The sequence below is a fragment of the Emys orbicularis genome, chromosome 13, assembly GCF_028017835.1.
Source record: "Emys orbicularis isolate rEmyOrb1 chromosome 13, rEmyOrb1.hap1, whole genome shotgun sequence".
NCBI lineage: Eukaryota > Metazoa > Chordata > Testudines > Emydidae > Emys > Emys orbicularis.
Genome location: NC_088695.1, coordinates 24,474,301 through 24,596,196, shown reverse-complemented (window position 1 = coordinate 24,596,196; position 121,896 = coordinate 24,474,301). Strand labels below are relative to the sequence as shown.

The window sequence follows — 121,896 nt, the reverse complement described above, 5'->3', positions numbered from 1 at the left end:
CTTCCCATTCTGTATGTGTGAAACTGATTTTTTCTTCCTAAGTGGAGCACTTTGCATTTGTCTTTGTTAAACTTCATCCTGTTTAACTCAGACCATTTCTCCAATTTGTCCAGATCATTTTGAATTATGACCCTGTCCTCCAAAGCAGTTGCAATCCCTCCCAGTTTGGTATCATCCGCAAACTTAATAAGCATACTTTCTATGCCAATATCTAAGTTGTTAATGAAGATATTGAACAGAGCCGGTCCCAGAACAGACCCCTGCGGAACCCCACTCGTTATGCCTTTCCAGCAGGATTGGGAACCATTAATAACAACTCTCTGAGTACGATTATCCAGCCAGTTATGCAGCCACCTTATAGTAGCCCCATCTAAATTGTATTTGCCTAGTTTATCGATAAGAATATCATGCGAGACCGTATCAAATGCCTTACTTTTGCAATTGATTCATAGTCAATATTCCTAACCTCAGATACAGAAATGATACAAGCATACAAATAGGATAATCACATTCAGTAAATCATAACCTTTCCAATAATATCTTACATGACCCATCTTGCATAAAACAAATCTTATGCCATATTCATATCATAATATCTTTATGAAGGATATGTGGCATAGTATCACTCATGGTTCTGACCCTGTGGAACTGTGTGGGCCCTTGGGGCTGGCACACTAAAGGGGTCACTCCCAGGAGACTGGTTGCAGGCTGGGGCATAGATCGGATCCTGTGACTGTGACAGCCAGACAGAGGATGGTTCCTGAATACACCAGGAATATTTTGCTAGGTTGCCTGAATACACCAGGAATATTATGTGACTTGCAGCAGCAAAAACAAGGTAAATGCAAGGAACCAGCTAAGAGAAATGGTGTACGATCACTTCTTTAAGGAGCAGCTCATGGAGCTGTGCAGAGTGAAGGTTAAATATTGGAAAGTTGGCTAAGATGCAGCTGGTGGAACTGCATGAAAAAGACAAACAGGACAAGAACCAGAGTCCAGTCCCTGATGGGGTTCCAGGCATGTGGCCCAGCTCACCTGCATCAGCCGGGTAGATGCAGAACCATCTGAAGAAGGGGGAGAGTCTGAAGGTGCCAGGGGAAGCACCCCCATCCCCCTGATAGCAGCCCCAGCAGCAACAGGGCAGACCCTTGACCAGGGCTGTCCTTAGCGTTTATGGGGCCCTATGCGGTATTATTAAACTGGTGCCCCTATGCCCGATGGCAGCCCGGGCTCGCATGCATATTTTAGATAAGGGTGGGCTTTTGAAGGATTTATTTAAAAAACTATATGTCTGAAGATCGAAGCATTTAAGGCTAAAAATGAATACTCAGATTGTGCATCTATGCAAGGATTTTTTAGAGATGTGATTTTATAATCTTCAGCAACATACTAATGAAATATTTGTAAAGCAAACTTTAAATTAAGGTTCTGTTCTGAGTAAATATTACAGTAATGCACAACTGTTTTTGTCAGTAAATTCAGAAACTGACAGTATATACCCAGGGGTTGGCAAATGCCTGTTAAATGGCTTCATTACCCCTTGAATTGCTCTTTAACTGTTTCAGTGTTGTGCTAATAGGGCTGGCAGGCTGGAGGCTTTTTCACTTTTAAGTAGAAGACTCGCCAGGCTGCAGCAGCCAGCTGTGGTGGGAGCCTGCAGGAAGAGTCAGAATAGGGATAGGAAGAGGCGGGAGGGTGGACACTAAGATCCTGGGGTGCCCCAAATTTTCGGGTATCATACGCAGCCGCTTATGCTGCGTATGCTTAAGGACGGCCCTGCCCTTGACCCATCTTGAGAGTTGGAGAGGCAGAGGCTAGAGATGGAGGCAAGAAGCCTCGGTTTGCAGAAGCAGGGGACTGAGACACAGGAGGGAACAGTCAGCAGAGAAAGACCACAGGGTGCCCACTCTGCAGGGGGCATAGATGATAAATTGTTGGCCCCATTCCAGGAGTGTGAGAGGGCTTTCCCTTCACCTCCTCCCCTGGTTCTTGTCACACAGACAGAACGCAGAAGACCAGAAGTCCGAAGTGCAGGCAATGCGATGTTTATTGGGGTTAGTTCCAAGCAAGCATATTCATAGCTCTACACGCCGGCAGAGCCTTGTTTCCCAGTGTTCCGTTCCCTGACACTGCAGAGCGTTTACCTCATGTCCCCCTTCCCAGCTCTGACACTGCAGAGCCTTGCCTGTGTCCCCATTCCCACCCGCTCCTTCTTAGCAGGCCCGAATATACCTACAATGCACACCCTCAGTCCTGCCCCTTACAACTTATGGTCATGTTCCGTTTTGGAGGGTCGTGAGTCTAGGGTCTTCGTCCCACCTCTTTTGTATCCCATGGGAGGGGTAAGGAGTGAGGTTGTGTTCTGGCCAAGGCCAGTTTTTTTCTTTGGCTTTTAGTGTTTCTTATGCCTGCCCCCCCTCCCTTCCCCTCCCGACTGGTTGCTTGACCTTGCCTTGAGATAGGAGTTGAGGCAGTCAAAGTGTGCGCCCGTATATTATACTCCCACCATGCCCAGTTACACTTTAACTGTTCTTATCTGTAACAAACCCATCTGGCTAGGCAGAAGCAACATACACAGTGTCTTTGTCTACACATATTAGTAAGGATCCCTTTGTTCACATATATTAGTATAAGATATAAGAGTATCAAAAAGTCAAACCCAAAATTCTATCTCAGGCTGACAAACAAGCCTATATATTAATAGGGAGATACAGATGCCTGCCTCGCCACCTTGGAAAAGGCTTGTGAGCTGAACCAAATTCCCCCTGCAGACTGGCCGTGTAGTCTCACTCCCTTGTTGAGTTCCAGAACCATTGAGGTGTATAACCAACCGGATGGGACTGAGGCTGGGACCTATGAACAGTTCAAAGGAGCCTTTTTGTGTAAATTTTGGTTAACACCTGAGACTTATAAGAAAAGTTTTCAGGGTGTGCAAAAGAACAAGGGGCAACATATATGGAGGTTGGCAGCAGGATAGATGAGTACCCCCACAAGTGGGGTAAAGAGGCTGGTGTCACTACCCTGGAATCATTGTATGATCTGATAAGGTTAGGGAAGGTCTATATCCCCTTGAGCTTAAAATGTGGCTACTGGAATAAGCACCTAAGGACTCACGTAGCACGGGCTGATTGGTGGGTCAGTGTGTGGACAGTAGGTCTGGCCACTAAAAGAGACCCAAAGGAGAGTGACCTCAGTTGGGGCCGCAACAAGGGGGCACTATGAAGCAGACCCAAATGGGGGTTTAGGTAAAATGAACCTGGGGGGATGGCCAATGTGGCTAGACCATCCCCAAGGGATTGCAAGGACCGGAGGTGCAACATTTGTAGGAAAACCAGGCATAAGTGGGCAGGATGCCAAAGCTTGATGAAATAAGGTTTGCCCAGGACAGAGCAGCTAACTCTTCCTCTGTCCAGCCTAGAAGAAGGCAGCCAGTATCTCAGGTGCAGAGAACAAACTATGTGACTGAACATTTGGAGGAAATCAGTTACACAGCCAGGGGGGTAGAGGGGTGGTGACAGATGTGCTCCCACTCCAGGCACTGGTATACATGTCCTGATACACTCTCCTGGGCTCAGATCTGTCTGATCCCCAGTGAGAGTGAAAGGTGGTAGCTAATGGGAAAATATTCATGGGGTGGAAAGATTCTGGGGCAGAGAGAACCCTTGTCAAATCATGTGTGGTATAGCCCCATCGAATGCTGAAGGGCTGTGTAACCTGGGATAAGGTTACAAATGTAAAGCCATTTGCCTTACCCATGGCTCAGATCTCTGTGCAAACCCAGGAAGGATCAGATTGGCTAGTAGTTGGGGTTCTCCGGGATATCAGCTTTGACATCCTTTTGGGGAATGTCATCCCAGCAGGACTCTGTTGAGGGGAGGGAGGACAACGGGTTAATCCCAACAGGGGAGACGGGCTCCTTCCATACACACAGCCCTGAGGCTGAGACACAGCTCCAGAGGGGCCTGCCAGGATGGGGGAGCACCTGGAATTGCTGCCTCACCAGACCCTGGGACACCAGAGTCTTGGAGACAGGGCTGGGCATCTCCTGCATTATTCACTGAGAGCCCTGCGCTCTGAAGGGAGCAGTACAAGCCTCCTGCAGGAGTCTGGTGCTGCAGGGAGCCACAGAGACAGGGAACACTAATGCTGAAGGCTCAGTCTTGGAGTCCAGGGGCCTGCCTCTGTGGAACTCTGGGGTTCCTTGGGGCCTGGCCCTCTAAAGGGTTCACTCCCAGGAGACTGGTTACAGTCTGGGGCATACACCAGACCCCATGACACAATGCAGACTGGCATATTACCCTCCTTTAATTCTTTATTAATTGAGTCCTCTATCGGCCATTCCATTATCTTGCCTTGATCTGTGTCAGACTGACAGGCCTACAATTAGCTGGGTCATCCCATTTACTCTTTTTAAATATTGTCAATTAACTTTCTTCCAGTCTTCAGGGACTTCCCCAGTGTTCCAAGACTTATTGAAAATCAACATTAATGGTTCAGCAAGTTCCTCAGCCTACACTTTGAACCGTGTATCCAACTGGCTAGTCATAAAAGTCATTTTGTTTTCCTAGCATAGCTTAAGCATCATCAGTAGAGCCCTGCAAATCTGCAGATATTCACTTTATATCTGTGGACCATGTTTGCGGATCACAGAGCAGAGGCGGATATGCATTTTGTATCTGCGCAGGGCTCTAATCATCAGTGTAAGTGTCAATGCAGTTATGCCAATCTACCACAGCTTCAAAACTGATTGTTGGAAAGCTTCAAAGATTTTTTCCCCTCTGTACAATGTCCTATCCATGGGCAGCAAAACAGGAAGTCCTTGAGGATGGATCAATCTTTTCTGCTCATACTGGACAAATATTACAAGTTGAGCTGAAGACAGCTCAGTACAGCTGGATGAAACTGCAGAAGTAATAGTTATACTGAACTCTTCTAAACAGATGTTTATGAACACCTGCAGACAACTCAGGAATTTGTCAGCTGACTTTGTCATTGGAAAGGGGAATTACTCTCACTTGACTGGCAGCTACACATCCCAACATCTGAGACAGGATGGAGTCAGTTTCCCCAGTTATAAAGAGGCTTTCTATTTGCAGTGACACCAAGTCTGATGCTTCATGTTTACAGCATTTCCACTGAAGGCCAAAAGGCAACATCTAGTCTGACCTGTATAACACAGGCTGTAGAATTTCACCCAGTTACTCTGTAAGGATCCCAATAACTTGTTTAGCTAAGGCATATCTTCCAGAAATGCATCCGCTCTTGATCTGAAGACTTCAAGGGATGGAGCATACACAACTTCCTGTGGTGGTTTTCTCCAATGGTTAATCATGCTCAGTGTTAGAAATGTGTACCTTATTTCTAATTTGAATTTGTCTGGCTTTAACTTTCAACCACTGGCTCTTGTTATGCCTTTCCCGGCTATGTTAAAAAGTCCTTTAGTACATGCTGTTTTCTTCTTTTGTTTGCACCCTGTCACACACACCATTGTCACAATTCACATCTTAAGAACCTACACGCCTAAATTTGACTATATTACTGTGAAAGTACAATAATTGCATCTACATTAAGGACTAGTCTTTCTGTGATTTGCTAAACAAAACAAGCCACTATACTTTGCCCTTGTATTGTGTATAGCATCTTGCATGCAAAGATATCAGTCTATGTTATTGAACATTTAATACATTATGCCTCTCAATATCCCTGAAAGGTAAATGTCAGAGGATAACAGGGAAGGGGAGGCATTTGATGTTCAGGTACTGCTCCCTCTACTTTCCTTTCCCAGGGTGGAGGGAAGCCTTGCTCTTCCTGATAACGTGGGCTGTGCTGGGTGGTTGCTGTGTCCCACTGGAGGGTCACTTTGTATTGCATGAGAGCTACTGCTGCTGCTCTAAGGCTGTGCCTGACAGGACTGCACAACATTGCCATCCAGTGTTCTCCGGTGCACAGTGCAGACCCACAGCAGTTCTGAGCTTGCGCATTTTACACCCCGCCCCCACCCTAGGAGAGAGCCCTGTAGTTCAGCAAAGAAGCTGTAGGATAGTGGTTCTCAAACTTTTGTACTGGTGACCCCTTTAACATAGCAAGCCTCTGAGTGTGACCCCCCCTTATAAATTAAAAACACGTTTGGGGGTATATTTAACACCATTATAAATGCTGGAGGTAAAGCAGAGTTTAGGGTGGAGGCTGACAGCTCGTGACCCCCCATGTAATAACCTCGCAACCCCCAGAGGGGTCCCAACCTCCAGTTTGAGAACCCCTACTGTAGGAGAAAGACAGAGCCAGCACAGAGCTGATCGTCCGCTTCCTCTGTGAGGGGTGTGTGAAAGGCTTCAGCTGGCCAGAAGCTCACATCCAGTCCCATCACACTCGGCTCTCTCCACAGTGATCCATTCTTCTGTAATGTCTGTACTCAGCTACTGTAGTTCTCTGTATTTCAGAATGAAGCCCCATGCACTGAGAAAGCTCCAGCTGGTTTGGAAAGCAGCAGCAGGGGTCACTGGGAACGTGCCAGCCACCTGATATACTGCTCTCTGCACTGGCTCTTCTTCCCAAAGCAGAATCCAGCTCCATCCCCCCTTCTTCTTTTCACTTTTAAACTCAGACACAGTTTGCAACCAACGCCTGGATTTCTCTCCTCCAGCTCCATCCTGGATCCCTCCACTCCCGTGAAACTGACCTGGCCAAACTTTCGAATGGCTTTTTTCCTGGCGGTATCACAGGGGCTCTGGTCTGCCCCGACCTCTCTGCTGCTTTCGATGCGGCTGATCACAGGCTCCTTGGAACCTGGTCCTTGGCTTTTGCGACTCCGCCCTCAGCTTGCTACATCCTGTGTCGCGGGGGGGAATCCCCTACCCACTACATGCCCTCAGAGGACCGCAGACGCCCCGTTACCCCCACCCGGGGACCGAGCCCCGCCCCCTTTATACTCTCCCTGACCAGGAGCAGGCCCGAGCCCCGCCCCGTTATACTCCCCCTGACCAGGAGCAGGAGCCGGACGAGCTCCGTCCCGTCCCGTTAGCCCCGGTTCCGAGCCGGGCCCGCCCAGGCGAGGCGGAGCTCGGCGTGGCCTGCACCATGGCGGGGAGCTGTTCCGGGCCGGGCCGTCTATGGAGACTCTGCAACCTGCTCATGGCCGCCTTCTTCGGGCTGGCGGCCGCCGTGCAGGTGAGGCCGGGCCGAGGGCGAATGGAGGGAGGAGGGTGTATGGGGACGGGGTCTGTCAGTCTGGGGAGTGAATGGGGAAAGGGGCTGGGGGAGGAGGGTGAATGGGGATGGGGTCTTTCAGGCTGGGGGTGAATGGGGAAAGGGGCTGGGGGGGAGGAGGACGGTGAATGGGGATGGGGTCAGTCAGGCTGGGGGGTGAATGGGGAAAGGGGCTGGGGGGAGGAGGGTGAATGGGGACAGGGTCTGTCAGGCTGGGGGTGAATGGGGAAAGGGGCTGGGGGAGGAGGGTGAATGGGGATGGGGTCTGTCAGGCTGGGGGTGAATGGGGAAAGGGGTTGGGGGGGAGGAGGACGGTGAATGGGGATGGGGTCAGTCAGGCTGGGGGTGAATGGGGAAAGGGGTTTGGGGGAGGGGGTTGAATACACAAAAATAAAATAATAATTCTACATTTGTAAGTTGCACTTTCACAATAAAAAGAACAGGAGTACTTGTGGCACCTTAGAGACTCTCTAAGGTGCCACAAGTACTCCTGTTCTTTTTGCGGATACACACTAACACGGCTGCTACTCTGAAACCTTTCACAATAAAGAGATCACACTACAGTACTTGCATGAAGGGAATTGAAATATACTATTTCTTTTGTTTATCTTTTTACAGTGCAAATATTTGTAATCTGATATAATATAAAGTGAGCACTGTACACTTTGTATTCTGTGTTGTAATTAAAATCAATATATATTTGAAAATGTAGAAAACATCCAAAATATTTAAATAAATGTTATTCTGTTATCGTTTAACAGTGTGATTAAAAACTGATTTTCTTTTAGTCTCATGAATAATTGCTAATTGCAATTAATTTTTGTAATTGTTTGACATCCCTAATGATAATCTGGTCCCCGTGCCAGCTCACAAGACTGGTGTTTTCATTTGCAGGTTATTGTTCATGGACTTTGGTGTGGAAATGGCTCATAGAGACGCTTGCTCCTGTGCTTGTGTAACAGGCCAGTGTGTAAACTTCCCTGTGATGTTCTGTGGAATACTGCATGTACTCAGAGGTCCTGTGGTTTTGGCTATGTAGTTAGTTGCTGCAGCCCATTGTGGCCAGATGTTGTGAGGAATGTCATCAAGAAGTGATGTAGCTTTCATCTGTCATAAGAGAGAACCTTTGTCATGGCTTAACCCTGCCATCATACACTGCCAGTGTGGGGCTGTTCATGGTGGAGTGGGGCTTCCTGGGCCCCTCAAGGGGTTTAGTGGAAGTGTAGTTTTATCGGGGAGCAGTTCTCTTTGGGATTGTCATTCCCTTTAATTAGGTGGAGCAATTCATACGAGGAAAGTCAGATGAGAGGAAATTTATGTATATTCCAGTGATAAAATCAGAAGGAAAGAGGACAGTATTTTATCAAACCTGGCTATATGCAGGACTGAAGAGGGAACATAGGAAAATTGGTAATTAATAAATATTACATACAGAAAAATAATTTAATGCTGGAGAAACCTACTGTTATTACAGCATAAAATGGGACTTGAAATAGACAAGGAAATTGAAAAGGAGGAAATACAGTTCTTCAGTGACTGGAATCCACCACCATAGCCTGTGTGTACATAATTCAGGTTAAATCTAGACGGACATTAGATTGCCCAGGGTGGACAAAATAGATAAGTTACTTCGCTATACCTCAGCCAAGCCATAAGCAAGGCTCCATGGACTCTATGGCAAACTGGACCTACATTTTGCATCAGATTGTGTATTAAAGCTGAGGAGCTGGGCTAGGTAACAGGGCTATGCACAACCACAGAGTCAGCCTGCTGCCCTATCTCCACCCATCCTACTCAACCTCCAGCTGATGTGAGACGTGGAGAAGCATGCTGGAGAGGAGCTGTGTTTGCTGGATACCATAGGTGGTTTGTCAAAACCCGGCTCTTCTCCATCCCACTTCTCCCAGTACAACAGAAATGGTTTAACCCATCCTCATGACTGCCATGTACAGCTCCCCTGTGACATCGAGTTGGCTTTCCCAGTTCACCAGGCAGTAGAACCGTGGAGCGCCCTTAATGTGCCAATGACTCCACGTATGGAGGGTGGAGATACGTGGCAGGATTTACTCCTGGAGGGATTCTGCACCAAAAAATTAAAAATTTTGCACCAAAAAATTAAAAATTCTGCAGAATTCTGCACATTTTGTCAAAACAATGCAATATAATTACACTACTTTCAATTGTTTTGGTAATTTATTTAAACTACAATACAGAAAAAAGTCACAATAACTATTCAGAGTAGCAGCCGTGTTAGTCTGTATCCGCAAAAAGAACAGGAGTACTTGTGGCACCTTAGAGACTAATAAATTTGTTAGTCTCTAAGGTGCCACAAGTACTCCTGTTCTTTTTGCTAATAACTATTCAGCAGTTCCTAAACACATGAAAGTTAAGTTACAAACACTTGGTAACTAATACCCTGCATTCAGGTTATAATCCTGGATTTTCATTTAAATTACATTACAGAACACCAAACAGCCCCCCCTACCCCCCAAAAAGTAAAATGTCATTTTAAATTGCTCAGACTTTCACACATGAAAATCATACAGTTTTGCTAATCATTGTCCTAGACCTGGTTGGGTACTTTGGAAAGTGCTTGCTCCTGATTGTACTGACATTTTATTGACTGTTTGGTAAATGTTTTATTTGCTATCAAAGTCTTTTTTTTTTAAATGGGTAAGTAAAATAAATCCTGAGCTGTAATTGAACCCCATTGTGCCACTTTGGCACAAGAAAAATGTGTGTGCACACTGTGGCATTTGTGATGACTGGGCCTCCAAGCCAGAGGGACCTGAGAAAGTATGACTCTCAGGGGAGAGTTTCCTTAGGCAAATCTAGAAAATCTTTGACCAAAATATAATACTATGGAAAATTAAAAGTCCTCTGAAGAGGTGATGTGTTTTACAGATGGAGCAATTGAGGCACAGAGAGGGGAAGTGACTTGCTCAAGGGCACCGTCACCCACCAAGTACAGTTGGGAACAGAGCCCAGGTCTCTTTATTTGCAAGATAGTACTGAATCCAAAGTACAATCTTCCTTGACTGAGTCCAAACTCCAGCTGGCTCAGATTGGCAGTTTTGCCCTAGTGTTAGCATTGAAAGCTGCCCCCTGCTCTTATTCTTAGGTGTTATCAAGAAGAAACTGTCACCCATAATTCTGTTTAAATTGGTGACAGTTGGCATAGTTGGGGAAAATGTGCTTCCCCTGCACAACAAAATTTTGATCTTTGGATTCTCTATTACGTGCATCCAGATGATGATAACAGCAGTGCAGGGTGCCTATGCACACATGCTGGCTCTAACTAACTCTCCTCTCCAAAATAAGAGAAATCTGAACCAGGAGGATCCTTTTAATAAAGTACTTTTTATTCTTGATCGAACCGGGAGGACAAATACAGGTTTGAGAATCCTGACACTAGGTGAAAGCCTGTAAGATCTTGTCTGAGTGCTCATTCTGACCCCTTTGTTATTCCAGATAAATGACCCTGATGCAGGACTGTGGATAGTGAGTATGACTACAGACTTTCCTAGCTGCTGAAGAATCTGGAGCATTTTATAGGAGAGAATCCTAAATTCGCTCCTTTGTTGAACTTCTGCCCTCTTTTCTGTTACAACCCCCTTCTGAAAGGTTTACAATGGCTCTTCTAGCTTTGGCCTGACCTGTGGCGCACAAGTTCACAACATGTGGGTGACTTCAAACCATCTGACTGGGTTCTGTAATTCTGCCTGGAGCAGGTAAATCTGAAGCCTGCTTTGGATGAGCTTTAAATCCTCATCCTTGATAAAATAAGCAGATTTTTAAAATGACACCTTTTGGGAACATCATCTTCCTTCTGAATAGTGCCCTGGGTGTGGGGAGGCGGTGGACAGGTTACTCAAGTTTCATTAACTGCACGGCATTTCCAGGGTTTTTTATTCCACTTTGCTTGCCCCCACCCCTGGCCATCTTTGTCTAGGGCAGGCACCAACTATCTCTTCTCCTACTTCCCTGGGGCTCATACCTCCTGACTTGAGTACCTCTGGGCTCCACATCACCTCTCTGTATTGTAATCGCTCCAGATCACCTGCTCTGCTGCATTGTGTAAATTATTTGGTTGGGATGTGGCTGCTTCTCTGTGCTCTGCCTTCTCATGCTACAGAGTGGACTTGCAATATCTCACTAACAGGTGGTCTACGTTGTACCTGCTGTCCTTACACTGCTTGTTGGCCTTAATCCGTCAATTACAGGTATGATATTGGCATTCTAAATGGACTCGCTGGTCAGATCTTCACCCCAAAGAGATTGGTTTTAATTTTTTGTCATGGTAGGATGCAAACCCAGGGCTGCATGGAAGTGTGCTCAGCTGTCCACGACTGCAGGTAGTGAGGTGCCCATTCGCAGGAGTGATGGTGACTGCTTTCCTGTTTGCAGGTGGACGTCCTGGAAATGTATTTAGTCTATTGTCTCTGCATAAATTCCTCGCTCCGACACATCCTTATTACTGCACCCATGCTGCAACAGTCTGGTTCTAGTACAGAATGGTGATCTATTGGGCTGAGCATGAGATTGCGAGCCAGAAACTTCCATGTTTTAGTCTTTGGCTCTGCCACTCCCATTGGCAAGTCACTGAACTTCTCTCTGTTTCCCCATCTGTAAAATTGGCATCATTCTTACCTGTCTCCTAGGAGGGCTGAGGGTTAATGTCTGTACAGTGTTCTGAAGAGATAAAAGCATAATTACCAAATACTGTGATTACCACACAAGGTGCACATACAGCAGTGTAGTATTCTTAGTGGTTATAATATGGCATGGTAGCAGGGCCGTAGCAACAAAGAACGTGGCCCCCTCCGAACATATGTCTGGGCGGGGCCCCTTACAATGCAGAAACTGGAATGCGGTATTTATTTTGCCACTTTTAGGGGCCCCCTTCCTTGCGGGGCCCCTTCCAGTTGGAGGGTACGGAGGGCGCTTGCTATGCCTCTGCATGGTAGGAGTTCTAAGATTGTATAGTCACTGGGGAATGTTACCTGCTGGCTGAGACTGGTGTGGCTGTATTTACAGGGACCCTGTAAGGCCAAATTTGGCCCAGAGAATAAAAGTAAGATTTATACAATCTAAGATCACTAGCAGTGTTTCCTTGATTTTTTTTCTCTCATTGGAAAGAATTTTGAAAAATTGTTTTCTGTATGCTAAATGACAACCATATACGCTGAATGAGTATTATTTTGAATTAAGGAAAATCCCGACAAAAACAAAGTAAAGTCTCCATGAGAGGGCACAGTGTCTCTTCTGTAACATGCTGCATCAACTCTGCTTCCTAAAATCCTGGCTTTGTTAAATAAAAGTGTAACAGTCACTGCTCATAAATAAACCTTGCTCTGCAGCATTTGCAACCTCAACATTGCAGCATTTTGCTAGTGCGTGAAAGCCTGAAAATGAAATTGAAAGTCTATTTTCAGTGCCCAAATTGAGATAAATGCCAAATGTAAACAAACAGGAGTGTTGGAAAGGGAAATAATTTTTCCAGATTCTTTGGGTTTAGGTAGCCTAAAGTTTCTTTTCAGCATACTTGTATATTTTAAGGACATTTGTTTTTCCTAATTATTTTTATCTTGATATTGCCAAATCAGTAAGAAGCATTTCACATCAGGGCTGTGAAAGGCCCTGAGCTGCAGCCAGTTCAACAGAACCATCAGCCTTCTATGTAGACCTAGTGCAAAGTAAAAAAATCATACACAGAACTCTTCTATACTGGGAGCCTGTAATGAGGGTTCAGCCCTGAAGAGATTTTGTTTGTTAAGCCTTCTGGTTTTCCATTTGTTGACTTGTTATTATGGAGGTCAGCCAGAGAACCATTTGTTATTCACCTACCTCTGCCTCCCATAGCCTTCCGGTATGGACCTGTAAGCCACAAGAGCCTGTGTCCGGGCCCCTTCTAATCTTTCCTGGAATATTTTGCCTTGCTTGAGACAGGGACAGCTCATGCCCTAGAATTTTGGGGAGCACCCTGAAGTCACTGCCAAGAGCCTGATAGTGGGCATAGGGTGTCAGGAAGTCATGCTCCTTGCTATGTGGAGGCTTCAGTTTGTAATTCTCCATGGCCTTTTCTGAAGCCATTGAACAGTGGAGCATGTTTCTGTTTCCTAGGGAGGATCTGTGATGGTCTTCATAGCTGTGGAGCTGCCAAGGAGATGTTTCCCAGGAACTCAGAATCTGAAATCCACCCAGAGCTTGCATTTGTCAACAGTATTTCTAGACCAGAATTCCTTCACCATTCCAAACACCTGGATACATAAAAGAGCAAGTCCTGCCTAGTATTGCAGCAGATGCTCCTGCATCCCTCCTTCCTAGTGCTTGTGGAAGGGTCCATTTTCACACAGCTTCTTTACAGTCTGGAAGACTTGGGATGTACTTCATGTAGTATGTTCAAACACATTTAGTAGCTCCAGTCTGTTCTTCCCCAGATAATGTTGTCTGGAGGAGCCTGTCGGATCTGCATTCTGCTGCTTGTTTAGTTGGGACCATTGCCTTGGGGTGCTCTTTGTTCGCTTATGCAAAAAGTAACATCTTGCATGAAGAGGAAGGAAGGTGAGTAATGCATCTGTTCTGTCCTAATCCATACAGCCCATGCATGAAGCAGATTGTCCTTCTGGCAGCTCACTCCCAGGCAGACCAAGCTTCAGTTTTTGGTTGCTGTAGTGAGTGAGTTGGCTCTAAAAAGAAGGGAGTCAGGCTAGTAAGGAACTCAGCCTGGGCGTTGCTAGTCCAGCAGTATGTTGGACAAACCGTTGACGAAGGGGCCAGTGAGCACAGGTTGCAGCTTGGCTGAATCCCCTGTTCTCTTTGCTTTGGTCAGTCACAGATGGGGATGGGGTAGGGGTCGGTTCTGGCTTTCAAAACTCGCAAGACTGGCACTGTGCACCTTGGAAGCCCCCTGTGTTCTGACTCCAGAGCTTTAGAGGCAGGAATTGGGTAAGTTTTCAGTATTGTGTTCAGGGTGGATTGATGTAAATAAAGTGATTTAAATCATCAGTTTTGATAAACTTTTCCATTTGCACTTCAGTTATTTTCTGAAGAAAGGTGCACTTTCATTGGTTGATATAACCATTACAATGTGTTGATTTACAACTAAACAGAGCCTTTACACTAGATTTGGTACATCTCTTTGCTACCTGAGAGGGTGCACTATAACTATATACATTTATGTAAACAATTATATAGCTTAATATTTTCAAATTCTTATTAACCATACATTTTAGTATGTCAGAAAAGGGCAAATGATATATTGCTTATTTACTAGATAGTTAAACAAATCATGAGCAAAAAGTTAACTTCATTAGGATGGTAACAGGAATTTAATTAAACACACACAACAGCATATAAAATGTATTTTTTATTAAAACAAACCTAAATGTTTTGGATAAATAAACTTCCCATATCAAAACATGTTTCACATTCACAACTAAATGATTTATTAAACAAAGGGATTAACTGTGATCCGTGAATTAAATGGATTATTTCAGGTCAGCCTGGGAAAGTTTTACACAAGCATATTTGAAAAGTGACTGGAGCTTAAATTCCTCCTCTCACCTAAGTCTCTTGAAAGTGAGAGAGTCTCCTAAATCACTTAGGCTGAACTATTGTGCCATATTTATAAAGCTTGACCTCAAAAGTTAGACTCAGGGGCAAAACATCTTTCTCTATATAGAAAAGAAGCCTTTAATTCATAGAGGCTCATGGATTCAGTATATTTATTGTTTATTTAAATGTTCAAAGATATAAGTAGTTTAGGCCTTAGCATATTTTGTATTAAATTCAGATTTCATTTTAAACTGGTTTATTTTTAATAAGAAAAAATTATAATTTAAATAACAAAATAGAAAACGTTAAAAAAAATCGGGAAAAAAATCAATTTTTATCCCCTGAATTTTGTTTGGATGGTACCATGTACTTGCTTGTCTGGGCTGGAATACTGTCAAGCTGTTGGAGACTTGATGGCACAACCCCCACTGCTGTCAAGCCTGGGGGAAAGGGGGTTGAAAGTGAAGGAGGCAAACTCCCACTAGGCAGAGACTCAGATATTCCTTTGTGTGTTTGAGTAAGCAAGGTGCTTGCTTGTGTACAAGTTAAAAGTGATGGTGTTTTATGTTGCTGTTTAAATGGACACCCTGAGGTGTAGTTTACAGGTTTATCTGTATTTCTGTAAAAATGTTGGTTCAACGGCCGTGGTGTGAGTTTGTACATATTCAGCTATCATATCATTCTATTTAGTATTAAAAGGAGTCTAATAGAAAACAGAAGCAGAAATCTCTGCAGATTCTGTAAACTGGTTGTGTGCATGTGTAGTGAGGGGTAGGAATTTCATTCAGATTTCTGTTAGCTCAGATCCTGCTTTAATAGTAAATCTACTTCCTCTTAGGGGAAGCTTGCATGCCTACCCTTCTCTGCAGAGAATTTGTCCTTTGTGTAAGCAAATACTTGTGCACATTGTATTCTGATTTTTTTTAATTTTTCATTTATTTATTTATTTTGTATAGGGAGTTGTTTGGTCTGGTGATTATTACAATATGGATGAATCTTTGCCGCAATTCAGCAAAGTAAGTCTTTAATCTATTTGTATATTCATGGTTAGTGATAGTAAAAGGGTATATACTACAGGGCTGGCAGCAGCTAGCCATTTCCTATCCATAGGTGATTTTGGCTGTGTGCTGCCTTGCTGCATATTATTGTCTAAATCCTGCTCAGACTTTGGCACAGCACCATGTTCATTTGGGTTTCTGGAAGGACAAGGTCTGCTGGTCATAAGCAGCGTAAAGCAAAAGGGAAGAAGGGTGAGGCAAGCCTTGTCCTTAGGACAACTTGAAGGAAACCTTGTGCTCCTCTTGCAGAATCTGAAGGTGGGGATGTTTCTTCATAAAAAGAGACTGTATGTCTTGTATACAGGTAGCATAGTGTTATAGTGGGTGCAGGCAGTAACTGCAAAAACCAAGGTGGCAAAAGTGTTTCCATTAGACCATTGTTTACATGATCTCAGAACTTTTTGATAAGTGAACTTAAGCCAAAATGGTCTGAGGTTTTTTTTAATTCCCAAGTTGATTTTTTTTGTTTTGTTTTGAAAATGAGCAAATGTTGTTCAGCTGTTGTTATATGAAGATCAATTCCTGCCCCCCCCATTCTGACCACCAGTTTTTCCAAATAGGCAATTCAAAAATAGGTGAATAATAATAATTCTATAAGTCTTAGGTGACCATGTGACTGCTTCTGAGTAGAGAGGACTCATGTGAGCAAGACCCTTCAGTACTGGGCTCTTGAAATGTCAAATACCTTGTCGAGGAGCGTGTGCCCCTGATAGGTTGGAAAAATACTGTTTTGATTATTTGTACAGCATTTTGACAGTTTAATTATATAAATACTTCTTATTAGCACATGAAAATGCTGCTCTCCAGGTACATACTTAAAATGCGTCTTGGACCACAACTGTAGCCATGCACAGCTTTGCCCAGCAGCTACAGGGCACTTGTCAGCCTATGGCTTATTGGTTCCTGCTCCCTATATAAGTGTGCAGTTTGGGAAAGATTTTGATAGGTATTAGAGCAGGGGTGGGCAATACGTTACGTAAGGGGGCCATTCCACGAATTTTGGTAAGTCGTCCCGGGCCGCACATTTCTACTATATTAACGGAGGAGGTGCAGGGTCTGAGTGCAGGAGAGAGCTCCCGGCTGGTGCAGAGAGTTGGGGTGCAGGAGAGGGTGAGAGGTGTGGGCTCTGGGAGGGAGTTTGGTGCAGGAGGGGGCTCCGAGGTGGGGCAGGGGATTGGGGTGCAGGAGGGGCAGCAGGGTCTGCGCGGGAGTTTGGGTGCAGGAGGGGGTTCTGACCTGGGGTTGGGGTGGTGGTGGTGGGGAGGGTGAGAGTGCGAGGTGAAGATTCTGGCTGGGAGGCGCTTACCACAGGCGGCGCAGCAGGGCTCAGGCAGGCTGCCTGCCTGCTGTGGCTGGCTGCTGCTGGCACGTCTCTGCGCACCCCTTGGAGGGAAGGGGGCAGCGGGTCTCCATGTGCTGCCTGCACCTGCAAGCACTGCCCCCACAGCTCCTGGGAGTTGTGAGGACGGGGCGGGGGCAGCGCGCAGAGCCGCCTCCTCCTCCCCCCCCACCCTCTCCGCCAGGGGCACGCAGATACTTGCCAGCAGCAGCTGGCCATTTCTGGCAGCAGCATGGAGTTACGGCAGGCAGGCAGCCTGGCTGAGCGCCCCGCTGTGCCGTGGGACTTTTAGCGGCCCGGACTTAGAGATTGCGAGGGGGCAGAGGAGGCCAGACAGAAATGTTAGACGGGCCGGATCCGGCCCACAGGTCGTATTTTGCCCACCCCTGTACTAGAGATAGTAACTGAGAAATGTCCATTTGTTGTTTTCTGTTTAAAAAACAAATGAACAAACCAAAAACAAGTGTAGGGAATTAACTGCAAAAGACCATGTAAATACATTTTTTGACTTTAAATTGTAAACCCTTTGCAAAAGTTGCTGTAGAAACCTGTAGTAACTTGGTTGGAGTGCACGTGCCATATTGTCTGTCCCCCTCTCACTCAATGTGTTTTCTTGTTTAATATGTTTTGTGTTAAACGTTTCTAATAAAATGCAGTAGGGCTGAGTTGGTGGCTAGATAGCACAGTGATTAGTGCTTTATGCTGAGGTCAGTGTCATTGCTATGAAAATCTTCACTTTTGCATCTCCTGACTTTATTTCAATTGTGTTACCTTACTGTTGTATTAATGTTTTTTCCTTTTAATGTGACTATAATTTGATCTGCCTATACCATTGCGCAGAGCCTCTTTGCTGGACCTCAGCATGTGCTTCAGCACCTCCACACAGTGGCAATTGCTGTTTGGCAGCCTTCACTGGGAATTAGGGTGACCAGATGTCCCGATTTTATAGGGGCAGGCCCGACATTTGGGGCTTTGTCTTATACAGGTGCCTATTACCCTCCACCCTCGTCCTGATTTTTCACACTTGCTATCTGTCACCCTACTGGGAATATCCTTTGTTGTTTAGGTTGCCAGCCCACATCCTTGGAATGGAGTGCTGTCTGATTGTTTCCTTGAGGTGGGATGCACATAGCAGCCAGATGCAGGCAGCAATTCCTGTGTTACCCACTCTGAGTCCCTGCTGAGTGAGAGAGTTCCTGGTGGAGCAAGGAGAGTGCTTGGTAGCTGGCCCAGTGCAGCCAGCCTCCCACTCCGCACACTAGTAATGGGGCATAACATATGTAAGAAAGGACCCTAATGAGTAGTGGGCCGACTCCGCTGCCATCAGCATAAGCAGATTCTCTGCAGCCTGCAGTCGTCTTAGGAGGAGAGGAAGACAGAGCCTGAGAGGGAGATGACAAAATTGTGCTGGGCATTAACCCAGCATCAAAGCAAAGATCTCAGTGTTTGGAAAAACTGTACCAGCTCTGACTTTTAAGATGGGGTTGAAAAATGAACAGCTACTCAATGAGCATTGCTAGTATCCAGAGCAGTCTGCAACATGCTGCAGTTCCTGCTCCTTCTCTGAGCACCTCAAGGGCAGTATTTGTACCCTAGAGCAGTGACTCTCAACCTTTCCAGACTACTGCACCCCTTTCAGGAGCCTGATTTGTCTTGTGTACCCCAAGTTTCACCTCACTTAAAAACTGCTTGTTTACAAAATCAGACATAAAAGTACAGAAGTGTCACAGCACACTAGTACTGAAAAATTGATTACTTTCTCCTTTTTATCATATAATTATAAAATAAATAAATTGAAATATATATATTGTACTTACATTTCAGTGTATAGTATATAGAGCAGTATAAACAAGTCATTGTATGAAATTTTAGTTTGTACTGACTTTGCTAGTGCTTTTTATGTAGCCTGTGGTAAAATTAGGCAAATATCTAGATGAGTTGATGTCCCCCCTGGCAGACCTGTGTGTACCCCCAGGTGTACATGTATCCCTGGTTGAGAACCACTGCTCTAAAAAGAGTGGTGTGTGATGCCCAGTAGGGGCTCTGTCTTGTGCTCTGTCCCACTAATACTGCTCTCATCCATCAGAAAGCCTTAAGAGCTACGGGCTGTTCCATTAGAACTAAAGAGAAAAGATCCAGGAACCCTACAGGGATGTTATCTCTAGAGAGCAGAACCTGTGTGCCATGCACTGCAAGGAAATAGTTTCTGTAATAGGCCAGGAGCCAGTGTTTAAAGGAAAGTAGCAATAGAGACTATCCATCTGCTTCGTTATTTGTCTAGAGAAGAGTTAAATGGCACAGTGTGTTACTACATAAGCTTTTCTGGTGAGCTAAAATCAAATCAAATCCAGACTCAGCACAAGTGTGGTGATCTCTATCCACACCACAAAATCTCAGTGCAGTTCCTCAAATCAAGGAAGGCCTAGACCTAGCATAGTAAAGGGTGCAAAGAGTATGCCTGCCGTTAGGGCGTGCCATTAGACCTCACTTTAAGGACTAAAATATACCCTTATTTCAAAAAGAAACAAACACAAAAATACTCTTAACTCAGTCTTTGTTCCTTGTGGTAGTCACTTCCCCCATTAGTAAAGATGCAGCAGTGGAGGTGCAGCATGTATGTTTGCCTCATTTACAACAGGTCACTAAGAATTATACTTTGGTATATGCCCAGTGAAAATATAATCTGGGGAATCTGCATGTGTAAGCTGAAAAAAAGTAGTACTCCCAAACTATCAGTCTAGGAAAATCTGGCTGCTTTCTGCCTCTGGGTTGAAATCCCTGCCTTTCTTCCTTCCATTGCTCTGACACTGCCTGGATTCTTACTTGCTGAACAGAGGTCTAGTTCTGTGCTGCTGCTGCAGGAAGGGAGTCTTTGATGTCCATCCCTAAAAGTTGAGGGGGATGTAGCCACATGAACTTGGGACAGCTGAGCAGCTCTTCAGTGCAGGTTGGGAAGGAGCAGAGAAGGGGAACAAGTGGTCAGGCTCCTGGATAGGTGCTGCTGCCTGCTCCGTTCTCCTGTCACAGTAAAGGCAGGGTTTGGGAGCAGGCACAAAAGCTTCAGAGAAGCCACCTATAGCAGCAGTGGCCAGGGAGATTTTGTGGCACGCTGACTGCAGCTCATCAGCACTGCTTTTCTCCAGGCTCCTCAGTGTGATGAGGAATCTCACCCCAAGCCCAGGCACTTCTGTTGCTAGCTGGGTTTGATCTGAAATAACACCATTGTCTTTTGTTCTTTCTAGAAATCCTCTGGGTGGAATTCGTCTGATGGTTGCAATTTCTCTCTCTCTCTTCCCCTTTGTAACATGGCTTTACATTTACATGAACTCAGAGATGCGATCATCCTGGCCAACTCACTGCAAAACTGTGATTTAACCAGAAAGGAACAAACACACACAATAAATATTCTAACAGCTATTTGCCTTCAGCTTTCGGTTCTCAGTTGAAAACTGGTATCGGACCAACAGGAACGGCAGCTATGGACCAAGAGCACTTTGCTGCCTCAAACAGCGCAGTTTGAGATTTGTTATCATTATTATTCAGCCATCTCCTCTTTCCATGGACCAACCTGTGGATTTCAAACTGTGGCCTTCATGTAGTGATGACACCACCGCTCCTATATCACTGTCTCCTCCAGTACTACAATGAACAGGGGCAGACTAGATCCCGGTAAATATGTTCCCTTAGGGTATGTCTACACTACAGGATTAATTCGAATTTATATAATTCGAATTTAGGAAACCGATTTTGTAAATTCGAATGTATTCGGCCACACTAGGCACCATTAATTCGGTGGTTTGCGTCCAAGCTACCATAGTAGCATCGATTTCCAGAGCGTTGCATTGTGGGTAGCTTTTACATAGCTATCCCATAGTTCCCGCAGTCTCCACCCCCCTTGGAATTCTGGGTTGAGACCCCAGTGCATGATGGGGCAAAAAACATTGTCGCAGGTAGTTCTGGGTACAGCCTCCCCCTCCCTCCCTGAAAGCAACGGCAGACAACCATTTCGCGCCTTTTTTCCTGAGTGAACTCTGCAGACTCCATTCTGCATCAAGCATGGATCCCGTTGTGCTCCAGAACGCAGTCTTGAACATTATAAACACCTCGCGCTTTCTCGTGGAGTTTATGCTTACACAGGACCAGAAACAAGAGGCGAGGAGGAGGAGGAGGCGGCGATTGCAGCGCAGCGACCAGCGTGATGAGGACATGGACACGGACACAGAATTCTCTGAGACCGCGGGCCCCGGTGCTTTGGAGATTATGATGTTAATGGGCCAGGTTATAGGCTTTGAACGCCGATTCTGGGCCCGGGAAACAAGCACAGACTGGTGGGACCGCATAGTGTTGCAGGTGTGGGACGATTCCCAGTGGCTGAGAAACTTTCGCATGCGTAAGGGCACTTTCATGGAACTTTGTGACTTGCTTTCCCCTGCCCTGAAGCGCCAGAATACCAAGATGAGAGCAGCCCTCACAGTTGAGAAGCGAGTGGCGATAGCCCTGTGGAAGCTTGCAACGCCAGACAGCTACCGGTCAGTCGGGAATCAATTTGGAGTGGGCAAATCTACTGTGGGGGCTGCTGTGATGCAAGTAGCCAAAGCAATCACGGAGGTGCTGCTACGAAAGGTAGTGACTCTGGGAAATGTGCAGGTCATAGTGGATGGCTTTGCTGCAATGGGATTCCCTAACTGTGGTGGGGCAATAGATGGAACCCATATTCCTATCTTGGCACCGGAGCACCAGGGTACCCAGTACATAAACCGCAAGGGGTACTTCTCAATGGTGCTGCAAGCACTTGTGGATCACAAGGGACGTTTCACCAACATCCATGTGGGCTGGCCGGGAAGGGTTCATGACGCTCGCGTCTTCAGGAACACCAATCTGTTTAAACGGCTGCAGCAAGGGACTTACTTTCCGGACCAGAAAATAACCGTGGGGGATGTTGAAATGCCAATTGTTATTCTTGGGGACCCAGCCTACCCCTTAATGCCATGGCTCATGAAGCCATACACAGGCAGCCTGGACAGGAGTCAGGAGTTGTTCAACTACAGGCTGAGCAAGTGCAGAATGGTGGTAGAATGTGCATTTGGCCGTTTAAAAGGTCGCTGGCGATCCTTATTGACTCGCTCAGACCTCAGCCAAACCAATATCCCCATTGTTATTACTGCTTGCTGTGTGCTTCACAATCTCTGTGAGAGCAAGGGGGAGACCTTTATGGCAGGGTGGGAGGCTGAGGCAAATCGCCTGGCTGCTGATTACTCGCAGCCAGACACCAGGGCGATTAGAAGAGCACACGATGAAGCGCTGCGCATTAGGGAAGCTTTGAAAACCAGTTTCATGACTGGCCAGGCTACAGTGTGAAATTTATGTTTGTTTATCCTTCCTGAAAACCCGCCCCCTTTATTGACTCATTCTCTGTAAGGAACCCACCCTCCCCCTTCCCCCAGCTTGCTTTCAAAGGAAATAAAGTCACCATTGTTTAAAAATCATTTATTCTTTATGAATTGATTATAAAAAGAGGGAGAGAACCTGAGTGGGGTTTGGGAGGAGGATCAGCGGGAAGGAAAAGCCCAGTAAAAAAAGGTTAAGAAAATGGCAGCCTTTTGCTTGGGCTGTCCACTGGGGTGGAATGGGAGGGTGTACGGAGCCTCCCCCCCCCCGTGTTCTTACACATCTGGGTGTGGAGGCTATGGAAAATGGTGAGGAGGTAGGGGGGTTATACAGGGGCTGTAGCGGCACAGAACCTGAGTGGGGTTTGGGAGGAGGATCTGCGGGAAGGAAAAGCCCAGTAAAAAAAGGTTAAAAAAATGGCAGCCTTTTGCTTGGGCTGTCCACTGGGGTGGAATGGGAGGGTGTACGGAGCCTCCCCCCCCGTGTTCTTACACGTCTGGGTGTGGAGGCTATGGAACATGGTGAGGAGGTAGGGGGGTTATACAGGGGCTGTAGCGGCACTCGGTTCTCCAGCAGCCGTTCCTGAAGCTCCACCAGACGCCGGAGCATGTCTGTTTGCTCACGCAGCAGCCCCAGCGTTGCTTCCCGACTCCTCTGATCTTCCTGCCGCCACCTCTCATCTCGAGCGTCTCTCCTGTCCTCACGTTGGTCCCTCCTGTCCTCACGTTGGTCCCTCATGTCCTCACGTTGGTCCCTCCTGTCCTCACGGTCACTGGCTTCTTTCCTATACTTGCAAACCGTCTCCTTCCACTCATTCAGATGAGCTCTTTCATTCCTGGTGGATTGCATGATTTCGGAAAACATCTCTTCTCTCGTTTTTTTTTTTACGACGCCTTATCTGGGATAGCCTTCGGGAAGGAGGAGGGAGGCTTGAAACATTTGCACCTGCTGGAGGGAGTGAAAAAAGGAGAGAATTTTTTTAAAAGATACATTTTTCAGAACAATGCTTATACTCTTTCACGGTGTATACTATTCACATTACATAGCACATGTGATTTCTGTGCAAGGTCGCATTTTGCCTCTTAATATTGAGTGCCTGTGGCTTTGCTGCTAGAGATCACAGACGCAGGTCGGGGAAACAGAATTCACCTTGCATGCTGCCATGGTAAGCCACTGTCTTTAGGCTTCTGCGCCCTGCTTTCCCACATACCAAGCAAAGCCCGTTGTGCTGCAGTTTTCCTGTTAGCTTGTTTTCTGCTGCTGAAGGTTAACACCCCCCCCCCATCCAATTCTCTGGGATGAGTGCTTTATCCCTCCCCCCACCGCCTGGCTGGTATCAGGGAAGATCCCTGCAGGAACCAAACTAACACCCCCCCCCCCACCCGCCATGAATTCTCTGGGATGAGTGCTTTATCCCTCCCCCCACCGCGTGGCTGGTATCAGGGAAGATCCCTGCAGGAACCAAACTAACACCCCCCCCCCACCCGCCATGAATTCTCTGGGATGAGTGCTTTATCCCTCCCCCCACCGCGTGGCTGGTATCAGGGAAGATCCCTGCAGGAACCAAACTAACACCCCCCCCCCCACCCGCCATGAATTCTCTGGGATGAGTGCTTTATCCCTCCCCCCACCGCGTGGCTGGTATCAGGGAAGATCCCTGCAGGAACCAAACTAACACCCCCCCCCCCCACCCGCCATGAATTCTCTGGGATGAGTGCTTTATCCCTCCCCCCACCGCCTGGCTGGTATCAGGGAAGATCCCTGCTAGCAAAACGCGAAAAGCTCTGGGCCAATCCTCCCCCCCCCCTTGCACTTGGCTAAATGCAGGGAAGGATTTCTTTTCAGCCACAGGCAAACAGCCCAGTAGGAACGGCCACCTCAGTCCCCTTAATTAAATTCCCTTATTTCAACCAGGTTACCCTAAGCGATATCACTCTCCTGAGGATTACACAGCAAGATAAAGAACGGATGTTGCTTGAATGCCAGCAAACACCGGGACCATACGCTGCCAGGCTCTGTCAGGCAATGATACCAGATTACTTGCTACTAGCATGGCGTGGTCAAGTGTCCTACCATGGAGGACGGAATAAGGCTGCACTGCCCAGAAACCTTGTAGCAAGGCTTTTGGAGTACCTCCAGGAGAGCTTCATGGAGATGTCCCTGGAGGATTTCCGCTCCATCCCCAGACATGTTAACAGACTTTTCCAGTAGCTGTACTGGCTGCGAATGCATCCCAAGTGCTCAGGGCAAATTAATCATTAAAAATGCTTGCTTTTAAACCATGTTTTATATTTTAAAAGGTAAACTCACCTGAGGTCCCTTCCATGGGGTCATGGTCTTGGGTGCTGGCTTGGGAGGCTTGGGAGGGTACTTCAGTCAGGGTGAGAAACAGTTCCTGGCTGTTGGGGAGAACGGAGAGCTGGGTGCTCTCTGCCAGCTCGTCCTCCTCCTCCTCCTCCTCTTCCCCTTCCGCGGAATCATCAGGTGTCCCTGATGAGATTATCCCCAGCTCGGAATCCACAGTCAGAGGTGGGGTAGTGGTGGCGGCCCCCCCTAGAAATGCATTTAGCTCAGCGTAGAAGCGGCATGTCCGCGGCTCTGACCCGGAGCGACCGTTTGCCTCCTTTGCTTTTTGATAGGCTTGTCTGAGCTCCTTGACTTTCACGCGGCACTGATCTGTGTCCCTATTGTGGCCTCTCTCCATCATGCCCTTGGAAATTTTTTCATAAGTTTTGGCATTTCGTCTTTTCGAACGCAGTTCAGCTAGCACTGAATCCTCTCCCCATATAGAGATCAAATCCAGTACCTCCTGTACGGTCCATGCTGGTGCTCTTTTTCGATTATCAGCCTGCATGGTTACCTGTGCTGATGAGCTCTCTGTGGTCACCTGTGCTCTCCACGCTGTGCAAACAGGAAATGAAATTCAAATGTTCCCGGGGCTTTTCCTGTCCACCTGGCCAGTGCATGCGAGTTCAGATTGCTGGCCAGAGCGGTCACAATGGTGCACTGTGGGATAGCTCCTGGAGGCCAATAACATCGAATTGCGGCCACACTAACGCTAATTCGAATTGACAAATTCGATTTTGGCGCTACTCCGCTCGTCGGGGTGGAGTACAGAAATCGAATTAAAGGGCCCTTTAATTCGAATTAAATGGCTTCGTTGTGTGGACGGTTCCAGAGTTAATTCGAATTAAAGCCACTAAATCCGAATTAAAGGTGTAGTGTAGACCAGGCCCTAGTGTGGATGAGCAATTGTACAGCAGCATCTGCTAGGAACTCCTAGAAAGGACAGAAGCATTCAAATGAGATCCTCTCCTCCTCCCTCAGGGCCTTAAGGTGAGCAGCCATATTCTTATGGGCAGTGATATCAATGGCTGCTGGGAGATCTGAAACAACTAGCAGGGATAGCTGTTCTGTCTGTTTAGTCAATGAGAAGAGCTCAGTCTCCGTCATGCCTAGGCTGAAAGTGGACACGGAATTCAGAAGGTTTTTGGATAACTGCAGAGTTGCTTCTCAGCTGAATCAGAAATTTAGAAATCTTCTCCACAAAGTATTAAAGGTGTCAAGTGTGGCTGTTGTGGTCTTTATTACTGACTCGTGGGCCAGCTAAGACGTGGGACTATGGGAAGGATTGACAGGTACTATGGTCCAGTGGCGAGGACACCAGCCTAGGAGTCAGAGGCCTGCATTCTATTCCCAACTCCACCACTGACCTCCTGTGTGACCTTAACCAAGTCATTACACCAAGCTGTTCTTTGATTTCCCTTCCTACCCTTTGTCTGCTTTGTCTATTACGGAGGCACCAATTGCAGTTTCATAGTTAAGGTTAAGTTTGGCTTTGTTCTAAAAGCAGGGATTACCCTCAGTATGACAAATACAGTATGTCCTCTCCAAGCTTAATCATTTGCCATTTGAATATAGAATGAATTTTCTAAGCATTTACAAGTAATTATGTTAGAGTTAAAATTAAATGGGTATTTTTAGAAATTTAGCATCTTATGTCAAGACTTCCCCCCCCCCCCATTGATGTTATTAATGGAATAACACAGACTCCTTGTGCATGAGATTTTAGGGAGGCTGACTACATTTGGAGAAATATTTTAAGGGTATTGGTCACTTTTGCTGTTCTTCATAATTAAAAGTTCAGCAGCACTGATAAATGTTCTACAGCAAATTCCATGAAGTCCTAATGTCTTTTAAAATGGTTGCATTCTCACATTGTTTTCAATGGGACTGAGGCCAGAAGCTGCCCTCAGGAAATATGGCACTGCCACTGCTCCTCACAGCCTCCCAAAAGGCTGCATACCATCTTCCCTGAGCTCTGTTTTGATTCATTCTCACTGGGAACAAGGGGAGGCAGTTGTCATTTTGAAAGAGGGCATCCTAACTGAGGGCAATGTTTGCCCTTCGTCCTACTGAGAATAACAGGAGATGATGGCTATTTTGAAAAAAGGGCAACTTTGTGAGTTTCTCTGAAGGAGAAGACTTCAAGTCTCACTCTCTACTGACAAACTTTCAGCCGTGAAAAATAATGGCAAACAGTGATCATTAATCTAAAATATTTTGTTTGAGGGGCAGTCTCTTCTCTTCCCTGCAACTCACTTTGCTGTTTGCTGTGCATCTGCGCCCCTCCTTTAATTTTGGAGTTGTCTGCAAATTTGAGCATAGCTTAATTTTCAGTAAATAGGCACTCAGCAAAGGAGGAAACAAGTCAGTTGTGCAGACGTTGGGGGGGGGTTAAAATAAAAATATATATATAAATATATAATAATATAGATACTTTTTAGTTGGTCATGAAGCCCTAAGAGGGTCCTGGTTTTGGCTACACTTAGCATGAAGAGTCACTGGCTGAAGACTGACATTTTGTCCCAGCTCTGGTACAGCTCCCCCTGCTGGATGCTCACTAGGCTGCTGTTTTGGTCCTAATAGGGAACCATGTGCTCTTAAGATTCCCTTAGTCTGGGAAGGATCCAGCAAGGTTTGTCTCTGAGTCTTTGGCCCCTTTAGATAAGTGGACCTGGTGGTCTAGCTGACCCAGCCCCACATCCTGGCTGGTTCTGACCCCACAAGACACACTGATAACCTCAGCAAACCTTTTCCCAGTGCTCCAACCTTGTGGGCAGTCTGGTTTACTGTGTCTCTTTCCAGGGCTATGTGATAATTGATGTGCATAACACACAGGCTTTGCAAAGGTTTAACACAATTACTCTTTAGATACCCCAAGAAATGTACAGATTTAGACAAAAACAATAAAACACTTCTATGCCCTTGTCATCATGGAGTCACAGGGTCTGGTCTGTGTCCCAGCCTGTAACAGGTCTCCTGGGAGTGACTCCTTCAGTGGGCTGGGCCCTAAGGGTGCATGCGGTCCACAGGCTTTGTGGGTTTCAAGACTGGGCTGTTGGCACCAGCAATCCCTGTCTCTCCATGGCTCTCTGCAGCAAATCCAGCCCAGTCAGACTGTCATAACTATAAAGGGAAGGGTAACAGCTCTCCTGTGTACAGTACTATAAAATCCCTCCTGGCCAGAGACTCCAAAATCCTTTTACCTGTAAAGGGTTAAGAAGCTCGGGTAACCTGGCTGACACCTGACCCAAAGGACCAATAAGGGGACAAGATACTTTCAAATCTTGGGGGGGGGAAAGGCTTTTGTTTGTGCTCTTTGTTTAAGGGGTTGTTCGCTCTTGGGACTGAGAGGGACCAGACATCAATCCAGGTTCTCCCCATCTTTCTAAACAAGTCTCTCATATTTCAAACTTGTAAGTAAAAAGCCAGGCAAGGCGTCTTAGTTTTACTTTGTTTTCTTAACTTGTAAATGTACCTTTTACTAGAGTGTTTATCTTTGTTTGCTATACTTTGAACCTGGGCTAGAGGGGGGTCCTCTGAGCTCTTTAAGTTTAATTACCCTGTAAAGTTATTTTCCATACTGATTTTACAGAGATGATTTTTACCTTTTTCTTTAATTAAAAGCCTTCTTTTTAAGAACCTGATTGATTTTTCCTTGTTTTTAGATCCAAGGGAGTTGGATCTGTATTCACCAGGAGTTGGTGAAAGGAAGGAGGGGGGAAGGGTCAATTTCTCCTTGTTTTTAGATCCAAGGGGTTTGGATCTGTATTCACCAGGGAATTGGTGAAAGGTTTCTCAAAGCTTCCCAGGGAAGGGAATGGTGGCAGCGGACCAGAACTAAGCTGGTAGTTAAGCTTAGAAGTCCTCATGCAGGCCCCCACACTTGTACCCTAAAGTTCAAAGTGGGGATACAGCCTTGACACAGACTCATGTGGGAGACTTGTACTGTCCCTTTCATGGTGCAGGGCTCTCAGTGAGTATTACAGCAACACAGGCAGCCTTTGCAAAACAAGGTACTATTTATTAGTCACCTGGCAACAGAATCTGAAAATCCTTAAGTCAGCACAGAGAAATGCAGGTTAAAGCATAGTCCATGCTAATTACCCCAGAGCTCAGCCAAGCTGTTGTGAACTCATGTTCAAGCTCTCATGCACTTTCTCTCACCTTCATAGTTCCCAGGTGTCTATCCCTTCCTCCAGAAACCAATGCTTTATCCCCCCACCTTCCAGTCCTTTGATCTCAAGCTGGGATCTTTGCTCAGTTCCCCTGCTGAGAGGCAGGGAAATCCATCTCCCTCTGGGGTGTTGGTTGCTAGGTGTCAATGTGCTGGGGATTGGGTTTGGCCTGGGCTTCTCAGATTTTCCACTGCCATGGAGTTGGTCTTGGCCAGTCCTTTTTAGTGATCCATTCAGGCTCAGACAACTGTGATATCCCTCTAATGGTGCTTCCATGTGCATAGAGAATTGTCAAGGTTTAACGACCCTCCATTGTTAGTCTGCGTCACTCCTCCTTGGAATTTCAGTCCAAGGTGGAGGTAAAAGGTCAGCAGAGAAGGCAGAGGAGCCTCACAATCAAAATGGCATTTATTGATTGATAATCTATATGGAGAGTTTATAATATCAAATGGGAATTCATAAATTGTACAAAGACAGAATCCACTAATTGCCACATCTTCATTGAAAAAGGAGCTCTGCATAGCTCAGTGGGTATATCTGTGCTGCAGTTAGATACCTGCAGCTGGCCTATGTCAGCTGACTTGAGCTCTGGCTGTTTAATTGCAGTGTAGACGGTTGGGTGTGGGCTGAAGCCTGGGCTCCAGGACCCTGGGAGGGGGAGGGTTCTAGGCAGGGCCAGCTCCAGGCACCAGCTAAAGAAGCAGGTGCTTGGGGTGGCCAATACCAAGGGGCGGCAATCCAGCCGCTATTGGGGCGGCACGTCTGCGTTTTTGGCGGCAATTCGGCAGCGGGTCCCTCGGTCCCTTTCCGAGCGAAGGACCTGCTGCCAAATTGCCGCCAAAGAGTGGAGCGGCGCAATCGCGCTGCCGTGGCTTTTTTTTTTTTTTGCCACTTGGGGCGGCAGAAAACCTGGAGCCGGCCTTGGTTCTAGGGATCAGGTTCCAGCCCAAGCCTGAACTTCTACACCACAATTAAACAGCCCATAAGCCCACAGGGGTCAGCCGTGGGTTTTTAAGTGCAGTATAGACATACCCAGTGTAAGAACCACTGGCTTAGCTCAGAATTTTGTTAAGGCTTGTAAACGTGCTTATTGACCAACTTCTGATCTTGCATACGCCAGTGTAAATCTGGAATAAATGCAGCAAGAGCCAGATTTATTTCAGTTTTACACCAAGATAAGAATCGGATGAGAATCTGACCCATTTTCCTCTTCCCCAGTAGTATTGAGGAAACTCTAATGGGACTCTGACATGTGCAGTAACATGCATCCTGCACCAAGGGGGATGGGTTTGTAGTCTCTCCACTTTCTCTGGCACCTGCCAAGATTTCCATTATCTCACAGTGGCACAAGTATAGCAGGCTCCCTTACAGAGTCAGAGATCTTTCCGTGCAGGAGCAGTGGAAGCTCCCTAAAAGTGGGGAGGGCACACTGGTGCCCGAACTGTGGCCCTGCCCCGCCCCTTCCCCTCTGAGGACTTGCCCCTGCTTGCTCCTCTCCCTCCCCACATTGCTTGCCCTTACAGCCAGTAAAGAGGGAGAGTGTAGCCCTCCCACTTTTAAAAGTGATGGGGCCATGGCCCTCTAGCCCCCTCTGTTCTGGCATGCCTGTTTCAGTGCCCATGTCCACAAAGACAAAAATGTTCAAAACAAGGTGCCTAACATTAACTACTTAAATCCATAAGAATGGCCATGCTGGGTCAGAGCAGGGGTCCATCTAACCCAGTATCTTGTCTTCTGACAGTGGCTAGTGCCAGATGCTTCAGAGGGAATGAACAGAACAGGATCCACCCCGTTTCCAATCCCAGCTTCTGGCAGGTAGAGTTTTAGGGACACCCAGAGCATGGGGTTGTATACCTGACCATCTTGTCTAATAGTCATTGATGGACCTGTCCTCCAGGAACGTATCTAATTCTTTTTTAATCCAGTTATACTTTTGGCCTTCACAACTTCCCCTGGCAACAAGTTCCACAGTTTGACTGTGCATTATGTGAAGATGTACTTAGGTTTGTTTTAAACCTGCTGCCTAACAATTTCATTGGGTGACCCTTAGTTCTTGTATTATCTCTATTCACTTTCTCCACACCATTCATGATTTTATAGATCTCTAGCATATTCTCCCTTAGTTGTTTCTTTCCTAAACTGAACAGTCCCAGTCTTTTAATCTCTCCTTGTATGGAAAATGTTCCATACTCCCGATCATTTTTGTTGCCCTTCTCTGTACCTTTTCTAATTCTATATATATATATATATATATATATATATATATATATATATATATATATATATATATATATATATATATATATAAAATAATTTTTTTTTTTTTTGAGATAGAGCGACCAGAACTGCATGCGGTATTCAAGGTGTGGGCATACCATGAATTTAGACTGGCATTATGATATTTTGTCTTATTACACTGCTCTACAGCCAAAATGCTTCTGAAATAAATGTAGTCAAACTTTACTAATTCTGGGTCACTGAGAACGAAAATGATGCTTAAAATTGTTGATTGGCTCTAGTTTTCAAGATATGCTATTGGGTCAGTATATACGACCCTTGACTTGGGAATGGCGGAGGATAAGTGAGTTATAAAGGGAAGGGATCTCAATTTAAACCAGAAATGACTAAAATACATCTTTGACTGGATCTATGAATAAATCTATGACTGGGTTTGGACAGTACTTGCTTTTTAGGCAAAACAATGAATGATGCAATCTGAAGCTGGTATTGCGTCATCCATGATATGGATTGCATCATGTTATTCCTAGAAGTCATGGATGATGCAATCATAACGAAGCTTACATCACTCTGCTGAACAAATTGCCCTATATCAGCTCTAGAAATCATACAGTGTCGTGCTCTCTTATTTGTCAGTGTTTGATTTTGCAAAGGGACACATTTCTGTTTAGCCAAAGTGAGCAGAGATGCCTCGTACTTGTGTGAACAGTGCAGATAACTTCTGCTATGTTTGTGGTGAAGTGACTTTTGCATCACAAAAGCGCAGTATAACCACTATGGTTAAGAAAGCCTATCACCTTTATTTTGGCTGCAAAATTGGAGATCAGGACAAGAGGTGGGCCCCAAACATATGCTGCAACACTTGTGCAACAAATCTTCGCCAGTGGTTGAACAGGAAAAGGAAATCTATGCCTTTTGCAGTGCCAATGATTTGGAGAGAGCCAACAGATCATACCAGCAATTGTTACTTCTGCATGGTGCCTCCAGTTGGGAAAGGTGTGTCAAAGAAGAAAAAGTGGACTGTGCATTATCCAAACATTCCATCAGCTATACGCCCAGTACCCCAGGGAGAAGGACTGCTGGTTCCTGATGCACCAGAATCATTCTCACTTGAGTCAGAAGAGGAAGAGGATGAAACTTCTGGTCCTGAACCATCAATGTCACAGGACCCACATTTTCTCCCATCCTCCTCCTCTGAACCACACCTCATAACACAAGGTGAACTGAATGACCTTGTCAGGGATTTGGAACTACCCAAGAGTAAGGCAGAGCTGTTGGGCTCCAGACTACAGCAGTGGAATCTCCTGGCAGGTGATGTTAGAGTTTCCATGTTCCGTGACCGTCAAAAGGATCTTGTCCCATTCTTCTTCATGGAAGGTGATCTTGTAGCCTGCAACAACATCGATGGTGTGATGGCAGCCCTCAACATCGTTCACCATCCAGATGAGTGGAGACTGTTCATTGATTCATCGAAGACGAGTCTTAAAGCTGTTTTACTGCATAATGGCAATGTTTTGCCATCAATTCCAGTTGGTCATGCAGTCCATATGAAGGAAACCTATGACAACATGAAACAACTTTTGAGGTGCATAAACTATGACCAACATCAGTGGCAGCTTTGTGGCGATTTGAAGGTTGTTGCTCTCTTGCTTGGTCTGCAGACTGGATACACAAAGTACTGCTGTTTTCTCTGCGAATGGGATAGTCGTGCAAGAGATTCCCACTACATCAAGAAAGATTGGCCACTCCAACAGTCATTGGAGCCTGGGAGGAAAAGTGTTCAGCATCCACCACTTGTAAGATTTTGTTACCACCCTTACACATCAAGCTGGGTCTGATGAAGAACTTTGTCAAGGCCATTGACAAAACACAAGCAGCTTTCAAGTACCTCCGTGGAAAATTTCCAAGGTTAAGTGAAGCTAAGATAAAGGAAGGTGTCTTTGTTGGTCCTCAGATTCGTGAACTTCTTCGAGATGATGCATTTGACCATGCACTGCGTGGCAAGGAAAAGACGGCATGGAAAGCCTTCCAGTTAGTGGCAATACATTTTCTCGGAAACAACAAGGCAGACAACTACAGGTTGTTGGTGGAAAACCTCCTCAAGGCATACAAAAGCCTTGGTTGCAACATGTCACTAAAGATACATTTTTTGCACTCTCATCTAGATTTTTTTCCACTGAACTGCGGAGCAGTGAGTGACGAGCACGGCGAGCGATTTCACCAGGACATTGCAACAATGGAGAAACGCTATCAGGGCAAATGGAGCCCATCAATGCTTGCAGACTATTGCTGGACAGTGACAAGAGATGCTCCATTTAATGAATACAAGAGACAAGCCAAGAAGCGCCGAGTAGACACTGAATAGGACTAAACTATGTACATAAGTTTTTTGCCTTTTGTTTCATAATAAATTTTATTTATATAACCCTTTTGCTGATTTTTAAAGTGTTACATAAACAGGACAGGTGAAATATTATCATGTAAAGCAACCATAAACACATGAAAAGACCTAGGTTTACAATTTATGATTAAAACTCTACTATCTACACAATATACATAGACATAAAATGTAAAAACTTAAATATCTTAGAAACAGTAGCCAATCAGTTGTTTTAATTGTCATATTTGAATTCAGCACATCAAAATATATAATAAATAGCACATTTTATCTCTGAAGCAGACGACTTCTCAAAAATTGTAGACCAGTGTTATCTCTCTCTTTCCTAATGGTTCCTAACATTGTTAGCTTTCTGGACTGCCACTGCAAATTGAGCAGATGTGCTCAGAGAACAGTCCACGATGAATGCAAAATCTTTTTTAAGTGGTAACAGCTAATTTAGACCCCAACATTTTGTATGTATAGTTGGGATTATGTTTTCCAATGTGCACTACTTTGCATTTATCAACATTGAATTTCATCTGCCATTTTGTTGCCCAGTAACCAGGTTCTGAGATCCCCTTTTAACTCTTTGCAGTCTGCTGTGGATTTAACTGTTTTGAGTAATTTAGTATTATCTGCAAACTTTTCCACCTCACTGTTTACTCCCTTTTCCAGATCATTGATGAATATATTGAACAGAACAGGTCCCAAAAGAGCAGGGGACCCCACTATTTACCTCCCTCCATTGTGAAAACTGACCATTTATTCCTACCTGTTGATTCCTATCTTTTAAACCAGTTACTGATCCATGAGAGGACCTTCCCTCTTATCCCATAACTGCTTACTTTGCTTAAAAGCCTTTGGTGTGGGACCTTGTAAGCTTTCTGTTAGGGCACCCCCTGTGGCAGCATTGGGGGATCGGTACACCTGCCAGTTGAAGTGGTGGGCAGCCTGGCTTGCAGTCACACAATTGACAGTTCAACCTGCTGGGTGCAGGTTCAGCATGTTAACAGGTAGTCTATATCTCAGGCCTGCTAAGGTGAGGGCTGAGTAAACAAACAGGCAGCATTTTCGGCCTTCCGGCCAAAAGGTTAGCATGCACCCAGCCCCACATGCAGGGCCAGGGTAGGGGGACCCAGGCCCATCCTGCTCCACTGAGTCCCTGCCCAGGGTCCTAGAAGTGATGGGTAATCCTACACGGAGTCAGTGGGGAAACATGCTGTAGTAGGAACAGGGCCTGAAACATGAGCCCATGTATCAGAGGCCTGGTATGAGGCCTGCGCTAAAGTAGTCAAAACCTTGCTGATATAAAGGAAAGTTAAGTTGTGAGCAAGAGGAAGGCCCTGCTCAGAGAATTTAGCCAGCATACGGCTGATATTGCAAAAACATATTCTTAAGAGGTGCTAGGCACAAAACACTCACACAAGCACATTCCAGAAGGGTGGTACCAGAACACCCTGATAAACATTCCCCAAAGATAACAGGAACGTGCTGACCCATCTTAAGGATAAGGTCAGGATGACAGCATGAAGAATAGAGCTGTTTTGATCAAACCTACAGGTCCAAAGCAATGGGTGGCACCCTAATACAACAGATACGTCAAGGGTGATACGTAACTTGTTTGTATCAGTATATAAAGATGTATCTCAGAGGGAGCGTCTTTGTCCAGCTGAGGGGGCAGTGGAAAGTCCCGCCACTGACAGCTGCATCATTGTCATGGGCATACGTGTTAGTGTACCTGTAACCACTGAGCAGGGGCATTAGCACTGTGCTTTGTCGGTAATAAAACTGGCCAGGCGCCTTCGCTATTAAACCAAGTCTGGTGGTCTTATTGGGTAGTTTGATCGGAGCCTGCTGCATGGGCTATCTAGCCAGAGTCAGTGCAGCATGCAGAGAGAGCACACGCACGCAGCCGAACATCTGACGAGACATGCGACTGTTGCCTCACGTCTCAGCAGTACAACCAGACCAACTTCTTGTTTCCTTGGGCTATTTCCTGCTGGCGCTGCTCCATCACCACTTTGACTTGGCTCTCAGACTTGTGGTCAGGTAGCCCTTCCTCCTCTCTCCTGGGGCAGTGGTTTGTCTTTTCTCTCTGCTACCGGTCACAGGCTCAACTGAGGGCTCAACTCCCTGGGAGGGACGTCTGCCTCCTTCTCTGGTCCAGCCCCAACTGAGCTACAGGACCCTGCTCCTATACTTCCAGCCGTGCCCCTGCATTTCCTGTGAACGAGGTGGGGTTAGCTGTACCCACCGGGGGAATTAACCCCCTCTGTACTGGAGGGAGGCCACTCTGCCTCACTATAGACCTTGTCAAAGGCTTTCTGAAAGTACAAGTACGCTACATGAATGGGATCACCCTTTCCTCATGCTCTTTATATACTCAAATAATGCTAATAGATTGGTGAGGCACAATTTCCCTTTACAAAAACCCATATTGACTCTTCTCTAATATAGTTTGTTCATTTATGTGTCTGATAATTCTGTTCTTTACTATAATTTCAACAAATTTGCCTGGCATTGAAGTTAGGTTTACCAGCCTGTAATTGCCAGGATCACCTCTGAAGCATTTCTTAAAAATTGACATTACATTAACTTTCCTCCAGTTATCTGGTAGAGAGGCTAATTTAAGCGATAGGTTATATTACCACACTTATAGAATTTTAGAAATGTAGGGCTTGACGGGACATTGAGAGATCTAGTCCAACCCCCTGCACTGAGGCAGGACCAAGTCTACCTAGACCATTTTTGACAGATGTTTATCTAACCTGTTCTTAAAAGCCTCTAATGAGGAGGATTTCACAACCTCCCTTGGAAATCTATTCCACTGCTTAACTATCCTTATAGTTAGAAAGTTTCCCCCCAAATATCTTACCTAGATCAATCAGATTCAGGAGAACAATTTATAACATCACCTTTATAAGAGCCCTTAACGTATGCCAACATATGATATGCCAACAGAATGTGTCAGAATTTTAATTATCTTTACAGTCCATGTAAAATTAAATTTACGCTAAACAAAAAAAAAGCGAAATAATTCCATTAATTAGGCTCTAAGTGGCACATAACACATACATGGCTATTTTTTTTCTCTAAAAGAAGACGGGGGTGAAGAAAGACTAGGCTCTGACTTCTTACTGGTACTGTATGGTTTGCTGAAGATATTCTCTCAATATGTCATCACAGAATGATACATGCTGGGATTTCAGCAAAGTGTCAAAACTTTAAAAAAAAGCTAGGTTAAAACTATTACTGTGCTACTACTTTAGTCTGGGCAAGGTGGAGATCACTAGAGGGGGAGACAAGACAGCCCCCATTCCCAAAGGAGTATTCCATCCACAGCTGGCTCAGAGAGAAAAGGACTAGATGATGATGGGCAATCACTCTTTACCGAGTATGATCATCTTCCATGGGAGTTATGGGTCCTCAGGTGGCTAATAAGGCCAATCTTCGAACCACAAGTTCTATTACAATGAGGGCAGATGTTTTCAGGCTCAGCAGGAGGCTGTTGACCATGACTGGAAACCAGTCTCCTTCCTCCTGTGCCTCTTGTCCTCTTCAGCTTGTCGGTGAGCAAGTTCAAAATGCAGGGGACCACCATCTAGGACTTCACTCCATTTTAAGCGATCCTGGGCAAGTGTCTCCCAAGTGTCAATGTCAATATTACACCTTTTTAGGTTGTCCTTCAGCAAGAACCAGATATACTACGGCTAGACTAGTGGTTGCCAAACTTTTTATTAAGTCGACCCACCAATTCCATTTTGTCTTTTTTTTTTTTAATGACCCACCATTACACATATGTCCTCTCTGCCCCAGCCCTGCAACCTAATCCAGGCACAATGCAGAGGGAAGGCCTGAGGAGGGGGTTGGAAAGTGACCCTGCTCCTCATTCACTTCACTGTGGCAGCTCCTGTCCTGTGGGACTGGCTTCCCACTCCAGGTGTTATGGGAGGCTCCCCCTCCGCCAGTTGGGCCAAATTTGAGTGGCATTGCAACGTGGAGCATGGGGTCACAGCATCAATCAAGAGTGGCCAGGCCAAATTTAAGTGATGCTAAGCCCCTGGTCACATCACCAGAGCAGGGAGCTGGGCTTAGTCCTGTAGAACAGGATCTGTTGCTGCAGGGTGGGCTTGCTCTCCAGTCCTCCCTCTGCCCCATACCTCCCACCCACAGTGGGCCAGGAATAGCGTATGTTTGCCCAGGCCAGGGCCCAGTGATGGGTTAATCCAGCTCTGGATGCGGCAATCCATCTAGAATCTTCCCGTGACCCACTGGTGGGTCAAGACCTACTATTTGGGAAATACTGCACTAGACCACTGGTCATCCCCTTCTTTAGTTGTGTCTTCTCCCACCTGTTCATCCAGTAATCTTCACCCTCTTCTTTCCACCTTCAGTTTCCCTTCACCACTGCAGACAATAGAATTGTACTATTCCTGTACATACCACTTTCACAACACAGCAAATAGAAGCAAAGTAAAAAACTCATAAGATCTGCATGACCTTTCATCAGTTTCTGATCAGTGATAGCATGAGAGTGAAAGTGGTATATGAAGAAAGCACAGTCATGAGCATATGGTGAAAGATTCTCTTGTTCAACACTTTTTATAATTGGTATGGGTAGAAATAGATGGCACAGAAGCAGGCTCTGAAGGCATAGGATACATGTGATCTTGCATCAAATTTAGTCAGGGTGGGTGGGGACAGAATAAAGATACAGTGCACCAGAGAAGCCAATTGCTAGAAGCATTCTGCATCACAGACAAAATAAATCAAAGTAATAGCTTATTTTACTTAGCAGCATCAAGCAGTACTCTTAATAGTGGCTTTTATAACAAAAGAAAAAGGGTGCTTTTGACCACTATTTATTTTTCATCAGGCTTTAACTCAAACTAAACAAAACATTAACTTAATATTTTCACCCATACCAGCTATCAAAAGTAATTTAAGCTCTCCATTAGTCTTGATCTACCACAACCACTGGTTTAAAATACCGTCCTACTTTACTTCTCAAATGCTCTGTTCATATCACAGGACTTCAAGCAAAAAGCCTTCTAGAAGAAAGTGCCATCAGCATGCTAAACACCACCTGCCTAATGGGATGGTGGGATGAACAGCTTCAAAGTACAAGCATAACTTTGATTTTTGTTTTGAAAGTCCTCCACTCCAATATATTTAGCCTATTGTACTGACTTTTTGAAAATATGCTCATGGACTATATGAATTTATTTTTTTAAATAATTAAGCATATGAATGATGCACAAACCCTCCTAACTACAGAATTATTCAATAAAACTGTGTTCATACTCTAAGCAGATATTGGTTCTCTGATATTTTAATTAACACATTTCCAAGACAATCCACCAACACTGTCAGAAACTAACAATAGACTGTCCAAACCCTGATTAGGACTTTTGGACACAACTGTAATTTAAGCCAGCAGCTCTCCACCTTTCCAGACTGCTATACCCCTTTCAGAAGTCTGATTTGTCTTGCATACCCCCAGGTTTCACCCCACTCAAAAACTACCTTCCCCGTAGCAGTTCTGCAATTTCATATTTGAGTTCCTTCAGAACTCTTGGGTGAATATCATGACCCTGGTAATTTATTATGGTTTAATTTAATTTGTTCCAAAACCTTCCCTACTGACACCTCAATGTGGGATTTGTCACCCAAAAAGAATGGCTCATGTGGGAATCTCCCTCACTTCCTCTGCAGTGAAGACTGATACAAAGAATTAATTTAGATTCTTCTCAATGGCCTTCTCTTACTTGAGTGCTCCTTTAGCACCATGATTGTCCAGTGGCCCCACTGATTGTTTGGCAGGCTTCCTGCATCTGATGTACTGCCTTTGCTAGAAGGTCTTCAAATTCTTTTTTGGGCTGCCTAATTACACTTACACTAGACTTGCCAGAGTTTATGCTCCTTTCTATTTTCCTCAGTAGGATTTCACTTCCAATTTTTAAAGGATGTCTTATTGCCTGTAACTGCCTCTTTTACGTTGCTGTTGAGCTATGGTGGCATATCTTACTGTTTTATTTTTTTATTTTGGGGTATACCTTTAGTTTGACCCTCTATTATAGTTATTTTAAATAGTGTCAAGGTGTCTTGCAGGCATTTCACTGTTGTGACTATTCCTTTTAATTTCTGTTTATCTAGATTTCTCATTTCTGTGTAGTTCCCCTTTTTGAAGTTAGATGCTACTGTGGTGGGTTTCTTTTGTATATTCCCCCTACAAGGATGTTATATTTAATTACATTATGGCCGCTATTACTCAGCGGTTCAGTTATATATATAGACCCTGTGCTCCACTTAGGACTTAATCAAGACTTGCCTCTCCCCTTGTGGGTTACAGGACTAGCAGATCCAAGAAGTAGTCATTAATGGCATCTAGACATTTTATTTCTGCATCCTCTCCTGAGGTGACATATATCCAGTCAATACAGGGATAATCTCCCTGAGCATTTCATCTATAAAATCATAAATCCCCTCCCTAGACAAAAAAACAAAAACATTCAAAGGAATCTGGTTTTTAGAGGTGCAGAGTATCTACAACTTCTGCTGATTTCAGAAAGCAAACTACTGGCAGGCTGAAGAATATCATCAATGTTAGTGTTTGAAAAGAAGCTGAATCACACCTGATAGGGATAAGATTTCCATTTCATAACACAGTGTGACTAATAAAGATGCACTAATAACTCCTTGCTACTGTTATCACATACCTTTTAATGTTGCTTGTGCCTTTTGTGCCACAATAAATAACAAATTGTTCACTTTTAACTCTTTCAAGCAGAAGTTGTCCAAATCAAGTTGCATTTATTTCAGATTGTGTTGAGTTGTTGGCTGTCCCTCCTGTGCCCTATAGCAGGAAGCTAGACCTTGTTTCTTGCTTCTTGAAGAAGTAAAGCTTCTAAGATACCAGCTCTGAGAGGAGAAGGTGGGCAGCACTGAGGCTCTATTTATCAGGCTTGAAGCTGTAAGCATCATCGTGCAGATTTTCTATAAACAGAAACACCATGGCTGCAATGGTCAGCTGTTATTTATTAAACTAACTAATTTCTGGAGCATTGTCTGGATCATGCACAATTGTATTTACAACTATCCTAATGTTTTGTGTAATACATTACTTTGTCTGGAATTCTACCTCTTCCCTTTAATACCAGTTTATCATCATAGACATATATCGTTCCAAAGGCATGGCTCTCTGGTGGAGTTTCAACAATCCCTTCCAAAGTAATATGGTGGACTCCATGAGAATCTAAATAATAACCACCATCATGGAGGTGCCCTGCGAGAAAGCACACCACACACTGATGAGAATGGATGACAGAAAGGGCATCTTTATAATTCCAAGCAAGGCAAACACTCTCTGAAGAACCTGGATGAACCGGAATGTGACCTGCAGTTGGAAAAAAACAAGAATAATGGTAAGAGACATCATTGGTAACAACCACAGTTAAGAGTGTTTTATATCATCTCCCCATCTGGAAATTGCTTATAGATGCTGGAATCTTAGAGGCTTGGGGTGCAGTGAAACCCACAGAACTTTTCTTTAAGTTTGAGGTTTTGCACACAGGTTGTCCAGTCATATGGAATAATGAGAACGCTCTCTATCTCTCAGGTATTTCGAAGGTATCTAGGTACTGAATCCCAGCTGAGTTATGCTCACAAGACCACTGCCTTGGGTCATCAAATCTAAAACTGTGCACTGAGGCTATGTCTATACTACAAATTACTTTAGTATAATTTACATCGCTGAGGGTTGTGAATAATCCAAACCTCTGAGCGACGTAAGTTATACCGACCTAAGCACCAGTGTAGACAGCACTATGTCGGTGGGAGAGCTTCTCACGCCAACACAGCGACCACCTCTCGGAGGCAGGAGTTATTAAGCTGTAGAGCCTCTTCACTGCTGTAAATGATGCAGTGTAGACATAGCCTGAACATCATAATGCCAGCCTCTTGAGGTGCCTACAGCACTCACTGCTGGAAAAACAGTCTGATTTACACTTCTGTTCACAAAGCTCATGTAGTGTAAAATGTTCTCATCACTCTTTACCAGATGTAAAATGGTTACTAGCTTCAGGGTGGGGCATGCCCTTGCTCCAGTTATGAAGCGTTCTCAGTGAGCGTACCTGTTTTTGCTGGGCAGCCAGCTCAGTTGCCATGCCCTTGCTCTGGCTGGGCAGCTGGCTTGGCATACAGCCCAGCTGCATGGCTCTGTGGAGGTGTCAACTAAAGCCCAGGGAGAGGAGAGGAAGAGAGCTCCCACTGTGGCTACTGCTGTTCCATGGTCCACAGCAGCTCAGATGTTTTGGTACACAGTGCCTTTCACTGCCCTGGGCACTTGGCTCCAAGAACAAAATCCCTGCCACTTGGATCAAGGAGTTCCAGGATCTAGACACCCTCTAATGCAAAATCTTTCCCTTGCCCAAGTCTCTGATAGTTCCTTCCCCCAAATGCCAGCACCATTGCTCCCCTAACACAGCAACTTCCAATACCTTGCAGCAGCCTACTGCCCCCCACCTAGGACCCCCTCAAATCTGCAACCCCGTTTCTTGCTCCTGTCTACCACAGTCTCCTCCTCCTGTTGTGGAAAAAATGTATGTGTGAGGGGGAAACTGAATGATTCTAGAATATAAGATATTGGTAGGAAAGCCTATGAGTGGGAAAAATTGGAGTACCCCACTGGAGTACGTGCAGCATCCTATCAGTTTATCACTGGGGTTTATTCCTTCACAGATGTCTCAATTCACATGCATTCACACATAAAAAAAGCCGACTTACCCACAACCACGACTTTCTCTTGATTAGTGTCAGAGAATGTAAGAACCTCATTGAACCAATCCAGCTGTGTTTGGCTAAATCCTCCATTGAACTCTACAAATTGTGGTTCAGCAAGTCCTGTAATGAAGAAAGAAGGTCAAGCTCACACACACCCAAATAGCTGCTTCCCTACCAGCTTTGGTTTTCTATGTACATCTGTGCAGCGTCCTTTCCCTTGACAGGCTCTTATGTATCTTGTGCCTCCAAAAATTCACAGTCTTCATGAGTAAATGGGGGAAAGTGATTTACTAGTAATTTTGCTTTGACAATGCCACGCATGCAGGATTCCCACTCTTGCATCACTGCAGCCTAGCAGAACACAGTCCAGAACTTCATGAGTGGCTTTCTGAGCTGGCAGTTGGACACGAGTCCCTTGCTTGTGTTGAATTCCAACTGCCACAGCTTCGTCTAGTAGGGCTGCCAACTTTCTACTCGCACAAAACTGAACACCCTTGCCCCGCCCCCGCTCACTCCATTCCCCCACCCTCATTCACTCGCTCATTTTCACCAGGCTGGCTCAGGGGATTAGGATGTGGGAGGGGGGGAGGACTCCGGCTGGGGGTGCGGACTCTGGGGTGAGGCCAGAAATGAGGAATTCAGGGAGCGGGAGGGGGCTCCAGGCTGAGGCAGTGGGTTGGGATGCAGGAGGAGGTGAGGAGTCCAGCTGGGGGTGCGGGCTCCGGGATGGGGCCAGGAATGAGGGGTTTGGGGTGAAGGAGGGGGCTCTGGGCTGGGAGGTGGAGCCGAAGGGTTCAGAGTATGGGAGGGGGCTCCGGGCTGAGGCAGGGGGTCGGGGTGTGGGAGGGGGTATGGGACCTGGGCTGTGGGTGTGGGTTCCAGGGTGGGGTCAGAAATGAGGTGCAGAAGGGGGATCAGGGCTGGGGCAGGGGGTGAAGGGTGTAGGCTCCAGGCAGTGCTTACCCCAGGCAGCTCCCTGAAGCAGCGGCATGTTCCCCCTCTGGCTCTTATGCGGAGGTGCGGCCAGGTGGCTCCGCAGGCTGCCCCATCTGCAGGCGCCACCCCCACAACTCCCATTGGCCGTAGTTCCAATGGGAGCTGTGGAGCCAGTGCTTGGGGCAGGTGCAGCGCTGGAGCCCCCTGTCTGCTCTACACCTAGGAGCCAAAGGGGGGACATGCTGATGTTTCCAGGAGCCGTGCGGAACCACAGCAGGTGGGGAGCCCGCCTTAGCCCCGCTGCACTGCTGACTGGACTTTTAGCAGCCCGGTCAGTGGCCTGGTCTCTTTTCGACCAGGCGTTCTGGTTGAAAACTGTATGCCTGGCAACCATATCATCTAGTACCCTCTACAAGAGAGAAGCAAGGGCTCCTCTAAAATTAAAACTAAACAAAAGCATGTGTGTGAATTTTTCAAAAGATAATGGCCATTTTCTGGACCGAAATGACAGCAACACACCCTTTTAGAAAAGACTTGCAAACCCAGGGGAGGTAAGGGTGAATCTGGTGAGATATATTGAAAGAAGCAGAATTATAGAAGTAATTTGCCCATCTTTAAAGATGCATTACACACAGGATTCCCACTCTTGAACAGTAAAAAGCTCAAGGATGTCTCATGCTAAACTGATAAATGTACTGCAAGTAACAGTAAGAATGGTGGGAGGTTACAGCAAAGAAAAATAAGGCCCAATCAGGAAAGAAACATTACAAAGACAGAGCATACTCCATAGCTGACCTGTACGCTCTGAAGTGCTAAGAGTGATCCATATTCACTTTCAAAGCTAAAGTTAAGTTGTGACAAAGTGAGACTTTTCTGAAATATTTTTATGAACCCTATATGTGCCTCAGTTTCCCCTACAGTTTGCATGGCTACCCAGTAGGGGGAAAAGGACTAAGTTTGCTCTCAGAGTAGGTTAAGAGACATAGGTGTGTGTATGTTGCCTACCTGTCTGAGCCTGAATGGGCCATTTAAAAAGGACTGGCTGAAGCAGACCCCATATCAATGGAAAATCCAAGACGACAATGGAAAACCCAATCTCCAGGATACTGGCACCTAGCAACCAATGACTCAGAGGGAGATGGATTTTCCCATCTCTCAGCTGGAAAGCTGCTCAGCTGAGCAAAGATCACAGCTCGAGAACAAAGGACTGGAGGGATGTGGAATAAACGGTTACTTTCTGGAAGAAGTCTGTACTCTCTCATGTGGGAACTGATTAAAGAGGTCAGACTGAGGCTTGGTCTACACTACACAGGTAGATTGATGTAAGCTGCCTTGTGTCGGCCTAGCTATGGAAGCGTCTTCATGTAAACGTGATTCCCGCTGATATAATGCCTCTCTATACCGATTTAATAACATCAGCTCCCCGAGCAATGTAGTCGCGGTCGGTGTAATTAGGTTGACAAAATGTCAGTGTAGACACTGCATTGTTTACATCAACTGTTACTAGCTTTCAGGCCGTATCTCAAAATGCCCCCCACTGATAATACAATCAATACAAGCACTCCTGGTGAGAACACACACCTCTGACGTGTGCACACACATAAGCGATTTAATAACTGCAGTGACTGTCTGCCAACGTAAGTTAGGTTGACATAATTTTGTAGTGTAGACATGGCCTGAGAGGGAGAGACAAAGCCTGAACATGGGGTTCACAACAGCTTGGCTGCGCTCTGGGGTAACCAGAACGGGCTATGCCTTAACTTTCATTTCTCTACGTTGACCTAAGGACTTTTAGATTCTGTAGCCAGGTGACTAATAAATTGTGTTGAAATGAGTGCCTGTGTCACTGTAAACTCACTGAGAGCCCTGTGTTCTGAAGGGGACAGTACAAGCCTCCCGCAGGATCTGGTTTGGTTGGATTTGCTGCAGGGACCCATGTAGAGAGACAGGGTTAGCTGGTGCTGAAGGCCCATCCTAGGAGGGCACAGACCTGCCCCTGTGGACTGTTGGTCCTTGGGGCCCGGCCCACTAAAGGAGTCACTCCAGGAGACTGGTTGCAGGCTGAGGCAATAAAAGCTCAATAAATGTATGTAAAAACAATTATGCAACTGTCTGTAAACTGAAAACACACAAGGCTTGTACCAAGATTTTTGCTGCAGGATAGTCAGGCAGTATCAGTTGAAAGAGTACCTCTATGACCTTCAAACATTTCCGAGTCTAGAAAGAAATGAGACAGTCTAAGGACAACTGTCAGTTCCAAATCAACATCTAGGTCAGTGGTTCTCCAGGTGAAAAAAGCAACAAAATAGTCACTGATAAAAAGTTCTGCCTCTATCATTCATCATAGAAATTCTAGTCCTTGGAGAGTTATTTGAATGAAATAGCTTATTCAGATGGCATTGAACATACACTGCCCAGTCAAAGTTTGCTCTGGAAACTGTATTGGTGACCCAAAGACAATGACTCCTAAACACAGGGGTGAGTACAATGGCATATGTCACATTGGACTCTTGCCCCAAAGTTTTCCTGACAGAAAAAAGGTAATGATGTCTTAACATACTCAGGAGTGCCTTCGTAAGGATGGCTAATGGACCCAGATCAAGGAGAAAGAAACCACCCATCTGAGAGCTTCCACATATGCATGTGCTGGGCTCCTGTATTCCTTGCTGGATCAAGCCATACAGTGTTGTATGGAATTCTGTTAGACTGTTCATTAAATTGCACTTCTGCCCTTGCCTCTGCTGTGAAGTTCCAAAACCTTTACAATGCTGAAAGATGTGGATTTGGGTTCATTATGAACTAAAAACCCCACCAGGGTCCCAGAGCATTGAGGGCATGCAGCTGAAAAGTAGTTCAGTTGCTTGTCCACTCCCATAGGTCAGCTTAATTACAGTGTTCATGGGTGTGAATTTTTCAACTCCCTGAGTAATGTAGATGCTGTTTAAGTTGGCACTTCAGAGAAATGTCCCTGTTCCAGGGCCGAGTGGATGAGCCCACTTCAAATAAGATGAATTTCCTTGGAGGTGCTGGAGCTGACATCAGTGAGCTAGATCTTTGGGAAAAGTGCAATGGTCCCAGAATATCAGTGGTCTACAGCAGGGGTCATCAACCTTTCAGAAGTGGTGTGCCGAGTCTTCATTTATTCACTCTAATTTAAGATTTCGCATGCCAGTAATACATTTTAACATTTTTAGAGGGTCTCTTTCTATAAGTCTATAATATATAACTAAACTATTGTTGTATGTAAAGTAAATACGGTTTTTAAAATGTTTAAGAAGCTTCATTTAAAATTAAATTAAAATGCAGAGCCCTCCGGACCGGTGGCCAGGACCCAGGCACTGAGAGTGCCACTGGTTGCCTACCCCTGGTCTACAGTGCTAAGGCATCTGGTGTTGGAAAAAGGTGTTTGTCCCTGAGTGCCTAAAGAAAAACTTCACCCAGGGTACAGTTGCCCCAAAATCTGGCATGTAGGAAGCCTCAGAACAGGCAACATAGAGCTGCTGAGTTCTAGCTGGCAGATAGCTCCTGAGCTCTGTCTGGCTTAGGTCCTGTAAGCAGGACCATCTACGCTATTCCCCACCAAAAAGTTCCCTGGAACAGACTGGCCTAGTGTTGAAGAAGCAGGGCTAACTACTTTAAAAGGTACAAAGGGGCACCAAACCCCTGTATCCACAAAGCCCAGCCCTGACCTGCCAAATTCACCAGTGAACTGTGCTCCCAAGGCACTGTTTGAATGTAGATTTGTAAACCATACAATTCTATATTATTTCATTCTGCCTTGGAAGACAGCAACTCTAAAGTATAGAAATGGGGTTATTCCAAGAAACATGTTAGGCTTGCAGCCTCTGCATTGGCCTAGACAAAGTCTCACAGTGTAACCAAAACAAGACATTGATGTTGAGCAGAATAGCTCCGCCCCCACATTAGTCATCAGTTGGTTTGTCAAGGCATGCCTCCAAAGCCCCTCCATGGACATGTGCTTTAGTATTGATAAGCCCCACAGAAGACAGAGATCAGAAGAAGATATGTGGAAGTGTCTAAAATAAGACTTAGGAAGCACCAGAACAGCACTGGGGAAAAAAAAAATCTGGCGTGCAGCTTATGTGTGGCACTCTTTTTCTGACTCTGTTCAATAAGAACCCAGCTGAGAAAGTTGGCATAAAACTTAAAGAAGGGACTTGTGCATAATGGCCAGCACCTCACAGGACAAATCTAAGAGCCAAGAAAGTTCTGACTTTTCTTGCACTAAGAAGTTGACGCCCAAGAGTGGGAATTCTGTGTGTATATTATGCAAAAAGGATCAAAGTCAACGAAGCTCACACTGATTTACCACCTAGTAACATATCTTACATTAATTATAAGTCTTTCTACTATGAAGAGGAATATTATTTGAAGCAGAATTTTGGGAATGCATGATAACCTCTCTCAGGCAGTGCAATACCTGTGGGACTATTCAGATTCTCATTTGGGTTTTTCTCCTTCAGCAGCTTCAAAGAATCCTGATATTTTTGGGTGGATTTATCCCTCCCAAGGATACTTAAATCATAAGCATCAAGTAAAATGAACCGAAATTTTGGAACTGGGCTAAAATGATAAGCATAGTAATGTTCTTCAGCAGTGGCTCCAGGAGAGTCCTGGCCACTGGCAGCAGAGCCAAGGAAGATCTGGTCTTCTAAAGACTTGCTGTTAAGTTCAGATTGTGTTAAATAGTCTCTAGTAAAGTTGTACAATTCATGATTTCCCCATGTGTGATGGATTGGGATTCTAAGCTTTTTAAACTTGTTCATAACTCTTCTCAGAGCACTTTCTGATGTTTTATGTTGGGCATTAAAACCATCAATAATATCCCCAAGCTGCAGCACAAACTCAAGTTGACTGTCTTCCTTATTCCACTCATCAACTGCGCTCTGGAGAAGGTGAAGGCTGTGTCTGTAGTATCTCCTCCGGGACCCCCAGAAGTTATAACCATCCTCTAGATCAGCATACTGAATATCTGCTATGACTCCAAAGGAAAAGCACAGCTCAGAGTTCCCTGTCAAGGATCCAGGTCTCCAGGTAGGAGTTTCATCCATAACTGTCAACCAGGCTCCCAAAATCTAATGCAGGAAAAAAAGAGAGAAGAAAGACTCAGTTCAAACAAAGCTGGGTGCTTTAAAAAAAAAAAAAAAAAAAAAAAAAATCAGCTGCAACACCCAGAAGAAACAGAGAAATCTCTCCAAATTCATTTTTATACAGCTAGAGACCTGCAGAACTCTTTGGCATGAGTTGTCACTTCAGAAAAAAGCAGAAGCACTAGGAGCCTGCCACTCTTGAAAAAGGCAAAGGGGGCAGGGGGTTGCACGTTTGTACAGTAATAGTCATGTAATATTCCTTCACTATGTGACATTCCCAGATTAAAAACTATGTTAAACTAGAGTTTGAGTTGAGAGTACATATCAGTAATTTAAGGGTAAAAACATTGTAAGGATGATGTAATTATCCCCAAAATAAGCACTACCAACCCAAGAAATTCAGAGTTAAGGTTGAGCTTAAAAAATAAACCCTGCTTATTAAGAGTGTGGTCCTGGATTAGTTTAAACTGATTTTAAAAGACGATTAGTCCTCATGGCTGACGAGAAAAGCTTGAAGCTGGAAATCCCAAAGGCTCGAAAACCAGAAGGCAAAAAGAATCCAACTTTTATTTTTAAAAATATCATGATTTTTAAGCCAATTTCATGATTTTCTGAGGGCCAATTCATCATTTTTGAACACACAAGTTTCCCAGTACTGTGCTCAGACCTTCTATAAACCAGGGCTGCAGCAGTTGAAGCTGGGCATCCAGAAAGGTGCATCATGCAGCCTGAGACCAGCCGTGGAGGGTTTAGTTTGACTGGTTGAGCGGGGTTCTGGCAGAGGCAGTTCTGCCAGTTCTCCAGGACAGTTCTGGAACCACAGTTCCAGCCTCATCCTCCACAGGCTGTGCATCGGCTTGGTGCCAGGTATTGCATGGGGCAGGGACAGTCTCTAGGAAAGAGCATGGCCTGATGGGAGGTGTGGGTGGTCATCTGGTCTGGCCCAAAAAGGAAAGTCTGGGGTTGTCACGGTAACACAAGTCACCATGTTATGATGTCACTTCCACAATCTCTGGCATGATATCATCATACCCATCGTAATGTGGAACAGCGACATCACCCTTCAACTGATATTGTTTCTGGTTCTAACCCATTTCCTGAGGAGAAAAGTTTTGCCAGGTGCATGGTTTTCAACTGGAAAGTCCGGCCAAAAAGGGAACCTGACAGCGTCCAGTCAGATGTACTGACTGGACACCAAAAGTCCAGTTACTGCAGGGAGAGGGGAGGTGCCCGGTCATTCACCCCAGCACTTCCCAGCTGGGGCCACCTCCTACCTGCGGGCAGCTCCTTGTCAGACTGCAGCAGCTCCCCTTCCAGCCCCAGAGCGGAGGGAGCACAGCTGCGGCATGGAGGGAGGTAGAGACAATCCGGTGCGTGAGGGGGGCCTTAGGGGAAGAGGCAGGACGGGGCGGGACCTCAGGGGGCAGGTTACGAGCAATTAGAGAGGTGACAACCCTAGCCCGGACCTCATTCCTACTTTGGATATCCCCCACCACCGAGCAAGTCCGCAAACTACGAACCTGGCTCCATCCACGCTTGGTCGGAGTCTAGGGTTGATAACCCACCATGATTGTCCTGGAGTCGCCAGGAACTAAAGATTAATCTGTAATTGAAGGTTGTCATGTGATGAAAGCTCCAGGAATTGGCAACCCTACAGCCGGTCACCGCTCCCACCTGACGCCCCACGGCTGGGCTGCTGCTTGTGCGCCCGCTAACAGAAACTGAAGGACGCCGGAAGCTACGCGAGGAGCGGCGTTAGTTGACGTAACCCCGAAAGTTGCGCGGGGGGGGGGTTAGTTAGCGGTGACGCCGGAAGCTGCGGGGGAAGCGGCGTTAATTGCGGTAACGCCGGAAGCTGAGGGGGGGCGGGGTTAGTTGGCGGTGACGCCGGAAGCTGCGCGGGGAGGTTAATTGGCGGGGACGCCGGAAGCTGCGCGGGGGGGTTAATTGGCGGGGACGCCGGAAGCTACCTGGGGGGCGGGGTTAGTTGGCGGGGACGCCGGAAGCTGCGGGGGAGGGGGAGGGTTAGTTGGCGGGGAAGCCGGTTGCAGGATGGCGGCGGCCGGGCGGGTCTCCCTTGTCTGGGCGCTGGGACTCCACGTTCCGGGACGTAGAGGCGCGTGGAGGCGACCGGTGAGGGGAACTTCCGGTCCGGGGAGCCGCGTCCCCTGGGGCCTGGCGGGGTCCTGCTACCTGCACTGAGCAGCCTGACCCGGCTCGACATTGCCTAGGGGCAGGTGGCTAGGGCCCAGCCATGTCACAACTGCTCCGCGCCCCGGCGACCGTCCACCGGCCGGGCCCGGCCCGAGCCTGCGCCGCCCTCCCTTCCCGGCCGGGCCCGACTCCCGCCTGCGCGCCCCCAGACCCCGAGCAGCCTCGCGCCTTAACCTCCTGGTCATCTCATCTCTCTCTCTGTAGCTGCTCGCTGTCAGCCTTGCTCGCCGCTCATCATGCTGGGATCTCCCGGGTTCCTTGGCGGTGACTCGCCACCTGGCTACTGCACCTCAGGGAGACAAAGCGAAGACGGGCCCCTCGAAGCCCGGGGTAAGGAGGCCACGTTCCCAATGGCGGCCATAGCTATGTCCTTAATCTAAACTCAGAGGGGTTGCGGGCTAAGGCCTAAAACTCCCTCATGTTCCTTGTGTGTAGCAAGAGGTGCCCTGCTCTCCTGGTCAAGGGGGAAGCCAGGGTGGGGAGGGTTCCTCTGTGGCAGCCATAGCTGGAATTTCTCCCCTGTGTTGATAGTCTCTGTGCAGTGGTTGTATTTACAAAAGTACCTGGGTTTGGTTTTTGTGGATTGGTTCTTCAAACAGAATTGTGGTTGATCTTAGATACAGGTATTCTGTCATATCGCAAGAGCTGGGTTTTATTTCATAAACAGATACTTAGTACTTTCCTATGTTTTACAAAAAAAATAGTTGAAGATGGTGAAGTTTAATTTTTATGGAATCTCTCTCCTAGTAGCCAGTTTCCTGGAAGTCCTTGGCACTCACATTTGCGATTGGTGGAGCTTTATTGGCAGGAATGAAATACTTCAAGAAAAAAAAGGAAGAAAGTATGTATATGTTACATTATCATCCCAAAACCTTTGTAATTCTCCCTCCAAGCCTTTATAGCTGTGCAGATAAAAAGATTTTGTGGCCATGTTAGCTGTGGTACTGCTGCTCGGAAGGGTGACAACTAGGAGAGATTGATATGCTGATTTTAGCAGACTGGCTATCAATGTGCTAGACACCTCACAAACACACAGGATGACAGCTCCCTGTCCAAAAGAGATTCTGGTCTAAATATACATGGAATGAGATGGAGCACAAGACTTTTGGCACATTGTCTGTTTTCTGTTCTGGCCTATTTTACCCACTTAGTTTTATTTTCCTTTTCCATTTGCTCTTTGATTGTAAGTTTGTATTTTTAGCCTGTGAGTGCATATATACATATTTTATACCATTATCTGTTTTCAGTTTATCCAGTATTTTACTTTTCCTACATTTGTTTTGATTTCTTTTTGCTCTTTTTAAGTCCTCTTTTAAAACTTGTAGTTTTGTTGGTTTATATTAAGTTGTTATATTGCATCTATTATTGTGGTGTGTAAGCATTACACAAGATTAGAGTATAAAAGCCCAGAATCATAGAATATCAGGCTTGGAAGGGACCTCAGGAGGTCATCTAGTCCAACCCCCTGCTCAAAGCAGGACCAATTCCCAACTAAATCATCCCAGCCAGGGCTTTGTCAAGCCTGACCTTAGAGGTTTTTAAGGAAGGAGATTCCACCACCTCCCTAGGTAACCTATTCCAGTGCTTCACCACCCTCCTAGTGAAAAAGTTTTTCCTAATATCCAACCTAAACCTCCCCCACTGCAACTTGAGACCATTACTCCTTGTTCTGTCATCTGGTACCACTGAGAACAGTCTAGATCCATCCTCTTTGGACTCCCCTTTCAGGTAGTTGAAAGCAGCTATCAAATCCCCCCTCATTCTTCTCTTCTGCAGACTAAACAATCCCAGTTCCCTCAGCCTCTCCTCATAAGTCATGTGTTCCAGCCCCCTAATAATTTTTGTTGCCCTCCGCTGGACTCCTTCCAATTTTTCCACATCCTTCTTGTAGTGTGGGGCCCAAAACTGGACACAGTACTCCAGATGAGGCCTCACCAATGTCGAATAGAGGGGAATGATCGTGTCCTTCAATTTGCTGCCAATGCCCCTACTTATACAGCCCAAAATGCCAGGTCTCAGAGTAGCAGCCGTGTTAGTCTGTATCCGCAAAAAGAACAGGAGTACTTGTGGCACCTTAGAGACTAACAAATTTATTAGAGCATATAATATAATATGCATATGCATCCGAAGAAGTGGGTTGTAGCCCACGAAAGCTTATGCTCTAATAAATTTGTTAGTCTCTAAGGTGCCACAAGTACTCCTGTTCTTTTTGCCCAAAATGCCGTTAGCCTTCTTGGCAACTAGGGCACACTGTTGACTCATATCCAGCTTCTCGTCCACTGTAACCCCTAGGTCCTTTTCTGCAGAACTGCTTCCTAGTCATTAGGTCCCTAGTCTGTAACAGTGAATGGGATTTTTCCGTCCTAAGTGCAGGACTCTGCACTTGTCCTTGTTGAACCTTATCAGGTTTCTTTTGGCCCAATCCTCTAATTTGTCTAGGTCCCTCTGTATCCTATCCCTACCCTCCAGCGTATCTACCACTCCTCCCAGTTTAGTGTCATCTGCAAACTTGCTGAGAGTGCAGTCCACGCCATCCTCCAGATCATTAATGAAGATATTGAACAAAACCGGCCCCAGGACCGACCCTTAGGGCACTTCACTTGATACCGGCTGCCAACTAGACATGGAGCCATTGATCACTACCCGTTGAGCCCGACAATCTAGCCAGTTTTCTATCCACCTTATAGTCCATTCATCCAGCCCATACTACTTTAACTTGCTGGCAAGAATACTGTGGGAGACCATATCAAAAGCTTTGCTAAAGTCAAGGAATAACACATCCACTGCTTTCCCCTCATCCACAGAGCCAGTTATCTCCTCATAGAAGGCAATTAGGTTAGTCAGGCATGACTTGTCCTTGGTGAATCCATGCTGACTGTTCCTGGTCACTTTCCTCTCCTCTAAGTGCTTCAGAATTGATTCCTTGAGGACCTGCTCCATGATTTTTTTCCAGGGACTGAGGTGAGGCTGACTGGCCTGTAGTTCCCCAGATCATCCTCCTTCCCTTTTTTAAAGATGGGGACTACATTAGCCTTTTTCCAATCATCCGGGACTTCGCCTGATCGCCATGAGTTTTCAAAGATCATGGCCAATGGCTCTGCAATCACATCCGCCAACTCCTTTAGCACCCTCGGCTGCAGCGCATCCGGACCCATGGACTTGTGCTCATCCAGTTTTTCTAAATAGTCCCGAACCACTTCTTTCTCCACAGGGGGCTGATCACCTCCTCCCCATACTGTGCCGCCCAGTGCAGCAGTCTGGGAGCTGACCTTGTTTGTGAAGACAGAGGCAAAAAAAGCATTGAGTACATTAGCTCTTTCCACATCCTCTGTCACTAGATTGCCTCCCTCATTCAGTAAGGGGCCCATACTTTCCTTGACTGACTTCTTGTTGCTAACATACCTGAAGAAACCCTTAAATTAAATAAATTTAAAATTTAAATTAATGGAGATATCCCATCTCCTAGAACTGGAAGGGACCTTGAAAGGTCATCGAGTCCAGCCCCCTGCCTTCACTAGCAGGACCAAGTACTGATTTTGCCCCAGATCCCTAAGTGGCCCCCTCAAGGATTGAACTCACAACCCTGGGTTTAGCAGGCCAATGCTCAAACCACTGAGCTATCCCTCCACCCTTCTTGTTACTCTTAACATCTCTTGCTAGCTGCAACTCCAAGTGTGATTTGGCCTTCCTGATTTCACTCCTGCATGCCTGAGCAATATTTTTATACTCCTCCCTGGTCATTTGTCCAAGCTTCCACTTCTTATAAGCTTCTTTTTTGCGTTTAAGATCAGGAAGGATTTCGCTGTTAAGCCAAGCTGGTCACCTGCCATATTTACTATTCTTTCTACACATCGGGATGGTTTTTTCCTGCAACCTCAATAAGGATTCTTTAAAATACAGCCAGCTCTCCTGGACTCCTTTCCCCCTCATGTTATTCTCCCAGGGGATCCTGCCCATCAGTTCCCTGAGGGAGTCAAAGTCTGCTTTTCTGAAGTCCATGGTCCGTATTCTGCTGCTCTCCTTTCTTCCTTGTGTCAGGATCCTGAACTCAACCATCTCATGGTCACTACCTCCCAGGTTCCCCTCCACTTTTGCTTCCCCTACTAATTCTTCCTGGTTTGTGAGCAGCAGGTCTAGAAGAGCTCTGCCCCTAGTTGGTTCTTCCAGCACTTGCACCAGGAAATTGTCCCCTACACTTTCCAAAAACTTCCTGGATGAAAGTGTGTGTATCTCTGTTTCGCCAGGGTATGTGGAAGTATTTGAAGACTTTTTAAGAGCATAGATTCCCAATTCTGGTTTTAACCCCTGTATGCTTTTTTTAACCACTTACTGTTTAATGCTCTCTTTATAGTGAACACTTACCTAATTCTTTTCTCCTTGTCTTGATACTGAAACTCAGTTAGACCATGGCAGCACAGCAGTTTCCCTTCCTCCCTTAAGTCTCTAAAAGATGCCTGAATCTTAACTGCAGGCGTCCCATCTCAATTCATGTTTCCTGACTTCAGCATATGAGCTTCAGTGCCATCTTGATGATAAGCTCCTTTTGGAGCACAGTAGGATATAGTTTATATGGAAAATATCACAATGTAAAACTGTTCTGTTTACTATAAAGTTGTCTTGTCCATGTTGGGCTTATATTTTGCAGTGGGCTTTGAAATTCAAGGTGTTACATTACTGTTGTCCTACTAGGCATATTTGCCTTTGAGAGCCTTATGACTCAAACTGTCTTTGAATGGTTTCTGGGATCTTTTGTCCTCTCGTGTGTGAGACACAGCTGGTAGTAACCTCCCATTGCTGTCTGGTTTCAGTGCTGGAGAAGGAGCAGAAGCGGGCTCTTGGGAAGCCATTGCTGGGAGGCCCTTTCTCACTTGTGGATCACCAGGGACAGCCCAGGACCAACAAGGACTTCCTGGGCCAGTGGGTGTTAATCTACTTCGGCTTCACGCACTGCCCTGATATCTGTCCAGAGGAATTGGAGAAAATGATTCTAGCGGTGGATGAAATTGGTAAATGAATCCAGTCAGAATCCTAACTCTACTTAAAATAGGCTGTACTTCATGTAGTGAAATACTACAGTGCTTCTCCCAGCTTACTAAATGGCAATGGGACCAGCTCCTTAATGTATGTGAAAATTTCAGCCTTTTTAGGCTGTCTCTGCATTGCTTCACATTAGATGCAGTGTTATAGAAAACAAGGTCAAACTGGGCCTCATGCTTTGATCTTGGGGGAAGCTCATATAAGGCATGCTCTGAGTCAGTGTTGGGTTCCTATAGTTTTTTGTACTTGGCACTACCCTTTGGGATGTGGTATTGTCCTGCTAGAAGAGGGTTTTCTTGGTTAATGAAATACAGTAGTGACTGCTAACCAAGAGCAGCTTCTTGATTAAAGAAAGGCTGGATCTAATCTGGAGAACAGATCTCTCTCAAGATAGAGCTTTGTCCGCATTAGAAAAATCTTGCCCATTCATCCCTCTCATTCAGTTGAAAAACACCTTATGTCCACGTGCAAAAATGCCGGGGAAGCAGCAATCAGTGTAACTTACCCCAACATCTTATGGGGCAATATCCGGGAGCCCCTGAATTGGCTGTACACATGCCTGTATGGTGCTGCAGCCCCCATTGTTGGGGTGAGGTGGCCCCTATAGAACTCTCATGAATCTCACAAACATCCTTGTTACAATTTTACCAATAACATTCATTTAAGAGGAGGTACTGTCAATAGGTGAAAGGTCCTGTGGCAAAGATCTTCGCTCTGCAGGACAGGGATTATCTCCAATACTCCGCATGCTCAAAACTTCCTTTCGGACAAAAAGGTTCTGCGATGGATGCTCTCTTTTACAGTCTTTAATATTTCTTGGGTACAGAAGAAGTCTAGCAGAATGTTTAAAATCCCAGCTACTTGCCCCTGTGTGGCACTCCCAGCACCAATTAAGTTGAGCCACTTGATAGGGTGTGATTGTAGATGGCAGGCTGAGCGAGGTCCACATCTGCTTCTTGAGGAGGGAGATTTGGGCCCTCCAACAGCACCTTGAATAAAGGAGGAAAAGCATGGATAGTAACTACTGGCAGGATGGAGCCTTTCCTAGCAGGAAAGAAACTAATGTGCTCTGGTCAAAGGGGTGAGGGAAGGGGGAGGGCAGAAAGGTGAGTCCAGCTCTGTTGTGACAGTGGGGATGGCTGAAAGATGGCCTCTGGGCCAGGTGGGTTGTAGGTTCTGTTGACGATGGGTTCTGTCAGCTTCTCCAGAAGCAAACCTAATATGTTAAGGAGAAGCAGATAACCCTTTCCACTCTAGGAATGTGCAATGTTGCAGCAGCAAGTAGCTTTTGCTGCTACTTGTACTACTGCTGCAGGAGGAGCCTTCCCTCATGTCTCAGTGATGTGGCATTGCTCCCTCGGAAGGAGGCGGTAGCAGGATAGATGGTGAAATGCAAAATACCATCTCCTTTCAACAGGGAGAAGTGGTTATTATTTCTCAAGCTGCCTGATCTTGGTTATAATCTGCATTCCTTGCACCTCAATTGGCCTATCAGCCCTGGTAAATAGAGGTAGGATCTCCATGTGAGGAGAAGGGACCCCCAGGGCAGACACAAGGGTTTGGAGAACTCCATTTTATCTCATTGCACTTGCTCCCTGGCCTTTAAAAAAGTTCATTAGATGTTATTTAACCTGCCCAATATCATTCCAAAGTGGTCACCATTTCAGTCTGTGCCAAAAAGGGCCCCTTATACTCACTGTGTATTATGAGTTTGGCTATAGCCTCATTATGTGGGAGATGAGCTATGGCATTAGGCCTGCTGAGAGCAATATTAATTGTTAATCTTTGTGGTGACAGACAAGATCCCATCTCTGCCAAATGTGACCCCACTCTTCATTACCATCGACCCAGAAAGGGACACTGGAGAAGCCGTTGCCAGATACGTTAAAGGTACCATTTGCCTTTCTCTTCCTTGCACTGTGTAGCTGTTCTGTACTCGTTGCTTTCTTTTGTGATTAAAATGATGGCTGGGCTCTACCAAAGCTGGTTCTGGGTGGCAGGAACTTTAGCATGGCTAATGTGTTGCATTTCTGTTTAGAGTTTTCTCCCAAACTGATTGGACTGACTGGTACCAAAGAGCAGATTGAGCAGGTGTCCAGAGCCTATCGTGTGTATTACAGCTCAGGCCCCAAGGATGAAGACAATGACTACATAGTAAGTAAAAGCAGGGCCTGTGCCCGAGTGCTCTATTATTCACAGATTCATTCACTGATTTTAAAGCCAGAAGAGATCATTCTGATAATCTAATCTAAGATCCTGCATAACAAATGCCTATTTATATTTATTGCTACTACTAAATGTTAACCCCAAAGACCTAAACTGGGACCAAGGCACCATTATGCTGGATATGGTACAAACACAGATAATGGGTCTGTATCCACAGCAAAGAAAAACCCACGGCTGGCCCATGCTAGCCAACTCAGGCTTGCAGGGCTTGGGCTGCAGGGCTATTTCACTGCTGTGTAGACTAGGACCCTGCAGGGTGGGTGGGTCTCAGAGAGCCCAAGCCTGGAAGTCTGCACAGCAGTGAAACAGCCCTGCAGCCTAAGTCCCATGAATCTGAGTCAGTTGGCACGGGCCAGCTGTGGTTTTTTCTTTGCTGTGTAGACTTACCCAAAGAGGCATTTTCTGCTCCAGTGAGCTCATGTTCTAAAGGAGGCACACAAAAGGTGGGCATGGGGAATAACATGCAATAACATACAATTCATGGTTACGAATTTACATGAATTTTATTCCAAGTTGTATTGTTTTGGTCTCGCTTTTAAGTGGAAGTGGAGGTAGGGTGAGAGGGAATGGCAGGAATTGGGAATTAAAGGAGTAGGAAGAGGGATGGTCAGCTCATCACTGCCTAGCTATGATCAACTGGCAGGGTTTTGTAGATGGAGGTGGGATTTGAAGGAAGATAGGTCAGTGTCTACAGTCAATAGGAGACTTTCTGCATGTGTAAATTGCAGCATGGGAGAAAATGTGGAGCTGTTTAAGGATCGGTGCACAGTAAAGCCTGGGATCGTTGGCATTGTGAAGGGGGGGATTGACACCACAAGTGACTAAATTAGGTAGGTGGGGCAGGGTAGTACTGTGAAAGATCTTAGAGGTGAAGACAAAGTTCTTGTGTTTGTGGAAGTATGGGGAACCAATGTTGGACTCGGCAAGGGGTGAGGTAGCTCAAGTGATGAGCCAGGAAGAAGAGTTTCGCAACAGTGTTTTGAATGGATTTGAGGCATATGAGATTGCAGTAGTCAAGACCAGAGAAGAGGAGATTATAGTAGTCAAGATACTAAATAAGGGCTTGGATGAGTTTCATCAATATTGGCAAAGGGAGAAGGGTGGATCTAAGGGGATGTATGGGAAGAATAAGCTCCCCTGAGCTGCTGTCCTTTGCAAAGGGTCAGTGGCTTCCGTTTTCAATAGAGTGGATTGCAGATTGTTGGGATAGAGAGGGCTAAGGAAGTTGTCCTATGGAATTGTCATGAATTTAAGTTCCCAGGCTCATCTTTTGAAGGTGTTGTACAGGTCTCCTTTGAGGACAAGTACTGAAAGATCCAATATGGAGTAATCACTTTGTGAAAAGTGTCTGCCCATGGGTGATGTGGTGGTTTTGTCTTTTAGCTTTTTTTTTGTTCATTCTAGAGTGTAATGATTGTCTGGTTTCACCCACACTTCAAACCCTTCATGCATAACAGTCTAACCCCCAATTATCCACTTCATTTCAAGTTACGTGGCCTCCTGCTTAACAATCTGTCCCAACCTGTGTGTAGCTCAGATACTCTTCTTCCTTCCCCAGACTTGAAGAGCTCAGTGTAGCTCAGAAGCTTGCATCTTCCACCAACAGAAGTTGGTCCAATAAAAGATACTGCCTCACCCACCTTGTGTCTCTAATATCCTGCGATTAACATGGCTACAACACTGCATACACTTTTCATTGTTAACACTGAAGCAGTTTTGTTTTGAAGTTTCAAAGATTTTATGCAGCTATGAGAAGTTTTTAATAAAAATACAATTTGTCTATGATGCTGCTAACACTTATGTGCACGTCTAACTTCAAGCACATGAGTAGCCCCACTGAAGTCAGTGGAGCTGTTCACGTAAATCAAATTAGGTACCCTCGTAAGTGTTTGCAGGATCACGGCCTTAGTTTTCAATTCTACTTTTGCCCATAGCAATCTTGTAAAGCTCAGAGAAGAGACCCTACCAGGAGAGTGATACTTAAACATTTATAACTGAGTTAATTATACATTTAAGTTTTAAATTGCAATAGCACATATTTTAAAGACTTTTTTGTAAAATCTCAGTCTGATTTACATGAGTGAACTTCAAAAAAAAATTAAACCATTTTATATTGCCTTGATTTAAACCTTTCCACCCTGCTTGAAAGGCAGCTGAAGCTTCTTTGAATGCTAGCACAGTGTAGCCAGCAGAGGGAGCCCCATAGCTGGGTACTTATGCCTTTCCCGGTACACACAAGGCCTTCTCTCCATAGCTCACTTTTCTCAGTAACGTTATTGCCCTCACTGTCTGCTCTGAGAGTGAATTTGGTTTATTGCAGCGTCCCCACACCATATCCCTTTCCTTTACATCAGGCGAAGGTCTGGATCCGAGTGCCTGTCTCACTGCAGGAGCCGGGGTTGTAGGACAGCAAGGAGTGAGAGGGTCTCGCGAACATTGAGCTCTGAGATGTTAGGCCGGCAGGGGCAGGAAGAACTTCTCCTCTTAATCCGGGCATCAGAAGAGCCGGGAGGAGGGAAAAGTTAGGGGGGAAACAGGTCAAGCCTCATTTTCTCATTCCATCTTGTCCTCTACTTACCCTGCTTGAAGACTGGAACGGGGGAAGCTGCCTACAGCTCCTGCAAGGCTCTCCTACTTGCAGTGCCTCTTCACCCTATCTGTTTACAGCTTGTTCTTGAATTTCCTCCTGCTTGGCCCATTTCTAGTCTGTAACTAGAGTCTGTTCTTCTTGGTAAATCTCCAGTCAGAGATAATCGGATTGAAAGGCTAATCAGGGCACTAACCCTTACTGCCCTCTGAGTGACGCTCAGGACCTGCAGCACAAATTTGCTCTCTGCTGTCTTACAGGTGGATCACACAATTATTATGTACCTCATTGGGCCAGATGGAGGCTTTGTGGACTACTATGGCCAGAACAAGAAGAATTCTGAGATTGCCACTTCTATTGCTGCACACATGAGACAGTATAAGCCCAGCTAAAATACAAGATCTGCAAAGAACGGTGCAAAGTCAAACTGTAAGGCAGGCTCCAATAGGACTGACATGTCTTTGCTTTCAACTGCACTGAACTTATAAGACTGTGTCCTTATGTCACATATTTCCTCTCCATATAAGAAAGGTACATTGTGTTTATTTCTGTGAAATGTAGCTGCTTATCAGAAATGTGTACATAACCTTTCCCATTGGGTGTATTTGGCAGCAATGACCATGCTGCAGAATATGGAACTCGTTTGAGACTCTTATGGAACACAGGAGCAAAGAATTTAAAATTTTTACAAAACTATTTTTGTTGGTGAAGGTACCTCTGCATCAGTTATGCGCTCACTTTTGGGAAGAGATAAGTGAGAACTACTCTCTGCAGGAAAGGCTGTTCTCTGATGTAAGTTGCAGAGACTTTGGCATCCCAAAGGGCTTCTCCCCCCCCCCCCTTTTCTGCAGTGCCTTTCGCTCTTGCACAGACACTTGTAATGTTCTGTCTACAGTAACGAGCCTTAATAGCACTCCTACCCTGTGGTTTACTGGAGAGCACTGAAGGCACATCCTCTTCCACTTGTGGGACCAGCCCTGTACATTGACTGAGTATCTTTGGGCTCAAGCCCAGGGATGCAGCATCACTTCCAGGCAAGGTTTCCAATGTCCTAATGTAGAATGGTGTTACTCTTACTAGTAATGAAATAGGTTATGAGTTGGGGATGGATTTTCTTCTGGTGTAACCAGCCGCCTGCAGCTTTTTAGTCTGACAGTTATGAAGCACTGAATAATGGAGTGGAGGAATGATCAGCGATTGGTGTATGTGCCCAAGGCTATTGATCAAGTAAAATGTGTGCAATGCTCTGATTGTAAAATAAAGGAATGACTCTTATGTTGCATGCAGTTGATTTTTGTGGACCTCACAGCGGCTATCAAATCTGAATACCACCTTCAAAGGGAGCAGAGTGAGTGTTGCATATATCCAGTGCAGCACACTGAGCGCAGAGAATGCAGCGACTTCTCACCGTGCTTTGACAGTTGCCTTGAATAGGCTAAAATCCATATTTAAATGGGCATGTGAACAGTCCTGGTCAGAAGTGCACAGTGTAGCCTTATGGGTAGTAGAGTGGCAATGTGTTCCTTGTCACTGGCACATTCACAGCAGAGGCTTCTCAGCTTGGCAGTCTAAAGCTGTCCTGTACAGTTACTGTATTTTAAAAAGCCTGAGAACTATTTGCCAAGCCTTATCAAGATTTGTGTATGATCCAGCCAACTGTTCTGAGGAGAGCTTCAATCCTTAGCAAAATAACACAAACTAAAACTTTATCAATGACAATTAAAGATTCTTCAGGCCTTAAATCAGAAGTTAAGGGAAGCAGCAGAGAGTCCTGTGGCACCTTATAGAATAACAGACATATTGGAGCATGAGCTTTCGTGGGTGAATACCCACTTCGTCGGATGCATCCCACGAAAGCTCATGCTCCAATACGTCTGTTAGTCTATAAGGTGCCACAGGACTCCTGGCTGCTTTTACAGATCCAGACTAACACGGCTACCCCTCTGAAGTTAAGGGAAGAGTCTCCTGTATTCCTTGCTACTTTGACATCCCCTACAATGTTGTCAATAACACTCTTCAGCACTCCACAGGGCCTTAATGGTGGCCTTATACAGTCCTTGCATGATGACAGGTTTCAGAGTGGTAGCCATGTTAGTCTGTATCAGAAAAAACAATGAGGAATCCTTGTGGTACCTTAGATACTAACAAATTTATTTGGGCATAAGCTTTCGTGGGCTATAACCCACTTCATCAGATGCATGGAGTGGAAAATACAGGAGGCAGGTATAAATACACAGCACATGAAAAGATGGGAGTTACCTTACCAAGTGGAGGGGGGGGGGGGCGTCAATGCTAACGAGGCCAATTCAATTAGGGTAGATGTGGCCCATTTCCAACAGTAGACAAGAAGGGGTGAATATCAACAGAGGGGAAATTACTTTTTGTAGTGACCCAGCCACTCCCAGTCTTTATTCAGGCCTATTTTGGTGGTGTTAAGTTTGCACATTAATTCCAGTTCTGCAGTTTCTCGTTGAAGTCTGTTTTTGAAGGTTTTTTTGTTCTTCAACAAATCTTTTTTTAATCTTCAACAAAAAAACTTTACCCAGCCTAACTTCGATACCTGGAAAGATACTGCAAGAAATTATTAATTTGTAATTACTTAGCTGATGATAGGATTATGAGGAATAACCAACATGGATTTGTCAAGAACAAATCATTCCAAACCAACCTGATTTTCTTCTTTGATAGGGTTACTGACCTAGTGGAAAAGAGAGAAGCAGTAGACATGATGTATCTTGATTCTAGTAACATATGACACAGTTCCACATGACATTCTCATAAACTAGAGAAGTGTGGTCTAGATGAAACTACTATAAAGTGGGTGTGCAACTGGGGGTTGAAAGGCTGTACTCAAAGAGTAGCTAGCAATGGTTTCTGTCAAAGTGGGAGGATGTATCTAGTGAGGTCTAATGGGTCAGACTTGGGTCCAGTACTAGTCAATATTTTTCATTAATAACTTGGATAATAGAGTGGAGAGTGTGCTTATAAAATATGTGGATGACAGCAAGGGGTTGCAGGCACTTTAGAATGAAAAATTACCTTGACCCACTGGAGAATTGGTTTAGAATCAACAAGATTAAATTCAATAAAGACAAGTACAAAGTATTATGCTTAGAAAGGAAAAATCAGATGCACAAATATCACATGGGGAATAACTGACTAGCTGGTAGTACTTCTGAAAAGGATCTGGTGATTATAGTGGATCACAAATTGAATATGAGCCAACTCTGTGATGCAGTTGCAAAAAAAATAAAAAGCTAATATTCTGGGGGGTATTAACGGAAGTGTTGTATGTAAGACATGGGAGGTAATTGTCTCACTCTTCTTGGCACTGCTGAGGCCTCAGCTTGAGTACTGTGTCCAGTTCTGGGCGCCACGCTTTAGGAAAGATGTGGACCAATTGGTGAGAGTCTAGAGGACAGCAACAAAAATTATTAAAGATTTAGAAAAACTGACCTATGAAGAAAGGTTAAAAAAAACTTGGTATGTTTAGTGTTGTGAAAAGAAGACTGAAGGGAGACCTGATAGCAGCCTTCAAATATAGTGCTGTTCTAATGAGGACAGCGATCAATTGTTCTCCATGTCCACTGAAGGTAGGACAAGAAGTAATGGGCTTAATCTTTGGCAAGGGAGATTTAGGTTAGATATTAAGAAAAACTTTCTAACTATATGGGTAGTTAAGCTCTGCAATAGGCTTCCTAGGGAGGTTGTGGAATTCCCATCTCTCATAAATATAAAGGGAAGGGTAACAACCTTTATGTATGCAGTAACATAAAATCCCTCCTGGCCAGATGTACTGAATCTTTACCTGTAAGGGGTTAATCAGTTCAATTAACCTAGTTGGCCGCTGACCAGAAGGACCAATGGGGAAAGAAGGTACTTTCAAATCTGGGGGGGAGGGGGAGGTTTTGTTTGTGCTCTCTTTTTGTTCCCTCTCAGGACAGAGAGAGAGACCAAGCAGGTAAACCAGCTCCTAAAAAGATAGCTGAAATGATGCATCTAAAATTACAAAAATTGTAAGCAAAGGCAAGGAAATGCATTAGATTATCTTTTGTTTTAGCTTGTGAATTTTCCCTATGCTAAGAGGTAGTTTTATTCCTGTTTATTGTAACTGTGAAGTTGAGTCCAGAGGGGAGTCCTCTGTGTTTTAAATCTTGTATTACCCTGTAAAGTTGCCTTCCATCCTGATTTTGCAGGTGTGATTCTTTTACTTTTTTCATTATAATAAAGTTCTTTTAAAAACCTGATTGATTTTTAGTGTCCTAAAAACCAAAGGGTTTGGTCTGTGCTCACTTTGTTAACCTATTGGTTAGTATATTAGTCTCAAGCTTCCCCAGGAAAGGGGGTGAAGCGGCTTGCACGGATATTTTGGGGAAATAGGGACTCCAAGTGGTCTTTTTCCTGAATCTTTGTCTAAATCACTTGGTGGTGGCAGCAATACCATCCAAGGACAAGGAAAGGATTTGCACCTTGGGGAAGTTTTTAACCTGAGCTGGTACTTATAAGCTTAGGGGGTCTTTCATGCGGGTCCCCACATCTGTACCCCAGAGTTCAGCATGGGGAGGAAACCCTAACATCATAATTGGAGGTTTTTAAGAACAGGTTGTATAGACACCTCTCTGGGATGGTCTAGAGGTATACTTGGTCCTGCCTGAGCATAGGGGACTAGACTTGATTTCTTGAGGTCTCTTCCAGCCCTACCTTTCTATGATTTTACGTACAATCAGGAGCAGTCTTGTACTGGTCCTAGGACGAAGAGTAGATGGCCAATTTTCTGATTCATGGGGAAGTGCTGTGTCTAATATGTATTTTTTTCATTTTTCAAAAAACCTGAATAACTGGATGAAAACTAAGCTTAGAAAATAGACATGCCATTACAAAGCTTTGGGAAATGGAAGTGCATCTTAGGCCCCTCTTTCCTGTAGAGGGTTTGGGGAAGTGAAACGGTTACTTTGTTTAGAACAAGTTGCATGTCAGAAAGGAGTATTAGTTTGGAATGTGCTTCAACAGATCTTTGTCAAGAGGGTGCATTCTAATGTAAGAAGATTCTTGTGGAACTAAGATATCTTTCCTAACTCTGAAATGCCGGATAGATTAAAGAAGTTTTTTTCTGTTTTAAGTTCTCACCAAGAATTTCCTTGGATCAGTTTGCACTGTGTGTGTTTGTGTCTTGGTAGAATTTAACCTTCATTCTCAGCTGTTGAGGGTTATTCCTTATGGTGGCAGTCCAGTAGTGGCTGTCATGTGTAATGTTCCAGGAGAAATGATTTCCAAAGGAAGTCTCATGCTTTAAATCTTGTTTCGGTCATAGGATCTGTTTGTAGACACTGACTGTCAAATCCAGACTGTTATTCATAATTCAAACTGGGCAGGAAACAGTTTTTCTATTTAATGGAAATTTGAGATTTCAAAAATTTTTCCATTCTGCTTTGGGATGAATTCAAGACCTAAATGTTTTTATTTAAAGGGGGGGGAGAAAGAAAGAACAACTCCAGACTAGCCTTATTTGTCAGAGCAGGAACTTGAACCTGCTTCTCCCACATCCCAGGTGAGCACCCTGACTGCTGGCTATTCTGCCTCTCTCTCACCTGGTGAAGCTGTTCCACTCTGTATACATTATTCACTGGCCCAGAGCAAGACTGACCCTATTGCCCAGTGGTTAGGGCAGAGCAGGGACTTGAAGCTGGCTCTCCTACAGCCTAGATATCCTATCCACCTGGCTATTCTGGGATCTCTCTTGCTGGACCTGAGAACCTCAATGAAAGTTTCATTGAAACCCATGTGTCCCCCCCCCCCCGCAAAAAGTCAAAATATTCCTTACTAACTCTGTTGAGAATCTTGTCGTTATGTTGAGGACTCTCCATTCCCTGCTGCCTGTAACCATAACACGAAAACAGACTAGATATCATTTTAAAAGATGCCACCCAGCACCTTAAAGGTGCAAGTGCCACTATGATGTTTCTCAAAGTCCTTATCCCCCATTTAATGTTTTTTTGCCCACAAGCCCTGAGGTTGTAAATAATTATGAGAAAGATTTAAAAGAAAATCCAAACCCTCAAGTCCTCATTCTGCATGTCATAGTCCTTTAGACTGTAGCCTCTTTGGGACAGGGCCTGTCCTTATTTTTGTGGTCTGTACAGTGTAGAACACATTGTGGGCGTTGAACATTTTGCTCCATTAGGGACCCAGTGCAACCTGCTATTTCCCAGCATTATAGTCAGAAATCATTTGGCCTCTGTTGTACTTCCATGTTTTCTTACTAGGGCCTTTAGTAGGAAAGTATCAGCTTAAGCCTTGCTTGAACTCCTGTCATCAGAAGTAGTTGCTTTGAAGGTGATTGCAGGATCATAGATGGAGCTCTGGATGCAGGAGGAGCGGAGTGAGTAGCAGGAGCAAATAAATTTCAAAATAGTGTCTTCACCAGTTACTTTTGATGGTTTGTATTCCCTGAAACTCAGGATGCTCTGTGGGAGCTTTGCCCTGCAAGCTCCAAACGCATCCCTTACTTCCTGACTAATAACAGTTAGTGGGGAATACTGGTCCTGTGGTGGTGGAGACTGCATTGGTAAGGTTACCAGGTAGGTTGTCAGCATCCCTCAAGTTAGTTGTTAAAGTCCCCCGAAGCTAGTGCTCTGCCTAGGGGAAAAATAGTTAATGCCTTTGGGAGAGAGAGAGAGAGAGAGAGAGAGAGAAAGAGAGAAAGAGGAGAGGTGAATCAAGAAGGGGCTGAAGGTCTTTTATTTAAATTTTTTTTCCTACTGGTGTTTTATATTACAGATTCAGGTCGTGTCTACCCGGCCTTTCCTAGAAGTCTCTATGTATGACAGGAGAACAAGTGGGATTAAGGCATCACAAGTGGCAGGGAACTGAGACGTGAGCGAAGGATTTTTTAGTTGGGCTGTTTATAAGTCTTTGGTTTTTTTTATCACCTATTTAACTCAAATGCCTGAGAAACACTGGGGAGAAAAGCTCTTTAAGGATTTGTTAAGGATTCAAACCCTGCCTTCATGTACGGACTGAAGAAGTTCCCAATCCACTTCTCTGCACCCATTCCTCTAGCACAGCAGTGCTCAAATTTTAGCAACCTGAGGACTCCCATTTCGATGTAAAATTTTTCAGGGACCCCCCAAACCCACCCCGCTCAGCCCCAGGCTGTGCCCCCCACTCCACCCCTTCCCCCAAGGCTGTACCCCTGCCCCACCTCTTCCTGTACCCCGCTCACTACATCCCCCTCTCTCCATGACTCGCTCTCCCTCACCCTCACTCACTTTCACTGGGCTGGCACAGGGGGTTGGGATGCAGGAGGGGGGTGCGGGCTCCAGCCGGGCAGCGCTTGCCTCAGGTGGCTCCCAAAAGCGACCAGCACATCAGCTCCTAGGCAGGGGGACCAGGACCAGCCAACGGGAGCTGTGGAGGCGTTCGAGGTGGGGGCAGCGCGCGGAGACAACCTCCCCCTTTCCCCCCCGAGTCCGCAGGGACGTGCCAGCCGTTTCCTGGAGCAGCTCGGAGCCAGGGCAGGCTGGGAGCCTGCCTTAGCCCCGCTGCGCCGCCAATTTTCTGCACTGTGACCATGATCTGCCTTGTGCCCTCTAGGGAGTCTTTATCGATTGGTGACAGCTTGATGTCGAGATACAATGAGATGGTAAGAGAAAGCAGCTCTGACTACGAAACTCTTGCCAATGAATTTATAGAGGGTGCTTCAGCGAGTGAAAAATGAATGGACAGTACTAGTAATCCTGCCAGGGACTTTCAGGTGTCACTGTTACTTCTCTAATACATTTGTGGGGAAAAGTCAGCTCGTTTTTGATCAGACAGACTGTACTAGGTTGTCTATGTTCTAAACTTGCTGCTGCATGACTGATAAACAGCACAGGGGAAAGAACTGCTGCCAATTGAAGCTCTGTTTTCTCTGATTACCCATGGTCTCATTTGCACTGCTTGTCAGCCTTCTCTTCTATGGAGCAATTTGATCTCCTGTCCACCGTGTGCAGGAGAAAACATTTTGTTTCCTATAAGATGAACAGTTAGTTAGTTAACAAGTGTAAGAAGAAAACTTTGGCTTATACTGAGCAGGGCATGAGGGGAGAGAGTGATCTGCATGTGAACAAACTGGCCAGCGCTGCTCGATGTGCTTCCAACCCCCTCCGCTAGAGCTGGGGAACCAGGGCCAGCTCACTAATTGTACTGAGCATGGCTGGTATTTTGATGAGCTCTAATTCCCAGCAGGTGCTGGGCTTTGTTGCTTATGGACATTTCAGGGCACAAGGTCACCCTGTCTGCAGCTGCTGCCATAAGCTCGTTGTCACTGCTTCCCAGCACTAGAATAGGCAGAGCCTGAGGTTTCTGTCCTCTCTTATCCCACAGTTTGCCTTAAAGTTGTGTATCCATACGGTCTTGTCCTGGCGCATCCCGAAAGAGCTCAGGAGACTGCTAGTGGGTTTCCAGGGGACAAGACAGGAGAAGCCCTCTGCAGTGGGGTGCAGGTGACATTGGTACAGGTGATGTTTGATGCAGAGACAGGTTCTGACACACAGCTTATTTCGTACCTATTATTTCTTCCCATTGTGCTTCAGGCCCTAATGTTCCCCCTGCCTGCTACCCCAGCAAGGCTCTCCTTTCCAGACTGATTAACCACACTATCCTGTGTGGTCTCTCGAGGGAGGGGCTGGTGAGGTTCTGAGACCATTCACATCCAGGGAGAGGGAGCTGCCTTTGTCCCTAATGTAGATGGTACTTCCTGGGCTGCCAAAGAGCCTTGTCTGAGAGTCCCAAAGCTTGCTGGGGAGTGGGGCTTTCAATGCCTGTGAGTGAAGATGCTGAGGCTGGCAGCATGACAGAGCAGCAACCGTGAACGGCCTGTTTCCCAGGGCTCCCCCTGCTCACTTGCTCCTGGCCATGCACTTTGTTCTGTCCTGGAATTTTCACCATCTAGAGTCCCCACCATGTTGCTGGCTTTTGCAGGGCTGTATGGAGACCGTTGCCTAGATTTAGACCAGGGCAATTCAGGCTTCATTCCCTTAGTCTAGTTCCCAGCTTCCAAGCTGCTCTCTTGAACTGAGAACTCCAGCAGGTGGAAATGCTGCCTATGCACCTGCCCCACAGCAGCTCAGAATAGGGCAGAGCTGGGTTGCTTCCATTCTGGTCATGGGCCACATGGTATGCTCAGCACCTTGCCCAGCCCATGTCCATAGCCAGCCAGCCAGCCCCACTCGCACATCACAGCTCTGGGAGAAGAGCCAGGGAAAAGTCTGGGGAAACAAAAACAGGGATGGAGCCATGGGGCGGGCCCACGTGACTCGTTTGGGTGCTCAGACTGCACTGTGGTGAGCACCGAACTGGGGGCGGAGCCGGGCTCTTAAAGTCACAGTAGCAATGAGAGCTGAATTCTGCTCCATGACCCAGATACAAGTTTAGGGCCAATACCACTCTGTACAGTGGGTTCCCCCCATAGATCAGTGGGTTTGCCTGGGTTACCGCTTAAGTCCCTTATCATTGCTATCAATCTAGCATCTTCTAGGCACCCCTCAAACTAGATTGAGGGTCCACAAGGCGGGTGGCATTTCTGCCTCCTCTCCTGGGGTTGCTGGGATGGTTCCCTGCTCTTCTCTGGGTTGGAGAGGGAACAAAAGAGACAGCTGCTCCTCTCCCCACTTTTTGCTTCCTTTTGGTAGGTGGGGGGTGGGGGGGTTGCTGTTGTTGAGGCTGGTGAAGGCTCTGCAGCATGATCTGTAGGTGGGGAGGTCTCTGTCATGCCCAGCGCCTCCAGGATGAACTCTGTGTTCTCCATCTTCCATTAGGGGACTATTTCTCCTTAGGCTGCTGCTATTTCTGACCTGTGTGCCTCCTCCTTCCCCAATCTCCTTTTTCTGTTTCTCTTCTCTGCCTTGTCTTTGTGTGTCTCCTTCTTTCTCTCCCCTCCCTTTTCCTTCCCCATTCCCCTCCACCCCCATGGGCTTCCCTTCCATTCCTTTCTCTAGCCCATCTGCTAAACAAGCAGCAGCAAAGCAGTTAGTGTTGACATTTAGAGCATCAGCACTAGGCTCAAGGCCAGGCGTGGCCTCAGAGTGTGGCCACAAACTCCTACTGGTGGCTGCTCTCACACTTTTTCCTAAAATACTTAATTAGCTTTAGGAAAAACAAATAAATATGCACATATACACGTGCAAATCATTGTCATTTATTTATTGCCAGCTAGTAAGTCTGTTGTGAAAAGTGATATTAACAAACATACAAGTAGCACTTTTCACAACAGACTTATTCATCCCTGGCAAGTTTGGAGACAAATTAAGCCCTAGATGCGGGTCCGGGGGAGGCAGTGGGGGCCAGGGAGGCAAAGGGGGGCCAGAGCCCAAAGCCCCATGGCCGGAGGACAGAGCCTGAAGCCAGGCAGCCAGAGCCCAGGGCTGGACCCTGAAGCCTCACGGCCAGAGCCTGAACCCCAAAGCCTGAGTCCCACTGCTCCTGGGAAGGGGGAACTCACCAGCTGCTCCTCTAGTGTTGTGCCCCAGGTATGTCCAGAGGGGGGCAGGGCCCAACCCCTGCTGACAGACCCAGCAACCAACACCAAGGCAGTGCATCCAGGAGCATCCATGGAGGGGGAGGGAGAGCCCTGGAACCGCAGCAGGGAAAGGAGCAGAACATGGGGCCACCGGGCGGCCCCATGCCCACAGCTCCTCTGGCGGTTGTACTGCCCCCAGCCCTGTTCTCCGGCGGGGCTGCTGTACAGATGGAGGAGACCCTGCGTGGAAGGGCTGGGGGCGGTACGGCTAGGCCGGAGGAGCTGTTGGCATGGGCCACCCAGTGGCCCCACATTCTGCTGCTCCTCTTTCCGGTACGCCGTACCATCTATAAATATCTTGCTGGTACAGCGTACCATACCGTGCCACCCTACTTGCACAGCTGATCCTTTGCCATGCAATGCCTACAAAAACCTGTAAAAGCTGCAAAGAGTCCTGTGGCACCTTATAGACTAACAGACGTATAGGAGCATGAGCTTTCGTGGGTGAATACCCACTTCTTCGGATGCATGCAAAAACCTGATGACAGTCAGGAGACTGGTGTCCTGTGCCACCTGCCCGGCGTGCTGCCCAGTGCTGTCTCTTTGTTTCCTAGCTGATTGGCCTGTAGACTTTTTCTGTTGTCTTGGACTTCGAGTTTCTGAGCTCTTTGGGACAGGGACTGTCTTTGTGTTCTGTGTTTGTACAGCACTAGCCCAGTGGGGCCCTGGTCTGGGCCTGAGACTCCTGGGCACTAAGAGAATACAATTAATGACCAGAGCAGGGTTATCAGAAAGGGGACACGCTTCAGGCCCTTACAGCTGGTGTCAGGCTTAGGGATAGGAGTGTCTTCCGCAGAGCCTGGAGGAGCCCCATCGACAGTGGCTGTCTTTGACAAGAATGGCTCTAGTCTCCTGAGGTGTGAGCTGGAGGGGCCTGTTGTCCCTAAGCCAGGCGGCTCATCCACACATTGTGCCCTTTACAGTTTTGCTTTTGTCAGCACTTTCCTCGCTTGGGCCACTGGGATCTCCTTACACTAGAGACATCTGCAGCATTCCAAGGGGCAAATGGATTCCTTCTGGCCCTCCTTCCGCTGTCTGTAAATTGCTGCAAATAACTAGTCACAGTCATTGGGCAGGAGCCCTTTCTTCTCTGCACTGGGTGAATCATACCCTAAGCAGTCAGAAGAGGCCACTCAACGCCATAGCTGGGGGGAAGGTTTGGTCTTTTCTTCAGGAGCCTGGTCCAAGACACAGGAGAAGTTTGCACTGCTATAAAGTGCCTTCAAACGTGGAAATGATATTGAAATGAAGTCAAAGCATCACATGGAGCTGTCTCCGTTGCCCATATCCATGGGGATGGGGTTAAGCACTCAGCACAGGGATGTGGGAGAATTCAGATGTTTCCTAATATGCTGGTCAGATTGATTTCTTCTGCAAAGCCTTTTGCTGCAGGTGAATGGCACATTCCAACGCAGATTCCCAGGAGATGAAGGTTGAGCCCTAAATGCACAGGGGACTTTGTACTGGCATCAGCACACCTTTGCCTAGTGGTCAGTTCCTGCCTTAGCTCTTGTATGGGCAGAAGGATGAACCACCTTCACCTCCTTAATTAGAAGAAACTGAATTCTTCTCTGAGAGCAAGGGATGTGCTGTAGCTTTTTAACACACTGCTGAGCTGAGTTGCCACCAGAGGCTCTGGGTCTGGCCCAGCTACATGAACAGGCTAAAAGGGTTTGTGATGTGAGCTGTTGCCTTGATCATGGCTTGGATGAGATGGAGACTAGAAGTTGTCAGGGGGGCTGGAACAATTTGTACAGTGGGGGTGCTGAGAGGCAAACTGCTGTATATGACGGAATCCACTTCAAGCCAGGGGATGCGGCAGCACCCCTAGTTTCAGCACCTACGGAAGTTGTCACCGAGGGGCCAAGCAGCTGTCTAGAGAGACTAACAAGTAACATCTCCTACCTGCTGTTCCCAGACTTCTTCACATAAACCTATAGTTTGTGCCCTGCCCTGCTTTTATTCTTAACTATGTTCTTTACAAGTAGTGCCTCAGGGACAACCAGAAATGGGACCCCGTTGTGCCAGGTGCTGCGCATACACAGAATGCTCCTGTCATAACTATAAAGGGAAGGGTAACAGCTCTCCTGTGTACAGCACTATAAAATCCCTCCTGGCCAGAGACTCCAAAATCCTTTTACCTGTAAAGGGTTAAGAAGCTCAGGTAACCTGGCTGACACCTGACCCAAAGGACCAATAAGGGGACAAGATACTTTCAAATCTTGGGGGGGGAAGGCTTTTGTTTGTGCTCTTTGTTTTGGGGGTTGTTCGCTCTTGGGACTGAGAGGGACCAGACATCAATCCAGGTTCTCCAAATCTTTCTGAACAAGTCTCTCATATTTCCAACTTGTAAGTAAACAGCCAGGCAAGGCGTGTTAGTTTTTACTTTGTTTTCTCAACTTGTAAATGTACCTTTTACTAGAGTGTTTATCTCTGTTTGCTGTACTTTGAACCTGAGGCTAGAGGGGGGGGTCCTCTGAGCTCTTTAAGTTTGATTACCCTGTAAAGTTATTTTCCATCCTGATTTTACAGAGATGATTTTTACCTTTTTCTTTAATTAAAAGCCTTCTTTTAAGAACCTGATTGATTTTTCCTTGTTTTTAGATCCAAGGGGGTTGGATCTGTATTCACCAGGAGTTGGTGGTAGGAAGGAGGGGGGATGGTTAATTTCTCCTTGTTTTAAGATCCAAGGGGTTTTGATTTGTATTCACCAGGGAATTGGTGAAGGTCTCTCAAGGCTACCCAGGGAAGGGAATTAGCATTTTGGGAGTGGTGGCAGCGGACCAGATCTAAGCTGGTAGTTAAGCTTAGAAGTTTTCATGCAGGCCCCCACATTTGTACCCTAAAGTTCAAAGTGGGGAAGCAGCCTTGACAGCTCCCTTACAATCTAAACAGACCAGACAGACATAGGGTGGGGAAGGGGTCCAACACACCAGCAGTGAACACTGATGGCAGGAAGTGGCTTGTTAGTGCCACGATTGTATTTTTTTGGGGGGGGGGTTGGATTTACTTGGGAGGAGATCGGCTAAATGGAAAGGGAAGTGAGTGAGGGGGATAGAGCAAGGGAGTGAAGCTGAGGAGAAGAGACTGGGAGGGAAGAGGAGGGTTGGAACAAACAGCCAATCAGTACAGGGCATAGAAAGTTCACTCAAAACTGTAGAAAATGTCTCTGCTTTGGCTGCTCCTGCAGCTGCTCCTCTGGGCTGGAATCTTTGGCTGGTTCCTCTCTGCAGCTTTCTGCCAAAGCCACATGGTTGGGGGAGGCAGCACCTGAGTCTAATGCCCCCCAGGCACTTCTAAAGGCACCGCTGACAGTCCAAACAGAGCAGCACAGCTGTGGGAGGGGTTTCATCAACATTTGATCTTTGACATGGCTGGGGGTAGATCCATTAAGTACCTTGAAAACTAGGACCACAGCCTTAAACTGGCATTGGCAGCTGACTGGGAGCCAGTGGAGGGACTTGAGCATGGGCTTGATGTGCTCAAGCAGTCTGGACCATGCAGGGCCGGCCCACAACATTTTGGCACCTGAGGCAGGGAGCTCAAATGATGCCCCCATACCCCCTCGCTTGGGCCAAAATTTTGAAAGGTCTCAATTCTGCCTTCTTCCTGTTCTACTCCTCGCATGGTACTGCTCTGCTACCTACCCCACTAAAGGAGAACTAACAACTTAATGCCTTGTTCAAAAATTTTAAGTAACACAACTTTCAAATGCCTGAACAGCAAATGTAACTTTTCTTGTCTGCATAGTAAACACTGGCATTCTTATCTGTTTGAATAATCAAAGTGGTGCTTTCCCTGCCTTCTTGGTTGCAAAGATTTGAACTGCTTTCTGAAGGTCCACAGTCTGGGCCAGTTCATGCTCTATTGAGATGGTTGCAAGGCCGACCAGCGTCTCCTGTGTCATTATGGAGCGTAGATGTGTTTTTATTAACTTCAGCTTGGAGAAGCTGCATTCTCCACTGGCAACTGTTACAGGAAGTGTTAGAAGTATGCGCAGAGCAACAAAAGCATTTGGAAAGAGGATGGTCATCTTATTTATGCACATATATTCCAGAACAGCCTTTGGAGTTGATCCTGCTAAAATATATCTTGAAAGGGCTTTCAGTTCATCACCTAAATCACTCGCATATGTCATCATGTGTCAAGACTGTCTCTAGTGCCCTGCATTGCTGGTGTAGGTCTTCTTCAGGTATAGTGAGGAGTTTTGGAATATCATACAACACACCAAATATACTGCTGTGTTCCTTGAGCTGCATGAAACGTTCTTCAACTGACTGTATTGCACAATCTAGCACCTGGTTAAAGAATTCAACTTTGAATTGTTGTTTGTGGTCTCTTATGGGATTATCCCTTGCCTCGTAATCAAAATGTCTTCTTCTTTGGTGATTCTTGTATTCTTGAATGGGTGGGAAAATAGCTTCAGTGTGAAGTTCCTCTGCCAACTTCTGTGCACTCTTCAGAACGTTTTGAAATCCCTCATTTGACCGGTAAGACTGTAGGTATGACTTTTCTTTGTCCAGTTGTTCCATCGCTCCAGATATATCAAGGTCAACACCTTAGAGTCTCTTGCTTACAACATTTATTTCAGACAGTATGTCATGCCACAACACTAAGTCACACAGAAATTTGAAGTTATGTATGTTTCTGGTGATTCCATTTCCTTCTGCCACTGTTCTCCCACGAACAGTTCCTGTCATAGCATTATCCTCCATAATGGCAACTATGGCATCATCTATCTTCCCAATTTGGTGTTTGCTAGGCTTTATCGCCTCCACTTGACTTTCCCATCGTGTGGCACTCAGTGGTTTCAGTGTCAGAGAGGATGTTCCCAGATGTTGCTTCAAAATTTGCCATTGATGAGTTGATGCAGAGAAAAATACATAGATGCTTTGAATGACATTAAAACATTCAGCAGCCTCACTAGAAGCTGCATCACTGACCACCAAGTTCAGTGAATGAGAACTGCATGGGACAAAAAAAGCTCGAGGGTTTAACTCTGGATCCGTGTCTGCACTCCTCTGTTCTTTCCTCTCATGTTGGCACCATTATCGTTACCATTACCATTATGTCTATCAGGGATGGTCTAGACAGTATTTGGTCCTGCCATGAGGGCAGGGACTGGACTCTATGACCTCTCGAGATTCCTTCCAGTCCTAGAATCTATGAATCGTAGCCCTGACCTCTCATGTCAGCTATCGCAATTCCTGTATCTTCCAGCTTTTTAAGAAGCACATTTGTCATACCAGCTCCTGTAGTATCATCAATGTCAATAAATTCTAGAAATGCTCTCTGACAGTCACCAGAATTTTATGAGCTTGTGCTGTGCAGATTTTTCTATCCATTGCAGGGACATTTTCACTAGGTTCTGTTGTTGTTGCAAAACGCACCATCAGTGTGAAGAGAGATATGCATGACTTTTTCCCCCCTACCCCAGTTAGAAATTACATTAACTGGGTTTAACAAAACAAATTTTATTAACTATAAAAGGCAGATTTTAAGTGGTTAAAGGGACAGCAAACAACAGAGCAGATTGCTAAGCAAATAAAACAAAACATGCAAACTAAGCTTGAGTCACTAAAGAAGTTGGCTACAAATAGTAATTTTTCACCCTAAATATTGTCACAGGCAGATAACAAAGTCTTGAAGGCAAACAGTACTGGCCTGCAGTTTGAAACGTCAGGTATTTCCACTCTCAGCCTGCACACCCTTCCAGCCTGGGATCAACTCTTCTCCCCACAGTTCAGTTCTTGCTTCCAGATGTTTTTCCGTGTCTCTTTGGGTGGGGAGGCAGAGGAGAACCACGATGATGTCACTCCCCTGCCTTATATAGCTCTTGTGTATGGCGGAAACCCTTTGTCTCCCAGCAGAAGAACACTGGCATTCCAAGGGGTGGGTCCAGTACCAGGTGACTCAGACCCATGTCTCTGCAGGGCTATGGCAGCCATTTTCTCGCAGGCTGTCTAGCGCGTCCACAGGAAGACTAAGCCCTTTCACAGTCCATTGTCTTTGCTAATGGACCATCAGCCCTGTCTGGCTTTTCATTGTTCTACCTGAAGGGCTAGTTATGGGTGACACTCAAAGTAGCACATTTGAAATACAGATACATGGTCAATATTTCTAACTTCAGATACAGAAATGATACAGGCATACAAATTGGCTAATCACATTCAATAAATCATAACCTTTCCAGTGATGTCTTAGGCCTGGTCTACACTATGAGTTTAATTTGAATTTAGCAGCGTTGAATCGAATTAACCCTGCACCCGTCCACACAACGAAGCCATTTATTTCGAAATAAAGGGCTCTTAAAATCGATTTCTGTACTCCTCCCCGATGAGCGGAGTAGCGCCAAAATCAATATTGTCATTTCGAATTAGGGTTAGTGTGGCCGCAATTCAATGGTATTGGCCTCCGGGAGCTATCCCACAGTGCACCATTGTGACCGCTCTGGACAGCAATCTGAACTCGGATGCACTGGCCAGGTAGACAGGAAAAGCCCCGTGAACATTTGAATTTCATTTCCTGTTTGCCCAGCACAGGAGAGCATAGGTGACCACAGAGAGCTCATCAGCACAGATAACCATGCAGGCCGATAATCGAAAAAGAGCACCAGCATGGACCGTACGGGAGGTACTGGATCTGGTCGCTATATGGGGAGAGGATTCAGTGCTAGCAGAACTTCGTTCGAAAAGACGAAATGCCAAAACTTTTGAAAAAATATCCAAGGGCATGATGGAGAGAGGCCACAATAGGGACTCAGATCAGTGCCGCGTGAAAGTCAAGGAGCTCAGACAAGCCTATCAGAAAACAAAGGAGGCAAACGGTCGCTCCGGGTCAGAGCCGCAGACATGCCGCTTCTACGCTGAGCTGCATGCAATTCTAGGGGGGGCCACCACCACTACCCCACCTCTGACTGTGGATTCCGAGGCGGGGGTAATCTCATCAGCCACACCTGAGGATTCTGCAGACGGGGAAGAGGAGGAGGAGGAGGACGAGCTTGTGGAGAGCACACAGCACTCCGTTCTCCCCAACAGCCAGGATTTTTTTCTCAGCCTGACTGAAGTACCCTCCCAAGCCAGTACCCAAGACCATGACCCCATGGAAGGGACCTCAGGTGAGTTTACCTTTTAAAATATAAAACATGGTTTAAAAGCAAGCGTTTTTTAATGATTAATTTGCCCTGAGGACTTGGGATGCATTCGCGGCCAGTACAGCTACTGGAAAAGTCTGTTAACGTGTCTGGGGATGGAGCGGAAATCCTCCGGGGACATCTCCTTGAAGCTCTCCTGGAGGTACTCCAAAAGCCTTTGCAGAAGGTTTCTGGGCAGTGCAGCCTTATTCCGTACTCCATGGTAGGACACTTGACCACGCCATGCTAGTAGCAAGTAATCTGGTATCATTGCATGACAAAGCCTGGCAGCGTATGGCCCCAGTGTTTGCTGGCATTCAAGCAACATCCATTCTTTATCTCGCTGTGTAATCCTCAGGAGAGTGATATCGCTCATGGTAACCTGGTTGAAATACGGGAATTTAATTAAGGGGACAGAGGTGGCCGTTCCTACTGGGCTGTTTGCCTGTGGCTGAAAAGAAATCCTTCCCTGCAGTTAGCCAAGCGCGGGGGGTGGGGGTGGGGGGGGTGGAATTGGTGCTGAGCTTTTCGCCTTTGGCTAGCAGGGATCTTCCCTGATACCAGCCACGCGGTGGGGGGAGGGATAAAGCGATCATCCCAGAGAATTGGATGGGGGGGGGGGGGTTAGTTTGTTTTCTGCTGCTGAAGGTTAACAGGAAAACCGCAGCAGTCAACGGGCTTTGCTTGGTATGTGGGAAAGGAGGGCGCAGAAGCCGAAAGACAATGGCTTACCATGGCCGCATGCAAGCCGAATTCTGTTGCCCGGACCTGCGTCTGTGATCTCTAACACCAAAGCCACAGGCACTCAATATTAAGATGGAAAATGCGACCTTGTACTGAAATCACATGTGCTATGTAATGTGAATAGTGTTTTTCACCGTGAAAGAGTATAAGCATTGTTCTGTAAAATGTATCTTTTTAAAAACTTCTCTCCTTTTTTCCATCCCTCCAGCAGCTGCAAATTTTTCAAGCCTCCCTCCTCCGTCCCGAAGGCTCTCTCAGATAAGGCGGCGGAGAAAGAGGACGTGAAACGAGATGTTCTCGGAAATAATGGAATGCACCCGCAATGAAAGAGCTCATTTGAATGAGTGGAAGGACACGGTATCTAAGTACAGGAAAGATGCCAGTGAATGTGAGGTCATGAGGGATGCTTGAGATGAGAGGTGGCAGCCTGCAACGCTGGGGCTGCTGCGTGATCAAACGGACATGCTCCAGCGTCTGGTGGAGCTTCAGGAACGGCAGCAGGATAACAGAGTGCCGCTGCAGCCGCTGTATAACCTCCCTCCTCCCTCATCATGTTCCATAGCCTCCTCACCCAGACGTGTAAGAACGTGTGGGGGGGGAGGCTCCGTGCACCCTCCCACTCCACCCCAGTGGACAGCCCAACCAAAAGGCTGTCATTATATTGAATTTTTTCAGTGGCCTTTTACTTCCCTCCTATCCTCCTCCCAAACCTCATCTGGGTTACCTTGTCGGTTCTCTCCCTATGTTTATAATCAATTAATAAAGAATACATGATTTTTAAACGATAGTGACTTTATTTCCTTTAAAAGCAAGCTGTGATTTAAGGGGGGGGAGGGTGGTTTGATTACAGGGAATGAGTCAATCAAGGGGGCGGGTTTTCAACAAACAGAACTTTCACACCGTAGCCTGGCCAGTCATGAAACTGGTTTTCAAAGCTTCTCTGATGCGCAGTGCTTCCTGGTGTGATCTTCTAATCGCCCTGGTGTCTGGCTGCGCATAATCAGCAGCCAGGCAATTTGCCTCAGCCTCCCACCCCGCCATAAAGGTCTCCCCCTTATTCTCACAGAGATTGTGGAGCACACAGCAAGCAGCAATAACAATGGGGATATTGGTTTGGCTGAGGTCTGACCGAGTCAGTAACGAGCGCCAGCGACCTTTTAAACGGCCAAATGCACATTCTGCCACCATTCTGCACTTGCTCAGCCTGTAGTTGAACAGGTCCTGACTCCTGTCCAGGCTGCCTGTGTATGGCTTCATGAGCCATGGCATTAAGGGGTAGGCTGGGTCCCCAAGGATAACTATAGGCATTTCAACATCCCCAACGGTTTTCTGGTCTGGGAAGTAAGTCCCTTGCTGCAGCCGTTTAAACAGAGTAGTGTTCCTGAAGACGTGAGCGTCATGAACCCTTCCCGGCCAGCCCACGTTGATGTTGGTGAAACGTCCCTTGTGATCCACAAGTGCTTGCAGCACCATTGAAAAGTACCCCTTGCGGTTTATGTACTGGGTACCCTGGTGCTCCGGTGCCAAGATAGGGATATGGGTTCCATCTATCGCCCCACCACAGTTAGGGAATCCCATTGCAGCAAAGCCATCCACTATGACCTGCACATTTCCCAGAGTCACTACCTTTCGTAGCAGCAGCTCAGTGATTGCTTTGGCTACTTGCATCACAGCAGCCCCCACAGTAGATTTGCCCACTCCAAATTGATTCCCGACTGACCGGTAGCTGTCTGGCGTTGCAAGCTTCCACAGGGCTGTCGCCACTCGCTTCTCAACTGTGAGGGCTGCTCTCATCTTGGTATTCTGGCGCTTCAGGGCAGGGGAAAGCAACTCACAAAGTTCCATGAAAGTGCCCTTACGCATGCGAAAGTTTCGCAGCCACTGGGAATCGTCCCACACCTGCAACACTATGCGGTCCCACCAGTCTGTGCTTGTTTCCTGGGCCCAGAATCGGCGTTCCACGGCTATAACCTGCCCCATTAACAGCATGATCTCCAAAGCACCGGGGCCCGCGGTTTGATAGAATTCCATGTCCATGTCCTCATCACTCTCGCTGACGCGCTGCCGTAGCCTAGTCCTCGCTGCCTGGTTTTGCAGGTTCTGGTTCAGCATAAACTGCACGATAACGTGCGAGGTGTTTACAATGTTCATGACTGCTGTCTTGAGCTGAGCGGGCTCCATGCTTGCCGTGGTATGGCGTCTGCACTGTTCACCCAGGAAAAAGGCGCGAAACGGTTGTCTGCCGTTGCTTCCCTGGAGGGGGGGGAGGATGTACCCAGAACCACCCGCGACAATGTTTTTGGCCCCATCAGGCATTGGGATCTCAACCCGGAATTCCAATGGGCGGAGGAGACTGCGGGAACTATGGGATAGCTACCCACAGTGCAACGCTCCGGAAATCGACGCTAGCCCCGGTACATGGACGCACACCACTGAATTAATGTGCTTAGTGTGGCCGCATACATTCAACTTTATACAATCTGTTTCCAAAATTCGAATGATATAAATTCGGATTAATCCCGTAGTGTAGACATACCCTTACATGAGCCATCTTGCATAAAGTATATCTCAGTTGTCATATCCATATCAAGTATATTTTCATAAAGAATATGGAGTGTAACATCACACACCTCTAAATATAATGCTTTGCAATATACAATTATTTTATATAAAAATCAGTATTGGTTATATTGCTCACTATGCCCACACTAGCAGCACAGCATTCCTAGTTACACAAGGAATGCAAACACTTGCAGTAATATCGTTTGTGTTAGCACAGGTCTTGTTGAAAACCAGCAAAATATTTTAATTCCCCAAAACTCCTTTGTAGGATTCCAGAAAACAAAACACTGAATGGCCATGGGGTCGTCAGTGCTGTATTTTAACAAGATTTGTCAAGATCTTCAGGTTATACAGTAGCACTTAATGGTATTAGCAGGAACAATTACTGCTAAGAATGTTTGCCAATCTAGACTACCTGATACTGCCATTTTTAGAATCTTTGCTTTTATGAATGTCTTGTAATTTTTTCTGTTCTAGACCTATTTTTTATTGAGCTTTTTTTGTAATTGAAAGGCTCTGCTTATCAACTGGCCCCGAAATACTGCTTTACCCACCTCCCAGACAAAACCTCTTTTTATATTGTCCATATCAAGAAAATCCTTTCAGTAGTTCTTCCAGTACACTCGCACTGACTTATATGTGTATTCCCCACCATGGGTCATTAGCCAAGGTTTTAAACCACAACTTTCAGACCTAAAATACAGACCTCTACCACGGCAGCTACAGGAATAACTGGTGGGGAAGTTATGCTGTTATCCTGTATGGCAACGTCTACACTGCACAGCACTTGTGGAAGTGTGCAGTGTACATGTAGCTACCCACTGCAGTGAAAAGCAGGCTGTGTCCACACTGCAGTGTGTAGCTCTGGCACGGGTGAGGCAGTGGGGAAAAGCTCTGGGAGAGGGAAGCTGCCAGAGCCTTTCCCCACTGCTGAAGCCTTTCATTGCAGCAGTGAAAGACTCCAGCAGTGGGAAGGCAGAAGAATGCTACACTGCTAAAAATAGCCGTGTAGGTGAGGAGGCATGGCTTGGGCGAACAGAGAGCCGTGGAGGGTAGGTACCCAAAGAATTCAGGTGTGTCTTTACTCATCTAAGAAGTACCTTACTGTCTACACTGCTATTTATACCCGTGTAAGCAGAGTCGGAATGAGCTCTCCCCTGATATCTAGTGATGAGCTCGGGGAAAAGATTTCAGGAGCTGACTGTGTTTGCACAGACACCCGTACTCTGCCTAGGTGTGCAGCAGATTGAGCTGCTTTACCAAAATGATCAATTTTGGCTGGTGTTGGGATACAAATCACTCTAGTATTTGAATGCAGGGGTAATGAAATGTTGTTATCCTCATTGTATGAGTAACGGGCAGCAGAACGGTGCTTAGTTGGCCCTGATTGAGGGTGTCAGCCTAAGCTGAACCTCACTTGCTAAGCAGGGGTTAGAGATGCCAGATCTGAGCAAAGGGGAGGGGGAGTAGGTGTTTCTATGTGGTAGTATCGACTCTGCCTAAAGATTCCTAGACCCCATTTGGACTGTCCCTTTCCAGTGTTTAACAGCAGAGCTGGACAGGCTCAATTGAGAGTCCTTGTTTGTGATCCCTAGAGCGGATATCTCTGCTGAGCAGGTCTTGGAGCGAAGCCTTAGACCTTATGTGGGGACAGGAAAGACAACACAGAGGCTACATTGGCCATGAGGTTCCCCACTATCTGCTGAAATCATTCAGAACTGGGTAAAAGGATGTGACATCATGAGAGCAAGAAGCAGCGGTGGCCAGCAGCAGTAGAGAGACAGCAGCAGCTGTGACCCCATTGCAGAGAGAGCAGCAGAAGTATTGCTCGATGCCTCTTCCCTGGGGTGGAAGGTGAACCCCATGAATGTACCTCTGAACTCTGATCTTGGCTGACCAAGGACGGCCAGCTGTGAGCGGGTGCAGTGGAGGGAGATGGGAGTGATGTGTTAATGGAACATTCATTTGTCAGACTTTTCCACTGAAAGGTGGGAAACTGAGGCATGGGACACTGCCCAATGCACTGTGGGGTCAGATTTGCTTTTCAATGTGGTTGTGGTGTTTACCAAAATTAATGTTTGGTTCCCTTTCCATTTTAATAGAAGTTCTTTTCTGTTATACACAGACTCAGTGCGTGCAAGATGGGAAGTATGGCCTCTTAGAGGTGCCCAGGGGTGGTGGTAAGTTTTCCCAGGATACTGGGTGAGGGCTCAAGCTGATTTTGTGTTGTATTGTTAAGGGGAACCCTTGACTGTTGAACCTGGCCTTTGTTGCTGCTATCACCACCTGGCAGAAGGGTTACACTATGCACCCCTAGCCTGAGTGTATGTACTGTACCCACAGCTGGAATGAGTGTTTAGTGTAAATGTACCTTATGAGGAGCAGCCCATAGAGGGAGCTCTACAGACACGTTATCACTGAGTTATACCACCCTTTGTGAGTTAGCACTAGAATGTTGGGTATCAGGACTCCTTGGTTTTAGTCAATGGTCCGAGAGCAGTGTCATCTAGCAGCTAGACCAGGGGTCTCAAACACGCGGCCCCGGGGTTATTTTCTGCAGCCCGCGAGCCCCTCGCAGCCCCCCCGCCCTCCCACAGCGTTTACCAGAGCAGCGGTCGGACGTGCACCGGGAGCAGGGCATGCTCCCTGCTTGCCCTGCGCAGCTCCGGGAAGAGGCTGGAATGTGGGGAAGGGGGGGGCGGAGGGGCTGTGTGTTTCTGTTGCTTTAGGCAGCGCCCCCAGCAGCTCCCATTGGCCGGGAACGGGGATCCGTGGCCAATGGGAGCTGCTGGAGGCGGTGCCTCAAGCAACAGAAACACACAGCCCCTCCGCCCCCCTTTCCCCACGTTCCAGCCTCTTGCGGTGGCAGGGCGGGCAGGCAGGCAGGGAGCCTGCCCTGCCCCCAGTACGCGCCGGGCCAGATCCTGCCCCCCGAACCCCTCCTCCAGCTGAACCCCCTGCCCTGAGCCCCCTGCCATACCCTGCACCCCTCCTGCACCCCAACTCCCTGCCTCACCCCTCACCCTTCCTGCATCCCAACCCACTGCCCTGAGCCCCATGCCGCACCCCTCCTGCACCCCGACCCCCTGCCGTACCCTGCACCCCTCCTGCACCCTGACCCTCTGCCCTGAGCCCCATGCCGCACCCCTCCTGCACCCCAACCCCCTGCCCTGAGCCCCCTGCCACACCCTGCACCCCGACCCCCTGAAACCCCTGCCACACCCCGCACTCCTCTTGCACTCCAACCCTCTGCCCTGAGCCCCCTGCTGCACCCCACACTCCTCTTGCACCCCAACCCCCTGCCCTGAGCCCCCTGCCGCACCGACCGCTTGCTGTACCCCTCACCCCTCCTGCACCCCACACCCCAACTCCCTGCCCTGAGCCCCCACCACACCCCTCCTACACCCCCTGGGGGCAGGGAGGGGGCAGAGTTGGGGTGGGGATTTCAGGGAAGGGGTTGGAATGGAGGCAGGGAAGGGGTGGGAAGAGGTGGGGCAGGGGCAGGGCCTCATGGAAGGGGTGGAGTGGGGGCAGGGCCGAGGGCAGGGGGGAGGAGGGGAGGTGTCAGTAATGCGGCCCTTGGGCCAATGTACTAGTCCTCATGTGGCCATCATGGTCATTTGAGTTTGAGACCCCTGGTATAGATGCTACCTATGCTGATGGGAGGGAGGGGGTCTCCCGTTGGTGTAGGTAATCTATCTCCCTGAAATATGGCAGCTAGGGTGACAGAAGAATTCTTCCATTGACCTAGCGCTGTCTACACTGGGGGTTAGGTTGGTTTAACTATACTGCTCAGGGGTGTGGATTTTTCACACCCCTGATCAACAAAGTTAAGTCTACTTAATTTTCTAGTGTAGACGGGGCTTTAGGCACTTAAATCTGGGATTTAGGCATCTAAGGCTACGTCTACACTACCCGCCTGAATCGGCGGGTAGAAATCGATCTCTCGGGGATCGAATTATCGTGTCTCGTCGGGACGCGACAATCGATCCCCAAATCGACGCTTGTACTCCACCAGCGGAGGTAGGAGTAAGCGCCGTCGATGGGGGAGCCGCGGAGGTTGATTTGCTGCCATCCTCATAGCGGGGTAAGTCGGCTCCGATACGTCGAATTTAGCTACGCTATTCGCGTAGCTGAATTTGCGTATCTTTCTGGGAGTTTGTGAGGATAAAAGCTGTGATGATAATCTAGCTTGATTTTCTGTATAGCACAAGTTCTAGAACCTCACCCACTGGTTTCTGCCTCAGACTTGTAACTTCTGGTTGAGCTATAGCATGTATTTTAGAAAGATAATGAAAACTGCTTCATTTAAAGATGTTAAGAGACGGAGAACCCATCACATCCCAAGGTAAATTGCTCCAATGATTCATTGCCCTTCCTGTTTCAAATTTGCACCAAGAGTCAGCACCACCATATTGTGCAATGGACACTTGACAAAATTACTGGACTTAGTGATGGACATTGGTGGGGGGGGCAGGATGGGGTTCTGGGCTAAGGCAGGGGGGTTGGGGTGTGGGAGAGGGTACAGACTGTGGGTTCTGGGGTGGGGCCAGAAATGAGGGGTTCAGGCAGGAGTGAAGGCTCCAGCTGGGGGTGCAAGCTCTAGTGTGGTGCTGCAGATGAGGGATTTGGGGTGCAGGAGGGGGCTTCAGGCTGGGGCTGAAGGGTTCAGAGTGTGGGAGGGGGCTCAAGGCTGAGGTTGGGGTGTGTGGAGGGCTCCAGCTGGGGGTGCAGACTCTGAGGTGAGGCTGGGGATGAAGGATTTGGGGTGTAGGAGGATGCTTCAGGCTGGGACCAAGGGGTTCGGAGGGCAGGAGGGGGATCAGGGCTGAGACAGGGGGTTTGGGCATGGTGGGGGTGCAGGCTCTGGCTGGGGGTGCAGGCTCTGGGGTGAGAGGTTTGAGGTGTAGGAGTGCGCTCCAGGCTGGGATCGAGGTGGTGGAAGGGGGATCAGGGCTGGGAGGGGGGATTAGGGGTGCAGGCTCCAGGCGGCGCTTACCTCAAGCAGCTCCCAGAAGCAGCAGCATGGCCCCCCTCTGGCTCCTATGCGGAGGCGCTGCCAGGCAGCTCTACAAGCACGCTGCCTCCATCTGTAGGCACCCCCCCCCCACAGCTCCCATTGGCCACAGTTCCCAGCCAATTGGCTGGGAGCCACAGAGTCAGCACGTGGGGGTGGGGGATGGACGGAGGCAGCGTGCAGAGCTGTCTGGCCTTGCCTCCACCAGCAACAACAGGGAATTTCTAGCTTTAGCTTCCAACCACTGGGTCTTGCTCTGCCTTTGCCCACTAGATTAAAGAGCCCTCTACAATCAGAAATAATTTTCCCATGAAGGTATATGTACACCATGATCAAGTCAACGCCTAACCTTCTCTTAAGTAAGCTAAATAGGTTGAGCTTCTTAAGTCTCTCACTGTGAGGCAAGTTTTCCAAACTACCCATCATTCTTTTCATTCTTTTCTGAACCCTTTCAAATTTTTCAGTATCCTTTCTGAAGTGTGGACATCAGAACTGGACAGAATATCCAGCAATAGTCTTACCAGTGGTCTATATAGGGGTAATAGCATCCTCCCTACTCCTAGTTGATATTTCCTTGCATATACATCCAAGGACCGTGTTAGCTCTCATCTCCCAGTGCAATGCCATGGCTCTCATGTTCAGTTAATTATTCACCATACCTCTCAAGTCCCTTTCAAAGTCTTAATCTCCAGGATACAGCCTGACCTCCCAGCCTGACTCTATCCTTTTTTGTTCCTAGAGGTATGCTCTAACATCTGGCCATATTAAAACACATTTGTTTGTGTCTGTAAGTGAGTGGACTCACCCCTGCAGCACCTCCTGCTGGTCTCTTCCGGGAATTAGCTCCTCCAGCTTCCAGAGCACCCTCTGCAGGCTAGTAATCTGCCTTACCACTGGGCCCCGTGTCCCTCCCAGGACCCTGGTGCCCCTTTCTCTGGGGTGCTGCCCCTCTGGCAGTACCTCTCAGTCTCTCCTCACCTAGGAGAACCCCCACCCCCTATCCTCACCTTCCCTCAGTGTAAGGCTACTGCCAGTCACCAACTAGCCCCCGTTCCCTGGGGCACACTGCAGTGTATGCCACTCATCACTGGCAAAGGGGGGTTGACCTGCAGCCTTCTTCTACCACCCAGTACCTCTATGCCCCTGGAACCAGGCCCTACAGCCTGGGGAATCGCCAGCCTGGAGCTCCCCTGGCTTTTCCCTAGCCCTGCCTCATGCCTAGGTACCTCTCAACCTTCCAGCAGCCAGGCCTGTCTCCCTCTACAGCTAGAGAAGAGACTGCTGAGCTTCTGGCTGCCCTGGCCTTCTTATAAGGCCTGGTTAGTCTGTTTGGGGCAGGGCTCCAGCTGCAGCCACTTCCCCCAATCAGCCGGGGTTTTGCTCCTTTTCCCAGCCCTCTGCAGGGCTTTTCCAACCCCTTCAGGGCTGGAGCGGGTGCTCACCCCTCTACTGAGCGTCCTCAGTGTCCTCTGTGGCTGCCCTGTTGGCTGGAGCTCTCCCTTCTCCTTCTTCTCTCCAGTTGCCTTGCTGGCTGGAGCTCCTTCCCCCTTATTCCCTGGGCTGCTGCTGCTGGCTAGAGCTCCTTCCCTGGACTGCTGCTACCACTGCTGCTGAGCGTGGGGTGGGGGGGCCTTGCCGGCCAGCCCCCCCTCCCTACCATCTCTGGAGGGAGAAGCCAGGACCCCACCTTTCACCATCACCACTGCCACCTGTGGGGGGTCTTTCCTGCTTGGCTGCCAGGGTTGCTGGAGCAGCTGCTGCTGTGTGTGTCCTGGGGAGCTGCTGGAGCCTGGAGGTGGAGGACGAGGACTACGTAGACCATCGGCTGCTGGGGGAGTGCACAAGACTCTGGAGACCACTGTGGAGGGGGCCGTTCAGGACTGAGTATTTTTCGAACTGTGCTCTGGTGGTGGGGTCTAGACTGTGTTTGTGGGGACACGGGGTGTGGCGTGGAGCCTGCCCCCTGGTCCATCTGTGTCCCCCCCCCCAAGCCCCCACCACCACCGTTGCCCCCTCCACCACCCCCACAGCCCATTTACCATCTGCCTCCGCTCCTGCCTCTGGGACTCTGCTGCTTTCCTGGCCTGCCACGCCCTATTGACATTGTTTGGGCCTGCAGCGGCAGGCAGCCGCATATTGACTTTACGCAAGCGCTCGTGGGCGCACCTACCCCCCCTGGACTGACCCCTTCCCCTTTGCAACAGGCCTCCCAGTTTTGCCCCTTGCTGCCTACCCCATTTGCCCTCTGTAGCCTTTTGCCCCTCCCCAGCTTCAGTTTGTTTGCCTGCCCCGCCCTTTTCCCTCTGCAGTTTGGTTCGGTTGTCCCACCCCAGCCCTGCGATTAGCCCCTTGGTTCCTCTGCCCCATTCCCAGCCTGGTTGCTCCCTTTCCTTTGCGCCCCCCCTTGCCCTGATTGACCCCTCCCCTCGTGTGCCCATGCCCCCTCCCGTGCGCTTGTGCCCCCCATCACATTTCGGTTAATCACTGCACCCCCTACTGTTATTGTGACCTTCCTTCCCCTAGTGTAGCTAGAGGAGCCGGTGTCGGTGACTGTCCCCCCCAAGCCCTTGATACCCCCCCATCCCTCCCCGTTTCGGCGCCCTCCCCCCCTGCCTGCAGCCTAGCAGGGAGGAGTGGCTGACCTGCTCCCCCTTTACCTGCCCCCCTTCTCCGGTGTGTTTTCCCCTCCCACCTTGCTCATTATGGAGGGGAACACGGCAGGCGAGCCCCCCCAAGTAGGCCCTGTCACCCCTCCCCCACCTGCCCCCTTAGATTCTCCCTCAACCGCCGCTGCCAAACCACCTGCCACCGTTGCGGCATCGGCAGCGGCGGGGTGACCTCCGCTGCTGCCACGTCCCTCGCTCCCTCCAATTCTGGGGGAGCTGCCCCAGCCGGCAGGAAAGGCCAGGGTAAGAAGAAGGGGAAGAGCCACGCTAGGAAGACTGGGCCCTCCATGGCAGGGGCTACCCCCACTGCCGCGGCCCCGCCACCGGCCGCGGCGTCCCTTCCCGCTGCTCCCTCCACCAGCTCTGCGGGTGCCCCTCCCCCGGCCCCCAGGGCATATGCCCAGGTGGCGGCGGCTCCCCCGCCTGCCGGTACGCCATCTCGTCCATCTACCGCCTCTGTTTCCATCTGTAGCGGCCTGGGCCCCTTTCCCACCTTGACTAGGAAGCACGGCGTCCGTTGCCTCCTGGTGCCCACCTCGCCCCACGTGGAGACCTATGTGCGGGCGTTGGCGAGGGTGGTGGGGCCCACGGCCATCGTGGCGGCCTCCAAAATGTATGGCAAGGTTGTTTTCTTCCTTGCCTCGGTGGCCGCCGCCCAGGAGGCGGTGGAGAAGGGCCTGGCAGTGGGGGGCGTGTTCGTCCCCCTGGAGCCGCTGGAGGACCTGGGTGTCTGTCTGGTCCTCACCTCCATTCCTCCTTTCCTCCCCAATGTCGCCCTGCTGCCCGCCCTCTCTAACCTGGGGAAACCAATTTCCATCGTTCGCCCTCTCTCGCTGGGCTGCAAAGACCCCACCCTCCGTCACGTCCTCTCGTTCTGCTGGCACGTGCAGCTCCAACTGCCGCCGGCAGCGTGTGGCGGAGAGGCGCTCGAGGGGTCTTTCCTGGTCCACTATCAGGGGGCCCATCACCGGGTGCACTACTCCACAGGGGAGGCCCGGTGCTACCTCTGCCGGGCAATAGGGCATGTCCGGAGGGACTGCCCCTTGGCCCGGCACGGAGGAGTGTCCAGGACCCCCGAGCCCCGGCAGGGCGCCAGCCCCACCATTGCTGGCGCCCCTGGTTGCCCGGTACCCGGAGCCGCCCCTCCTCTTTCTCGGACCACCGAGGAGGGTGCGCTCGGGGTTTTGCCGGGCGCGGGAGAGGGCCCTCCCCAGGGAGAATCCGCCCCCCCTCTTGCTGCCCCATTGTTACCTCCTCAGGTCCTCGAGCCGTCATCTTTGCCCCCCGACCCAACCCCTGTCACCCAGCCCGCAGATAATGCCATGGAGGGCTGGACCCTAGTACAGGGAAAGCGGGGCAAGCGGAAGGCTCGAGCTCCGCTCCTGCCATCTGGTGCGGAGGCCCCCCGGAAAACCAGGAAGGGGGGCACCGTTGCCGAGCCTTCCGCCTTGCCCGCGGGTATATTACATCAACCGTTGCCGGCTGGGGAAGGTGTGGCAGCACCGGAGGATCCCACCATCCGTCCTCTGCAGTCCCTCCTTGCGGAGGCCCCCATTGAAGCCCCTCCTACCCCCTTGCCACCTGTACCCCCTGCGATGCCCGAGGAAAGTGTCGCCTCGGGTTTTAGCGGGGAAGACCCTGCGGTGGTGGGAGGTGAGCTGCCCTCTATCTATGAGGAGATCGAGGCCCTGGGTCTGACCCCGGTCACCCAGGGGGAGGACGACCCTCTGCCAGCGGGCCTCGATCTGGCCGACCTCACCCCAGCCCCCCTTTCTCCGTCTTCCGTGCCCCTAACCGCTGCTCCTGCCTCAGAGGAACCCCTGGACTCTTTGACCTGCCCGGCTGTGGGTGCCACCCCGCTGACGGCCGCCGAGCCTGTTGAGGCGACGGCCGGTGCCTCGCGGCCGGGACACGAGTTACCAGGGGTGTCCCTCGTTGGCGTGGGGCAACCGAGTTCCTTCCCGGGTGGGGGCCCCGTTGCAGATTGTTCACTTCCTGCTGCCGTGGCTGTTCCACCTGCCGTAGAGCCTGAGCCCGGCATCCCTGGGGACCCCCTCCCTAACCCTCAGACCCCTGGGCCCGACCGAGAGGAGCCACCTTCCAGCTGTCCAGCTCCTGGGGCCCAGGATCCCACCTCTGTCCCTCTCCCCGACCCTACTCCTGCCCCTGGCCCTGCCCTTACTCCTGATCTGATTCCTATCCCTTCCACCTCCTGCAATGCCATTGCCGCCCCAGGGGCCGTCTCCTTCCCTTTCCTGGAGGATGACCCCCAGGGAGCGGCCTTTGTGTTCCCCAGTCCCGACCCACTAGGGGCTGCTGTTCTCCCTCCGCTGCCGCCCCCCTTTGAGCCGGGGACTGAGGCGGGCCATGTGGCGCCGGTCCATCGGGCGCCACGTCGAGGGTCCGCCCCTTGCCTGCCCGTCTCGGTGGGCCACGGGGCCGTGCCAGGGGCCCCAACGGGGGATGACCAGAAGCCAGTGACCCCGCCCCCCCATACGCTGAGAGAAGAGCTGCAGGAGTTTTTAGAAGACGTCCGTGGCTCCCGCAATAAGGTGCCGCTCGCTCTCCAGCGATGGGGGGATTTCCACCAGATCCTCCGGGCCGCGAGGGCCCTCATGGGGGAGGGTAAAAGGACCGGGAAGCAGGGTGCCGCGGCTTATCAGCGGGTCCGCGGCTTCCGTGACTCCTTGCTCACCTTCGGGGTGGGTCACGGTTTGCTGCGCGGCCCAATGGGGGCCGTGAGCGTCCCTGCCGACGAGGATCCCCCCCAGCCCTCCTCATGCCACCTATCACTTTTGCAACATTGAACACCCGGGGCTGTAGGGTGGGTCTCCGCAGGTGCCAGGTGCTCTCCTTCCTTTGGGAGGGGGGGTACTCTGTGGTTTTCCTGCAGGAGACCCACACGGATCCGGCCGCCGAAGACAGCTGGCGGCTGGAGTGGGGGGACAGGGTCTATTTTAGCCATCTCACAGTTCGTACGGCTGGAGTGGCTACCCTGTTCTCCCCCGACCTACGGCCCGAGGTGCTGGGGGTTGCCGAGGTTGTGCCGGGCCGCCTGCTGCACCTCCGGGTCCGCATGGAGGGGCTTGTGATCAACCTTGTCAACGTCTATGCCCCGACATCGGGCCCGGAGCGGTTGCCTTTTTATCAGCAGGCGTCCGCCTTCCTCAGCTCCTTGGATCCTCGTGAGTGCCTGGTCCTGGGCGGGGACTTCAATGCTACCCTCGAGGAGCGGGACCGCTTGGGGACCGAGCAGTGCCCGGCCGCCGCGGACGTCCTCCGGGAGATTGTGGAACATCACTTCCTGGTGGACATCTGGCGTGACCACCACCCGGACGATGTCTCCACGTTCACCTATGTCCGGGTGGAAGCCCATCGGTCGTGCCACTCCCGGTTGGACCGCATTTACTTGTCACGCTTCCATCTTTCACGGGCCCACTCCTCTGACGTCAGGCCGGCCCCTTTTTCGGATCACCATCTAGTCACCGTGACGGCCTCTCTCTGTGCGGAGACGCCGGGGCCGGCCTATTGGCATTTTAACAATAGTTTGCTGGAGGATGTGGGCTTCGTGGCATCCTTCTGGGAGTTCTGGCTGGTCTGGCGAGGGCAGCGGCGTGCCTTTCCCTCGGCGCGGCGATGGTGGGACCTAGGAAAGGTGCGCGCCCGGCTCTTCTGCCGCGACTACACCCGGGGCGCCAGCCGACGGAGGGATACGGCGATAGAGCAGTTGGAATGGGAGGTCTTAGAGCTAGAGAGGCGTCTGGCCGCCAGCCCTGAGGATCCATCCCTTTGCGGAGCGTGCCGGGAGAAGCAGGAGGAGCTCCGGGCCCTCGACGATCATCGGGCCCGGGGTGCTTTTGTTCGATCCCGCATCCGCCTCCTTCGGGAGATGGATTGCGGCTCCCGCTTCTTCTACGCCCTGGAGAAAAGGAGGGGGGCCAGGAGGCACGTCACCTGCCTCCTGGCGGAGGACGGCACCCCCCTCACGGATCCGTCGGAGATGTGTGAGAGGGCCAGGACCTTCTACGCACACCTTTTCTCCCCGGATCCGACCGACCCTACCGCTTGCAGAGTGCTCTGGGACGGACTCCCGACGGTCAGCGCAGGCGACCGGGACCGGTTAGAGTTGCCTCTCTCTCTGGCCGAGTTCTCGGAAGCCCTCCGCCGCATGCCCACCAATAAATCTCCGGGCATGGATGGGCTGACCGTGGAGTTCTACCGTGTGTTCTGGGACGTCCTCGGCCCGGACCTAGTCACCGTCTGGGCCGAGGCCTTGCTGAGCGGGGTCCTCCCTCTTTCGTGCAGGCGAGCCGTGCTCGCCTTATTGCCGAAGAAGGGGGACCTCCGCGACTTACAGAATTGGCGTCCCGTCTCGCTCCTCAGCACAGACTACAAAATCGTAGCCAAGGCCATCTCGCTGCGGCTGGGGTCCGTGCTGGAGGACGTGATCCACCCAGACCAGACCTACACCGTCCCGGGCCGTAGCATCTTTGATAACCTCTACCTGGTCCGGGATCTTCTGGAACTTGGGTGTAGGGATGGTCTGTCGTTCGCCCTCCTGTCCCTGGATCAGGAGAAGGCGTTCGACAGGGTGGACCACGGGTATCTCCTGGGCACTCTGCGAGCGTTAGGCTTCGGACCCCAGTTTGTGGGTTTTCTCCAGGTGCTGTACACTTCCGCAGAGTGCCTGGTCAGGCTCAACTGGACCCTGACCGAGCCGGTCAGCTTCGGGCGGGGAGTACGGCAGGGGTGCCCCCTCTCGGGCCAGCTTTACGCTCTGGCGATCGAGCCCTTCCTCTGTCTCCTCCGCAGGAGGTTGACGGGGTTGGTGCTTCGGGAGCCGGAGCTGCGGCTGGTCCTGTCGGCGTACGCCGACGATGTGCTCCTTGTGGTCCAGGACCCGGGCGACTTGGTGCGGGTGGAGGCTTGCCAGACCGTGTACTCGGCGGCCTCCTCCGCCCGGGTCAACTGCGTCAAGAGCTCTGGCCTGGTGGTAGGGGCCGGGTGGCAGGCGAGCTCCCTCCCACCCGCGCTTCAGGCCATCCGGTGGAGCGCGGGTCCGCTGCTCTATCTCGGCGTTTACCTTTCTGCCACGCATCCATCTCCGCCAGAGAACTGGCAAGGTTTACAGGGCAGGGTGACGGAGCGGCTCCGGAAATGGACAGGACTACTCCGGTGCCTCTCCCTTCGTGGGAGGGCACTGGTACTCAATCAGCTAGTCCTGTCCATGCTCTGGTACCGTCTCAACACCCTGGTCCCGGCCCAGGGCTTCCTGGCCGACCTCCGGAGGGCGATTCTGGAGTTCTTTTGGCCAGGACTGCACTGGGTCTCTGTGGGGGTCCTCCATCTGCCCCTGGAGGAGGGAGGGCAGGGCCTGAAGTGCCTTCGCACTCAGGTCCATGTCTTCCGCCTCCAGGCCCTGCAGAGGCTCCTTTATGGTGCAGGTAGTCCGGCGTGGAGAGTACTGGCGCACGCCTTCCTGCGCCGCTTCCGAGGGCTCCGATACGACCGGCAGCTCTTTTATCTCAATCCGAGAGGTCTTCTGCGAGACCTCTCCGGGCTGCCGGTCTTCTACCAGGACCCCCTCCGGACCTGGAAACTGTTCTCAGCGACCAGGTCCGTGGCGGCCACCGGGGGGGCAGATCTCCTCGCGGAGCCCCTGCTACACAACCCCAGCTTCGTGTGCAGGTGGTGGAGTCCCCCGCGGTGCGCCAGAGGTTGGTCCTGGCAGAAGTCACGAGAGTCGGAGACCTCCTGGACTACGACCGGGGAGTCTGGCTGGATCCCCTGACGCTCGCGCGGCGCATGGGGCTCTCCAGGCCTTGTACTCCCCGGCGCGTACTTCAGGAGGCGAGGGCCGCTTTGCCGCCCGCTGCTCGGGTCTACCTCGACCAGGTCCTGCGCGAGGGCACGCCCCGCCCACCCTCCACCCCTGGTCCTCCGGACCTCTTTATTGGTCCCGTGGACCCAACCGGCCTCCCCGCCCCTTCTCCGTGAGCCGGCTGCACGACTTGCAGCCGGTTCGTTTCCTGACCGCGCCAAGGAAACATCTATACACGCTCGTGCTCCACACTCTTCACTTCCTCACCCTCGTGTCCCACCCCGATACGAAGTGGCGGGACCTCCTGCCACCTGTCGAGGGTGAGAAGCCCCGGTGGGCCAGCCTCTATTCCACCCTGGTCCCGAGGCCCGCCGGGGATGTCAGTTGGCGGCTCCTTCATGGGGCCGTGAGCACGGGCGTGTACTTGGCGCGGTTTACCCCTGTCCCTGACACCTGTCCTTTCTGCGGTGTGAGGGAGACCCTGGCTCACGTTTACTTAGTGTGCCAGGTTGCAGCCCCTACACCGGCTCCTCACCGACATTATGTTGCGTTTTTGGTTACACTTTTCCCCTCACCTTCTCATTTATGCACTCCCTATCCGTGGCCCCACAAAGTCGCGGGACCTCCTGGTCAATTTCCTCTTGGCCCTGGCTAAACAGGCCATCTATAAAACCAGGGAGAGGAGGTTGGCCGATGGAGGTTCCTGTGACTGTGGGGCCTGTTTCCGATCCTCTGTGCGTTCACGTATCCGGGCAGAGTTCCTCTGGGCGGTGTCCACTGGCTCCCTTGACACCTTTGAGGAGCAGTGGGCGCTGTCCGGGGTTCTCTGCTCGGTGTCCCCGTCAGGTTCCCTTCTTTTGACCCTTTAATCGCACTCCTGTCCCTGTTTTTACATTAGTTGTCCCCCGTAATCATTTGGGTTTTAGGTCCTGTGGGTCCTCCCCTTAGGCTGGGGGGAGGGTCCTTTCGCAGTGGGCGGGCTTTGCCCGCCCACTTCCCGGAACCCAATAGGTACAGTGTCCAACTTATCAAATGATCCGGATCACTCCGTATAACTGTCAGAGGGGTAGCCGTGTTAGTCTGGATCTGTAAAAGCAGCAAAGAGTCCGGTGGCACCTTATAGACTAACAGACGTATTGGAGCATGAGCTTTTGTGGGTGAATACTCACTTCGTCGGATGCAGCATAACTGGCCTTTCCCCATAATTATTTATCACTCCCCCAATTTTTATGTCATTTGCAAACTTTACAAGCAATGATTTTATCTTTTCTTCCTGATCTTTGATAAAGATATTGAATAGAATTGGGTGAAGAACAGATCCCTGGACCCTGTGGGACCCCACTAGAAACTCTCCCATTGGATGACAATTCCCATTTACAACTACTTTTTGATATCTACCAGTTAAAAGGTTTTTAATCCATTTAATATGGACTACTTTGATTTTTTTATAGTGGAAATTTTTGTCAGAATGTCATGCAAATTTTAGATGGTACTGTGATGAGGACTGGGTAAGTATCTAGATAAATAGAAAGACTGGAGCATTTGGGTGCCACCGCTGTACAAATGAATAATAATGTAATATAATCATGCCAGATGAGAATCTGCATTATAGTAGTCTATTTGTGTTCATGTTGTATCCTGGCTCAGCCTATTTTTTCTTTTTAAACATCAGTGGAAAATAGCATCTCTTAAGATGAGCTGGCACTGTAGCCATCCTACATATAGCCTATGCCATGCCCACTAGATGACAGAGACGTCGCAGGAATGAGAAACTGCTCCTTTTGTCTTCTTGAGGAGCAATTGACCACCCAATGCATTCCTGGCATGCTGCATGAAGAGCTAAAAAAGGGTGCTTCTCCAATGGAATGACAATGATAAGATGTAAGAATTAGCTCGAGTCTGCGAGTCCCTCAAAACTAAGAGGGACAGCACAGGTGGGCGTCCTCAGAGCCAGTATGCTCAGAGGGGCAAGAGAAAACACACTTTTATGAGTATTCCAGAACAGATCCCAGGAGAATTTCAGATCTTGTGTGCTTTAGGAGTGCTCTAAGTGTCAGGTGAAATTGGGTTTGCCCTTTTTTGTTAGTTTTTTTTTTAAAGAAACAAACAATCTTTTCTGCCTTTTTTTTTTTTTTTAAGCTTTAGAAGTAATAGGAACATCAAACCTTGTCTTTAATTGATGTCTCTTTGGAGGGCAAAGCAGGAGGGTGGGAACTTTCTCAGGCTATAAATGAAGGAGCAGGGGGGTGTGATCTTTAGCCAAGAGCTTTTCTCCCAAATGTTTTCTGTGTGCTACCAAAGAAAGATACTTGAACCTCTGATTATAAATCCTTTCCCATCTCAATCAGGTTTCAGTTCCTTTGTCCTTAGGATTGCATGAACATACAAGTTCTCTTATGTGCCATATAATCTGCTCGTGGGTAGACAATATTTCAATTTCCAATGAAAAAACATGCTGGGAAAAAGCACCGACATTTATGCTTCACAAACAAAAACTTTGTCCAACTTTGATTTTGCTTTGCCTGTTACTTTAAAGGAGAGCAGTTCTGCATTGACGGGGGTGGAATACAGCACGCAAACTGCTCTTCAGCACTGAGCTGCATTCTCTCAGCTTTGCACAGAGCAGTGCATGTCACAAAGAAGGCAATCACGTGATGACACAGCACCCGTCCGGCCTCATTCATTGCACAATGAACTGAAAGATTTGCTCCCAGAAAGATAAAGAACCAAAGAGCAACTGTGCTCTTCACTGTGCCTGTAGGGGTGCGCTGGGTTGTGTCTCCGCTGGGCAGAATGGCTGAGGAAGCCCTGACTGAGCAGGCTGTATTGCGTTTCCCATACGGAGTGACATGCACTCCCCAGCTCCTGATAACCAACACTAGCAGGCCTCAGGAGGCAGGATCCTAATCTGCCTGGGCACACACTCTTGGGGCCATGACGTGCCATTGGCTGCACTAGTGTTGTTGCATTCACCCTGGATCCTGTACTTGTGCATTAACGGAGCCTCCCTCTCCCCCCCATACCTTCTGATATCTCAGTGATTAATTCCCTTCACTGTTACAAATTTGATTCTTATTTCCAGTTTGCACTTTGCTGACTTCAACTTCTATCCATTGGCTTTTATTTTCCCTTTGCCAAAATGAAGAGCTCTCTTGTGTTGCATACAGAGGGAACGTGGGCAGAAGGTCTTGTGGCTATTACTTGGAAGTGTGTAGGGTCTGTGGGGCTAGCAGGGGGCTTGTGTTTGGGATATGGGAGTGAAGGGCACATACTGGGGTGAAGGTGGAAGAAGGAGAAGGCAGGGGAGTAGAGGGCATGTTGGGGGCATGCAGGGCCGGTGCAAGGATATTTTGCACCCTTCCACCTTGCCCCCCCTCCCCCCCTGTAACATCGGTTCATTGAGGGGCAAATCCCAATGAGCCTTTACAGGCCCCAGGGGCCAGCCGTGCCCAGGGGCTGCTCCCCAGACCAGGTTCCCCCGTCCCCGCCTCCTGAACTCCTCTGGAGGGCGCACAGCCCCCCCCCCATGAGCCCTCCCCACCCCACCCCAGCAGCCCTCGCCCCGAGTCCACTCACTGGCTTTGCCGGGCTTGGGCCGCTGCAGCAGCTCGGCAGGGAGGAGCTGCCTTCTGGGGGCTCCTGCAGCAGATGCATGAGGGCAGAGGCCCCCATGCACCCCCCCGGCTCCCCCCTCGCCGCACTCAGGCTCTGCGGCTCCCGGGAGTGTGAGCCGCCACCGCCCCTCCCCCTCCCAGAGCAGTCTCAGGGCCCCATGCCTTGGCAGCTGCTCACATGCCCGGGAGCTGCAGAGCCCGAGCGTGGTGAGGGGGGAGCTGGGGGGCGCACGGGGGCCTCTGCCTGCATGCATCTGCTACAGTCTGAAGGGGCCCCCCGGGGGGGGGTGCCAGGCTGCAGCCTGGGCAGGAGGGGCAGGGGGTGTGACTGCTCCCCGTTAGCGGCACCTCCACCTTTGCAGGGCTCCTGCCCCCCTGCGCCGCGCCGGCTCCTCCATGGCTGGGGCTCACCGCCCCTGCAAGCCCTATGCAGTATTATTAAACTGGTGCCCCTATGCCCGACGGCAGCCTGAGCTTCCAGCCCGGCGGGGGCGGGGCAGGGGCAGAGGGACAAGGCAGAAAGAACAACAAGACGCCCGGCCTGCCTCACGGTGGCAGAGAGTCACAGTTCCCTGCAGAGACCCCTGTACCCTCTCCCTCACACAGAATGGACATGCAGAAAGTACCTAATTAAAAGCACTAAACTTGGGAATAAAAAATGTCAGTCACAGGTTTTTTGATATGCCCTGAAGTTTGTCAGACATTTATTTGCAAAAACTTTGTAGTAAGGGTGAGTCAGCTGTCTTGCTGAATACAACTTTAAATATTATGGAAAACATGATGCAGCTCTTCTCTGTTTTACATTTTCTTAATCAGTATTTCTAAGCTGATTTTATATTTTAAATGTACTCTTAAGCCTTCATAAAGTAATCATTCCAGATTACTACATATTTAATTCACTGAAACAGACATTATTTTAAATTAATCAGTCACAGAGGTTTAGTGTGTTCATAACAATGTTCATTGCTTTTAGAAAAAGGGAACACTAATTTACTGTGTGTGGTCTCCATAACAATACATATGTTTATGAAATTTCACCAACTTTAAAAAATATGTTTCCAAAGATTTTAGGCATAACAAAGGATTTTATATCTTACTAAGGTACTGATTTTGCTTAAAACTAGTTCATCAGATAGTCAGAAGTAAAGAAAGGGAAACTCTGTCCAGCTATCTGGAAGCAAAGGGCTGTTGCTTCCTTCAGTGGAGGGTGGGTGGGGGGAGAGGGGGTGAAGGGAGAAATGGATGGACAGAAAGGACAGGAAGACTTTGGATGTGGTTTTTTTTTTTTTTTTTTTTTTTTTACTATAGTAATTAAAATGTGTATTTTAGATAAGAGTGGTCTTTTGAAGAATTTATTTAAAAAACCATATGTCTGAAGATCCAAGCATTTAAGGCTAAAGATGATTGTGCATCTAAAAATCTATGCAAGGATTTTTTAGAGATGTGATTTTATAATCTTCAGCAACACACTAATGAAATATTTTTAAAGCAAATTTTAAACTAAGATCCTGTAGACTGACATGTTCTGAGTAAATATTACAGTCATGCACAACTGTTTTTGTCAGTATATTCAGAAACTGACAGTAGATATGGGGGGGGGGGGGTTGGCAAATGCCTGTTAAATATCTTCATTACCCCTTGAATGTCTCTTTAACAGTTTCAGTGTTGTGCTAATAGGTCTGGCAGGCTGGAGACTGTTTCTCTTTTAACTACTAGATCCCCTTCCCAGGAAGACTCCGAGCCTGCAGGAAGGGTCAGATCAGGGATAGGAAAACCAGTAGGGTGGACAGTAAGACCCAGTGGTGCCCCAAATTTTCAGGTGCCCTACCCAGCTGCCTATGCCTGAGGATGGCCCCGGGCAACCGCAACCACTTGCCGCCCTAGGTCACTGCCTAGTTTGCTAGTGGTTGCACCGGCCCTGGGGGCATGGCTGGGGTAGGAGGAAAGCCAGAGCACTGCTGCACTCTGGCTGTTTTTTGCTGCCACAACAGGCCCTTGGGACAGTTGCAGTCAAATGTAATTTAGCGCCACCTTGAGGCAGCCCCTGGCCAGCCCTGAAACCTGGGAGTTTCAAAGTTGTCTTAAGCCTCCTCTGACCCAACCCTCCGCTCAGTGCTGTGCTAGGGCACACCCAGGCATGGGGCCCCAGCTGAGCAAGTAATCTGTCAATGGGACCTCTTGGCATATGTACAGTCACCTCACTCCACTGGCTCATTTCAACCAATAGAATTGCAGAATGCAAATTAAGTGAAGAGGAAACCAAGAAGAGGCAAAAAGAACAGGAGTACTTGTGGCACCTCAGAGACTAACAAATTTATTAGAGCATAAGCTTTCGTGGGCTACAGCCCACTTCTTCGGATGCATATAGAGTGAAACATAGATTGAGGAGATATATATACACACATACAGAGAGCATGAACAGGTGGGAGTTGTCTTACCAACTCTGAGAGGCCAATTAAGTAAGAGAAAAAAAAAAAAACTTTTGAAGTGATAATCAAGATAGCTCAGTACAGACAGTTTGATAAGAAGTGTGAGAATACTTACAAGGGGAGATAGATTCAATGTTTGTAATGGCTCAGCCATTCCCAGTCCTTATTCAATCCTGAGTTGATTGTATCTAGTTTGCATATCAATTCCAGCTCAGCAGTCTCTCGTTGGAGTCTGTTTTTGAAGTTTTTCTGTTGTAAGATAGCCACCCGCAGGTCTGTCATAGAATGACCAGACAGGTTAAAGTGTTCTCCCACTGGTTTTTGAGTATTATGATTCCTGATGTCAGATTTGTGTCCATTAATTCTTTTGCGTAGAGACTGTCCGGTTTGGCCAATGGACATGGCAGAGGGGCATTGCTGGCACATGATGGCATATATCACATTGGTAGATGTGCAGGTGAACGAGCCCCTGATGGTATGGCTGATGTGATTAGGCCCTATGATGATGTCACTTGAATAGATATGTGGACAGAGTTGGCATCGGGCTTTGTTACAAGGATAGGTTCCTGGGTCAGTGTTTTTGTTCAGTGATGTGTGGTTGCTGGTGAGTATTTGCTTTAGGTTGGGGGGTTGTCTGTAAGCGAGGACAGGTCTGTCTCCCAAGATCTGTGAGAGTAAAGGATCATCTTTCAGGATAGGTTGTAGATCTCTGATGATGCGCTGGAGAGGTTTTAGTTGGGGGCTGAAGGTGACAGCTAGTGGTATTCTGTTATTTTCTTCAAGAAGAGGCAGGGAATGTCGAATTAACTGACCGAAAGTTATTTTTCAATCTGTTCTTCACGTCCTTAGCTGGTAATATGGGCTGAATGTTGAGACAGTGGCACAGTGAGAAGCATTGCTCCAGGTCTGCGCAAGGCGCGCTATGGATGTGTGAGTCCTTTTCACTATGGTTGTGTTTATCTATTTAATGTGATACATTGAGTGGAAGCAGGGTACAGTATCTCATTAGAGGAGTGATTCAGATCCAGCCTGCAGCACTTAGCTAACAATTATCAGCTCTAGACATGGACACCTTTCATTAGCAAGGCAATTGCTCTTTTTACAGTTCTGAAGGACATGTCTTCTGCAGTGCAAGCTATGCTATGGGACACCCGGATAGTAATAATTGTCAGCTTCATGGTGCTCTGTAATTACAGTGAAATGTGCTTCCCTGATAAACTGGGAATAGAAAGATTATTACTGACACTGCAATATTTTTTGCAATCATAATTAGAGAATTATCTGCTTTTACCTTGAGCAAGCCCCTTTGGGCAGAATCCCTGACTTTTATGTGACTGACATCTTGCTCCGTGTCTAGGGTCAGATTTTCAGCAGTGCTTAGCATCTCTTTAGTCACCTAACTAAAGTGGCCAGATTTTCAGCTGGTGCTGAGCTCCTTTGAAAATCTGGCCTTTGACTGGCCAGGCCCATGGAATGCTGTAACTTGATTTTTCTCTATTGAAAACCGTGCACTGCTGGGAATCTGCTTGGGTGAGGAGAGCTCCTGATTATCCTCAGTTGTTATTGGAGTCTCTTAGGAGTGCCCCTTATTTATGTATCATTGTAATGGTCATTAGTGAAAAATCATCTTTTAAAATTGCATTTTCACAAAATGCATGTTTATCAGATCACAGTGATCACGATTTTCAGATGTGCTCGATTCATACTCTCTCGTTTTGTATTGGACAAAGTGTTAAACAGCTGCTCTGCTGGCTAAAATCCACTCACTGTGTTTGTACAACAAAGAAATACAGATTCTGGCTGTTAGATCAGACTGAGGGGGCTCTTTCACCTTTTCTCCATTGTGGTCTACTTTAGACTAGTATAAAATGGAGGGAACTTCCATGGAATACCCTCTATCATGTAAATCACCCCAGCCATGTCTGTGTGTGCTGCAGCCAGTCACGCCTTTGCTCTTACTAGCCTTAAAGATTACCACAGGGTGATCCCCAACACACTCCCAGTCCCAACTTTTCCCCCAGAAATATATGTCCTGTACTGCCCAGCCCTCTCCTGGACAGTGCAAATATATTGAGCGCATTATTCCTTGAGGAGTATAATATGCACACAACTTGTCACCCCAAATGGAGTTATCCAGACACTTCAACTTGAACACACAGGATTAGATAAAACAATACAACAAATGTATTAATTACAAAAAGAGAAAGATTTTAAGTGAATACAAGTAATAATCCAGCCAAAGTCAGAAATGGTTGCAAAAGAATAAAGATAAAATGTGAACTGGTGACTAACTTAACAAACTATGTTAGATTCAATGCAAAGTTTTTCACCACATGCTTTCAGCAGTCTTACTGACCAAGCTCTTTAGGTCAGGACCCTTCCCCATGAGTCCAACGGTTGCCTTACCTGTGCATTTCCATAGTTTAACATGTTTGGATTTATTTTAATTTAATCTTAACTGTGGATTTCTGAATGTAGATTTTTCATGACTAACTAGTTGAGAAAAGATGTATCTGAACCTTTGTCTCCACAGGTGCAGTGAATGTGAAGGGCAGGGAGAGAGAGAGGGGGATGTCTGTTCCTTCTTTTTATAGTCCTATTCCCCTACCGTTTGAGAAGGATTTCTAGCTGGGAGCAAGGCGACAGGCTGTCTGTGTGGAAGGAAGTTCCATACTGTTCCCTTGAAGATGTAGATTTTTGCCCCTGCCCCCTTTCCTGCCAAATAATGGCCACTTAGCTGGTAATGGTCCATTAGCCTTGTTGACACCTGGCCGAGGCATCAGATTGCCCTATGTTTTTGAGGAATGGGTTTGCTCACTCCCCAGACTTATCTGGAAAACATACTTTAGTCATGATTTCAGCTTGTGTGTATAACTTCACATATAACGCTGCTACGTGCATTTTGCTGTGCTATTATTGATCAGCAAATTATGAGTTTTTAAATGATCCCTCACAAGACATACCTTGTAACAAACATTATTACAATAGTGTGTAGGGTGTGAACATAGGGAACACATACTCTGTCACAGTGTCATTGGAACACTGTCAAGGTCCTGCTCACCTTGGACTCTAGTCCTTCTGCTCCTTGCAGAATGGTCTGTCCATTTTTCTTAGTATGGAGTCCCCAGTGAAGATTGTCTGTCTTTGGCCAGTTGTGGATGCTCTCCTGGGTTTGTCCAAGGTCAGTCTGGTTTAAACAGAGCAGCAGTTCTCAGTTCCTTCCTGCACTATCTGTAGGTCCTTTCCTCCAGTTGGTTCTTGCAGCTTGTTCTCTTCAGATGTCTTGCTCAGCCCCCAGTAGTGATTCCATACGTCCTTCTGTGAAGTTATTCTTTGGGGTCTCCTACTTCTGGTGCTGATAAATTTCCAGTCTTCTTCATTTCCTTGCCAACCCTTATCATGTGACTCCATTGCCTACATGTAGGATGTGCTCTGTTATACAGAAGATCTTAACTCTGCCCTGTAGTGCCATCATCCTGAGGAGAAAAATAAATAACTCTGAAAACAATGTAATATGTGTTTAAAAATCAATTAAATCTATAAACATAAACCATAAACACTAAAATGCCTTAATCATAACTGTATGGTTATTGCAACACATCATTACAAGGCAGAGTTAAGGCTATTTGGATGCCTTACCTGTGTATTTCCTTAGTTTAACATATTTGGATTTATTTTAATTTAATTTGAACTGTGGATTTCTGAAAATAGATTTTTCATGAATAACTAATTAAGAAAAGGTGTATTGGAGCCTTGATCCCTGATTTTCTCTTGTTTTCCATTTTTGGTGGGAGGCACGTTGCACTCCCACACCAGGGGCCAGCTCCCCGCTGCAGGGATGGAACATCCCTCTTGTGCTAGAGGAGAAAGCTGCTTGCAAGGTCCCTTCTGGTGCCCCATGCCCACTGCCCTCAATGGAAGCCAGGCATGGGGCCCTCCTGCCTGCAGGGGAGGTGGGGTGTGGTAGGATGAGGGAGCAGGCAGGGAGCATTCTCTTATTCTTTCATCAGTTGTTGATTCTCAGCTGCCTATTTGTAATGGCAGACTGTCACACAAGCCTTGGCCCTCTGTGACTCAGCCCTAGCCCAGGCCTGGCCAGCATTAGCTGCACCCCGAGTAGGGCTTAGCCATCCGCCTGGGGTTTCCATGCTGGTCATGTGTGAAGGGACTCCAGGAAGTCAAAGAGGACTGTAGAGAGCCAGCAGGACTCCCTAAACTCTGTCACTGTGGGTATCATTTCAGAACATGCTCCCTATGTTTGGCTCCACATCCAGGGAACCAGCATTTGATCACATAATTGAAGACTATATCATAATACATAAACACAAGAGGGGCAAATTAAGGTTGCATAGGAAAATGTAACGCTGTATTTCCTAACTTTTGTAAAGTCAAGGCACAGCCGTAACATTCTTTTAATGTAGTGTTTTGGATGTAATTTCCTATGGTTTTAATAAACTTAAACACTGAAAAAACAAAAATGTCATGTCATGGGACCACACTGGGGCCCCCTGATGGATCGTCAACAAGGTTGCAACCTTTAGATTCACAGCGCACACTTCCACCACTAGAGCTAACAGAGTAACTGATAGCAGTAGAAGGTTATCTTTTATGTGGACCAGCCACTAAAGGGGGATAGGACACACACTTTGCCAGTGGGTTTCACAGCTATTGCTAGACAGCAAAGAATGTTGAGACTCTAAACAATGGGTTCTAGTTCAGATCTGGAGTGGAGCGTTCTCTAGTGGTTACCAAGCCTTGTGTCTCTGCCCCCCAAAGCCTCTACCTCAGGGGTCGGCAACCTACGGCATGCATGCCAAACACAGCATGCGAGCCGATTCTGAGTGGCACGCTGCCTGCCCGGTGAGAGGAGGAGGAGGAGGAGGAGGGGCGGAGGGGTCGGAAAGCACCACGCTGGGGGAAGAAGGGGGAGGGGGAAGCTTGGCTTCCTCAGGACCAAGCTTCTGCCTCCTGCCCCCGCAGGGGAGAGTGGTGGGGGGAGTCCCGGCCCCCCGCCCCACTCAGCCTCCCCGCCCACCGCTCTCCCCTGCGGGGGCAGGAGGCAGAAGCTTGGTCCTGCGGCAGCCAAGCTCCCCCCCTCCCCCGTTTCTTCCCACAGCTTGGTGCGTTCCGGCCCCTCCCCCTCCTCCTCCTCCTCCTCCCCCTCCCCCTCCCTGCTGGCGATGGCCCTTGGGAGGGGGAGGGGAAGCGGAGCAGAGCCGAGCGGCAGCGTGCTCCCTGCTCCGTAGAGGAGGCAGAGAGAGGTAGGGACGGGCCTTGGGGAAGGGGGTGGAACAGGGCATATCCCTTCCAGCCCCCTGCCCTGAGAGCAACCCAGCCCTCTGCCCTGTACCCCCCACTCCCCCCAGCCCTCTGCCCTGCCCTTGAGTCCCCCCAACACCCAGCCTTCTGCCCTGACCTCCCCCCACACACCCAGCCTTCTGCCCTGCACCTCCACACTCCCCCCAGCCCTCTGCCCTGCACCCCCCCACACACCCAGCCTTCTGCCCTGCACCTCCACACCCCCCAGCCCTCTGCCCTGACCTTCCCCCACACCCCCAGCCTTCTGCCCTGACCACCCCCACACACCCCCAGCTTTCTGCCCTGCACCTCCACACACCCCCAGCCCTCTGCCCTGAACCTCCCCACACACCCAGCTTTCTGCCCTGCACCTCCACACCCCCCAGCCCTCTGCCCTGACCTCCCCCACACACACCCAGCCTTCTGCCCTGCACCTCCACACACCCCAGCCCGCTGCCCTGACCTCGAGTCCCCCCAACACCCAGCCTTCTGCCCTGCACCTCCACACCCCCCCCGACTTATAGAGAGAGAACTTCTAAAAAATGTTAACATGTATTACCGGCACGTGAAACCTTAAATTAAAGTGAATAAATGAAGACTCGGCACACCACTTCTGAAAGGTTGCCTACCCCTGCTCTACCTGCTCCCTTCTGCTCCTATCCCCCTTCCAATTCCTGCCTCTTCCCCTCCTCTGCTGCTATCTCCACCTAGCTCCCCCCCACCTGATTCCTCCTGCTCTCTCCCCTCTGCTCCTGCCTGTCCCTAGCTCCTGCCCATGTTGCCCCGCTCTGGTCCTATCCTATCCCGCCCCCAGCTCTTGCGTGTCTCTCCCATTTGTTCCTATTCCCCCTCTCGTCTATTCTCCCCCTATCCACCCCGCCAGGTTTGTATCTCTCCCTCTCCCTGCATCTCTTCCCACCCACCCCAGAACTCCTTCACCCCTCTACATTCCAGCCAGGCTGCTCCTCCTCCATGCTGCCTGGGCTCCAGCAGGTTTAGCATTCAGAGCACAGAAGCACAATCACCCTGCTCTCAGCTCTGGTGACTGGCCCCACAGTGGCCCCTGACAGCTGGGACCAGCAATTGCAGGGAAAGTCCTGCTCAGTCCCTGCGTCCCTAGGTTGGTGTATGCACAGCTGCTTAGTGGGATGGCTTATTTGCAGTCCAGGTGGCATGTAGGAGATGGGAGGGGATGCAGCATTCACAGTCCATAGGGTTACCACATACCCAAACGAGTACACTGCCGGGGGGGAAGGGGGAAATCTGGGGAGGTACACTTGGGGGTGCTGTAGGGGGTACTTGTGGTGGGGTACAAACTGGAGGTGGGGGGCAGTGTTGCTCCCCGTTGCGGTGGCAGGGTGGCTGGTGGAAGCCCAGGATTCAGCAATAGCCATCAGTCAGCACATTCCTCTGGGGACCACCTCCCCAGGGCTGGGAGCCAGGGCCTGGGTGGGCGGGATCTGGCAGCTGTGGCTGCAGGAGAATGGACCAATCAACTGCGGATGCAGGGACGGGACCAATCAGGAAGCAGACCAATCCGGGCTCTTTCTGAGCTGCAACGTCTGCTCTGCAAAAATCCTAGACATTATTTGAAATATCTGCCTGGACAGAGGACTAGGATTGCCAACCCTCCTGGTTTCGCTGGGAGTCTCCCAGAATTGGGCTCTATCTCCCGGAGGCTACTGAACCAAACTGGGAAATGTTAGGTGCTAAAAGTCCGGCAGTGCAGCAGAGCTAAGGCAGGCTTCCTGCCTACCCTAGGCCCACGCCACTCCCGGAAGTGGCCAGCACATCCCTGTGGCCCCTGGGGGTGGAAGGGCAGAGGGGGGGTCTATGTGCTGCTCCTACCCCAAGCGCCGACTCCGCAGCTCCCATTGGCCAGGAACTGCGGCCAATGGGAGCTGCGGGGGTGGTGCCTGTGGGCAGGGGCAGCGCGCAGAGCCCCCTGTCTCCCCCCAGGGACCACAGAGATGTGCTGGCCACTTCCCTGTGGCCCCTTCCCTAGGGAAGGCAGGGAGCCTGCCTTAGTCCCACTGCGCTGCTGCCCGGGAGCTGCCTGAGGTAAGAGCCTCCTGGCCGGAGCCCACACCCCTCACCCACTACTGCAGTCCTGCCCCAGACCTGAGCCCTCTACTGCACCCAAACTCCCTCCCAAAGCCTGCACCCCACTGTGACAGTGTACCCCATAAGGCTTTATGGGGAGGGGGTGCTTATAAATGTATGTATGACATAACTGGAATATGTTTTGTGCTGCCTGTGCCAGGTAACATATCTCCGTAAAGGTTATGGTCTACTATATCTATTCATCCTATTTGTACATATATATATCATTTTCTACTTGAGGTTAAGAATATGGGCTGTATGCTTGCTTGGTTTCTAAGTAAGCTTTGGGAGGCATTTGGTCAGCTTCTTTAGGAAGGAATTCGCCAGGTTAAGTACCTGATCAGGAAACACTTGGGGAACAATGCATCTTGGAATGCTCCAATCCACATAAGAAGTCTTCCTGGAGACATACAAGATACCATATGGACAATGGCTTCAGCCTGTAAAGACTGAGTCATGCAGGGACATGTGACTTGCCCAGGTGACTCCAGAACTCCATCTTGGAGCTGGACTTTGCATAGGAGGGAGGAGGGGGGTCTCCACCCACAAGAGAGAGTCTATTTAAACCTGGGGGAGACCCCTCCATTTGGTCTTCAGCTGGCTAAAGAAGGAGCCTCTCCACCCCCCCAGGATACTTGGAGGAAACTGAAACAAAGGACAGCAACTACAGGGGTTGTGAGAGATTGCTGGACCCAGGCTAAAAGGAGATTAGCCTGTAAAAGGGAGCATTCTGGAACTGGTGAGGAACTTATCTGTATCTAGGTTGATTAGACATAGATTTGCGCATTTTATTTTTTTTTACTTGGTGACTTACTTTGTTCTGTCTGTTACTACTTTGGACCACTTAAATCCTACTGTCTGTATTTAATAAAATCACTTTTTATTTAGTAATTTACTCAGAGTATGCATTAATACCTGGGGGAGCAAACAACTGTGCATATCTCTCTATCAGTGTTATAGAGGGCGAACAATTTATGAGTTTGCCAGGCATAAGCTTTATGCAGGGTAAAACGGATTTATCTGGGTTTAGACCCCATTGGGAGTTGGGCATCTGAGTGCTAAAGACAAGCGCACTTCTATGAGCTGTTTTCAGGTAAACTTGCAGCTTTGGGACAAGTGATTCAGACCCTGGGTCTGTGTTGAAGTGGACTGGAGTGTCTAATTCAGCAAGACAGGGTGCTGGAGTCCTGAGCTGGCAGGGAAAACAGAAGCAGGGGTAGTCTTGGCACATCAGGTGGCAGCTCCCAAGGGGGTTTCTGTGATCCAACCCGTCACACCCACATCCCCTCCTGCACCCCAATCCCCTACCCCAGCCCGGAGCCCCCTCCTGCACCCAACTCCCTCCCAGAGCCTGCACCCCTTACCCCCTCCCACACCTCAATCCCCTGCCCCAGCTCCGAGTCCCCTCCAGCACCCAAACTCCCTCCCAGAGCTTGCAACCTGCACCCCCTCCTGCACCGCAGCCCAGAGCCCCCTCCCATACTCTGAACTCCTTGGCCCCAGCCCAGATCCTGCACCCCATCCTGCATCCCAACTCCCTGCCCCAGCCTGGTGAAAACGAGAGAGGTTGGGGGAGAGCAAGCGACAGAGAAAGGGGGGAATGGAGTGAGCAGGGTGGGGCCACAGAGAAGGGGCGGGACAGGGGGCAGGACCCCGGGGAAGGGGTGTGGCCCTGGGCGGAGCAAGGGTGTTTGGGTTTGTGTGATTAGACAGTTGGCAACCCCACAGAGGACGGAGCCTCAAAAAAGAGGCAATGTCTGGGAAACCCTGGATATATGGTAACCCTAAGACAGAGAATTTAGCTGCCGGACTCTAACATGTCTCTAGTTAGCATGTGCACACTGAGGTTTGTCAAAGGTTTATTACTTGGCCAAATGTGGGTGAATTTTCTTAGGACTAACATAAGGCACATCCCTGTCACAAAGGCCACCTCTTTGTCAGGTTTCACTTCCCTCTTCCAAACCATGGGGGTGCTACAGCTGCTTCATTCAGTGGGTGTCAGAAATTTTTTTAAATAGGGAAATCAATGTATTTCCCCCAATCTAATTTTCAGCAACACCTGATGTATTTTTGCTGAAATTTTGTTTAGAAATCTGGCCTGAGGCAGATGCCTGGCACAGAAAATTTCAGCCTAAACAGTTTAAGTTTAGTTATAATCAATTGAAGGTGTTGAGCAACTTTAGCTCTGGGCAGTGCTACCTGCTTGGCCTAGAATAACAACTAAATAGAACAATAGTTGATAACTTTGCGGGGATGGGCCCCTCAGGGCACTCAGTTGGCGGGATGGGCATTTTGATTACTGACTATCTGCAAACTGGTAGTGACAGCCATCTTGGATACCCAGAAATCTACCCAAAGTAGAGGGTTCATGAATGACACTGGAAGCATCCAATGCTAACTCCAGAAAGTATTTTTGTCCTGGGTAAGTGTACTGTTTAGAACGACAAAAGAAATGGCATGTCCCCTTGGATCTGTGAAAGGCAGGGCATTTGGTGTATGCGCTAACAGATTCTAGGCTTTGTCTTTAACCTGGACCTGGAACAGGTATGGAATTTCTCATTAATGCTGGCTATTTTTCCTATTAGATGATGGCTTTCAAACTGTTTAAAACAGGAAGTGATAGAAATGTATCTTCTCTGGTAACAGGTGAACTGAGTCGTCAGCTAGAGGAAAAGGAAAGCATATTGTCCCAGCTAACCAGAAGCAAGCAGGCACTTACTCAGCAACTAGAGGAACTGAAGAGGCAGCTAGAGGCAGAGACCAAGGTATTAATAACTGTTGAGTGGATGCTAAGCTCTAAGGAAATATTGGACCTGATTTCATTAAGAAAACATTTTATATTCTAGATTTGAAACAGCATTGATATCTAAATCTTCATCTTTTAAATGCAGCATTGATGCATTATAAGCATTGAAGCCTAAATCTTAATACCATATATTGTCATTCTGGAGAGATATACACAGTAAAGAATAGAATGTTCATGGGGAGGAGGGATAGCTCAGTGGTTTGAGCATTGGTCTGCTAAACCCAGGGTTGTGAGCTCAATCCTTGAGGGTGCCATTTAGGGAACTGGGGTAAAAATCTGTCTGGGGATTGGTCCTGCTTTGAGCAGGGGGTTGGACTAGATGAGGTCCCTTTCAACCCTGATATTCTATTCTATGATAGTTTAACAGGAGTCCTGTCTAATTCTAGGTCTCTGATGGTGACCCACTAAAATTAATTTCAGTTGTGGGTAACCTGTCCCCTGGATCTTAGTCTTAACATTGTTGATCTGTAATCTGCTAGGGTTGAGCATTTCCAGTCAGGGAGATATACAACCCACAATAAGGAGCATTGATCTTTGTCTTCTCCTAGTGGTCAGTTCACATAAGAGATTCATGAGTCAGCAATAGGTACGGCAGTGGCTCTCAACCTTTCCAGCCTACTGTACCCCTTTCAGGGGTCTGATTTGTCTTGCATACCCCCATGTTACATGTCACTTAAACTACATGTCTACAAATTCAGACATAAAAATAAAAAAGTGTTACATCACACTATTACTGAAAAATTGCTTTTTTCTCATTTTTACCAGGTAATTATAAAATAAATCAATTGGAATATAAATATTGTACTTACATTTCAGTGTATAGTATGTAGAGCAGTATAAACACGTCATTGTATGAAATTTTAGTTTGTACTGACTTCGCTAGTGCTTTTCATGTAGCCTGTTGTAAAACTAGGCAAATATCTAGATGAGTTGATATACCCCTGGAAGACCTCTGTGTATCCCCAGGGGTACATGTACCCTTGGTTGAGAACCACTGAGCTAGGGGACTTAGTCTTTTGCTGAAGCACTAGAGGCACATGCTTTGAGTTTGAGAGGATCTGGGTGCATTCATTGCCACTGGCCCAAGTGCGGTCAGTTACAAGTTGATAGTATTTTGTTCAAGTTCTAGGCTAAGAACGCACTGGCCCACGCCTTGCAGTCCGCTCGCCATGACTGCGACTTGCTCCGGGAGCAATATGAGGAGGAGCAGGAAGCCAAGGGTGAGCTGCAACATGCCCTGCAACAATGAAGTTGCCCAGTGGAGAATCAAATATGAGACAGATGCCATTCAGCGCACAGAGGAACTGGAAGAGGCCAAGTACGTGCTGGGGTGGCGGAAGGACTGGAAGTATCCAAATTTTCTTTAGTATCTATTGGACTAAATATAGAGTCTCTTATTGTAAGACACTGCATCATTTCATCTGAGATTTTATGAATCTTCTGTAGTTCAAATAACAATCATTTATTGGAATCGGAACAACAATGCATTTGACATTGAAGCAATTTATTAACTGCACAGACAAAGCGATATCACATACAGTTAGGACCAAATTTCTAGTGTTTTTTATTTTCACAATGACTGCACTGAAAAAAACAGTGACACTGGAATAGCACAGAGACTTCCTTACTTCTGCCTGGTCTCAGGACAACTGTTTAGTAAGTTTAGAAAACAAATTAGACATGTAAATATATAAGAATAGCAGTTCCACTAGCTATCAAAGCTATTACAAAGACTATTGGTCCTCATGTTTTAGATCATAATTTCTTCACTAGATGTACTCAGAATGAAATTTGCACCTGCATTATAATATTGCACAAGCAAGTGCATTATGAGGCTTTTACACTTCTCTTCATATTTACTGGGTCACCGTCAGGAGCTCTGTCTAATTCTAGAAGGTCTCTGACTTTGGCTACTAATGGAGAAAGAATACCAGATTAATCATTGGGCTTCTCTGGTGCTTCAGTTTCTTGTGAAGACATGTATCCAGATGTAAAGATTTAGAAGCAGGGTAAAGTGTTAGAAGAGCATGTACTTAATTACATAAATTGATTATTATTTACTTTCTTTAAGGAAAAAACTTGCTCAGCGCCTGCAAGAAGCTGAGGAGCAGGCTGAAGCTGTGAATTCTAAATGTGCTTCACTGGAAAAGACTAAGCAGAGGCTCCAAGACGAAGTGGAGAACCTGATGATTGATGTTGAGAGAGAAAATTCACTGGCAGCTGCTCTTGACAAGAAACAGAGGAACTTTGACAAGGTGCCATATGAGCTTTGAGATGAGCAATGGTACCTTTTAAACTTCTCAAGGGCCCAAATCTACAGTCCTCACCCAAGAAAAGCTGGTGCTGTAGAAGAGCCTAATCATCTGTAGATCCTTCAGAAGGTGGCTATGTAGTGAAATGGGTTTCAGATGATATGGAGACATGAACAAAGTAAACAACAATTTTAAACACTGGTAGTTAATCAACCATCTTTGATGTCTTTCAGGTTCTGGCTGAGTGGAAGGCAAAGTATGAGGAGAGCCAATCGGAGCTGGAAGCTTCCTTAAAGGAATCACGGTCACTAAGCACAGAACTTTTCAAAATGAAAGATGCCTATGAGGAAACCTTAGATCAGCTTGAAACAATCAAATGAGAAAACAAGAATTTACAGTGTAAGTGGTTTTCTTTGGGGTGCTTGTTTCCTTTTCATATTCCTATTAGAACAATGATAATGCACAATACAGAGCAAGTCTGGACAGAATCAGGAAAATAAAGCAGAAACCCTGGCTCTCAGTTATATGCTTTAGCGTCAGATTTTCAAAGAGAGTTAGGCACATAGGATTTTCAAAAACGCTTATTAGGTTCTGTATTGTTTGTTCTGTATTGTTAGATACCCAAATACCTTTGAAAATCTGGCCTTTAGCCATAAGACCTATTGTAGCCAGGATGTAGGCCTAGAAATACTGAGATTTTTACTGTCCAGTCCATACCCCCAAAATGTTTACATGCCCACTGGCCCATCAGGTATCTTGCTGTGGTGCCAGAAATCCTGGCAATAGAAAGCAGTACTCAAGAGGCTGACCTGATGTCACTAGCAACTCAGCTTTTTGAAAGTTTCGTTTTGCAGAAGTGATGCTAACAAATATTAACAAGGACAGTGTTGTCAAACTAGTGGGATAAACAGACACCATCATTAAAATACCCTCCAGCCTGTGGATAGGACGGAGCTATCTGAAGCTTCACTGAGGCACCTGTCCTAGCTCTTTTGATGTCCCTAGTCTGTGTTAGCTGTACATTCTGCAGCTTTATCTATTTTATTTTCCCATGTGTATCTGTATAAGGTGCTGATCTCAGTCACTCGAGCTACATTTTAGTGCTTCTCACTTTTCTCTGGCTCCTTTTCACATTATTCCATTTGTGGTGTTTATTTCGTAGTGGAAATAGCTGACTTTACTGAGGAAATTGCAGAAAATGGCAAAACCATCCATGAGCTTGAAAAGGCCAAAAAAACAGATTGAGATAGAAAAATCTGATATCATAGAATCATAGAATATCAGGGTTGGAAGGGACCTCAGGAGGTCATCTAGTCCAACCCCCTGCTCAAAGCAGGACCAATTCCCAACTAAATCATCCCAGCCAGGGCTTTGTCAAGCCGGGCCTTAAAAACCTCCAAGGAAGGAGATTCCACCACCTCCCTAGGAAAAGCATTCCAGTGCTTCACCACCCTCCTAGTGAAATAGTGTTTCCTAATATCCAACCTAGACCTCCCCCACTGCAACTTGAGACCATTGCTCCTTGTTCTGTCATCTGTCACCACTGAGAACAGCCGAGCTCCATCCTCTTTGGAACCCCCCCTCAGGTAGTTGAAAGCAGCTATCAAATCCCCCCTCATTCTTCTCTTCTGGAGACTAAACAATCCCAGTTCCCTCAGCCTCTCCTCATAAGTCATGTGCTCCAGACCCCTAAGAGTTTTTGTTGCCCTCCGCTGGACTCTTTCCAATATTTCCACATCCTTCTTGTAGTGTGGGGCCCAAAACTGGACACAGTACTCCAGATGAGGCCTCACCAATGTCGCATAAAGGGGAACGATCACGTCCCTCGATCTGCTGGCAATGACCCTACTTATACAGCCCAAAATGCCATTAGCCTTCTTGGCAACAAGAGCACACTGTTGACTCATATCCAGCTTCTTGTCCACTGTGACCCCTAGGTCCTTTTCTGCAGAACTGCTACCTAGCCATTCGGTCCCTAGTCTGTAGCAGTGCATAGGATTCTTCCATCCTAAGTGCAGGACTCTGCACTTGTCCTTGTTGAACCTCATCAGGTTTCTTTTGGCCCAATCCTCCAATTTGTCTAGGTCCCTCTGTATCTGATCCCTACCCTCCAGTGTATCTACCACGCCTCCCAGTTTAGTGTCATCTGCAAACTTGCTGAGAGTGCAGTCCAAACCATCCTCCAGATCATTAATAAAGATATTAAACAAAACTGGCCCCAGGACCGACCCTTGGGGCACTCCGCTTGAAACCGGCTGCCAACTAGACATGGAGCCATTGATCACTACCCGTTGAGCCCGACGATCTAGCCAGCTTTCTATCCACCTTACAGTCCATTCCTCCAGCCCATACTTCTTTAACTTGGCGGCAAGAATACTGTGGGAGACCGTATCAAAAGCTTTGCTAAAGTCAAGGAATAACACATCCACTGCTTTCCCCTCATCCACAGAGCCAGTTATCTCCTCATAGAAGGCAATTAGGTTAGTCAGGCACGACTTCCCCTTGGTGAATCCATGCTGACTGTTCCTTGATTCCTTGAGGACCTACTCCATGATTTTTCCAGGCACTGAGGTGAGGCTGACTGGCCTGTAGTTCCCCGGATCCTCCTTCTTCCCTTTTTTAAAGATGGGCACTACATTAGCCTTTTTCCAGTCATCCGGGACCTCCCCCGATCGCCATGAGTTTTCAAAGATGATGGCCAATGGCTCCGCAATCACATCCGCCAACTCCTTTAGCACCCTCAGATGCAGCGCATCCGGCCCCATGGATTTGTGCTCATCCAGTTTTTCTGAATAGTCCCGAACCACTTCTTTCTCCACGGAGGGCTGGTCACCTCCTCCCCATACTGTGCTGCCCAGTCCAGCAGTCTGGGAGCTGACCTTGTTTGTGAAGACAGAGGCAAAAAAAGCATTGAGTACATTAGCTTTTTCCACATCCTCTGTCACTAGGTTGCCTCCCTCATTCAGTAAGGGGCCCACACTTTTCTTGACTTTCTTCTTGTTGCTAACATACCTGAAGAAACCCTTCTTGTTACTCTTAACATCTCTTGCTAGCTGCAACTCCAAGTGCGATTTGGCCTTCCTGATTTCACTCTTGCATGCCTGAGCGATATTTTTATACTCCTCCCTGGTCATTTGTCCAATCTTCCACTTCTTGTAAGCTTCTTTTTTGCGTTTAAGGTCAGCAAGGATTTCACTGTTAAGCCAAGCTGGTCGCCTGCCATATTTACTATTCTTTCTACATGTCGGGATGGTTTGTTCCTGCAACCACAATAAGGATTCTTTAAAATACAGCCAGCTCTCCTGGACCCCTTTGCCCTTCATGTTATTCTCCCAGGGGATCCTGCCCATCTGTTCCCTGAGGGAGTCAAAGTCTGCTTTTCTGAAGTGCAGGGTCCATATTCTGCTGCTCTCCTTTCTTCCTTGTGTCAGGATCCTGAACTCAACCATCTCATGGTCACTGCATCCCAGGTTCCCATCCACTTTTGCTTCCCCTACTAATTCTTCCCTGTTTGTGAGCAGCAGGTCAAGAAAAGCTCTGCCCCTAGTTGGTTCCTCCAGCACTTGCACCAGGAAATTGTCCCCTACACTTTCCAAAAACTTCCTGGATTTTCTGTGCACCGCTGTATTGCTCTCCCAGCAGCTATCAGGGTGATTAAAGTCTCCCATGAGAACCAGGGCCTGCGATCTAGCAACTTCTGTTAGTTGCTGGAAGAACGCCTCATCCACCTCATCCCCCTGGTCTGGTGGTCTATAGCAGACTCCGACCACGACATCACCCTATGCAGGTGGATTTGGAAGAGGCAGAGGTGAGTTCATTTGAAATATCAAAGGAAGAGAGGAATATTCTGTGCAGGGTTCTGGACTTGCACAGAACATTTATGTGGGTGACCATTGCTAATACTCCCTAATCAGATCAGTGCGAGAATAAGAACATAAGTGATCGCTCTCCTGCCATCCATCTCCACCCTCTGACAAACAGAGGCTAGGGACACCATTCCTTACCCATCCTGGCTAATAGCCATTAATGGATCCTGAAGAATATTGTTTTCCTGAAATTTAATTTTTGCATTATTACCCACTCTCCTAAAGGCAACTCTTGAGCATGAAGAGGCCAAAATTCTCTGTGTTCAGCTTGAACTGACCCAAGTGAAATCAGAAATTGATAGAAAGATCATTGAGAAAGATGAAGAAATAGATCAGTTAAAGAGGAACCATCAAAGAACTGTGGAACCATGCAGAGTGCTCTAGATGCAGAAATACAATGAATGAAATGGAGATCCAGCTGAGCCATGCCAGCCCCCAGGCTGCAGAGGCACAGAAACACTTGCGGAATGTCCAAGGAGTGCTCAAGGTCTTTGATTTAACTCTCCAACTGATACTTTTTTTATGAATCATACAAACAGTAGCCAGCATGCTCAGTAACAAAATCAACTCTTCTTTATATGTAGGACATGCAACAGCACTTGGATGATGCTCTCTGAGGCCAAGACGACCTGAAGGAGCAGGTGGCCATGGCTGAGCGCAGAGCTAACCGGATTCAGGGTGAAACTGAGGAACTAAGAACAGCTCTGCAACAGTCAGAGAGGAGCAGGAAAGTGGCTGAACAGGAGCTCATGGACACCACTGAGCATGTGCAGCTCCTGCATACCCAGGTAGCTCACATTGCAGGGCTATACACATTCCTGGTTCTACAGAAACACCGAGTAATAACCAATAATAATTCCAGGATCTTTCCATATCCTTTCCCAGGACAAAGGATCAGAGACTCAAGAGCTACTTCACTCTCTCTCTCTTTTGTAGAACACCATCCTTATGAATACAAAGAAGAAGCTGGAAACCGATATTGCCCAAATCCAAAGTGAGGTGGAGGAGGGCATTCAAGAGGCAAGAAATGCTGAGGAGAAGGCAAAGAAGGCAATCACAGATCTAAATGTTTCATTTCATTTACTTCTTTTACCGTTTAGCGTTTGCCCTGTGTGCTATGAGATAGAGTGTGTGGTGTCAGAGTCTAGATGAGAGATCTGTCTGCAGCCATGTATAAAGATGCAGGGGGTCACACGGGGCAGTGGGGCTGGTGTGCGAGGGATCAGTGCAACCTTTAGCAGTTTATACAGAATCATAGAAATGAAGGGCTGGTGGGGAACTCAAGAAGTCATTTAATCTGTTCCCCCCAATGAAAAGATTAAGTAAACCTAGCCATACCTGACAGGTGTTTGTCTAACCTGTTCTTAAAAACCTCCAATGATGGAGATTCCACAACCTCGCTAGGTAACCTGTTCTAGAGCTTACTATCCTTATGGTTAGAAAGTTTCCCTAATATCCAACCTGAATCTCCCTTGCGGCAAACTAAGCCAATTATTTCTTGTTCTACCATCTGTGGACATGGAGAACAACTGATCATCATCTTCTTTACAACCTTTTACCAGTTTGAAGGCTGTTATCATGTCCTCCCTCAGCCTTCTCTTCTCTAGACTAAATTCAAGACTTCCTTTCAACCTTTCCTCATAAGTCATGTTTTCTAAACCTCACATCATTTGTGTTGCTCTCTTCTGGACTCTTTCTAATTTGCTCATATTTTTCTTAAAGTGTGGTGCCCAAAGCTGGACACAGAACTCCAGTTGAGGTCTCACCAGCGCTGAGTAGAATGGAACAATTACCTCCAATTTGTGTGACTGTGTAAGAAATAAAACCCAAATTGAGTACCTGTACTGAGCCCACAGGTTCCCAGATCAATGTAAGTGTTTCTGTGTAATAAGTGCAGGGAGAGGTTACTGATGTTCTACAGAATAGTACATACCACTAAGGAACAATTTGTGTTTAGTTGCAAAAGAGAAGTTAAATCATAAATATTGTTAAAAACATAGCTAAGGCCAACATATTAGTCTGGAAACTCATAACATCTCCAGGGGCAGTCAGTGAATGTTGCTGATACTTGGATTTAATTCCTAAGGAAGAAAACGCAGAAGAAAGGAGATAAAAAATTTACACAATTTAGAAATAATGGTCCCTTGTGGCTTCACAGAATAGCAGGTGCGACAAAGTTCCTCCTCTGCCTTGGTGGGTGGGTCCTGTGCTTTTTGCAGATTTGCTCGCCTCAGAGGTTCACGGCCGCCCTCAGTTTAGCCACTTCTGCTAGAGGCTCAAACCTGCCGTTCACTCAGCTAACCTCATCACTGGCCAGCATGGGGGAAAGGGAAAACAATCCCAGCAGTCTCTGTGTCCCACCTACTGCGTCGGGGCCAGGCCAGATCTCTTTCCAAATTAGACCTTCCCTTCTGGTGTTGCTCACAGATCAGGTCAACTCCTCCTGTGTCCGATCAGGAATTGGGGGGATGGGGGGAACCCGGGCCCACCCTCTACACCGGGTTCCAGCCCAGGGCCCTGTGGACAGCAGCTGTCTACAATGTCTTCTGTATCAGCTGCATGACAGCTACAACTCCCTAGGCAACTTCCCCATGGCCTCCCCCCAGCAACTTCTTTATCCTCACTGCAGGATCTTCCTCCTGAAGCCTGATCACATTTGTACTCTTCAGTCCTCCAGCAGCACACCTTCTCTCTCCCTCCTCCTTGCACACCCCCTCACTAACTGATGGGAGGTCCTTTTTAAACCAGGTGTCCTGATTAGTCTGCCTGCCATAATTGATTCTAGTATGTTCTTAATTGGCTCCAGGTGTCTTAATTAGCTTGCCTGTCTTAATTGGTTCTAGCAGGTTCCTGATTGCTCTAGCACAGCCCCTGCTCTGGTCACTCAGGAAACAGAAAACTGCTTATCCAGTGGCCAGTATATCTGCCTTCTACTACTCTGCTGTACCCAACTGCCCTGGGTCTATCACACAGGTTAAATGTTCAGCTAACTTGTTCACTTTGTATTGTGCACCTAACGACGGCCATCACCTTCCCCCTTGCACAGCTTACAAAATACGCCCTGTCCATATGTAGCTAGCATCACCTCTTTAGGCAGCTAATATACCTGTTCAGCTAAGCTCTGCTGGTGAAGCTCCTAAGCAGCTAGCCCTTGTTCTGAAGTTAGTGGGCGTGTGGAGCTTAGGTATGCAATTATTGACCTAGCACTTGTGTGAGACACAGCCATTCCTACACGTACAGCTCAGAACTTCATGGAATTTTGTATTGTACTTTGTAACTTTAGAGTCAGTTCTTTTCAAGTGTAGCTGTACTGCTCACTAAGGCCTATTATGATATATTCCCTGAATTTCCCTGGGGATAGTCTGAGCTTTGGAGACCAAAATGGTAGGCTGCACACACGCTAGTTTTGTTTTAAATAACATTTATATTGTTTTAAATCTTTTCTGCAACCTCAAAGGTAACCACAAAAGTTGTCCGTGTCTCTGCATGAACAATGTATGCACATATACAGTACACACATATTGACATACTCGACACACCCTGTGAGTAGAGTCCATTTGATTGTGCAAATGCCTTGCTTCCATTATCGGGACTGTAGCATCCCCGCTCTATCCCATTGCAGGTGGAAGGTCACAGTAATAAGCATTCAGCAAGCAGCTAATAAGGTAACAGGGATCCTGTGGCTGGAGTCATAAGCAACCCCTCAGACTGCCCGTATCTTTGTATCTGTTTGTCCGAGTCCCTTACTGAGTTCATTGTGTGGTTTACCTTTCAAGGCAGCCATGATGGCGGAGGAGCTGAAGAAGGAATAGGACACCAGCACTCACCTGGAGAGGATGAAGAAGAACCTGGACCAGATGGTGAAGGAACTGCAGCTCTGTCTGGATGAGGCAGAGCAGCTGTCACTGAAGGATGGCAAGAAGCAGCTTCAGAAGTTGGAGTCCAGGGTATGTGCTGGAGCTGAAGGCTGGTGATGAAGAATACAATTTCAACCTCTGCCTCCTGTAGTAGAGTTGGTGCCTAATTTCTCAATTACTTCCCCAGATCCAAGAGCTCAAGTCCGAGCTGGAAGGAGAGCCGAAACGAGCTGCAGATGCCATCAAAGGCATTTGGAAATATGAATGGCGCATCAAGGAGCTGACTTTCCAGGCAGGTGCAAAAGAGAAAATCCACCTGAAATGTTTTTTTCTCATCAAAAACGTAAAGGTAACCTGGCATGGTCTCTTTTCAATAGGGTGAAGAGGACAAAAAGAATGTGCTGAGGTTACAGGACTTGGTGGATAAACTTCAGTTGAAAGTCAAATCCTACAAGAGACAAGTTGAGGAGGCTGTGAGTCATTTAACAGGAACAAACATTCATTTACAATTTGCTGAGATGCCCACTTCAGCTCTGATATGGGATCCCAGGATGTCACTTCTCCTTGGGCTTAGTTCCTTTTGTGTTTTGGT

The 121,896-nt window shown here is 47.9% G+C and overlaps 3 protein-coding genes across 5 annotated transcripts; 2 read left to right on the top strand and 1 right to left on the bottom strand.

The window, feature by feature from the left end:
* The first annotated feature begins 7,077 nt into the window (after positions 1 to 7,077).
* Positions 7,078 to 20,832, top strand: TMEM220 (transmembrane protein 220). The gene is made up of 6 exons (XM_065416125.1): positions 7,078 to 7,167; positions 10,678 to 10,707; positions 11,369 to 11,429; positions 13,647 to 13,770; positions 15,720 to 15,779; positions 20,403 to 20,832. The coding sequence occupies exons 1-6, from the start codon at positions 7,078 to 7,080 to the stop codon at positions 20,533 to 20,535; spliced, it is 498 nt and encodes a 165-aa protein (XP_065272197.1). The 3' UTR covers positions 20,536 to 20,832.
* A 19,320-nt stretch (positions 20,833 to 40,152) lies between these two features.
* On the bottom strand, positions 40,153 to 50,232 carry ADPRM (ADP-ribose/CDP-alcohol diphosphatase, manganese dependent). 2 transcript variants are annotated; one of them, XM_065415767.1, is made up of 4 exons: positions 50,036 to 50,232; positions 47,846 to 48,500; positions 42,472 to 42,588; positions 40,153 to 41,083 (listed from the first exon to the last, which is right to left on the bottom strand). In XM_065415767.1, the coding sequence occupies exons 2-4, from the start codon at positions 48,474 to 48,476 to the stop codon at positions 40,788 to 40,790; spliced, it is 1,044 nt and encodes a 347-aa protein (XP_065271839.1). In that variant the 5' UTR covers positions 48,477 to 48,500; positions 50,036 to 50,232; the 3' UTR covers positions 40,153 to 40,787. The 2 variants fall into 2 exon arrangements, with proteins under 2 accessions (XP_065271839.1, XP_065271838.1); XM_065415766.1 differs by having other exon boundaries at positions 50,081 to 50,232.
* A 305-nt stretch (positions 50,233 to 50,537) lies between these two features.
* On the top strand, positions 50,538 to 61,852 carry LOC135887879 (protein SCO1 homolog, mitochondrial). Of its 2 annotated transcripts, none has more exons than XM_065415662.1 (7): positions 50,538 to 50,648; positions 50,934 to 51,059; positions 51,480 to 51,570; positions 55,538 to 55,735; positions 57,564 to 57,656; positions 57,805 to 57,920; positions 60,840 to 61,852. In XM_065415662.1, the coding sequence occupies exons 1-7, from the start codon at positions 50,568 to 50,570 to the stop codon at positions 60,969 to 60,971; spliced, it is 837 nt and encodes a 278-aa protein (XP_065271734.1). In that variant the 5' UTR covers positions 50,538 to 50,567; the 3' UTR covers positions 60,972 to 61,852. The 2 variants fall into 2 exon arrangements, with proteins under 2 accessions (XP_065271734.1, XP_065271735.1); XM_065415663.1 differs by lacking the exon at positions 60,840 to 61,852 and adding an exon at positions 59,551 to 59,635.
* The last annotated feature ends 60,044 nt before the right edge of the window (positions 61,853 to 121,896 follow it).

Coding starts and splice junctions, on each gene's coding strand:
- TMEM220 (XM_065416125.1), top strand. CDS start 7,078: ATGGCGGGGAGCTGTTCCGGGCCGGGCCGTCTATGGAGACTCTGCAAC. Junction 10,708..11,368: donor CTGATGCAGGACTGTGGATA/GTGAGTATGACT, acceptor TCTCACTAACAG/GTGGTCTACGTTGTACCTGC. Junction 15,780..20,402: donor CTTTGCCGCAATTCAGCAAA/GTAAGTCTTTAA, acceptor TGTTCTTTCTAG/AAATCCTCTGGGTGGAATTC.
- ADPRM (XM_065415766.1), bottom strand. Junction 42,589..47,845: donor GAATCTGAATAGTCCCACAG/GTATTGCACTGC, acceptor TCTTCATTACAG/GACTTGCTGAACCACAATTT. Junction 41,084..42,471: donor AGAGAAAGTCGTGGTTGTGG/GTAAGTCGGCTT, acceptor TTCCAACTGCAG/GTCACATTCCGGTTCATCCA.
- LOC135887879 (XM_065415662.1), top strand. CDS start 50,568: ATGGCGGCGGCCGGGCGGGTCTCCCTTGTCTGGGCGCTGGGACTCCAC. Junction 55,736..57,563: donor TCTAGCGGTGGATGAAATTG/GTAAATGAATCC, acceptor TTGTGGTGACAG/ACAAGATCCCATCTCTGCCA. Junction 57,657..57,804: donor CGTTGCCAGATACGTTAAAG/GTACCATTTGCC, acceptor ATTTCTGTTTAG/AGTTTTCTCCCAAACTGATT.